The sequence below is a fragment of the Thunnus albacares genome, chromosome 18 (assembly GCF_914725855.1).
Source record: "Thunnus albacares chromosome 18, fThuAlb1.1, whole genome shotgun sequence".
Taxonomy (NCBI): Eukaryota; Metazoa; Chordata; class Actinopteri; order Scombriformes; family Scombridae; genus Thunnus; species Thunnus albacares.
In genome coordinates, this window is record NC_058123.1 from 15778050 (window position 1) to 15920054 (window position 142005).

Consider the following 142005-nt stretch of genomic DNA (forward strand, 5'->3'; position numbering starts at 1 on the left):
TTTCTTCAACATCTGAATGTACAAACAAAAAAAAAGCTGTTAAAACGTATAACGTATAACTATTGGTTAACTTTTATTCTTTGTGTTATTTTTTTTATTACAGCCTTTACTCCCCGTGGCTTGTTTGTGATTGTAGACTCAAGTTGTATACACAAGTTGCTGTCAACTTGTTGTATATTTGTTTTAATAAAGCTGTTAAAAAATCCAACGCTTAGTGGGAAGTAGGTTTTTTTATCCTTAAAGGACCAGTGTGTAATATTTAGGGGCATTGACTGGCAGAAATGGAATATAATAAGTATGTTTTAATTTGTGTATAATCACCTGAAACTAAGAATTGTTGTGTTTTTGTTACCTTGGAATGAGCCCTTCATACCTATATAGGGAGTGGGTCCTCTTCCACGGAGGCCACCATGATGCACCACCATTTTCTATAGTAGCCCAAAACGGACAAACCAAACACTAGCTCTAGAGAGCACCTTTCGTGTTTGTCATGAGTTTCGTGGTCCCTTAGCTTCTCCTACACAATTGGGAGGGGTCAAGGGGTATTCAATTGATTGCTGTCTACAACCTCACTGCTAGATGCCACTAAATCCTACATACTGGTCCTTTAATGTGATCATTTTAACTCATGAAAGTTGTATATACAAGTTGCTTTTGCTTTTTTTTGTCCTTTAACAGAACAACAGAACCTCATATAATGCACTGTACATGCAAGAGATTGTTGCACAAGCACACATTTTCCAGCAGATGGCAATATGCTACAACAGGGATCACTGCTAAGGATGAATCCCCAGCAAAGTGTTTTTGAGTTCACATGAAAGCCAGTTCTGACTAGAGCAGAACAGATCACATGGCAGATAAACTGTGGCATAAGAGGCTTTTTTGTGCTTTGTCTCCAAGCTATTGCAGATGTCTCTCGACAAGGTCAAGTTTCTCTGAGAAACACACAAGCCTGTTAACTATCTGAATGTTTGTGTGCAGTAAGTAGCTCTTTCACTATTAACATGCTAAGGTCTCTTACTGGCTTGTAACAGTGAGTTATTAGGTTTGCCCCCCGGCCCCTGCTGGTATTTAATTACCCTTGCACTCTCTCCTTTTCATCATGATGGAGATGACGGCAGCCATTGCCAATAGGTCAAAGAGGACACTTCACCAGACCTTAATTGGTTCATTTGCCTCTGCCTGCCAGGCACAGATGGAGCTCTTTATTACTGTCACTGCCAGGTTCATTGTGGTCTGATGAGGGTCGTCTTAAGGGGGAGGGCTTGACATCATATCAAGACATGGTGACATGGCCAAAACAGCATGGTCATTAGGGTGAGAGGAGTTCAAGAAACAAACATTTACAGCCCTATACAGACTTTTTGCATTCTCAATATAAGCTGTGCATGCAAACAAATGTATGCATGTGTGTATGTACATATATACACATTCTTTTCACAAAGTATTAGCCTATTGTTATGGAGTCACTCTGCATTTGTTTGTTTATATGAATTTATCTTTAGTCTTGACATCAGTCATCATTCATTGTAAAAGGTCATTACACAGCCAGATACAGGATGGCATAACTCAAGAATATATGGAAAGTACATGCAATACAAAATGGCTGTTTGATTAAAAAAAAAAAAACATTACATACTAAATAACCAAATGGACAAGTCATCTGAATACGTAAAATACATTTGTTAGAAAGGCAACATTTTATGACATACATCAGTCTGATATTGTCTTCTGTTGATGAAAAGACAATAATATATAGCTAATCGCATAACTGAAAGGAGGAAAACAGTATTTCCTCACAAATCCTGTATCGACTGGTTAATCACTGACCCTAAAAACACAAGCAGCTTAAGACTGAAGGATGTCTATAAATCACACAACACCATTTTTACATCAGCTCAAGAGAAAGAAAGATAGTTGAAGTAAGTTATACTCTGTAATTACTCAGTAAGTACTATTTATTTGAATTTTGCAACAAGGCATGTCTGCACACATGGTGGTGGTTGTTAGGTTAGGATTTCCGGATGATTGCAAACTGAACAATTACTACATGTGGACTTTAGAGATGCTATCATGTGTTTGGGTACAAGGATCAGTATCATGTTTGCATATATGCTTGGGTGAATTCCTTCTATCTTCAATAAAATGCATAACCATACAACAACATGTCATTAACTAGAAAAACAATTCCCCTTCACTGTTCAATATAGAGACATCAGTTGGCATGGTAACCCAATTTGCCATCTGCAGGCCCCATTCATACTGAAAAATGACACTCGGGGAGCTGTCAAGAAACAATTTAATAATCTTTCTTACAGCAACAGCGGGTCAGAGTATGTCTGCTGCTCAAATCTCAATGCTTGGTGTGCACTTGACTGCAGCAAACAACAAACACTTGTCTTTGAAGGGTTGAATTTGTAGTGAACGTTGTTGGTTCATTGTTGGGAAGATTTATTAGTGTGCTGGGTGCGGACCGCAGCATTGTGTGTTAAATATTGACAAATTAAAAAGGGTTGTACAGAGTCTAATTCAGAATTTGGTGGTGAAAAATGAGCGCTGGGTTGTTTCTGCTTATTTGGATATTAAGGATGTGGGGTCACAGATGCAAAATTTGAGGGTGAATTTAGGCAGCCATAAGTTTAAGGGAAGAGTTTTTAGGAAATATGCTTATTTGCTTACTTGCAGAGTTAGATGAGTATGAGAGTGTTATCAATCGTCTCATCTATCTCTCGTCAAGAAAGAAAATAAGCATCCTGTGGGAAGATTTCTTGGCCGGATGCAATGACTTCCTGAAGTGTCCTCTGGTATTGTCCCACACATACCATGTTTATTTGCTGGCTATAGGTTTAGGCATAGTCCCAAGCGTGACCCTCCATAAAACCACAACTTGTAGTTTTTACATTTTGGTTTCTGTATGGATTGAACAAACACGATATAAAGTGTTATTTAGTGAGCTTTAGAGGTGTTAGTAGGGGGGTTTTTTTTAGAAACCTTTGTACAGAGTCAGGCTGTTTCCCCCCCATATCCAGTTTTTATGCTAAGCTAAGCTAAGCTAAGCTAACCAGCTGCTGACCGTAGCTTAAAATTTTTTGAACAATTCCCACATACTTATTGTCTTTCTTGTTGATTTAATGGACAGATATAAGCGTACTACTGATCTTCTCGTTCAACGCTTGACAAGGTTGACAAGCACAGGTGTTACTAATGACATTAACGATTGGCTCTGTTAAATTCCAGGGACCAATACCAAAAGCAGCTAAATCAAATTCAGCCACCACTATTTTTATTATTTACACCTGTGCTTTTCCTATTGTCACCAGTCAATATGTCTTCAGTGAAAAAGACATATTTTGTATGACAACGTCTTCAGACTCACTCGGGATGTAAACATGCAAACGCACAGACACCCATATAAATGCTCAGGTACATTTACCTCCACCCTGTAACGCAGTTACCTCATGCTGTGATGCCATTAGACTTACAACATGTTCATTCTGGCAACCACAGGGAGCTATTATTAGATTTAAACTGGGTGAGTAGTCAAGCATAGACTGTCGTTTCTATCTTAATATAGGCTATCACACACCTTATGTCCTTAAGGATGACAAGACAGTAGACCATTATATTGATAAATGCTCTAATTTCAGTGTAACCATCTCAGAAAGCCAAATGTATACAACATAAAAACACATTCTTGATTTAAACACAGAAACACCCACTGTTACTGCTAATCCATTTTTTAATAATTAAACATGAATATTTTAAGTGTGTTAACTGGATTAACTCATTTAAAATTAAATAATGTTTGTAGTGATGTAGTGAACAGTAACACACACACACACACACATTGCATCTGTAGATATTTTGACTTGTCATATTTGCAGAGAAAAGAGAAAACACAGGTGTAACTAATTACATTAATGATGGCTGCATTCCATTTAAGTGTCCCAGTAAGCTGTACCAATGAGCCAACAAGCACAACACCAGGAAACTCAAACTGGAAGACCTAATTGGCACAGAGCTCCCGTTTATTATATTAATTACACCTGTGATCTTCATCCTAAAACAAGTCAGACTGTCTGCAGTGAAAATTGCACACTAAATCATTTTGAGCAACAAACTGGGACAAGCTCTCATCCTGAGAGATTTCTAACCTGAGAGATGGGATTCACTGTGAAACTTGTTCTCTATTTGCTGTCAGGACACATTACTCATCACAATGGTTTTGCAATACAATTTTAAATATTGAGTTTTGTTAGCGATGCTGTAACTTCACTGAACTCAACCTGTTTGTGCCACAGACGGTTGGTTCCCTAGAGTGGAAGAATGAGGTTTTAGGATCAAAAAGCTTCTAGAGAAACCACAGAGGGTTACAGTGTGTCATCCATGATCTTTGTTGCCTGAGTCAGATAGGTGCTGAGTCAATGCTTTACTTATTTATGAAGCTACAATTTGTGATGTTGTTGTGTTGGATTGCATTATATTTTAAGGTGTACCTATAACTGTCACCCCGCTTTGTCTCCCTAAAGGAAATACGTACATTTTCATTCATTTTGAGGTACTTGTACATGTGTTTTGTGCCACATTATTCTTCTACTTCACTACATTTTAGAGGGAAATCATGTACTTTGTATTCTGCTACATTTATTAGAGAGCTTAGCTTAGAGAGAACTTTACTGAACAGATTCAGATTTAAACCATTTGACATACTTACATAATACAAATCGAGTCTATAGATTAAACTACCCGGCAGTATAAATAAATTGTTTATTATCAGTTATTTCCACCTTGACCAGCTACATTAAAATGCTGCCTATGTGTCAATACATCAAAAATGATGATTAAATGATGTAATATTTACAATAACATGGCAATTGGGTCCATTCTGTACCTTTACTTTTGATATTTTAATTGCCCATTTTGCTGATAACACTTGAGTAGTTTTACTCAAGTAACATTTTGAATATTTTTACTGTAATGGAGCATTTTTACAACGTGGTATTACAACTTTTTTCTAAGTTAAGGATCTGAGTACTAATTCCATCATTGCTCCCATGTCAATCCAGCCCAAGATATGCAGGTTTCTGCCCTTGTTTCCAATTAAGGGTTGATTGCACTGCTGATTGACTGAGCTGTAGAAACACATTTACAGCCGCTGTGTAGCTTTCTCCATCGATCAGGCGTGCAAGGAGTCAATAAAGAACAAAAAAACTTGCAGGACGGGTTGAATAATATATCGGATGCTCTTCTCCTTTAAAAGTTTCCGCGAAACAGCAACGTGCTTACTTTGACCCATTGCTTTGACGGGATTGGCATCACGGCAGCGGCCGCCTTCTCTTCCATACGATTGGCCGAGCCGTGGGAATATTCAAATTCAGCCCTGATTGATTGGCCCGGAGCCGGTTTCAACAGTACAAGGGGACTCATTTCCATTCCGACATCACTCTCTGTGGCGGACGCAGCCTGCTCGGCTGCAGGGATGAAACACAAGACGCTGCACCGAAAACACAATCGGTAAAAAAGAAGAAGAAAAAAAAAATCTTTGACTTTAATACGTGTTGAATATGACGAGCAAGTACAGTTAATGGAGCCAGCCTCATCAATGGATATTTCTCCAGGGCTTTCCAGTGCTCATTGCGAAATCAGTGGCGAGATTGCAAAGGAAATACGCCTTCCGACCAGGAGAACAACCTATCAGCCGTGGCGAACCAAAGATAAACAAGCCTTATGATAAGACAAAACTCTGTAAGACATGGATTATGTTTCTTTTCTTTTTTTTTCCTTCACCCATCCTGTTTCCATCTGTGTTTAACGGACAATGTGGGCTCATGGAAAATGTTTCCTATAGTGCAGAATATTGTTGTAGCAGCTGAATTGCCTTTTAATGGTAGCTGTGTAGACTACATGACAGTAACAGAGCAAGAAAGAGATTTAAGGTTGTAAAGATGCTTCAGTACATGATGTAAGGATTCGCCCTGCATTGATTTTAGGTCGACAGCGCTAAAGTGGTGAAAGATGCCCAGTGCGCACTAATGGATAGGAGCGTCTCGCCCTTATAATATATCACTGTCCTGCTATTGGCTAATGTGTATTAATATGGGCCGAGTCCAACTATCAGCTCTGTTATTTACATTCACTATTTCGGATAATTGATGTAGGGGCAGACTATTCCCTGAAATGTATGCGTAATGTATGTATAATGTATGAAATAGTAGGCCTAAAGTGGTTATTAAGATATGGGTTAAAGACACATTTGCATAACAAACATCTGCAGTTTCTTAATGGGTTTTTTTTCCTCTCAAAACTGCCTCTGTTGTGAGCCAATACAATCTGTCTGCATGTGTGAGATGGATGATAGCTTGGCTTTGCGTGCAGTGAAAGGCTCTTTATGTGTCAGCATCTCAGTGGATACGGGAAGTGCTTTGAAGTATATTATCGGTCATTCAGAGCTGCCTCTGAAGCTTTCCACTTCTATTGTCTAGAAGCCGGAGGTGGGATCATCGCACCTCACTGCACCGGTGGCAGCCGAGGTTGAAGGTTGTAGCCGCAGCAGAGGGGCCTATAGATTATTGGCCAGGTGTGAAATTCTACCCTGCATGCTTTCCTGTTTGTGCCAGATCCTTTATTACCCAGAGAGATGGGATGTCACAGCTTCCCACCAGAGGCAGAGAAGAAGAAAAGGCTGCAATTTACTGTTTTCTTCCTGGCTATTTTCTAGACCAAAAGAGATAAATGTCAAATGGCATTATCTTTCATCCTCATGATTTCCTATAAATGCATTCAAATTATGGCATTGTGGCCTTTGATTCACCACAATGTCATAATAAAAATATATCATAATATCCTCCTGTCATCATAAAGTATATTGGCTTGACATTCAATCTATCATTTGGCTTTGTTCATTCTAAAATCTTACTTAGCCAATGGATGTTTCCTGCTGCATGTTTACACATTATATAATTTTGTCTAGCAACTGTAATTATTCGTATTTTGGCTATTTGCTTGAAATGTGTGTTGCCCAGGCCTGAACTTGCCTGAGAGGCTTGTAAATTGTGTGGTATTATGAGCAGTTGATGCGCAGGTATCCCATGGGGTTTCCCTCTGATCTCACATCACACCCCAGCAGTAATTCCAACTCTGTGAAGAGAAGGGATTTGTCATTTGGCTGCCTGCTTCCCTTTGCCTTCTCAGGAGCGAAGCTGAGCTCTGATTTATTGTGAAGTTTCCCCAGGCTCGCTCAATCTCCGGGCCTCCTCGGTTACTGAATGAAGGAAACGGCTCACCACGAGTATGACCTTTTTCTTGGATGATTATTACCCAGGCCAGTGCAAGGACTGATTAAGGTCACGTCTTTTTCTGCCATTTCGTCCATGTAGCCTCACAGGTTTAAGCGGACAGCGAGTTTTCAGTCTATTGGTAAGAAACTGAGTGATGAGATGATGCAAGATGACTTAGAAAAACGTATATGTACCCAATCTCTCTGCCTGTCTTTAATGTCCATAGTTCGGTTGCTTAGCAATTTCTCTCTTTCACCCTTTGTAATCTTTTTATCTGCTAAGAGATGTCATGTGTAATTACAGGCAGCCTGCCATCTTTTGAAATCTGTCTAATTGGTCTTTCATTCTAATAGGATGAAGGGGTAGTGGGATGGGGGTTAAGGGTGGGAGGTTAAGGACTGGGCCTCCGAGGTCATTGGGGAGGGGACAGGACCGCCGGGGTATTTGGAACTCAGTAATCTTTATTTTGTCTACACGACGGTGCTCAGTCATTACTTCAAATTAATGATTGAAACAGCCAAATTGCTATTGATGCATCATCATTTGCCCGAAATAGAAAGGTAGCGAGATGATGACATCTTTAGTCGGTCCAGAGATCAAAGACCTTTTTTTTTTTTTTTCCTAGAACATTTTGATGTTTCTGTGATGCATGGCAGAGAGCTTATCATTAGGTTATCTCCCACATAAGAGCCATACGGGGAGCATTTTCTCCACAGTTTCTAATGAGTTTTATGTTTGCTGGAAGATTTTAATGACTTGAAAGAATCGGTGACCCTTAACAGCGAAACTAAACAGCCAGAGGACAGTGCTTGGAGAGAGGGGGTTGGGAAGATTGTGTATCTGTGTAACATAAACCCTTTTTCCCCCCCTGTAGTTTTTGTCTTCTTCTATGGTTTTAACAAAAGTTGATGAGAATGGAAGACTAAAAATAACTCCGCCCATGCCTGATTTGGCTGACAGACATCAACGTGAAATTAAAATCATAGATTGATATCTTTTGAAGAAAAACTTATCTTTCCACAAAAACCTTCAGCTCATTCTTTCACCATCTGTTATCTTTGAAGTCAAGGTTTTCCAAAGGCTGGACAGCATACCCATAGTCCTTTGACAGTGTCTCGGTGTGCATATTGGGATAAGGATAAGGCTCTGTTTACCCACTAATGCTACCTTGGCATTGGCCAGACTTTACCTCATGCAGTGTGTTTCTTTTACCTTGGCACCGTCTGTGTGTAAGTGCAGATTTGGGTCAGTCCAAGGCTTTCTACTCCCTACCAAGGCTGCTGTCGAAGATAAGACTTAATGGCTAAATTCGTAGACATCATCCGTATACACGTAAAGTCAGAATTTGTATTTTCCGAAAAACAAATCCACTTTAAAGCCCAGCTTTCTCTTATGTTCATAGGTATTCTAACATGATGACGTGTAGCAAAGCAATAGGTTAGCCACTAATCATCATACCAGCACTGTTTTGAAAGACTGACTCACAAAAATGGCCCAACTCTAAAAGAAATTACAGAGTACTAGTCAAAACTGTAAATCTTATAGACGAATCCTTCATGCTGTCAGTAGCTGTGGCTGCTGTTGATGAAATTAACTGTACAAACTCTGACCTCAAGGAGTTGGACTGTCTTTCCTTTCGAACCATTTGTTGCTGCCTCGTTAAAAGTTGCTTTTCACTGAAAACATTGAACAACAATGAAGGTTAGAGTTTGGTACTTTTTTTCACCATTAGTTAGTGTGAGTGAATAAATGGATAGGGAACTTTAATCACAAGCTTCATATGTATCTGTAGGGTTTCTTTGCAGGTTGCAGGGAAAAAAAATCATCATCTGTTTGTTTCAATCAATTTCTGACTCTTGTCAAAACATTTCATAGTTAATATGTAGTTTATTTGGATGTCCAAAATATTCAGATTAGATACAATGTCAAAAAAACGTATCAGGAATGTAGTGAGACATACAATTCTGATTGACATAGATTTCATAATAGTATCCAACAGCTTACAGTTCGTACATTGCTTTTGACAATAGACGTACAAGGGGTGGAAACACACTGACATGAAGCTGGAAAAGCATCATATGGGGGTGGATGTGCAGAGCTAAAATGCAATTTACAGACTCTAATGAACACGAGGAGAACAATAATAAAGTACGCATTTATATCTGAGTTATATATGCAGCAGCATTTGTCCTATTATGTTTGTCTTTGCAATAGTGAGGAAATATGTAGATGATAGTGGAGAGACAGTTCCTAAAATTGCCAGGGAATGATTGTCAGTAGTTACACAATTGAGGAGCTGTGATTTCTAACGTTTTCAGACCTCTTTCTACCATTTGCGTCATTGTAACACAACTGTCCTGTTGTGGCTACATAACATTTTGCATGAGCATGGAGATGTTTTTCCTAGACACCCGACCATTAACTCTGCTTGATTTACATCCTGCTGAATGCTCTGGACATCTGTCTGAATATTGCACAACCATTGTATTTACATACGTTTTGTGCCTGTGCACGACTTGTATAGGAAACTGTTATCAGCCTCAGGCCTTGAGTGCTCTTGCAGCACAGAGCAGAATGGCTCTGGGTTGTTTGGTTATCCTGTAAGTGAACCTTTGTGTCCATTTTTGTATTTCTCCTTCAACAAAGAAGGAAAAGAGAGAAATCTGCGTCTCTTATATGCTGCTCTGATACCAATTATGCAAACTATTATAGAATTTAACCAGGCCAACCCTTATCGGCTAATCCAGAAGTAATAGATTCTATTAAATATGTATGAGGGGGTTGGGTGGGATCTGTGTGTGTGTGTGTGTGTGTGTGTGTGTGTGTGTGTGTGTGTGTGTGTGTGTGTGTGTGTGTGTGTGTGCATGCGTGTGTGTGCAGGGTTGTATAGAGATGAATCTAGCAGCTGCAGCAGCACTGCTGTCTAATTCTGTCTGTATGTCAGACTACTTGTCTGGTTTCCATTACTAAGACAAGTTCCTGCAGTGCTTACCTTGAAGACTGTATACACTTAATTATACAGTAAATGGATTGTTATTAATATACTATGTCATGATCAATCAAAGACAGACACTGCCGTTTCACTAGTTGCCATTTGTTAATCATTTATTTCTTCCTAAATGAACCTTCTCTTTTGCTTTTGTGTTCTTCCCCTCTCCCCATTGCTGTTCCATAGTTTCTGAGTGGAAGGAAGCACTCACATGCTAATCCGCCCAGAGAGTGAAAAGGGTTCTCGCCTTAAAACCTTTTTCATTATCATCTAATTATTAACTGAGGATTCTGAGAACTGTTAACAAGAGCTGAGATGGTCTGTGTGAGGAGGAGCGTGTGTGTGTGTGTGTGGCGGGGTGAAGAAGTGTGTAGAGCCAGTGTACAGTATCCTTTTCTGTTCATTTTATGTTTGTTGAGAGGGAAGTGCTCTGTGCAATTTGCTTCTATCTTCGTACTGACCCTTGATGCTACTCGAAGTCATAAAAGACTCAAGAAGGTCAGACTGATGCTCGTGTGTTGCCACTTTGTACAGCCAAAGAGGTAAACATAGTAGATTTTTTTTTTAAACCCAGTAATGTATCTCCTGGGTAATCATGCACAACCAGCTTTATTATCTCAAAAGATGTTATTCACATAGCTTAGATTGTTAGCAATATATTGTGAGGAGCTTAAACCAGGCTTCCTATTGCAGCAGAAACACAATAGGTCCCACTTTGATGGCACATAAATGTTGCGCCAAGAAGATTAACTGAAAGCAATTAACAGTTAACAATTAAAGGCCCTGTTCACACCTGGCATTAAAATGCATCTTGGGTGATCCGACCACAGGTGGACAGCTTTAAGTACAGGTGTGAATGCACCCAAGACACATTGAGGACGCATTGAGATTCAATCACTCAGACCACATTCAGAGGTGGTCTGGGCCACATATGGCCACATTCTTTTAGCATTGTGTGCGCGAATGTGTCCTGGGCCGCATTGAAGGACTGCCTACCCAACTGACGTCCTCTATGTAAGTGGAAGTACGTACTCATTTGTGTGCCAACATATAAAGGTGCGAAACAACAACAAGAAGCTACTACAGCAGGCAAAATGGATTCTCTGGCAATATTTTTAAATTTCTGGCAGACTTTACGCGGGAAGTGTTTTGCTGCCTCCCACCGGTTAAAAACAACAACGCATTTGCAAACGGAAATGATGTCTTTTTTATCAGTAAAAGTCATATCACATAGTCTACATATGTCTTTTACTGTTTTATGTGGTGTTTTCTTTTTCAGGGATTTAGCCATTTTAATGCCACTGCTCGCCTCCCCACATGCAAATGTTCCCCCAAAACAAGTTCCCCCCAACACTATTTTGCAAGGGCACCATCGCTGCATCTTAAGTTTAGCGCCACCCATGATGATTGTGATTGGTTTAAAGAAATACAAACAAGCCAGAGCTTTTTTTCCCCCAATAGCAGAATGATAATAGGTTCAGCCAGACCTTTCTCCAGCGCTGGCACAGCGCTAAAACAAAGTTTGGTCTGGCTATGCTACATTCTAATGCCAGGTGTGAACTGACGTACTTAGAGCTGTCCACTTGTGATCGGATAACCCGAGACATATGTTAATGCCAGGTGTGAACAGGGCCATAGTCATCATCTCTCTGCCTGAAAGACTACAACAATCAGTACAAAGTCTCCCATCGCTGCCCTTATGGCTCCTCAAACAACCTTGTTATCTTCTCACAAAGTACCCTATCCTGATCCCACGACAGAGGACACATCAGAAAATGAGGCATTTTGCATCCTGTCAATGATGTGGAAGGCTTTGAAAAATAAAATGTCTGCCAACACATGTTTATAGGGGACAGTAGATGGACTGCAAAGCAACAAAGTCTTTATCTCCCTGGCAAGCCCTCAGCGGACCTTATTGTGCTGCTTATCGGCTTCATGGATGTCGCCTGAGAGTGGCAAGGATTAGACGACCTTGCAGCTTAAACTTTGTGCTCTTTTTCTTATTACTGATGTTAGAGAAGTCCTTGAGTACATGAACTTGTAAGACGCAGATGCGCCAGAGTATAGGCTATGGAGGAAATGTGAGAAGCTAGACATCTGGTTTATAACCTTCACCGTAATGTCTCGCACAAAGGCAGATTAGCTGCTGATTGAAGAGAACTGTCTTGGAAATGGACTAACACTGACCATTATGTTAATGACAAAGATCCATGACCTCACTTGTGAAGGTTGATTTGAACTATGCTAATGGGTGCCATTTTTAAGATTTCTGGCAATTAGTTTGCAGTTGTCATATACTGAATTTCTGCATTATTGCATGTCCCTCTCCTCACCCCTGTTTCCTGTCTTGCTTTCAACTGTCAAATATACAAAAACTGCAACAAAAAAAAGAGCAAAACATTATATGGAGGGCTGGAGAATTCATACAGCGTGAGAAATTAGCCCAGATAATATCATGCATTCTGGGATCCCTTTGATCTCATATCTCTCTTCCCTTTTTCAGATAATTCTGCTTAAGATTGAGAAGGCAATTTTAAGCTTTAGTTCATAAAATCTCTTTAAATTTTAAATGTAGAAAGCAGGATGAAAAAGAAACATCATAACTTGCACTTTATGCCTCATTTCTAGCTCAGTTTTTCTGCTCTCAGTGAAACTTTTTTTTTTCTTGGAGCCACTGGCCTCTCTTTGAATTATAATGCCCTCCTTGATGTATTTTCTTCCAGCTACAAATTATTGGAGTAATGGAAGGTATTCCAATTCATGTCTCATTTTCTGCTAGTAAAAGGATTTCCCTGGAGATGCCCTTTCTCTCTTGTTCCTTCTCCCTTTTCTGCACCTCCTTCTTGACAAATGTGTGGTAATGGAAGGGTTGTTGTGAAATTGCCATTATTTTCAAAATGGAATCTGACTATACTGAGACTTTCAGCTCTTCAGATGTGTGTGCTCAGATGAGACAGGTTGCACTGAGCAGCTTGAAGTGGGCTTGTCACCATGGGACAGATGCTGAGTGGAGGAGGGGAGCGGGCACACGAGGAAAAAGGGAAGAGTGAGGGAATTTTTTTTTTTTTTTTTTTTTTGCTGGCACCTGAGTAAAATGAAAGCCACTCTTGTCTCTTCTTCCTTTTGAGGTGAAGGTAATCATGTTTCTGCAGCTCATCACCAAACAGTCTGTGCAGTGACTTGCTTTAGCTGCCCTCTGGAACCTGAGGGAGAAATGAAAGCCAGAATCCCCCCAAAAAATGTAAACTGAAGAAGAAAACGAGGTAAAGGCAATCTGACAGCTGTATGCTGCAGGCTTATAGTAGCCTTGTTGGGGACTACCACCCTGTAATGGAAATACTGTGTTACATTCCGTTTGTAATCATTGAATTGATTAACTATTAATAGCCTGTACATCTGTGATATTTTTGCAAGATACCAGATTCACATACAGTAATCAGTATTTACAGTAGCCTCGGGTCTTTTAGTTTTGCAGCACTAGCATTCAGATTTGCTGACTCCTCCAGATAATCAAAGAGAATGTCGAATGCGATTATCAATGAAATATTTCCTCAATGCATGGATTTCTTTTCAGAGTGATTGCTTCAATCAGCACAGCTGTCGAGAGGCGCCGTCTCTTTCAGACACAGCCTCTCATTTCCTCTGACGATACTTAACTCTGCAAACAGCACAACCTATTTTAGGGAGTGAGCTGATTTTTGGGTTTCTCTCCTGATCAATATGGCCGTTAAACTTATGGAACAAGAAGCCCAGGTCTCAGGGCTAGTTACAGATTGAAACGCACAGCCTGAGGCTACAGGAGGCCTTGCAAACGATCTGTGTGATTGCAACCGACAGAACAAGGTTGATGACAGGAAAAAGCCATCATAACAGCTAAGCAGAAAGAGGAGATGGAGCCGTCATTAAGTGAAGTTAATTCCTCAAATTCACAGTCTCTGCAGTTCAAAGTGGGGTTCCTGAATTTTAATGTGGTAAAAGGACCCAAGTGAGTGCAGAGTTTTGGATATGTAAGCTACTGAAGTAACGTGGAAAAGATGTTTTTGAAAGAGGAGATCCACCTATGGGGCTTTTAGTGTTCACTACCAGCAAGCTTGCAGTTTTCTTCCAACATCAAAGTGATGTTTGATGCATGAGTTCAAATGTGTTGCTTATAATTTGATGTTTTTCCAAACCTAAAAGTTGGCATCTACTTACATTCCAGTGATTCTCTGAACAATGTGGCCAAAAGAATGATAGAAACTTTTAAAAATCAAATGACAGCAGAACAAAACTGGTCTTCTTTCTCCTTTTATTCTAGCAGGTTTACCCAGGCTGTGTGCAGCCCTAACGAACTATCATGCTGGCCTGTATTCAGAGACGGCAGAACCTCTCATCGCAGCGTCTAGCCTGCACACCCAAAAGCCTCGATGTTCCACCACCGCCATTACTGCTGCCAGTACTGCAGCCACGCACCCACAAAGGTGAGTCTATATCGCACAAGTGAAGAATACAGAAGGATATCGGTCGTGTCCGTCATGCTCAGTTTTATTATTTTATATTAAGCGTGACCTTGTTGCCTCCAAGTGCACATTAAGATCATGTCTGGTTTTAGCGGCATGCAGAGATTTCAACTGCTGCGAAGCTCCTTGAATTAAAATAATGGGCCTCCTGATGATGATTCTTTTTAATTGGGCTACTAATCAGTGTGCTCCTGCAGTGCAAAATGCATGCAGGTCAAAGTGGACTCTGAAATTACAGTGTTAATCAACTCCCACACGGGGTTACTAATGATGTTCACATTTTGCTCAGAAACCGCTCTGTGTTAGTGTTGTTTGACCTTCATCTCCACTGATTGCATTCACTGAGAGGTTGAGTGGGTGTCTTCGGGACTAACCTGAACTGACATTTGTGATTAGATTTCTTTCAATTAATTGATTGAATGCGATGTGTCTGCATATTTATTTCCTGGTCGGATACTGTTTTCTTTATGTAGGTTACTCTACGTTCATGTTATTTTGTCCAGTGGGCCAAATTGCCAAGTCTTTTTTTTTCCTTCCTGGACAGTCTAGATTCACATAATGAGATCATAGTACCACAAATGAAGTTATTCTGCTGTGGTTTCCTTTTTTCAAATTCATTTAAAAAAGGCTGATGCTTTATACTTCTTTGTTGGGTCTGGTTTGAAGCTATATTGGACATCTATAACTACTTACAGTTCAGTGGTTCAACTGGGTGTGTGTTGCAGTGTGTGGCCATTAAATATCTGAAATGGTCAATCATCTGATCCTTTAAAGATATTTTACTTACTCATTTTACAAGTGAATGTTTTGCTCATTTGCATCAGACCTGTGCATTCTCGTACAGAATCTCATTGTTTATGCATCATGAACTGTACCCATTACATAGTAAATGAATGTTTGGGATGTATGGAAAGTATAGACAGCGCAGCATTAATTTCAGGTTTAATGACCGTATAATTATCAGATTTCAGTGAGAGTTGTGGTTTGATTAACTCAACAGCTTCCCACTTGCACACAGGTGTTTTCATTTATTCTGGATAATTAGACCTCTTCTCAGGTCAAAGTTAGGTGGATCCATAAAAGTTGTCCTGATCTAACAAGTGCAACACGACTAACAGGAGAGTCAGGGAAATGTGAAATGCTGGAAATTCCTTCCCTCGTAAGCTCCATCTCATCTCCCATCTTTCTCCCCGGGTGAAATGTCTTTGTCTTTTTTCTTATTAAATATTAATTGGGAATCAGTGGAGCACTTGTCTGCTAAATGCTGGAACAGAAGGGCCTATTTGCCTCAGGCAGAGCTAGGGGTGGGTTTCTCATCCTGTTTACCTGCAGGGCCTCTTCCTCCCCCTTGAGTTTTACAGCAACTGTGCGTAGTGCAGCACCCTCCAGCTCTAGCCTGACATTTCAAGCACCACCAGAGGGAATAGACTGCTGATGGGAGCTCAATGTGTGTGGCCCAGGCTTCTTCATTAAATGAGTCGCTGTTGGATCGAGTTAAATAGGAGCAGCCTTCAGTCATCGCTGCGCTTTTGAAAGCCATTTCCATTTTTAGCTATCAATAAATGGAAGACAGTGGACATGAAAGCTCTCAGCCACACAAACCCATGTGAAAGATTTCCATGAAACGAGTGTTAGGAATTATGCGATGAGAGTGAATGAGAGCTGCGCTCTTCTCTGCTATCTTAGCTTGAAAGCAGGGGCTGGAGATGCTTTTTTTCCCACGCTGCTGGCCTGCGCGCAGGCCGGCTTTGAGAGGGGAAACTTTGCCCAAGCTGGGCCAAGCGGCACAGAAACAAATGAGGAGTGACACTGGTGCAAAGGAGTATTCGCCAGAGCCTCCTCCAGCACACATAACTAAGTGTTCAACCCTGAGGTCACTCTGTGAAGCACCCTTCATTTAGAGATTGCTGACATGGAAAAAAGGAGGCATGTGAAAATGGGGTGAATGAGTGTCTGTATTTTTATTTTTGTGTGTTTATGGAAGAAGGTCGTAAATAGAGAGGTCAGTGTGAGTGATATTTAAGAGCATATGCTCTGGTGTCAACATGTCCCGTGTCTACTTTTTCCACTTCACTCATCTGTATCTAATGGTTTAGGTTAAGGAAACCACATGGAGCCCTTAACTGGCAACCTTGAAGCCCAATGGAGATAAATATTAATGCCTCTTTATATTGATATTTTGACATAAAGAAAGCTGTTCTTATTGCATTTTATGCTGGTCTTTAAACCCGTATTAAATCTGCTTTTTGGCCACTTTCACGTCATTGTTTTGGTTTTTATGGCACATTTAAGGAGTTGGATCAACTCTGTTTCCAGCAGCAGCAGGTAGACGTTTTCAATAACGATCTCTGATAAAGCACTGCAAGCTTCCTGCAACAGACAGAACAATTAGCTAACATTACTTGCTGACAAAGAATGTCAAACACATAGCAAGCTAACATTAAAGACCCAGATAGTTTTTTCAGGAGTTGATGTATAAAGCTAGAGCTAGAAGAAGAGTGAATACTGGCCATACATTTGTCAAATGGACAGAAACCGGACTACAACTGAATGCAAATGTTGATCTGTGCCTGTTGGATGTGTAAATCTGGAATTATTAGCTAACATGTTTGCGATAGAGTTGCAAAATGAGGCTGGTTCCAGGAGCGTTTTTCTCCATTCAGTATTTTTCTTTTAATTATATAGTCAGTGTTACTTAACACAGAAACTTAGAAGTCTCTTAGATAATATAATGATCCTTTTCCTAGTATGACATTGCGAATGGCTCTAAACACTACAATACCCATGAGCCTTGGCCACCCCTGCTATGGAGAAGGCCTAGAAGGCCTTTTCAAGCTATAGCAAGTTCAAAATGCTTTATCATTGCAGTTTGGAACAAAACACTGCACCATAGTTACCAAATTCATCAAAATTTGACCAAGAATCTGAAAGTGAACTGATTTTAAACTGCAGATTGTTCTTGTTTATACTAGTTTTCCCAACAGCGTAATCATTGGCTTCCACCTACCATTAGACAGGATGTTTTTGTCACCCTGGGAGTTGTAGTTGACTTCTCACCATACTTTTTTCATGTGCACATTTTTATATTTTCTACTTTTTATCAAAGAACCAGATATTTTCTTACACAGTGGTTCATCTTTTGCACTGTTGATTTAACGGGGACAGTTTTATGTCGATCCAAAGCCATTAAAGTGCTCAAACTATGAATCGCCTGACTTCCAGGACCAAGAGACCCAAAATAGCTCTTTCCTTTTATAAAGTTGTTATAGAGTTATAAGTCATTGATATTGTGGTGGCCGTGTGTCCCCTATTGTTATGCCTCCTAGTGGCCAAAAATCAGTTAGTGCAGCTTTAAACTGAATGTTTTACAATCAGTGTATGAAATATGATTGGAGGTTGGAAATTGACTGAAATAATCCAACACCAATGAATATAATTTGCATACAATCATATCAATGATGCAAAATAAATAAACAGCAGATTGTCTTTATTTTTTGTGGCCTGAACTGCGAGACAAAACCCAGCAGCTGCTAGTTTGTTCTGTCTAACTACCAGATAGTCAATTGCAGAATGAAGGCAGGGCCGATTAATTACATGGTTCTAATGACTGGGCTTATTGGCCCAACTGGGTGCATAGAGGAGGTTGTCATGGTAACGGAAACATAGGTTTTAAATGTGCTGTGAATGTGCTGAGCTCAGTCCCTGGATTTGTTATTTTAAATATCAGGATTATTGGTGTGCTAAACAAGTATTTATGCCCGCTGAGAAGCACTGTTCTATAATTAACTGCCAGTTCCCAGTGCCATGTTCGGCTGAGGATTTGACACTCGTAAACATGTTATCTCACAAAAGTGTTCCCCGATAAATCTTCAGCATAAGATCAAAGACCTGTGGGATATTTGCCTGGCAGTTCAGCCAACATGTATAGATATTAACAAGGAATAATTTATGAATTTTACTGTTATCTCATGTGAGAACTGCATCTAGTGGTCGTTCTAATGGCTTCCTTATGCTGGCCCTCTGGGTATTTTAACGGTTGGAAGCCGTGGTTTTGCAAACGCAATGAGCTTGTCCAACTCCTGTTTTCAGCCCTGCCTCTGGGGCTTGTTTTGCCCATAAATTAGTGATTAACTCAAACTGCTCCAAAACAATGAGGTCTCCTCTCTAATCTGGGGGGAAATGGCTTTGAGTGTGACCACGGGAAAAAGATTAGCCTGTTTAAAGTGGCAGAAAGCGTTCAGTGGGTTTGTATGGGGGTGGAATCAGGGTTATGAAACCACGGTATGGTAAACACCCAATGTTTTATCCCTCCAGAATATTTTTATGCTAATATTTATAAAATCTCTAAGTCACAAAAAACACATTAGCACATAAACACACACACACAATAAATTAGGCCTTGGGATGATTGAGAGCTTATGATTGGCCCTCCACCCCCTACTGTTTCTTTCCAAGCACGTCGCCTGCATGGAAAGAGGAAATCAGGATTAGGTGTTTCCTGTGAAAGTGTGCCAGTTTCACTCAGCATGATGCCACAACAGTTGAGCAGCATGTTTAATGTGTGGAGCCCCTTCCAACCAAGAAAACACTCAAGCCTGACTAGTGGGACCATTAAATCAGTCTAGGGGTTCTAGGTGCATCAGTGTCATTATGGTGACTTTTGAGGAAAATAAAAATACAAATAAGCTTTTTAATTCTACATAACCTACTTCAATCAGGCCTGTCTAAAAGCACATGGGAGAAAAATGTTGAAAGGTCAAAGAATTCAAATTTGTTAGCACTGCGTGATGCCCTCGACCAAGGTTGCTTACGAAAAGTGGCTGATGTTATTTTCTGCACTGTTTTTTTTTTTTTTTTTTTCTGCCTCTGCTCTCTGTAAGGGCTGAGGAGTGAAACAGCGTGCAGTCTGCAGGTTCAGGGTGATTAAGTGCTTAAGGTCAGACTGCTAATTATCTCTCTGCCATTCCCTACCTGACAACACACAGCTGCAGTCTCCCCTGTTGTCATGTGAACTGCCTCATATTTGTTTTCCTTGTACCGCTGAATTTTGCTGTGCGACTGCTGCGCCTCTCAATGAAGTAACATGAGACGCCGTGTCACAAAGAAATCTTGACAATCTAAAGGAGAAAGTGATTTTATTAATTTACAAAAGATGAAAGAGCAATGTTCCCTCCTCATATTGTTTTATTTTAATAGACTGTAGAGGTTGAAAATGAGAGAAAAGTCAAAAAAACTAACAACTAACTTAATTTTGTGTGGAAGAAATGTTTCTTCTTCTTCTTTATTCCTTCCTCCTTTTCCCAAATCCCAGGTTGGGAACCACTAAGATAAGCTGTAATGTGATTTTGAACCACTTTCAGTTTGTCTTTAGTATATGCAGAACATTTCCTCTGACCTATGCGCTGACTATATATTAAAAATTAAGCCTGAATTAATGCAAACCAATTTTAATTAAAGGAATCATACATTTCTTGAGCTAAAGAATATACAGCAGTTTTGTAACTCACTTACAGGTAATTATTTTTTTTATTGTGCTGTAATTCAAATGCCTGGGATCTAAAAGCACCAAATAACTGACTGAACATAATTGATGTAGCCTAACACTAAGTAATAACACTAAGAGAAAAAAGCTGGCGTCATTTGTACATTTTTACTTGTTTTGAAGATAAAGGCCAAATGAGCTGGAAGTGACTGACTTTGAAAAAGACCAGCTGTTTAAAACATCCTAATGCACATTGAAAGCATTACATTGTTTGTCAAATTGACTTGAAGCTTTCTAATTAAAACCCATCTTGATTTTGGAGTGTGCAAATAACCTCTTTGGACACCTGCGGTGCACCGTGGAAGCGTTACTTTATGCATGTCGTCAATTATCACTTTCACTGGTACGTATGTGCCCTCCTGTTGAGAGTTTGGGCGAGACGGCAGCCTCTACACAATAGGCTCTTGCCTTCTTGGCACCTTCAGAGGGAAACTTCAGCTCTCATCGTGCCAGATTGACGTTAATGATCTACACGTTTTAAGGGTGCTTTTGACTGGGGTGTTTTTTTTTTTTTTTTTTTGCAGAAAAGCCCAGCGAAATGAGCGAATATTGTGAAGATATACTTTTATTACTGCTACCACATGCTTTGAGAAAGCCGCAGCTGACTAGTAAACATGACGTGCGGTGCTCAGTTTACAGCCGTTTAACACCACAGACTGGTATTTAAATCCTCAAGATTGAAACAATTACCTCTGCTTGTAAGTTAAAGCAGTTTTAATGCTGGTCATGCTGTTTCTGATCTCAGTTTTATCTTCCAATAGCTGCGCTTCTGTCAGGACCAGCTAAAATGATCCCTTTTTTTTATGCATGTCACACAGTAGTGGTCCTCAGTTGATAAATGTACGAATACAGAGTGGGGAAGGCCTATTTGCTGATGAGGTTTCCATAGTGCCACATTAAGGCAGCTACAGTGGGAAGTGCAGCTGTGTCGCATCTCTATGGCTCTGACAGGGCTGTAATCTCTGGACTAACAATATCAGACACCCTGCGAAGACGTGTGAGCGTTCAACGTGTTTTTGAAGTGTTTGTGGAGCAGCAAGCCATTCGCGGCATGCAGGACTTAACACTTGACATTTAACTGAACAAGACTGTCTCTGATTTGTTGTGCTAAATTATCTATTGTCAGTAATTAAGCAACTTTAACCAGGGCCAGTTTTGTGTAGTACTGTCAATCCTGGTTTGTGTGGTGATGCAAGAATTTATTATGTTTTTTAAATGCTTCATTGCTTCTCGTCATTTAAGCTCCTTTCACGTAGATATGAACCTCGTATTCTTATAATTGATGGTCATAAATATTCAATTTATAGCCAAAGGCCAGAAATCGTTGTGGCAGCTGGTTTTTCCTGTTACATCTCTCTCTCTCTGTGAGTAGGGTTATGGGAAACTACAGAAGGGTAGGCTCACATCTCGATGCTGTTTACAGTATAAACACCTCACCAACATCCCAGATGTCATTGTTTTCTATAGCAGCACTGCACTGTGATACATAATAAGCAGTGTTTTGCTTTGTTGTATTTCTCTGTAGAATTCATTCATGCTCCTGGCACCATGGGGCTGTTCTTTCTGCTCCGCTGGGAGATTGCTGGATGGATTGAACACTCCACCTTACCTCTTTCCTCCATTTTAAACACCCAATTTATTTCTTTCATGAGATGGATCTTGTAGATTGAATCATTTTCACAGTCGGAGGCTCACTGTAGGCCCCGAAATGAAATGAACTCCCAAATCAATTTCAAATGGGAACAACAAGTGAGCTCTCCCCCTGCATAGCTGGAATTGGTTTTGTTATTGAAAATGAAATGAAGTGTTTTGTTTTTATTTTTCGCCTTTTTTTTATTGCAGATTACAGCCTTGTTCCTTCACTTGCTATGATTCCCACTGACTTGCAGCGTGATCTAGGTTAGTTTTGCTGCTTTTTCTTTTTATGTCAGGAATTCCATAAAAGTGTCATTCTTAAAGGTGGCAGTAATTTTTACCTGGTGATTTATTGTTTTTAAATGGGGCGCCTTTTCCACCTTTCCTTTGTCGCCAGGAGTTAAGCAGCCATGAAATTGCCTGAATAATAGTGTTTAAATCCATTCTTAGTTTGTCCCGTCAGCCCTTCCGCACACAATTCAGTCAACAGCGCTTTTGGTGATTGCTCTTTTTCCACCTGCAAGAACTTTTCCTTCAGTTTAGGCTCCATTCTTTGTACAGTAGAATCAGTTCAGGTCCATAAAAGCATAAAGTGGAACAAAATCTCAGAAGTGGGAAATGGTGATGCTTGAATGATTTGAAAGCTATTGAGAAACAACCAAAAGTGAAGCTACTGTAGGAAGAAATTTTGCATTTAAGCAAATTACCAAACCATTCATCATTATTCAAACAATTAATCTTAAACACTATGCTAAGGGGTTTTTGTGGGGGGGGTTTTCCCACCAGAATCCGCTTGGCTCCTCCTGCTGTGGTTTAACAGCCAAATGTCATCAAAATCAAATCTCATTGGAGCCATTGGAGGAAAATTAGCTCCTCTCCCCTCTCTTGTTGCCACTGCTCCTCTTTTGATTTCCCAGGGTAAACTAATTCTGAATTGAACTAATTCTTGAATTAGTTTCATTAAGCACTGATCAAACAGTGCTGGAGGTGTTTCCCTCCCTAAAATTAGTTTATAAGACATGTTGATGTCTGCTATTATCCCCTAAAATGGTTTCAGATGGAAAGGAAAAAAAACAACAGAAAACATAAGATACAAGGTTTCATTGGGCCGTTTGAAGACTAAATCACTTCTTTCTGTCTGCTTTCTTCTCAGGGGAGCCAGCCTCCATGATTTCTCGGTACCCTTCTCCCGCAGAGTTGGATGCTTTTGCCCAGAAGACTGCCAACAGCCCTCTGTCCATCAAAATCTTTCCATCTGACGTCCGGGTACCACAGCACAAACAGCTTAACAAAACAGTCAACGGCTTAGACACCACAGGCCAACGCTATAGCCCCTATTCACACCCGTACTCAGGAGGCTACCAGGGCTTGTTGGCCATCGTCAAGGCCTCTGTAGTGGTCAAAGGTGTGGTGAAAAACCATGAGGGCAGAAGGACTAAACACGCAAACACCCAGACTTCTGTGGCACCCTATAATAATCCTCTGAATAATGGCTACACAGCCAGACATGGGCATAAGGTCTATCATATAAGCTCATGTAAGCCTCCTGATGTACCCATTGAGACACTTTGTTCTAGCGCTGGGATGGCCTCTGGAGATCAGAGCCTGGCCCCCCAGTCTGAGCTGGCAGAGGTTCAAAGCCTCATGAGAGAGATGAGTAGAGTTCCCCACAGCCAGGCCCTGCAGCTGGGGGGGGAGGCGCGAGCCAGCCCCTCGCTGCAGGCTGTGGCTGCAGTGGCACATTCAGACTCCGACTTTGTCCTGGGAGTGCCGCCACAGAGCAGTCTGGCATTTACGGGGGCAGTTCTACCTACGCAGAGTGCAGACGTAGCCAAAGCTGGGTACTTGGAGAAAGGAGACTACAGAGTGTGGCAGCACAAACATCAAATTCAGCCACAGCCCTATCAGCAGGGAGCAGTGAGGATGTACAGTGGTGCTCCAGGGCACAGAGCAGCTGATACCGGGGTTGGCCAGTCTCCCGAAACTGGCCTCCCTTTGGCATGCCCCTCACAGCTTTCATATAGGCTGCATCCCCCCAGTGTGGGCGCGGGGCAGGAGCGAGACAGCGGCTCCTCTCTGAACTGTGCCGCCATGCAGGGGGAGTTCTCTGTTGGACAGTACTTCGCTCCTCTCTGGGACGGCGTCGTGGCCACCCCGAATAGCGACTGTTATACTTCTCAGGTGCTGGCAACGGGTACATGTGCAGCCAGGCCTAGAGACCTGGGACTCTCCCATCCCCATCCCCATCTCCACGCAAACCGCCATCATCAACACCACCACCATCACCCACAGCGTCACCAGCCACAGCTCCACCCTCCTCCTCTTCCTCATGCCCAGGCCTATAACGCATGCGGGCTCCCTAGTTCTAGCCTGTGCCACGCTGCAGTACTGAGCAGCAGCCTGCAGTCTCTGGAGTGCCTCATCAGTGAGATCCACCCCCGCTGCATCAAAGAGCACATGCTGGGCCGTGGGTACGAAGCCATGGGGATGCCTCAGCTACTGGAGCACCACCAGCAAACCCACATTCAGCTCCCCGTCTACAGATAAGACACGGTGCTGCCACGCAACAGGAGACAGCAGTGACAAACCTTTTTATAGACAATGTGTCAGTTTAGACATCTATGAGAATGAGACATGCCTTTTTAGTTTGTGCATGTACTGTATTTGTAGAAGGCTTAGTGTTATAAGCCTGAAAAGGTAAATGATAATCATGACTTAAGATACAGGTTTATCTTATGGACTTTTCATGTTTTATTTTTATATCTTACACGGCCATCAAATATGCCTGCTATTCATTTAATACTGATGCTGAGCACCTAATCATAATTTGCTGTTACATTTCAACTGTATATTTTGGCAGAGGGTGACTCCTCTTTACAAATTGGAAACTTGCTTCATTGAAATAATCATCGGCACCCTTCTAAAAAACAATTACTTGAATCTGGGACAGTTTTTGTGAATATACAGTGTAGGATATTTTTACATACAATTGCCAGAGGGAACATTCCTTCAATAATACCTGAACTTTTGGCTGCTGCTTTATTTTTTGATTTCATTTTGCTCACTTTTCAGCAGCTCTTGTGTTAACAGACATATGCAGTTCCCCCCCTTCTGCAATATGATGCAAACCTGGCCACCGAAAGGGGAAATATTTTGATAATTTGCATACAAATGTGAATAAATTTTTTGTTATGCAGTCATACCCAAGGTTGCGTTATTTAACATCTTAATTGATTTTAAGGTAGTCATGCTCAGCACAGTGTATTAGGACTGTTGCATAAATCAACACTGTGGCATTCAGGCCAAGCAAGATGTGCCCTTTGGTTGTATTTTTGGTAACATTTATAATTTTAAGAGGTTGTGTGGACATTTTTTTCATCAATTATCTCTGATGGTGTGAGATGTATGACTGAGTAGTTCTTTGCGTGTCTGCGCTGGTTCTGTAATACTATTTATTTATATCGGCCTGTTGAGTTATTATGGCAAACTGTCTCTATAATTATAAAGTGCAATTATTATATATGAACATGTGAGCGCTCTCCATGAAGTATGTTGTTGAAATAACTACATTTGCAATGTATGACCCCAATCCCCCTCACCCTTTTTGCCTCTTCTTAATAAGGATTGTCAAGTAAATGAAATTTTCTAGACCCAGCAAATAAGTTTGTCATTACATATTATTATTTATCTGCCAGACATGGAGCCTGACAGTTATATTATATCCATGAATGATAAACTAGCTGTGGAAAGATGAGATATTTTTTCTGGTTTTATTGCAAAGGGATTGAAGGTTTAACTGCCAGGAAGGTCTTTTTTCAGTCATAGATCTCATTTGATTAACATCCAAATTTTCACTTGAGGATCTCCGGTTTATAATATAATAGTAAGTCAGTCCTTAGCTGAAATATTTCCTCTATAAATGATGCAAGTTGGAAGGGATAATTTTGTTCCCATTGTGAATTATGTGAGCCTAGATGGATGGCAGACGCTTGAGGCAGAAGTGATTGAATCCGTCAATACACACATGTAGATGAAAATGTACAAGTCTTATCTAATATCTCATGATATTACATTTCTCTATAAAAGATAGATGCTTTCTTGAAGATAAAGCCACAAGAATATTACTGTTTGCATTATTAAGACATGGGTTTGCCATCACCCAGCTACTGAATGGTTAATCTTAGATGGTGTGCCTGCCTGCACCCCTTATTTTGCTTCATTTGTCCTCCTAAATTGGATGCTATAGCAGTAATGTCGTTTAGATCACCACAGACGAAGAATGCGCACGCATGTTAAGTAGTCTATTACAAAACAAATAACCTAGATGGCATGAATAATGGCATTAGATGCACTGTTGGGAATAAATCTGCAATATTTGATTGATGACCTCATTGCGAGATAACTAATATTTCAGAGTTAAAGGTCAGTGGTTTTGTCATTGAGGCTTTGTTGTAAATGATTTCCTGTCTTTAGTCTATTTTGTGTTGGCTTCGCTCTGAGCTTTTCCATCCTATCTATCAGTCAGGAATCAGGACAGGCCAGGCCGCTCTGCTGATAAACCTACAGGAATACAGACATGCTGCTCTTGTTCTCGCTCTGAGACGATTAGTTCAGGCTGGGCTCCGCTGGGAGAGGAACCAGAGCCACTCCGGCCTCTGGGACACACTTCAGATAAATAAGACTGGGCAGAGGAAGAGGATGGTTGATCTGGGGGATTAGTAGACATGAAGAAGAGAGGGGATTTTTGTCCGATTTACTGCTGATGTTTGGGGGAAATAAGCATTCAAACTCAAATCTATCAACATTTTTTTCAGCAATTGGCTTCAAAAACATTTTTTTTTTACTGGTGGCAAATTAAATTTTGGTCCACCAAAAGAGCTTCTGACAATGCATAAACCTGCTTTTACAGAATTGTACATGAATTAAAATGTTTTTTTTGAGTCACTTAAGAACTCAGTTGGCAGAGACTAGAATTAATATAGCATAGATAGTTAGATTTTTATCACTAAACAAGGATTTCATTATTTCATGCAGTATCTGAACCACAAATGTGATTAAAAGAGAGCAAGAGAAAAAAAAAAACAAGTAAATATCACCACCTAGAGTAAAATTCATGAACTCTAAGTGTGATTTTATTGGTTGGAATCATTAAACTGTTTCACCACTTTTTAAAATTTTTAGTCAGACATCAACATGTTGTGATAAGAAATTTAATCATAGCTGAATATATCCAGAATTAAACAGCAAGTATTCATACAGAAAATGTCAATCCAATCAATAAGCTATTAATAAATGTGCACATGACGTGCTGTCTCCTGTAATAAAAAATATATTTTTCGATAAAATGTTTGTGACATTAGGTCAGTTGGGACATTAATAACTTCAGAAGAAATCACAGATCAATACAAACAAAACAACCACACCCTCCACACCAAGTAAGCACAGACACACCACAAACTCCACACAGGTAAAGCCCTCAGAAGAAGAAGGGAAAAAAAAGTTCTGGCTCTGCTCGCTGTTGTCTTGTGGGTAAAAAAGAATTGCAGGCCAATATATGAATGGTAATTTGGAAACATTATGTTTTTTATTCAGTAACACTAAGGCACTAAATGGACTGTTAAAATTTTAAAATGGGACTGCTGCTCCCAGGTTAACAGTGGAGGTAACTCCAGGCCTCAGGAGGCAGAGAACATCTGAATCTGAGATATTAACAGCAATTTCTACATAACCTGTAATAACAATGTTTACAGTGTTGTGTTCTTTGTGTCACAAGCAAAGCAGCAACCCACACAATCACATAATCCTGTAAAAGAGAAAGAGCTGCACTGTTGTTGCAACAATCCTGCAATTACTTGAAATTATATACAAGAATAAAAACCTTATGCATAATTTTAAAACCAAATATACAGCATTAATATTTAGTAAGGCATAATCAAATCAATAAATATCACACTGGAAGGAAAAAAATAAAACAATCTCATTAGAAAAACCTTTAAAATACTGGACTAGCCCGACACCTGAGAGGGATGCCGGACAGGATACCGATGTAGGACACTCCTGCGCCTCCAGTCCAGTTGTGTCCCGGGTAATCAAACGGTGTAGTCCAGCTCTGCGTTGAGATTTGTGTACATGTTGTAGATGGCATCAACAGTAGCAGTGTAGTTCACCAGGAACTGACGCACGTTTACCAGACAGTCTTCGTCTTTCACTTCCTCTCCTTTTGACAGAGCCTTGAGGAAGTTTGATCTGTAGGGAGCTGCATATAACGCCGTCTGCAAGATAGAAACATACAAAACCACCATGATTGTTAGGTAGAAGTGTGTTTACTAAAAAGCTTAAAGAGACTCAAATCACATAAAGACTAATCATGAAAAACATACTTAAATACAGGGTAAGTACACAAGAGGATATAACAGAAACACCTTATTTGATGCAATCAATTAACACAAACTACAGCTTCAAATGTGCTTAATACATACATACACATTCAATAAATGATTAAGAATATGAAAGAGGGTATTTTCTTCCCCATCTACATTTTCCTTACATTGAAAATCTTTTGAACAAGCCAGCCGTGGTATTTCTTCAGTGCATGTTCGTAGGCTTTGGTGACATTGACCCGAATTAGGTTGGGGTTGTTCTCATCTCTGTCTCCGTCTGCCAAACTCTGCAGCAGGATCTGTATGAAACGGAGACCCCTGCAGGAGAGATCCAGCATTTTTTTTTTTAAAAAGTGGTCAAATTAAACCTGTCTGTCTGCTTCAGTTCAGTAGCAGAAAGTTCAACATATGAGATAACATTAAGCTCAGGGAGCGCTCACTCACCTCTTCAGCCACATCAGAGCTAATGTTGCACCAACTTTAGGCCATTCTGCTGCATGGTCTTCCCGCTCTGCCTCCAGTATGTGCTGCAGGGTAACATACCTCTCAGGATCCTTAAGATATACTGCTTTGATTTTCTGGAGGAAAAAAAAAAGAAGAAAAGGGCACATTTGGGTTGAGTTTGCATGTAGATAATGCTCCATTAGGTTCCAACTTGCATTTAAATTCCTAACCGTGGTATGAAAACACACAACCGGAGCAGAGGCATAAATACACACACACACAAAGATCTGTATCTTACCATTATATTCCCATTAATGTCTGATTTGATGATTGTAAACACTTTTGATCCCAAGCAGTCTGAAAGAGAAAGACATTTGAGAGCAAAGCAATAAATTATTAATGACTTCATCACTCATGGCTCAGAGAGGTGGGTGAATACAAATCAGCTTTTACAAATAAGAGAAGGGGGGTAGGAGAATGCAGTGAATGCATAGTCTCAGTTAAGTCACAATGAGGTCAATGTGTGCTCTGTTCAATGTGTAAACAAAGAGTTTCTCTATAGGCAAACGGCTGATTCAGACCCCCAGTACCGTGACACAGCAGCTCCACTTGTGGTGTATGTGATATATAACCAGGAACACTCGTTGAGGGAAATCATACAAGTGACAAGTCGTTTGGATCAACATGTCATGAGGAAGAAGTCAGCAAAGAATGAGCCGTGACGGCGGCGGCAGTAGCGTCTCACAGACTCCCCCCTTCCTCTCTCTCTCTCTGTGTGTTTGATCGACTTCAGGTGAAGGTATTAAACTCACCAAAAAATGACGGAAGATGAGAGACGGCCTCCAGGAACTGCTTTGTGTCTACAGAGTTGTCAGGAGGCAGCTCTTTGAATTGGTTATCCAGTAAAAGAGACATTATATCGTCCTGCCGTATGAACGCTGGAACACAAGCAGCAGTGGCGAGCAGCTCTCGGCTGGAAAACAAACCCGGAACTATCTTCTTGTCGGTTGGGTGGGGAGGCGCCACCAGTCACGATAACGTCCTCCCTCTCCCACAGGTGGGACATTATACACAGGCGTGTTGAAAACCCCCTCCCCACTAAATGTCCACAAGATACACACACACACACACGACAACGAGCCAGTTGAGGTATGAATTATACTTTATTAGACCTAAAGGCAGGGATTGTTTTCAACCACAGAGGCAGTGGTAGGCTATAGGTTACAAGGAATTAAAGTTTGAAACCAGGGGTGGAAAGAAACTGAATATATACTGATATTACTGTAACTCAGTAGTTTGTTCTTGTACTTATTTAAAGGTAGCCAATATTTAAGTATTTTAATGTAGTATTGTTGGTTTCTTATAATTAAATTTGGTTTGATGCTCTCATGATCCAATCAAGATTTTTGGTTAGAAATTAACTAAGATTTAAAGGTGCAGTGTGTAGAATTTAGTGGCATCTCGTGGAACGACAGAAACGGAATATAATATTCATTAGTATGTTTTAATTAGTGTATAATCCCATGAAAATAAAAATTGTTGTGTTTTCGTTACCTTGGAATGAGCTGTTTATATCTACATAGCCCCCTTCCATGGAGCCCGCCATGTTTCTACAGTAGCCCAGAACAGACAAACCAAACACTGGCTGTAGAGAGGGCCTTTCGTAGTTTTTGGGAGTTTTGCGGCCACCGTAGGTTCTCCTACATGCTTGGAAGGGGAGGGGGAGGTGTATTCATTTGATCACAATCTGCAACCTCACTGCTAAATGCCACTAAATCCTAGAACTGATCCTTTAACTTTTTAAAGAGGAAATGACACATTCTTCATCATACAAATGAAAAGTTGAATTCATAAGCACAACAGCCTTAATTGGTCTGGTATGACCAGTAGCTTGTGGTGGCCAAAGTCAGCAAACAAATAGATGTTGCTGTATAATGGGACATTACTGAGTTTGCAGACATGGTGACTGTGATCTAGCCTTTAAAAATGACAATAATGATTGTATCTGTGTAAAAGAGAAAATGAAAGAAACTGGAAGCTAATAACAAAACAGACTATTTTTGGCTATTTTCTCATTAGACCACTATTCAAAAGAAGATAAAAACAAAACAAAAAAAGTAAATAAAAGAAATGAGCAACAAAATTATCTCCATGACGAGTGAGCAAACTTCATTCTCTGACAAAGACCATGAGATGCGGCTAAAATCACTGGAAAAAACTAGTAAGTGGAGTTAAGATTTGTCACAAAATGATCACTTTGAAGACTTGAAACTGAACAGAACACATTAATACTGTAATCATCTGTACTCAAGAGCAGTTTAGGGCATTTTATGACATCCTGTGCTATTCCCTCTTTAGGCAACTTTTTGAGAAAGCTTTCCTATAAAGAAAAGGCATTCGTCACTTTGAAGAGCATAACTGAATTGGAGAGAAACTGCCAAAAGGGAGGGGTCGCATATTTATACTGAAACAGCTACAGTACTGCAGCTGGGCAGGATATTCTACTTCTCTTTCCACCCCTGATTGAAACTTATCTGGCTCACAACAATGAGTGACACATTAGACCCAAGTTCTACAACAGGTACTCTAAACTTTGAGAGCACATTTACTTCATCATTGATTGTAAACCATAGGCGGTACAGGCAGCATCTTGACACACTGGAGTTACAGCACCACACCAAATGAACAGAAATCACAAGTTGCCTACACATTAACTGCCGGCTGAGACGTCCCAAACCTCAGAACAAACGTTTGCCTGTGAGGAGCAACATGTTAAAACAAAAGCTTATGAAAATAAACATTGATATTTTCTTAGAGGTATGACATACAGTTTATAAATAGAATAGCATTTGGATTATTTCGATAAAGAATTACATTGATACATATATTTTATATATTTGCATAATGCTATTAAAATTGATTCAAAATGGATTTCACATGGGCCTTTGAGGACAACTGCGCTCGCTCGCACACACGCACACGCACACTCACTCACACACACACATACATACAACATCAGAAGTATGGCTGTAACATTATAACTCCAAAAACTACTGATACTTATAAACACGTCTTCAACCAGCGTGGAGGGACTGAACAGTGAGATCACCTGCTGGAGCTGCTGGATGGAATGAAAGTTTGCACGCTGTCGCTGGCCTTACATGGTGCTCGATGCACTGAAGCTGTTTTCATGATCACAGTTTGCTTACTAAACAAACATTTGAACTCCTAGCAAGTGGCATCACAATGATTCAAGGTTAAATACTGTCATTGCATCTTTAAAAAAAAAAAAAAAAACATTTGAAATTTGAAAGGAAGATTAACCTGGTGTCACTGGTGTAGATTAAGATTCATCTATTCTGATCCTTGATGACTGGTGTCTTGCAGACTTTTGGTCCTCTTTGGCAGCTCAGCCATGCCAGACACCAGACCTCAAGAACTAACAGTTGATGACCTTAAGTGTCCACTAAAATACTATGGTAGAAAAGTACAATGTAGAAGGCTCAACTGCTTGTTGTTCTAATTGTTTTATATATATATAGACACACACACACAACATTGCACTTTTGGAAATTGTGTGGATTTAACTGTTATCTCCTTGTGAGGTAAAGAATGAGAACAGGTTTTCTCCTACATCTTTAAAAAGATGTTTACTCTGTATTACCATGGTACAAAAACAAGAAAATAAATAAAGCTTTTGATTGATCAGTAATTTTGCATTGTAATATTTTCCCACCTCAAGGAATGTATGTGAATATTTCTATGTATAATATAGGAAAACAAAAAAATGGTGGTAACACTGATTAAGTTGAAATTAGCAACATTATTTAAGGTTGTTTCAAGTTGTATTTTGGGTGTATCAGAAGTGTTTTTTTTGGGGGGGGGGGTTAGTTAGTTGTTGTTTTCTTTGGTTGTCACAGTGACAAGTTGCTTGGCAGCTTTGGCAATGTCATAGGCGCACTGGATGACCTGCTGAGTGACCAGCTGGATGTCTGACGGGCAGGGGTTGTGCTCTGCGGCCTTCTGGCACTCTCCATGCAGCCTGCTGGCGCTTGAAGTGAGCAGACACAGAGACCCTCGCACGGTCTCCGAGGACGGCCTCTGTGAGGGAAAGTAGAGATGATGGAGACTTGATAAGGGACTGAAATGGCAACGTCCATAAATAAAGTCTCATTGTGGTCAGCAGGCTCATGGGCACTCTGTGTGTGTGTGTGGGTAAACATAAAACTAAGTAATCCAATAAATAGTAAACATAAAACGAAGTAATGCAATGAACTGGGACAACCCATCTACACATGTCATGTTATATTCCCTTTGGCTGTTTACAAAACAAACAACAAATCCTTTAATTACTTGGGGGAAGGGACAACAAGCTGTTGGTGGGAGTCATCTTACCTTGGGAAACAGGGCGGCCATCTCCGACACAGCCATGCAGATCTTTTCTGAACAGGGCAGAAAGCTGTGGGAAACGGACAAAAGGCTGAATGAGTGATCCAGAGCCACCACAAAAATTCCTCGCCATGGACATCAAAAAATAGCAGCCTGAGGAAATATACTTGTCCTATTTTGTGTCATGACGATGTTTAATCCAGCAAAGAATATCCATAAACTGCATCTGCAATGTTTGGCCCACTGCTTATCTACTGTATTTGATGGTGTTACTAACTATACTGAATGCATGGCAGTGGTGCAACCTTCCAGAAGAACTAAGATGTAGCACGAAAGGACAACTACATCGACATCATGACTTACACTCAACCTGAAAGCAATTTTATTTGACCCAAGAGACCAATATCCTCACAGCAGAAGCCAATAATCAAGCTGTGAAAGCCTGCATTAGACTAGTGATATCTTGGAACGTGCTGTTCAAAGTTTCATAGTATTTGTGCTCATTGAAGACCACCATGAGAGCTGAGACTATATGGGGGGTCTCTGTGGTTTGGTTAGGACCCATTTTCTAACCATCAGAACCCAGTGAAGCCAACAGACAGACCGAGGCAAAATGTCAGCCACAGCGTATCTCACAAAAAATTAAAAAGACAAATGGCAAATGGACTAAATTTGGATATCGCTGTGGATTTGGCTGATCATGGGGGAATATGTGATTGTGTGGTGTTTCCTGTCAGCTGCATTAGACACAGGGCCTACCCCCAGCAGACATACAGTCTCTAGGACACCGGGATAGAGGCCAGTTTACAAAGAGCCCTTAATCCTTGTTTCTGGGACCAGAGTACTGCTGGTTTCTATATCATGTGGTTAACTGCATTGGCCTTGCTACACCGGTGTAAATCAGTCACTGGTTAGCTGGCTAGAATGAAAGAAAGCCAGCAGTGTCTTAGGCCCTGAGGACAACTATTAGAAACCACTGACCTAGAAGCAGCCGAGACAGAGGATAAAGCACTTTTTCCCCTCTTCAGAAGGCCACACAGACAAATATAGATTCTTAGATTTCGCATAAAACTGCCTGATGCCTGACAGTGCAAACTGTGATTTACAGCGCATCAAATGATGAGAAATGACTTTTATTAATATCAAACAACTTTTAATATATTTGATGTTATATTTCACACATTTAATACCTTTCGTGTTTGGTCTCCTGGGCAGCTCTCAGAAGCTCCTGTATGTTCTTAGTGATCTGCTCCGTCTTACAGATGACATCCTCTGTGCACGGCAGGGTGGAATCTTCCTCACCCTCCTCCTCTGTCTCCACGGCTTCAGAGGCTGGAAGGGGGCTGCTAAAAATGCAAGAAGAAAAAAAACAGCAACAACAAATTATCACTGATTACTGCAATATGCACTGAAATTCCTAAAAGACAGATTTTTTTTAAAAATACTTTTCCAATTAATAAGAAGAGATTTATTCTGATTTGCAGTGCACTGAATGTGAATTAAACATAAACATCTTTATGAAAAAACATCCCAAAAAAGTATAATAGTACTTCCTTTAACTGCGAATGTGCTATAGTAATTCTTCTCTTGTTGGAGAAAATAGAAAACTAGGTCAATCTATTTCATAGCTGCTAAACAAATAGGCAATTGGAGTAACTATATTCACCACTACATGTGCGTAAATGGAAAAAAACAACCAAAGGCTACTGGCTGTTGCTTACGTCAAACAGGTGCAAAGTCCTCCTGCTGCAATATGTTTACTAAACCCTGCAAAGCTTCAAAGAGCTGGTCTATAGCAAAAATGTTTTTTTAATGTATTAATTCGAAGAACCAATCTGCTGGTTTTCTAAAGAAATTGTGGGTTTTTTGGTTTCATATCAGTGACGGTAGAAATGTTTCCAAATCTTCAAAGAGGAAACAGTCTCGGTTTTAAAATCTAAAATCTGTTTACAGTGAATTTCAAAGTAGGGTACAGAGTTAATACAAATAGATCTTACCCAGACTCCTCCAGCTCAGAGTGGTTGGGCGTTATATCATAGTCATTCTCCAGCATAGTGCTCTGTCCTTCCAGACTACAGCCCTATAGGGACATGAGTGGATTACCATCAATCAGATAATACAGTATACACTGTAGGATTAGAACAAATGTATTACCACAGCGACTGTAGGCACAAAGAAATCAGAATCATGCATTTCTGAAAAACAAAGCCAAGTTCACAGTATCAGACATTTGGTTTTAAAGGAGATGAAGAGAAAAGGACAGGAAATATAAAACCATGTCGTGTCCAAGGCGTAACGCAGTGCGTATTAGTAGATGCAAAGAAATCCTGATGTAAACTGTGGGTGCTTTTAACAGTAGCCAAGACTAATAAGCACATTGTGACGAGCCATTTTATCTATCTTTCTATCTTTCTTTGGATATTGGACCCTGCATTCTGATCATTCAAACTGCAGGATTTCATCATCTCTTCAGATGTTTACTTGAGTCAAAGCAGCTCTGGTTGAGGTTCTCTGTGGAGAAAAAGAACTAGGGTTGTTCAGATAACTGAACTGTAGCAGATGCACTGTGGTGCATGCAGGCAGGCAGGCGACACTGATAAAAAAAAAAAAAAAGCAGCTTAAAGACACAAATCAGGAGAGAGAAGACTGGTGGGTCGAGCAGGGGGACAGTTTTCACCGTCCCCTGGGGCTGCCTCTGAACCGAGGGGAACTTCAGTACTTAACCCTTCGAGATCTCTCATCCCACGACCAGGACAGGGAAGAGGGGAAGGTAGGGAGGGAGGAAGCAGCCGTCCCCAAAGGACCCCTCCCAATCTAGAAAGGGTTCAAACCAAGTTGAGCATACTCTATTGAGATGCAATGAATGAATGACTGAATGAATGAATGAATGAATGAATGAATGAATGACAAACCAACACCAGCCCCAAAGCCAGGCATTATTATTTTGTCTTGTGAAGACTGAACTGAGCAGGAACACTGGTGCTTCTGTGCTTACGTTGGTCGGGAACGGTTGTAAAACGACTCCATCCTCTTGCCGGGCTGTCTCGCCTCGGTGGGGGTACTGCCTCGGAGAAGAACCCGTCTCGTACATGGACATGGCTCGGCCCCCGCGGGGTGGGTGTCGACCAAAGGGCCCCTGGAGGTGTTGTTGTCCGCTGGGGGTTTGCCATCGCAGTGTTGTGTTTTCAGTTTGCAGGGAGTTGAGCTGAGGAGAACAAAACATCTTTCAATTCAGCCGTAGCTGGGGGATGATCTCCTTACAAAAGCTTGGCCAAACATCAATAATGGAGTAGAATACGGCTAAGCCTCCAGTGAGCTCCTCTTCACCTTTGTGGTGTTTCTGGTTTCTCGTCTACGTTTTTCTCACAACAAATAGTTTGTTTCTTTAGCAGATAAAATGCTGACACTGTGTGTTGACAGTAACTCCTTCAGTACAATCCCTTGAGAAACTGCAGCATAAGTGGTTGCCCTTATTTACATAAGCTGCACTTAGAAACTGAAAAGAGCAATGAGAAACTTGAGTGTTTAGTGTTCTGTCTACAATTAGAGTCTCTACTATTATGTAAATTATCACATGAAGTCAAAAAATTGGATAACAAATAAACTATAAAACCTACAGAGAGCGTCAAGAGTAAAGGGCATAGAGAGGTAAGTACTACCAGGCTAACACAAAGCATTGTTGCCTACAGTTTGGTTCTTTGTCTCACTGTGTCTGACTGTGAAAATAAGCAATGAATTTTGAACTAAGAGTGTTAGAGGCTTGTTAGATAAACTTATATGTTAAACTTATATGTTAGGAAATGTTTTGATTCCATTTGTGTCTTAGAAGTGAGGTTTGGGTGGGTGCACGAGGCGAGGGTAGAGGAAGGTTACGTTTGTCTGGAAAAAGCAGCATGGTTGGGGAGTAAATAAACCAGCAGGAGGAGGCAGTACATTGTGTTAACACTGACTCTCTGCCAAGAGAAGAAAGAAAGAAAGAAAGAAAGAAAGAAAGAAAGAAGCTGGACTGTGGAGAACTCTGAGGCATCGAAGAAAACCAGATGATATGCTGCCATCATCCAAAATGGGTGCATAGGTAGCTTAACCTTCTTGTCTTTTTTATACACAGCATAAATTCTAAGCATAAAAATTTGGTCTATTCATAGCATGACACACCTGGCAATATAAGCAGGTGCTGTGTTGAGCAGGAGCAACTGAGGCAAACAGAAGTCATAGGGGGTATGAGATGAAATAGCCCGAATAACTGGGCGTCTAATGCTAATGCCAATTGTGAATTATGGCACAAATGCTTTGTACTGTTAACAAAGTACCAATTTTCATAAAATCCCGTCAACCCCCTTTATTTGGGAAGCATTTTCTACTGAAGAAATTGGTGAGAATACTGATAACTGTCCACACCAAGGTATGTGTAGTGTGCTGAATAACTGGGATATTGTTTCTAGAAACAGACGCTGCTATTCAGTTCTGGTAGAAATCTTAATAACAGAGGAGGATTTCCTCAAAACCTCAGCAAGTAAAACTATGTGCATTTCTAAATACCACTGGGGCCAAGTAGGAAAATCTACTTTTTTTTTTTTTGAACTACTAAGAAATAAAGAATTGATTGATGTGATACATATGTCTGGAATAGAAAAAATAATCTATTGCCAGTACTTGCTACGAGCATTCTGGAGGTGATGGAGCCTTAAGTCCTCCTGGGTTATCATTTGTGGATTAGTATTTCTGATATCTGACTTGGACCTTTGTATGAACCCACATTCTCTTTTAGCACAAAGAACTGCAACATCCAATCTGTTTCATTGAATGGCATAGCAGGGGAAGTCTGGTGAATGTTAATTATTCGCACAGGAATTTCCCCATCCAGAAACACAGCAGCCATTTTCTCTAGTAGTGAAGAATTTCAGCCAGTACTGAATTATAATCTCCTATAGCACTTGACCCATTTATACGTCAAAACATGGTCTTCCCCCACAACTACAAATTCATGAACTGTATAATTTTAAATAGGGAGGAGGCCATGCCTGACATATTCAAACAGGCATAACCTTAGCATAAATAACTAGCGTCCAAGAGTGAAATCAAATTAATAAATTCTCTGGTGACATGAAGAATGACGAAGTATGGCACACACAGGCTAACTTTTTAATCCTGCCTGCATGTTAGAGTTATTCAGAGAGAAAGTCTCTGACACTGTTAAATGCACTTCACTCGTCTAGTACATTGCACTCATGGGGGAAGGAAGTGAAAAGAGGAGTGTTATCAATAACTGGCTTTTGCATTAATGTCACAAGGCAAATTGTTTGTAATGCTAATGAGGATGTAAATACCATTAATTCATTACAAAGGGACCCCTTATTATGGATCTTTAAATATTGATATGTACTACCATCTAATTAATGTGACATAAATCAAATTATGAGTGTAATGCACAGCTCAGAGTACGGATGCCGAGTTTGAATGCATCCCTGCAAACAAAAAGAAACTTTGCTTATGGATGACATGTGAATTAACTGACCTTGCTCTGCATCATTCGCAGTTCTTCACTGAGGTGACAGTTGACTTTAAGAAGTTGCTGTATTTTGGCTTCTGATGCCGTGAGGGCGCTCTTCACCTCCATAAATTCTTGCACTGTGATTGGTCCGTCAGAGAGGTCAGACGACTCAGAGCTCTGCAGCAGAACAGGTTACATAGGATGAGATTCATTTGATCGGTTTAAAAAGTTAAAATACCAGAATCAGAATATTAGCAGGTTCGAAAAGACTTTCACCTTGGTCCTCCCATCATTGCAGCTGTCTCCACAGGTTGCCTCTTGTACTGGGTCTTCGTCTGATGCCACACTGTCGTAATCTGGCTGGTCATTGTCCTGGCTCTCGCTGTTATGGCAACTGTCTATTCCCTGAAGGATCAGCTCTACGTTCTCTGAAGGCAGACCATCAGATCAAAGGATTAGGGATCAAACAAGCCCCACTGGCTAGAGGCAGCGGTCTAAATCAAATAGCTAAGGACCACATTTCACTTGCAGAATACACCCCTAACAGTCTTCCTTGAGTATGCACAAGGAAGTAAACAGGCTGTAATGTGGTTTGCTATAACTTACAGAATGCAGGAGTTTTCATTATTAAAGCCCTAAATCACAATCCGTGTTTTGCACTTTTTTGCACAAACATCAACACACATGGCCTACATTCTGATTGTGGCCTTTATAGCTGAGCCCACATTTGAATGTAAAATTCAATGCTGACTTTCTGCATCTTATTTGCATCAACCAATTTTGATTTTATAGGCTAATCAGACATTCATTGCAATAGAAACATTAATAAAAACCCAAAACAAAAGTAATTAGCAAGCAAATTCAAGGTCAAAACTACAAACTGAAACAAACTGTACCTCTGGGACTGTCGCAAGAGTTACCCCACTGCCGACGTTTAGCATCGGTTAGAATATCAATGACCAAGGTGGCAAATTCGTGAGCACTAAACCTTGCCAATTTTTGACGACCCTGAGGAAGCAAATATAACAAACATTACAACATGTCAGCAGTGTTAAATCCGGTTTACAGAATGAAGAAGTTAAAAGTTCAAACTTGTGTTAGCACTTGCCTGGTTTCTGGTAGATGAGTACTCAGGATTGACAGGCAGAAAAGGCACAACTGTGGTGTCTGTCACAAGTGTACTGTGGTTCTGAGTAGCCAACCACACTGAAAAAAAAAAAAAACACCACCACAAGATATCGCTGATAGTTCATCACACATCTTACAAAGCATGACAAATTAAATACTGTGTGTTTTTTACTTTTCATGGATATTTACCTGCATCTGTTTCTCTTCTGTCGACTTCATCATAAACATCCATGGCGAGTTCTTCAAACTGATGGTTACTTAGCTAAAACAAAATAAAGCAGAATTTGTGGTTTGCTTGTAAACAACTGAACAGGAAGTTAAATGAGAATCTATTTTGGATCTCACAGGAAAAAAAAAAGAAGTGTAAAATGTCTTACAGACTGGAGCTTCTTCTTTGCAGCTTTTGCAAACTCTGACAAATCCAGACTGCTTTGGACGAAAGATTTAAATAATTTATTTTTATTCTAACAAAATTCCACACAAACAAGCAGACATCCAATAGCAAAAGTACAAATATACTTACTTATTTCTTATCCATCAAAAGAACGCAGCATAAGAAAAAGATTGAGGAAGAAGATTGTACAGAACAAAAGTAACCCATATAGCATTGACTAGTAGCCCATAACCTGTAGGAGCTGATAATATCACTTTGTATTGTTATCTGTATGATGTGGTGCATAGCTATTACCTGTCTGCCATCTGTGGAATGATGAAGTGTTGCCCATTTCTGTGATCTACAACACAACAAAGACATATTAGAGTGATTAACATATATAAAAAAAACAACATTAATTCTCAAATTCCAGACAGCAGCTGTGCTTGTTGTGCCTACTTACCTGGTCTCCTACCACAAAGGTAAAATGTTAACCGGTCAGTGAGTTCATACTGGATCTCCACTAGCCGCTCTGCAAGCTCCTGATGCCCAGCTTGTCTGCACAGATTAGAAATAAAAGAGCATGTTTCAGATATACAGCCCCATACTAAGGTTAAAAAATGCCTCGGGTAGGATGCCTTTAAATTAATCAAACACTTGTGTCCATAAAATTCACAAAAACAATGTTTCTCATTTAGAGCACAACTCTGGTTGGGTAACTCAGTTTCTAAGTAATCTATAGAGCACACAAATAGAGCAGAGGGTCCGTGGGTCAAATCACAATCAGCTACCTTACCTTTTTTTCTTAATCTTTTATTTTGTAGGTCTTCATTCCAGCTTTTGCTAAACTAGTCAAGCAGAGTCAACTAGCACACTGTGCTACATAATTTTTCCTTCCCCCCTACCTCGGTTAGTCATACTCTTATTGAATTAGTCAGACACTGAGACAATGCCACCGGGTCTGTGTCCAGTGTTCATTGTAGTGCAAGGAATGGAAAATATTTTAGCCACTTTAGCTGTTTTTTTCTGATTTCTAACAAGGACATTTTTGTACCAAACCTTTATGTAGTTGTTTACTTTCTGTAACTTTTGTTTTAAGTGACAATGTACAATATTTTACACATCAATACGTATTATAGTGAACATATTGCACTCATACATCTGTTTGTTTTTATGTACAAGCTTAAATCTCTGAAGGATATGTATCATTTCCTGTGGCACAGCTGACAGTAAGATGCACTGTGTCTATTTATGTAATGCGTGCAGCCACACTACAGGGTGGTCATGGGTACCACACAATGAAAAAAGGAAAAAGCAGCACGCTAACAATGCAAAATTATAACAAAGATTCACCAGAAATCACAGGTGACAGAGGTGGCCAGTGAACTTTCCAAACCATGACTTTAAATACACCTCAATGCTTCAAAACAATAAGTTCCATATTGCGGTTTCTCTAAAATTATAAATGGTGTTAATTAACATTATGCAGTGTTGGTACAGGGCTCTCACTGCAAAAACCTAAAGAATCCAATCAAAAAACTCAGTGGTGCAAATAAACAGATTAACAAGCGTTAAATTAAAAACATAGGCCATGTTTTACCTTGCATAATCGATGGGGGTCTTCCCACTGGAGTCCAGAGCCCCGGGATCAGCTCCATAAACTGCCAACAGTTCTGCTTGTAACATTTGTCCCGCTTTTGCTGCTATGTGCAATGGAGTGTTTCCTTTCTCCTGTGGTGCCAAAAAACACAAGACATTGATTATGCATTAGTATTATGTCGACTTACCACCTAACATCATTTGTTTTTTGCTTATTCCACCTACTGGATGGAAGAAGTTGGCCTGTGCTCCCAAAGATAAGAGTCTGAGGCAGGTCTCCATGTTCCCCGTCCGAACACTGGAATGCAGTTGCTGTATGGAGAACCAGGAGTAGTTTGTTTTAATTTGATTATTAAATGCATGAACACAGTGCTGGTTTCATTAAGTACACCTGTCCAGTCCTGAGAGACAACACCTTCAGTTGCTGCTGGAAATGTTTCTATGAATACTTTGTCCATTCTGACTGAATGGCTCTACTGTGTTAACATCTGGTTGCTTTGTTCTTTGTGACATGATGTATTATCATGCTGCAAATATTCTTTAAATAAAAGATTAGATTATCGCAATTAAGGGATACATCAACTTAATATTTTTTGAAAAGGTGCACAGACAATATACATTTAAGGGTGTATTAAAGATAAACATTCCTGCATGAAACAAAAAATAGATTTTTATACCTTCCTTGCATTCACCTACACACACTTTTCTCTTTATAAATCACAATTCCAGCTTGTGGTTCAACTATTTCTAAGGAATAATATAGAATTCAGAGCACAAATCCAAGAGGAGTGTGAAATAGAGGCAGCGGAGGTCAGACGGGTTATACTATTTGATAGTCTAGTCCTAGCGTGACCAGTATGAGAAAATATGAGTGGCAGAATCCTGCAGCAGCTGCAGTGAATAATGAATCTATAAACAGGCCAAAGCCATTTCTGAAATTTACATGAAATGGTAAAAGATATTAAAGTTACAAACCAAACAGCCAGTGGGTGCAACCTCTGCCGTACAAAAGACAAACATTTGGCTTTCTTTCACCACACTGCTTTTGGTTTCACAGCCTCCGAAAAGCTTATTCACATGAGACAAGGTTGTCCTACATCTCACAAAAGTGAGCAAATGAAGAGGAATTAACACAGAAAACAAAAATAGAGCAATTCCTCACCTTGCTGAGGTCTTTTGCGGTTACACTGTCATCCTCCCGACAAGGCATCCGATGAACATACGCGAGCATCTGGTATTTGGCCTTGATGAACTCTGTCTTGTTGGGACTGGAAACAACAAAACATTCTCATAACTAAAACCTGGACCGTCATCTAACAGTGAAGAATTTATGTTAGCTAAATGCTTGTCAGGTGCTTCTTGTTGCATAATTTGTTTTGTCAAGAAAACCCAGACACCAGTGATATTTCCAAGTAACTACTATGCCACATAGTCAACTGTATGTATGTATGTGTAAAAAATATACAAAATTCAAGTCATTGCTTGACTATGGACATCCATATGTCTAATACTGAAATCAGACATAGTGTCCGCAAATTTGGATGTATTTGACACATGGAACTATCTTACAGGAAATCAATATATACTAAAATCCTGAGTTCCTCTAAATGTTCTTGATCCTCTGGGAAACTTGTATTTGGGAGCCAGGATCATATTTGGTGCATTGCCTACTCTTTGTCTGTTGTCTGCTGTTGTCCTGTTGCTCCGAGCGTGAGGGTCGGACTCAGCACGGCTGTGTTTATACATGGCTGACTGTTTATCTTTACTCCACCAGCCAGACACCAGACCGACACAGTGTTTATACCTGGCAGCGCATGTGAGTGGCTACATCACATCACATCTCTCTGCCCCATAGATTGTTTTTTTGTTATATGTTCTAATCTCAGAGTTGTTGACAGTATCTCTGTCCATGTATGTCTGGTATTGATTCAAAGTTATTCTCCCATTACTTACTACTAATTACTATATACATTATGTTTATATAGCCTAATGATTGAGAATACTGGATGCATATTTTCCAATATGTTTAATCTCCTGTTTGTTCAATGCCAGCTTGACTCGCTGAGTTACAGCACAGACTGCTTGTTGTTCACAATAAAGGAAAGGCCACATAAATCCTTTAAAATTAACTTGCTTGCATTATCATACAATTAATCAACTAAATTGTCCAATCAATGCCTTATGGAAAACATGATTAGGATATTGCATACTGCATTTATTTTGATTTTGATGTGTATTTCTTCAAATGCATATCAACTAATCAAGCCACCTAAATTCTCAAAGTTACTTGCGACTGACTAGTCATGAATCATGTTCATGAAACAGACATGAATCATGCTCACTGACCGCAACTATGAAAATAAATGTTGCCAAAAGAGCTTTATATGAAAGTCAAACAAGCATATCAAGATCAGCACTGAGACAAATCAAATTTATTCAGGTAAGAAGTGCATGTAAAACATACACACACACACACACAAATACTTACTGAACTCTGTCCTGCGGGTTGGCCTTGCGCTTCCCACTCACTGAAGAGGAAGGGTCCAAAAGGCTGTGCTCCCATATGGAATTGGCTCCATTGCCATACAGTGTCTGGACCATCTAAAACATGAAAACACAGAATAGATCACCTGAAGAAAACCCATTTAGCTTCTATAAAAAGATAGTCACTTAAAAGTTTCTGATCGTGCAACCACACTTATGATAAATACATTCTGCCCATGTACATCTGGATGTCTGGTGTGTTTGGGGGGTTGTGTCCCTGTCCCCTCACCTGTAACTGGGAGGGTGGCCATTGTGAATGAGTCAGATGACGGACTTGGGAGCTGTGTCGTCCTAGACCTCGATGGATGCTACAGCACTCATCGCAGACCAACACACCTCTGTTAACAGAGGCCCAGCGAGGCTCTATAATAAAACATGCAACGTTGGTTAACCTATCAGTGCAACGACAGATGGATGATACGGTTAATACCGCTACATCCGAAGCAGTTGTGGTCGTCTATTCATGCCAAAAAGAAGATATCCGTAAATGACAGCAACACTGGGCTAGTTGCTTCCTAACGTCTTCGACACATCCGAAATTACAATCACAAATGCAGCCTGGCGTTTGCGCTGTTGTGCTACAACACTACTTGTTAACGGTAAATGTATCTTAGCAACCTAACGTTACGTTAGATTAACTGCTTAAAACCATCACTAATTAAAGGCATTTCAAACCAAGAGTTTGGGGTGTCAGACAAGTTAATATCACCACACAAACAAAACACAGACAAATATTTCGACAAGGAGAAAATATAAAACCATTATAACTAGCCATCTAGCTAATAATTAATTGCTTTAGGTATTTGAGGTAACATTAACTAGGTAGTAGTTAGGGCTAGCTGGTTTACGTTAGCTAACAGCTAAAGCTAGCTTGTTTGACATCATACCCGGAGCACTGCAATCAGCGCAGACCTCTCTGCTTCGTACTCGCTTTGACATCCCTTAATAGAAATCCTCAAGAGTCCAGGAAAGACAAATAATTTAAAAAGAAAATATACGTTTCAACACAGTTAGACCAAAATAAGACAGGATAGTCCACCAGATAGTATTGAACGACGGCAGGCAAAGGCAACTAAGCCCGTCTGCCCTCCCTACTGTTGAACAAAGCAGTGTCCCATCCCAACACTCACACTGCCTCCTCGGTGCCTCCTTGTTCGCTTCCTTCATCGTTTCCTTGATTTCTCGACTTTCTTCGACGTCTTCTCTATGCAGATACACAGTATTTCGACCAGCTATTATGGGCCGATGTGGTAATATGTATGTGGATATAGTTTGTGTCTGGTTTTGGGCATAAAATCAAATAAATTATGAGGCTCATTTTTCTCACATTTCATATCCTACTGCAGTGGTTCTCAAACTTTTTCACATCAAAGACCCCTAAAGTGAGACAAAGTAGACCACGGACCCCCATTTGATAAGATTTTTGATGTTTTAGATGTTTTATTACAAAAAGTTTATGAAATCCATGACCAAAATAGTCATACATTCTGTCACTGTGTTATTAATGAATGGAATTATAGTGAAAATAAATTATTCCCCTTTTTGCTGGGAAACCCCTGGAACCCCCTCAACGACTCCTGGGGAACCCCATACCCCACTTTGAAATCCCCTGTCCTACTGTACCCATATATACTTGTGAGGTGCTTTACTTGAATATTTCCATTTATATGCTTACACCTCTACTCCACCATATTTCAGAACGTACTATTGTAATTTTTACTCCATTATATTCATATGACAATGAAGAACTTTCAGACTGAGATTTTGCCTACAGTAAAATCTTCTTATTAAATATGAGCCACTATCAAAGATACATGAAAACCCTAATGAATGAATTAATCAATTAATGTCACATTGGCCAGCTACAACATTATAGATGAATGCATCATTAACACTCTGACACTGGCCATTCTGCATGGTGGTACTTTGATGCAGGATTTTACTTGTAATCGAGTATTTTTATGCTATTGTACCATATACTTTTACTTAAAGGATTTCTTCAGCCACTGGTCTCCACACACCTGTGCCAAAAATACATTTAATTCATAAACTATAAGTTAATTTCTTGCCATTGTATTCAATCCTGTTCATTTTAAATCCTCAGTTCACCATGTTGTATCTCTCTTAGCCTACTTAACAAGAATTTCATTGCTTGTCTTCCTCCTTTCTGGTTTGCCTATCACTGTTATACTGTACCTCTGCATGTATAACATACTGTATGTCCTCCTAGATTTCACTGTATACTGCTATAGTATCTCCAATCACAAGATTGCTACGTGTCCAGCAATCATTGAGAAATATTAGTTTGAATCAGAGATTTTTCTCCCAGCTCTTTATCTCTGGACCAGCCTTGCTGTTGTTAGAGAGGCAAAGTGTGTAGACCTATACATAACGTCTGTAAACCTTTTACACACACTAGCCTATCATTTCCCAGCTGACTTAGACTGTGTGTCCTGTGGTCTGTTAATTCATTCATGTAATATGAGTGGGATGAGGAAATGAGTTTGTCTGGTGTCTGCAGCCCATGAATATATCTACATTCCCTTTTAATTTCATGTTGCTGCTAGAATCAGTATAATAAATACTCCTTTGCTTCTTATCCAACTGTTTTTGACCTAATATTGCAGTAATGACTCAAATTACATATAGCATGTGATCTAAAAATGTATCGCAGTGTCAACAATATAACAAGGACACACTTTAATGCAGTTCAATGCAACAACACTACACGCTATAGCCTCGATATGTCAATGCTAAATTTCTTTACTGACATAATTTGAAATAAGTAGTATTACCAAAGCAAGTTGTACAAGGTTAACGATGCAAGAATAAAGGGTAAGACATAAAATGGCTTACACTTCTACATGATATGCACAACAACATAAGTACTATATACTACATAGTGCTGAAATTAAAGAAAAAAAAACATGGTTGCAAGCAAATCATTAAAAAATTGAAGTAATACCATGAGTTATAGTTTAACAATTGAATATTAATGGCGAGGACAGCATTATACTGTATATAGCCTGTTGTGGGGTGGTTGTAGGCTATATGCATTATACTGAAGTGTTCCTGTTATTCCCTGCACTTTTTAATTACTGTTACCTAATTTAATGAGGCCTAGTGTGACCTGGGGCTCATTAACTCGAATTATCATATACAGAATGTGGCACCTGTGGGGGAAAAAATCAGGCTCTGAATATTTTATATAAAATGTGACTTCTGAAGAAACTTTTTTTTATGAGACACAATAGCCTATTTTTAAGTCCTTGCATATATTGTGATGCAGAGGCATGTTTTTCCTTGGGGAGGGTGTAGGTGTTGACGTTGATAATGTATAGGTTACTGTGACTTTAAAGGGGTGTTGGTTCTCGGAGAGGTAGCAGATAGGTTTGATTTAGTCGCTAAGAACACATCGTACATCTCGGTGCCTCTCTGCCTTTTTTTTAAGCAGTGTTGTCTACATTGCTGTCCAGACATTCTGCAAAAAAAACTGTGCGTGTCAGCTGCTGTACACCCTGCAGGAGAGATGGGAGGTACGACCGCCGTTATTATTCCTACTGTCGTGAGCCTCATCATCATTAATTACCGACACAGCTCATGAGCGGCTTATTCATTATGTTTTCTCTTGTGACAGAGGCCGAGACGCGTCAGAAATTGCTGCGCAATGTGAAAAAAGAGGTTGGTTGTGTTTTATTTCTGCCTTGTGCCCGTTTCAGTGTATGTTTACTGACGCTGTACGCTTAGACAGTGTGTGTGTGTGTGTGTGTGTGTATGTGTGTGTGTGTGTGTGTGTGTGGACGTCGTCCATCGTGTTTTCAGCCACCACGACTACGCAAGAGGCCTGTTTATGATTTAATTGAACACTCGTATGATAACAATAATAAGAATGGATGCAACTAGGCTGCCAGTAAAATTGTATTGAACCTGTTTTTGACTGCTACTGGCTTAAGATGATGATGATGATGATGATGATGCTGATGCTGATGATGACGATAATGATACTGATGATGGTGGTGGTGGTGGTGATGATGATGCTGATGCTGGGGGAAGCACTAGCCTATATACACATATAGTCAATGCACAGATTCATTCTGTTCAATGCGTGCAAACCCTGTATTTTTCATATTCTGAGAGTCTCTCCCTCTCTCTGTAGAAATCATGATGAAGCTGTAAGCCTTCCCTCAAAAACACCATCATCTCGATGTTTCAAAACTTAAAGCTGTGACCTTGGCATCTGTTTTTATTGGTATTTTAGTGTGCGCTCTAGCTCCCATTAAATGCAAAAAGTGCAGTTCAAGCTGCATGTTTTCTTAGACATGATCTACATAGAAATAGAAAGAGAGCGTACCACAGACGCTTCCAAACTGCACAGTGTCTCCATGACTCCCCAGGGAAAGAAAACAAGATGTTTTATTCATTGCTCAGAAAGCCGGGTACTTCCAGGCTTCTCATGTCCGTGCTCCCCCTCACCTGTGACTCATTGCCTCTCAAACATCCCCGACTCCTGGGACCAGATCCTGCAGCAAGGAGGGGCTTATACAGTAAATTAAAAAGTCAGTATATATGACATGACATGTATCTATAATCTATTCATGCCAGGAATTACACTGTGAGTGGGCTTTCAAGTCAGATATCTTACTACCATTCTGTGCACAATGAGCCTGTAATATTTCTCAAATGAGCTTGATTAACATACATTCAAGTAAGTTTCCAATGCAACAGCTACCCTAATGGTAATGTACCAGACCTAAATTGTGAACAGGGATCTTTGGGTTGTGGACACATTTTAGCAACATACAACAGAATTACAATATTATTTAAATAAGGCAATGGATTCTCATCTTATTTTACAACAGCACTGTTACTATTCTCTCATTCTGTAGACAGAAAGCACAGAATCTCATATCAAATTCAGTCAGTTTTCACACAGTTGTCTTGCTTATCAGCAGTCATAAACATATTGTACAACGCAACCTTTCTTATCCAGAATGATACCGTTCACAGCTACATTTGCTGAGGAGTAAAACTGATCCAGTGAGCAATATCTATTTCGGTAAAATGTCAACTTTGTTGTAATTTAGCTGCATATTTCAACTAAAAATCATGACAAAAAATGACAAGAATTTTATAAAATGAGCAACTCAATCTGGAAATTAACTTAAAGAGGCACTCCATGGATCTTACAAAATCAGTGTACTCGTCATGGGGAGCATGTGTCTTCTATGGCTGTGGAGGAGCTTTGTCAAGTCTGAGAAAAACAACCCTGACAATACAAAAAAATCAAGGTTATCTTAGGTTTGGCTTGGAAAGCCTGTGTTACAAACTTGGAGCATGGAAGCTCAAGAAATCAAGCTGAGGTCAGGTTGTTTGGCCTTTTTTTCAGGTGTCCTTGTCTATGAAAACACTGATGGGTCAGGAAAGAGATTTTGAACTCAAGGTCATAGGTAGTAGATGCAGCTTTATGGAGAATACTGGTTCTGGGATCCTAGCACATTGTTCTGTTTGTAGTATAAATGTTTACATAATATGCTTTACATTATGTCTATTCTTAATAGAGGAGATGAAAGCAGAAATCAACCAGTGATTCAAATAAACGCGTTTATACATCATCATTGTCTCTTGTAATGTGTTTCCCTTTTTTTGTTTTCAATTCTTAGTCACCTTATGTAACTGTGTCAGACAGATTGAGTCTTGTCTCACCATGTACCTCTCTCTCGCAGGTGAAACAAATTATGGAGGAGGCAGTAACGAGGAAATTTGTGCACGCAGACAGCAGCCACATCATATCCTTCTGTGGTAAATGTTTTTTCACTGAACACATTTGGATTGCGTTGTACACTGAGCCATCTGGTCAAATGCTCATGAGCTTTCTTGGACAGGTTGTTCCAAAATGTAGGTTACATGCTAAACTGGGCACCTCGAGGCCTTTTCTGTCAGCTTTAATGTTTAACATTAACTGAAGAATGGAATATGCAAGAAGTAAAGAAGAGAGAAAGTGTGTTTCAGTAGCCCATTTTTTGCCCCAAATAGTTCCGCCTTTTGTATCTAATTTAGCACCGGACATACTTCATTAAATAGTCATAGTATTAGTTGTAACCACATGTACATGTACAGTGCACACACAGTGACATCACTTTGAGTCAAGCCCTGTCACCTCCTACAAGTTCTCTCTCTGTATCCTCACATTGCAAAATTGTCCTTTACTGTCTGTTCAAGCAGTGTAAATCCTAACAATTTATTTTCATAATGGTATTAGTCATGTAGGCTAACACCCCTCAGAAGTGTTGATACTAACCAGGAGTGAGGCGTGTGTGATTCACATCCCTCATATCCTAGCAACGGTAGACAGTGTTGAGCAGATTTCAGTCTATTTCTACTAGTGCCACCTGTGCTTTCCTTTCACCTTTTTTTTTTTCGTAATTACAAAAATGTTACGCCTCGAGGCTCTCGCAAAGAGGAAATTATTTTGTGCTCATGCGATAAAAACAAAACTCAAGAGCAGATAAAAGCAATTCATCTCAAGGAAGCAAAAAACATCAAATATCGACTAATACTCTGTGTGTTTGTGTGTAGCTGTAGTGGAGGCCTGTGTGCTTCATGGACTGAAGCGTCGTATCGCAGGCCTGCTGTGTACTAACAAGGTAGCAGCACTCTTCATGAAGGTGGCAAAAAGCTTTTCACCCGCTGAAGAACTCTGCCACAAGGTCCAGGAGCTGGAACAGCTCATCGAAAACAGGTGAAATGTGAACTTCTGCTTGTGAGAGGCATGCAATGTGGAATCCTTTTGTGCATTCTTTCTCTTAATTGCATGTCTTTCCTGTATGTGGTCTACTTTTATGTGCTATAATGCCTTGACCTGTCATATATCTCTGTTCCATTCTAACAACATATACAAACATCTCATTTGTCAGGTTTCTTTTCTGTTTTTCAGCAAGCAGAACAATTCTTCACTGAGTAACGATCGCAGTCGGCAATCCAAGTTGGCCAACCTCCCTCCTCAGGCACTGAAACACCTGTGGATCCGAACTGCACTAATAGAGAAGCTCCTGGACAAGATTGTCCTGTATTTGGTGGAGAACAGCAGGTACTATTATAAATATTATTTAATATTTTTATAAATCTTAATCTGTAGAAGATTTTCTCCTCCACTCAAAACCTCAAGCTGTCTGTTTCTATTCCTGTTTCTGTGCATCTCAGCCACAACCTTTTTGAATTTATGCAAAACATTTTCCATGTGTTTTCTCAAATCATTGATGCAAGAGCAACACAATTTCCTACAATTAAATATTTTTTGTGTTTATATTGTTTTCTGCAGTACATTCTATGAGAAAGAAGCCATGCTGATGGATCCTGTGGATGGACCAATTCTTGCATCTCTGTTGGGTATTAATAAACCTCCCTAACCTGTACTAACACTATAACAGCTAAAGCATTTACTTCACTAACTTTCAATTTACGTAATCAGGGTTTTAATTGAAAATATTTGCATTACTTAAAACTAATTAACCTTATTTCACAGTTGGCCCTTGTGCTTTGGAGTACACCAAAGTCAAGACTGCAGACCATTTCTGGACAGACCCGTCTGCTGATGAGCTCGTACAACGGCATCGCATCCACAGTGGCCACTGTCGGCAGGATTCTCCCTCCCGACGACCCGCCCTGGTTAGACAGTCAAGGAATTAATTGCCTTACTTTTTTAACCAACTATACACTATTATATGGAATATCAGGTGTCTAACCCTTTTTTAATGTAATGTCAATCTGTATCAGATCCAGAAGAGACAGTCCAGTGGTAGCATGGATGATCGCCCTCTCATGTGGGTGAGGGACTATGTTGAATCACTCCACCAAAACTCCAGAGCCACACTTCTGTTTGGAAAAAATAATGTTCTGGTGCAGCCGGTATGTGTTTTTCTTTTTCAGTATATCTTACCTTTTTTACACAAAAATAACATACATTCTGCAAAACTTGATGTATCTGTTAAATGATTCATATAAACTGATTTGACTGGTATTGCAATAAAATATGTTGCAATTTCTAAGCCCTTACTTGTGTCTGCAGAGAGATGACATGGAGGCCATCCCAGGCTACCTCTCCCTACATCAAACTGCAGATCTCATGACACTGAAATGGACGCCCAACCAGCTGATGAATGGCAATGTGGGGGAGCTCGATTCTGAGAAAAGGTTTGATTGATAGAATCCAATCTAATAAGAACAAAATCTTGTCTTAATGCATTTGACTCAATATTTTCTCATGTTTCTTTCAGCGTTTATTGGGACTATGCTATGACTATTCGTTTGGATGAGATTGTGTATCTCCACTGTCATCAGCAAGGTACGGAAATTCCCCTTCTTTCTTTTTTTTCTGTTACAGAATTAGTCGCTCATTTCAATGTTCCCATTGTATTAATCTCTCCAGTGAACAGTGGTGGGACAGTAGTGTTGGTGAGCCAGGACGGGATCCAGAGACCTCCTCTACATTTCCCCAAAGGAGGCCACCTGCTGCAGTTTCTGACCTGCCTGGAGACCGGCCTGCTACCCCATGGGCAGCTGGACCCACCACTCTGGAATCAGAGAGGAAAGGTCGGCATGAATTGAGGATAATAAAATACTTCGTTGGCCTTCTATCTTCAATAATTGACCCAATAATGCTACATTTACAAGCAACTATGATCTGTTGTAACAAGTCTTCTTTATACACTATTTAGAGTCAGCATAGAGAACTGCATTGTGTTTTCATTCACAGGGAAAGGTTTTCCCCAAATTGCGAAAGAGGAGTCCACATGGCTCATGTGACTCTGTATCAGATAAAGAAGATGATGAAGCAACCGATTATGTGTTTCGGATCCTCTTTCCTGGCAATCAGATGGAGTTCAGTGAGTGTCTTCAATCTTCCTGTTGTGCCTCCTTGAGTTCATCTAATAAAGAATCATCAGAGATTATATCGGCTATTAAGCAACTCCCTTAATATGTATTTACAAATTAGACAACTTAGATCTATCTGTTTTCCTTGGGTATTGTTCAGTATACATCTTTCTAATTATTTTTCTCTGTTAAACAGCCATATGTCCTATCTTTTTCCTGCCTATTTAGTGCCTGTGTGTCCATTTTATATGATAGTCCTGTCGACAGTAAGGAGACTTTGCATGGACATACAGTCATTTGTCTGCCACATGTCCATCTCCATCTCCATCCTCTGACTTGGTTTGTTTTTTCCATGTTTTTTTAATTATTATTATTTGCAGAAATGCACTTTTATGTTCAAATCTTTTGGAATTTCTGTTGGATTTACTTGCTTATGGTGATAATAGTAACAGCAGTAATGATAAGATGTATTGTGCTGTGTAGTGGCTCTAGAGCTGATGGACCAGGGCATGAACATGTGGCAACCGACCCCCAGAAAGTCCTCGTGCTCTTCCTGCTCTCAGAATGGCTCATCTGATGGCTCTCTTCCTAATGGCTGTAATCAAGAAAGGTATTTCCTAGGGACAGGCTTCACATCTATATTCAGATTAATCCAGTCGCCTGAAGTCTGACATTCTCCTTTTCCATCAGGGCTCCCTTAAAGCTCCTTTGTGACACCATGAAGTACCAGATAATCTCCCGTGCTTTCTATGGATGTGAGTACAAACAACTGTGGTTGACTTTAATTTGGGAATAATTTTATTCTTCTATATAAATTATTTGTTACAGTAGTCCCACAGTGAATAATGAGAACTATTATCTTTCCTCTCCAGGGCTTGCATACTGCCGTCATCTGTCCACAGTTCGTACCCACCTTTCTGCTCTGGTCAATACCATTATCGTTGATCCTGATGTGCCCTGTGATGCTCGCGGAGGCCTCTCTGTGGAGGTCTGGGGCAGGTTCCTCAAGGACAGCTCTGTAAGATTAATCCCTAAACACTTAAACTGTGACATAATTTCAGAGTGAGTTGTTAAATTAAAAAAAAAATCTCTCGTTCAGGCCTATGAGGAACAAGAGATACACAGGCTTGTGTATTTTGGCGGTGTGGCTCCTTCACTGCGCAAAGAGGTCTGGCCATTCCTGTTGGGACACTACCAGTTCAACATGACGGAGAAATCCAGGCTGGAGGTATTTCTACATGCTGTCAGACTCAGTGTGTAAGATACTTGCACACAAGCTGGGGTATGTTACTCTTTGTTTACAAAAGTTTTCTGTTTCAGATTGATGAGCAGATGCGCACCATGTATGAGCAGACTATGAAGGAGTGGCAGGGTTGTGAGGCCATTGTCCGTCAGAGGGAGAGAGAGAAACACGCTGAGGCCCTCGCCAGATGTTCGTCCGGAGCCAGTGTGGAAAGAGGACCAGTTCAGCGGGACTCCACCATCAGTACAGATGCAAGTTTGCTCTTTAAGCATGCAAATATGCAGCGTTATGTAACTATTACCACAACATACAAAACATGAAAGGGAACTGTTTGTAGTATTATGAGCAAATGTCTAAGCAACTGACAGTTCTGTTTTTCTGTTGTTTGTGTGATGCTTTTTTCCACTCCAGTCGTCTATAAGTAGCAGTTCAGATCATCAGAATACCAACTCACAAAGTGATTCCAGCAGTAGCACTCAGGTAGTTTCTCATGAGTATGAACATCACAACAACAATAACTGCTAGTAACCATACCAGTGTTTTTGTAAGTTTTAGCCCTATTATTACAACTTATGTGTAATTTACAATGATGTATTAAGCGTTTTATGTTGATTTCCTACCTTTTGGCAGCCATTGGGTTCCATTAATTTTAAGATGCTATTAAAATTAACTTGCTAGTCACAGTAAATGTTTTTTTTTATAATGCCAAAAATCTGATGGTGCCTTACAGGACATGCCTATATCTGACAATTCAGATAAATCATAAGCAAACATGAACATTGTAAAAAGTTTGGTTGTTTCTTGGATCAAAAACTTTACTTGATTGCAGCTAGCTGTCAGTTGTATTTGCATTACCACTGATATAACTTGATGGAAAAAATAAATGTGACTAAACTTTCATATATAAATGAAATAAAAGGCTGCTTGAAAATTGTTGGCAGTGATGTAAAATGTTTTTAATTTGTGGTTAATGGGCAACACATACAAAGCCACTGGTGTGATTCTTCAACATTAAGCTGTTTCATTAAATAAATGTCACAAATTTGCATTTTCATCATTTTCCTTTGTTTACCAGGTGTTTGCATCGGTTGAGGCGGTGGATCAGAGTGAGACTGAGCCCAGACCTGAAGAAGGAGAGATACAACACAGTAGTCCAGTGAAGGACATCCCAAAAGACACCGCAGACTCTCCACAGCTTCCCTCCTGCGACCCCTCCTCCCCAAGTCTTTCAAACCTACCTACAGGTTCAGCCAGCAGCCCTCCTGTAACTGAATCAGCTGTTGGCTCTACAACCTCTCAGCAATCAGCAGAAGCATCAGAGGTCTTAAATGAGCAAAGTACAACTGGATCACAGCCAGCGGGGGAGGATGCACTTGACTTGGTAGCCAAGGACAAAGTTTTAGAGACAGAGAGGATGGAGACAGTCTCAGAAAGCGATGCGGTTGAGGACTCTGGAATCAGTAAGTCACAAGAGATATCTGAAGCTGAAGAAAAACCTGAAGTAGTAGAAAAGGATACAACAACAAATGAGCAATCTGAAGTTTCAAAAGCAGTAGACACAAATATGAACTTGAGATCCGCTCCAGAGAATACTAATGTTCTTAAGCTAGAAACAGAGATTCATAACGAGTATTTCCAAGCACCTCCACTCGGGCAGACCTTGACTTTTCAAGCGCACAAGGGCAAAGATCATGAAGTAGAGTCATTTTGTCTGCTCACAGCAGAAAAAGATACTAATCCGCCCATTGAAAAAAAGCCAGAGACTTCTGAGAAAACAGAAACAACATCTGAAAGAATCCCGTCAGAAATAATCAAGGCCTGTACCACAGGGTCAGAAAGAAAGGATGCTGAAGTAACAGTTTCTGACTTGGCTGAAACCAAAAAAGACAAAGCTGCAGAAATTCCATTTGAGAAACCTGGATCAAATTCACCTGTCAGACAAGTACTGAATGCTCTTCAGTCAGCATCGAGAGGGAGCCTTTCATTAGCGTCCCACTCTAGGCAGTCTCCAGACACGGCAGACTCAGATGACTCTCCTTCTGCCTTGGAAATGGAGGACATTCCTGCAGGGATAACATGTTTGACCTCTGAGGATATTAAGGCCAGGCCTTTGGCAGGCCTTGCCGCACCCCCTGTCTTGCTGGCACAGAGAGACAAAATGGGATCTGAGGATCTTGTCCTCGATCACCATCTGGACACAGCTTGTAACACCAGTCCTGAGGGCACAGACCTGGGCCTTTCTGAAGAGGAGCCAGAGATGGAGAATGTGCTCACTGCAGCAGAGTCCGCAGAGGTCGGAGGAGACTCCAAACATGACGAATCCTCAGATGAGCAAACCTATTCTGTAAGCTTTACACATGATAAACAGACATGTTTCTTCTTTTAATCATAAACATATACTAACAGAATCCACTATTGTTTTGGTAGCAAGAAACACTGGACATGTACTTGATCAACTTACATCGCATTGACAAAGATGTCAGACGTTGTGACAGAACATATTGGTACTTCACTCCTGAGAACTTGGAGAAGCTGCGTAACATCATGTGCAGGTAAACATGTTTGATGTATCACACTATTTTTTGTAGGAAATATTTGTGAGATTTGGCTCAACCCAAAAGCTTCAATTAAACACAACAGTTAAGATCTGATTGCCTTTGTAGTTACGTGTGGCAACATCTGGATACGGGTTACGTCCAGGGCATGTGTGATCTGCTGGCTCCCCTTCTGGTTATTCTAGATGATGGTCAGTGAAACTTTTTTTAAGTGCAAATTGTATTAATGTCAGCTTTGCCTAAATGCGCATAAATGGCTAACTTGTGTGTGTGCTTCCCAGAGGTCATGGCATTTAGCTGCTTCACTGAACTGATGAAGAGAATGAACCAGAACTTTCCTCATGGAGGTGCCATGGACTCTCACTTTGCCAATATGCGTTCTCTTATCCAGGTATGTACATCTTATATGCACTCACATGCATGCATACACATGTAAGCTGTGGTGTAATGATGAAACTTTGTTTTTACACTAACTAGATCCTGGACTCTGAGCTGTTTGAACTGATGCAGCAGAATGGAGACTATACCCACTTCTACTTCTGTTATCGCTGGTTTCTACTGGACTTCAAAAGAGGTGATGGGAAATACAGGCATCATAATATTTGCTTGAACTGACCATTGTAATGAACTTTGCATTTTACATGACATGATACTGATCATAATCTGATTTATTACTGTTTTCAGAGATGGTGTATGATGACGTGTTCTCCGTTTGGGAAACTATCTGGGCGGCCAAGTACACCTCCTCTGAGCACTTTGTGCTCTTCATAGCGTTGGCACTTGTGGAGATGTACAGAGACATCATCCTAGAAAATAACATGGACTTCACAGACATCATCAAGTTCTTCAATGGTAAGGTTATGAAATACAAATGCTGCAATATTGTGGAAACTGTTGAGAAACAATTGCTGTTTACCATAGCTTAGTCATAGTTACACCAGACTAATGTACAATACTGCTTAACAGTTAAAGCAAAGTTAACCAGTTGGTTAAGATGACATTTCAGCTATAATAATGTAGGATCATTTCAAAATAGGAACAAAAATTGCTCTAATGGCACATTTAAAAGAAGTGTTCTTGTTAATAGAGCTTAATCAACCCAGTATGAAGAAAAAACAATTAAATGTTGTCAGTATTACTCAGCAGTTGACCTCATGTAAGTCACAGTGGTTTACAAATTCTCTTCTCAGAAATGGCAGAGCGGCACAACGTCCCGCAGGTCCTGATGATGGCTCGAGACTTGGTGCACAAAGTGCAGACACTCATAGAGAACAAGTGATCCAGTATCCTGCTGTGTGTCTACCATTGGTTCTTTGTGCTAAATTGTTTCAAAGATACTGACACAGCCACATATTTAATAGTCATGTATAAAAGAGAAAAGGAATCAGTGTTCATGAAAAGCAGTAATTGGTAAGTGCTGAAAAGATTATTCTAAGATAGTTGTATAACAACTTCTTTCCAGTTGCTGCTGTCTATATTCAGGAGATGCAATTATTGCCAGTCAATTTATTTTCAAAGTGTTATTGTTCACCTAGTGAATGTACCCTTGTTGAAACTGCTTCAGGATGTTATTTATTTTGCCTTAAATTTTGCTATTTTTTCAGGGATACAGCAACCAAATTCTTCACTGTATTGTTATTCTACATGGTTGATTTTGTTTAGTTATACTTGCCATACTTGTGATACACTTGAATATATTTTCAGTATTATTATTATTTTTGCTGGAGTTGTAGCTATCATGGTTGAACATCATTAGATACACTTAAATATATTTTCAGATATAGCACCTGGCTGTACTAGATGATTTGGTTTTGTAAATATCTAAGGTACAACTAACCAATCAGGGGTTGGTCAGTGCTGGGTTGTGTCCAAGTAGCATGTGTGGTCACTGGTTTGCTTGTCAATTAGCCATTTTGAGGGCCGCTTATGGCCTCTCTGAGGCTTGATGGCCCTTTTCCTGCATCTGCCTCTAATGCATACAAGCTTGCAGGAAATCAAGACCAAACCTTGTCAATTCCGTGCAGTCCAGCATGATTGCACATAGTTTGCATATCCAGTATCACCATTCCCTCTGATGCCCGACCAAGTTCTCATACTGTGTGCTCCTCCTATCTCTATGTATGGATTAAGATGTCATTTGGGCAGCTTAATTTCATAATTTCCTTTGTTTTTGTGCACACCAGTGACTGAATGGTTAGTAGATTCCTGTTTCTGGAATCAACTCATTGTTCAAATGCTTAATACATACATCCTGTACATTTTTCTTCCCTTAAATAACTCAGTGCTGCTCAAGCTGAGGAATTCAGCTGTTGTCCTCATGACTTTCAAGACAAAAACAGATGCTGTTTCCTTGCAGCATTGTGATGGTTCACTTCGAGCTGGTGGTGAACTCAAAGGGGCGTGCAGTGAAGGCAGCATGCTTCCTTTGCACTCTGCACTTCTCACACTTTCACCTCAAGATCAGTTTCATAGATTTCTGCCTCTGTCTTGCTCTGCCGATCTTGGGTGCCTTGTCATAAACACGCTCTAGTTAATTGTTTCTATGTGTAAACTTTTGGCGACAAGTCTTAAAGTAATTGTTCTTGGAGTGATTGCATTTCTCTTCACTATTACCTCAAGATCCACATGTTCATATCTGTTGATAAGGAGCTCTGCTTGTTAACCACTTAACCCTATGGCTCTTCCATTTCTCAATCTACATCTTCCTCATTACATTACACTTCCTCGTTACATTTTGTTTTCTGTAGAACTGGTGTGCACCCAGGAAACAGCCTCCACCTTGAAGGGCTTACATCAGTAACCCCTCACTATTACAGTGCTGACTTAAAATATGGAAATCCATATGAAAATATGGATTCTGCCTTGAATATCAACTTATTACATTTTCAGGGTCAGTTCAGTGGTAGCTAGTCAGTGGTTTGTACCCATGAAGATATTTTTTGCTTTATGTGCGTAGGTTTTGAGATAAACACCACTGAATCTCCTGCCATTAACCAAATACACTGGAGGTGAGTGGAATTTCATTTGTCCTTTAAGGGCTGAAAATTACAACTTAAAACAGTAACCATGCCCTGGAAACATTGATGTTTCATGATGAACAGTTTAAATTTGGATTTTTGGGGATTGTATCAACTAATTCCAATGAAATTGCAAAAATTTCAGCAATTAATATCTCAAAATCTCAGTAGATAAAAACAAAACTATCTACATGGCTCAATATCAACTAAGTCAGAAAAGGTTTTATTGGTGCCAGTCAGTTACAAAACAGCCAAGACACGCCCATGTTTGGTTCACTGTGGCTAAAGTTCCAGTTTTTGATATCACTGCTAACATGTCTCCATATGGTCTTCTAAAACATGCCGGAGTATTGCTGTTTGTGCATTGCTGTGTTCGTTGTCAGATTTACTGTAAACAATGTGCTCAAGACCTATTGTACAAAAAAATTAAGGTAGTACATATTTATTAAATGCAATACAATGTCTGTATATGGGCTTTATCTGATAATTATTAATCGAAAGATTTAAAAAAAAATGCCATTGGAAATAAATATATTTTTATTTTTTTCTGTCTTCTCAAATTGTCACCTGGTATAATTAATTTATTGTGTATTAAATTATTATATTTTGCATTCCATGTGTCTTGTGTATGTTTCCAGAAAAGGTTTTTCACACGACACGTGTCTTCAAAACAACTCATGTAAAAGTCAAATGTAAGAATATAGAGATGTTAAATCCATATAAGTTAAGCATTATTTGTTTGAAAAGCAGCAATTCACTGCCTCATTCTAACTTTTTAGTGTTATATAACAGATTTGGGTATCCTAAGCAGTACAGCCATAGCATATTTAGCATTAATTTAATGTTCAATTAGTTCAGTTATATCTCTTCTGAAAAGTTTGCGTTAAAAGTTACTTTTTTAAGTATAGTAATGATCTATTCAAATTGTTTTGGGACAATGAATGAAACAGTCACAGTAAAAGTTTGCATTTTATTGGTAAAGAAAAAAAAACAGATGCATACAAATCAAGTCCACCTACAGGTCACCTCGGTCAGAGGCTCATACGTTAAAAAAATAATCTGACAGGTGAGGCTCACAGTCAACATGTGTCACTACTCTAAAAGGCGTACTAATTTTACACATCTTGAATCAGAGGAGGATATTGATTAGCTTCACAGGTTCTTAAATTGGCGGTTCGAAAAACTTCATATTCATAGAACTTCCATACAAGGCTACAGATAGGACACACACAAAAAGGAAAATTTAAGAAGCAGTATGACGTTTTGTCTGATAGCTGCAGAATTGTGTTATTTGTTTTGGACAATATAATATAACCTGTTTGTACTGGTTTCTGTCAACGTTTGACATTACAACCCAGGATTTCTTTATAAAAGACACCTCTAATTTGTTATAAAATAATCAAATACAGTTATTTTGCTTAGAAGAGAAAAATCAACAATCCTGCTTTCACATAACACATATGGGTGTTTGAAAAACAATGTTAAGGCTGAGGGGAGGAGCACGGGATCCTGACCATGGAATGTATGTAGCAAGAAATAATGGTGTTTCCTAGGAGGAGACCCGGGGCTTAAAAAAAAAAGCAGGTAGAATTAAAAAACATTTCCCCCAATTCCTCTATAAATGATGAGCCTTTCTACCGATAATGACGTGGTGGTGGGCTATGGTGCTGTGGGGGGTGCCTCCTGGAGGGTGGACTATGGCGCGACATAGCGTGGCGTGGAGGCGACTGATAGCGCGGAGGGGGGGATCCTCTGTTATGGTAGGGAGGTGAATAGCGACCTCGGGATCTGGAGCGGGAACGTGACCGACCCCAGCTGGGAGTGCCTCTCTCCTCATAGACGCGGATGTATGCAGTCTCACCCTACAAGAACGAAGAAGAATAACATTTGTTACCATGACAATCTGAAAGGATGAGGGACAATTAAATCCTTATCATCACTGGCACCCACTTGATGTGAACGGAACTCGGTCCGATCCAATCTGCGTAGCGCGTACTCCATGTCCTCTCTACGGAGGAATTCCACCACACCTTCTCCATCTCGCTGCACGTCTGCAAAACAAACATCTCCTGCTTCGCGCATATGATCCTTCAGATCCTGCCAGCTCCCAGTTGGTGGTAACCCTGGAATGGGAAAAAAGACAAGTGAGATGGGGACAAAACTTTCTCACCTGGCACTTTAAACCTAAAATCACTGCAGGGACAGATTTTTATCAAGTCTGAACTTCATACCAACTGAAGTTTAAAAGCTAAATGTAAAAAGAGAAGTGGGAAGAACTTGGCTTTTGCGAGTGTCTTCTTAGTAGTTTAATTGGTTGATTGACAGAAAATTACTACACAAATATTTTGATAATCAATTAATCGTTTCTGTAATTTTCAAGCAAAAATGTCAAACGTTCACAGCACCTCATTTGTGAGAATGTTATGTTATATTTCTAAATATTTATTTTTGGATTATTGTTCTGACAAAACAAGACAATTAAAAATGTCACCTTGACCTTAGGAAACTGTGATGTGATTTTCCACTATTGTGTGACATTTTATACAAAATGATTTTTAACAGTAAATTATAATAATATTTATTGATAATGAAAATTATTAGTTTCGGCCTGAGCTTGGTGTGTAAAAAGGAACTAAATAATGATACCTCTGAGCTTCACTGGTTGCTGTTATGGAGAAGATGCCATTCATAATATCAGTAATCAATTTATCAATTTAGTAATCCTACAGTGTATTCACTGAAACTGAATCATTCTTCCATTAAATTTTTCAAAACTTTAAATATCTACCTTCTTTTGCAATTACAAGTGCAGGCAACATTATTTTAAGTTATGCAATTGTCTGTTTCTCATGGCAATGCTCTTTGGAACTTGAAGATCTTCAATGGTATTCTTCATAGTCATTGACTTTTGTCCGCCAGTACAGTTGTTCATTATCAGTCCTTATAACACAATGCAGAGAGTTAGATTGACCTTAACTGTCAGTTGGGAAAATGAAAACAAATTTTACTTTTATAACTCTCCACAGGTATCTCTCTACCTACTTCTCCACTCAATACTCATAAGGTTTTGTTCCTCATGTTGACTTTGACTGAGAGTTAAGGGAATGTAATTGTTCAGATATAAAAGGCGTAAAATATAAGACAATTTAAATTAAACTATTGCGTGAATGTTTTAGAAAGCTCCAATATTTTTATATCAGAACCCCACAGTGTTGTACTTCCAGGGTTCTGATTTCATATGACCGGTCAAGTCAGACAACTAGGTAAATCTTAGACCTTTAAGGGGTTGGTCTATAAAGGGGTTGGTCTAAGATAAGCAGCCCAATTCGAACAGTTTGTAAACATGAGATAAATGTAGCACACAGCAAATAATTCATGATATACAATGACAAAATTACACCTACCAGTCACTATAGCCGGTGTTTTGGGATTATGCAGCCAACATGACCGGTTTCAGTAAACTGTTTTGTTTTTCATGACTTAAGGAGCTGACTTGACCTCATCCACTTAGTCCCCTTCACCTCCAGTCCGCCATGAGAGAGAGAAACATATCTGCCTACGACTCATGACGTCCATCTACTAGTCCCCTTGTCCTCCAGTCCGCCATGAGAGAGAGAGAGAGAAACATATCTGCCTACGACTCATGACGTCCATCTACTAGTCCCTTTGTCCTCCAGTCCGCCATGAGAGAGAGCGAGAGAGAAACACATCTGCCTACGACTCTTACGTCCACTTTCCTACCAGTCTCCTTGACCTCCAGGACGCCGTGAAAGAGAGAAAAATATTAACTGGCTATGACTCATGACGTCCACCTACCAGTCACTATGACCCGGAATTCAGATCTTCGAGTTGGGGGTCCAAACCTTCCCCTAGGTCCTCCTCCTCCACCACCACCTCCACCTCCCATAGGACCAAATTTAGCCCCAGAGGATCGAGGATACTCTACACGCAGCTTGGAGTCTCCATATCCATATCCATTCCTTCCATAGACAGCATCATCTGCATCCCTAAGAGAAGAGAGCAAAGAACTCCTTACCAAAGTACGCCTGTTTCACTACCGGACATAGACCTGGAAATGCCGTCTCCATCCATTCCCTGCTGGCAGTCACTTGAGATGATATATATAGATAAGGTATCCAACAAGGGGAATGTGATTCGACTTGCCAAAGACCATCCCAGAAACTCACCGTGGGTCTTCAAATCGGACAAAGGCAAAAGGGATAGTGCCTCTATTGTTCTTCAATTCAATATCACGGATTTTTCCATATTTGTAGAAGAGATCCTCAATGTCTCTCTCCTGGACATCCATGGGAAGATTCCCCACATAGATCCGGCCATCCGACATGGTGGTTGAGTGAGTGGCACTGCTGACACAGAATGGGGGGCACCTGCAGACTTTAAGATCACTTCTTGTTTTCACAATTAGCTGTGGAAGTGGTCCTTATCCTAATCCTAGTTCCAATCCAAAACTTAGTCCATCCGCCTCCAATTCCTTAATTTAGACAAAAATAAAACTCTAAACCAGGGATGCAGGCATGATAGTAGTAAATGATGAGCTCAAGACAAATGGCACACGTCCCCGGATCCAAGCCTGAAAGCTTTAAAACACAGGGTAATGAAGGTAAAACAACCTGAATAAATGGTAAACAGTATTATGGTGCTTGAAATGATGAGGATGATGTGAAGAAAATCTACTGGAGGAAAAACCTGTAATATACCAGAATAATTCAGTGTGTGTGTGTGTGTGTGTGTCTGTAGACATTGATATGTACAGATGGGTGAAAAATGAAAGGAACAGCCAAAACATTTTTTGATAGCTCTCCAAAACTTCCTATAGTTATTCAGATGGGTTGAGATCTGGTGACTGAAGGCCACTGCAAATGATTCACATCATTTTCATACTACATTAAAGGTCCAGTGTGTAGGATTTAGTGGCATCTAGCAGTGAGGTTGCAGATTGCAACAAACCCTTTCCAAGCGTGTAAAAGAACAGATGGTGGTCGTGAAACTAGCGAAAGACCATCTCTAGAGCCAGTGTTTGGTTTGTCTGTTCTGAGCTACTTTAGAAACATGGCAGAGCAAAGCAACATACTCCATGGAAGAGGACCCGCTCCCTAAGTAGATATAAAGGGCTCATTCTAAGGTAACGAAAACACAATGATTCTTATTATCAGGTGATTAGACACTAATTAAAACATACTAAGATATTGTGTCCTTTCAGCCAAGTCTGTTCCGCTAGATGCCACTAAATTCTACACACTGCACCTTTAAACAAGTCTGTCACCCGTCATATCCTATATGCAGGTAACTACATTTGCACTCTTTTATTCAGGTTTTTCCTTTAGTTTGTCACCTGTGTGTATATTAATTTCTAGCCAGAAAGGTACATCTTAGACATGTACCAGCCTGTACTTAAAAATGTAGGTGCTGAATCTTACTCAACCTTTTTACCATTATCTTGCAAATCTCAGTAACAAAATCTACAATATAATACAGTGCAACACAACATCAACACTACAGCCTGCAATATGTCCATAAATTTTAGTCAACACATCTCTAATAATGTCCCTAACTAAATAAACATTTTAAACTTCAATTAGTAGTCTTACTGAACTGCATTAAAATTTGCAGGTGTTTCTATGTTCCTGGTCACTTGAGTAACTTACATGGTATTATGACAAGATAATGCACTAAAAATAATAATAATAGTGGTAAACGCACAAGAGAAAGATATTTACCTTGCATAACAGTAACAAATAACACTTGATCAATTCAATATGTTTCGGGGAGGCTTGAAACTCGCACGTTCACGGAAATACAAGCAAATAAAGGTTAAACTTGATGAACCGACCGATCCTGTTTGCTACCTGCAAGCTAAACGGGGATGTTGGCGGGTTGCTAGGTGATTTTAATACTGACATTAGCTACTATCATAAGGGCTCCTGGTAAACATATTTGTTTTAATATTAGTTGTAAGGTTGAAAATGAAGGCTAACGTGGTTACAAGGCTTTCACTATTTGCCTTGATATCAGACAGGTATCTATATCGAAGCTAAGCTAAACTAGCCCGCAATTACCTAGCTAACGTCGATTACTGTAAATTATGCCTTACAAGCAGCATATGTACTTTGACCTCCATCTGATTTAGCGCCCATACAGCAGAAAATATTCTAACTTTACGGTTTAGCTTGGCAGTTGAGGCTTGAAAGCGAACGCCGTATTAAGAAATGTAATAATTACAGGGTAACTAGTCGGTCTCTTTGTTGATAATGTAAGGTCAGCTAGCTGAGCTAAGCTAATGCACCAGTGTTTATCACACTCGAAGATACAAACAAATGGGCAATTTGCATTAAATGCGTGCAATAAACAACACTTAAAATAACAGTAGATGGCGATTACCTTCTATAGCAAGCAAGAGAGCCTTCTTTTGTAGATTTTATGCTACCAGTTGTCACGCTGTGCTGCTTCCGTGTTGGCTAGCAACATTAGCAAGCGGCTAGGTGACTTCTTCTTCCCATTTCCGGCAAACAGTAGTTACATTTAGCGTAGTGCTGCCTCCCGCCGGAAGATAGAGGAATCCTTCTTCCTCATGCTCCAAACCAGGGTCGACTCTGGCTATCAAAGTGCCCTGAGCGAGATTTTGGATTGGAGACCCCAAAAAGTGCAACAATAGCACCTCCAGTACAAGAACTTCAAATATGAATTCATACTAAAATGAAGTGCAACAACGCTATCTCCAGCCCAGACAAAAAGTCCTTCAGACAAAAAGGCAAGTGGGTGTCATAGTGCCATTCAATGAGTGTTTTGTGGTATGACTTGAAGTTTGGCTGTTGAGTGAAAAATTGACCAATCAGTAAGGCTTTGAAAAATAAACCAGATCAAAACTCATGCAAGTCTGGGGGAAAAAGAGAGGAAAAATACTAAGAAGGGAGCTCAAGTGCATATTTACAAAAGTTGTATACAAGCACAGCTGTCGGTAAAAAAAAAAGATCCTCCTCATTCAATGCCTCCTGTCTCATTTGGCACCCTGGGCGACTGCCTATGTGGCCTATGCCGCGGGTCGCCCCTGCTTCAAACATTAGGTTTTGATGTCTAAATTCAAAACCAACACCGTCTTATCATCAACGGGCTTCCAGAGCAGCTGCTGAAATAGTAAATGAATATCACACATATCACAGTGCCCATGGTAAAGCAAATAGATGAGATAAAAACATGATATCCCATTGACCTCCACGGTGTATCTGGAGTGGCAGTGTCTCTATCAGTCAGTGTAACTTAGCAAGCATGACTTCATTCAGTCAACAGATGCCTCTCCACTTTATTCCATTTAATGCTCTTTTCTCATCTCTCGTCTCTTGTATACCTTCTCTCCAGAGGCCCTCTAGTCCTTCCTTTTAACATCCTGATGGCTCCATCCTGTCCTGGTTGATTTTCTCTGAAGGTTATAGGAATGAGGTCTCTAGATGGGTTACACAACCAATTATATAAAACTCTCTTGAAGCCACAGGCACTGTCTCTTTTTATTTCTGTCACTATTAGATAATGAAACAAATGAGAGTCTGCTCTAGTGGTGGAAATAAACTAAATACATTTACTCAAGCACAGTACAATTTTGAGGTACTTGTATTTTATTTATATAACTTTACACTTCCACTCCACTACATTTCAGAGGGAATCACTGTGCTTTCTACTCCACTACAATTATTTGACAGCTTTAGTTACTTTTCAGTTGTAGATTTGACACAATGGATAATATAACAAGCTTTTAAAATACAACACATTATTAAAGATGAAACCAGTGGTTTCCAACCTTTTTGGCTTTTGACGTCTTATAGAAAGCAGTGAGTAGTCAGGGTCACATTTCAGATGTCCAAACCAAACAGTGATTTTTCCCTCTAAACTTCTCACATGCCTTCATTTCAATAAATGTTCAAATGACCCAATATTTCACCACAAATCAAAGATTAGAGAAAAAGTCCAAGAACTGACAACGGATTTGTGTATCAGAACTTTGTTTTTTTTTTTCTTTCCCCATTAATCATCTCACGATCCCTGACATTTATCTGGTGACCCTTTGGAGGGACCCAACCCCTAGGTTGGGAACCACTGGACTAAACTAGCAAACTGTATATAAAGTAGTTCAAACAAGCTCCACCTCCAGCAGCTACAACAGTAACATGCTGTTTACACACTTATGTTTCAGTCTTAATAGTCTAATGATGTCACATATAATAATATATCAGTCAAAGGGACCAAAGAAGTACTTTCACTTTAATACTTTAAATACATTTTTCTGTTAATACTTATGTACTTAAGTAGGATTTTTAATGCCGGACTTTTACTTGTAATGGAGTATTTTTGCATTGCTGTATTGGTACTTTTACTTAAGTAAAGGATCTGAATACTTCTTTCATCACTGGTCTGCTCAAAGGAGACATACAACTCTTAATGGAAACTATTGGTAAAATCTTAAATAATATTGCATCACTATTATTACTATGCTAAACTGATATAAACAAACCTTACAACACAATAGGAAACAATCTAATAAAACCATCTACATTGAGAGAGGATAACTAATTCTGTCAATATACATGTGTAATGTTAAGGCAGAGAGTTGTCATCAATCACTGTATACACAAATTCTGAATGCAGACAGGTGACATACATTTCAAGTTCAAAGATACTGCAAATGAAGAGATACCAAACTCTCAGATAAACTGAACACCTGTATATAGAGTAGGCAAAATGGAATCCAATGCAATTAGCCCTGTAATATACAACTATATTACCCATGTGAAAGATGTAATAATCATTTTTGTCTGAGGCTGTAGTGTGGTTGCATTTGATTTTACTGAAAGGGTCTGGAGCCCCTATAGGAGAGACAAAATAACAGAAAGACTTTACTTAAGGATGGACAAAGTACCAAAAACATAAGTGTGCAGTGGTAGGCTGGCAAGTTGGTACTCAGACTCTTGCAGTGCAGCCAAACTTTGTTCAAACCCAGATGACTTTTCAAGTATTTTAAATTCTAGAGGCGATCCCAAAGATTCCAAACATACCAAATATGTCAGACTGAATTTTGGGGCAATGTGTATGAAATTATGCACGAGACAGAATATTTTCCTTTGATGGAACGGTGCAGCCACAAGGAGTCTTGTGTTTGAATATTTCATAAAAAGCATCAATGAAGAGCTGAAACAGAATGTGAAACATTGTATCTCCCCTTGACTGAAATATGAAGTATTCATTGCTTACTGTCCGTGTGGATTAAGATTATTACAAATTTAAACCTGTTCAAGGGGGAAGACGGGGAAATAGGTTAGATTAACAGTTCATTTGTGAAAACAGCGATTCCAATAAAAGGAGCCAAAAATCAGAAATTAAATTCATGTAAACTTTTTGTTTGTTTGTTTTTATTTATTTTTAATCTTACTGGAGTTTGCAAGGGACTTTCATGTCACGTGCGAGAACATGCACTGGCAGTCAAATGTACGCGCGTGATGCCAGACAGCGTGACGTAAAGAGAGGCACCGCCCACCCACCCCCCAGCATCAAATGAAACTGCTCAGCGCGCGCTTGCCGAGCAACATCTTAACAACGGCACAGCTCGGTGAGGTAGGTGACTTACTACCGGTTCCTGGTCTTCTGCGTTTAAAAAAAGAGAATGTCGTACACTAAGTTTGTAGCAGGTCTTATTAAGACAAACTGCGGCAACATCAAGAAAATACGCGTTTCACCTGGAAGGTATCGCTCAACAGTGGCATCCACCAAGAGCCATGAAGAGAAAGAGCAACAGATGGATGGCTGCACCGTGGTGGAAACTGAACCGGTTGAACTCATCAGCCAGACCAAAAGTGTTACAAACACACAGTTGAATAAAATCCACATTGACTTCGACAACACCCAGGAAGCCTACAGGAGCAAAGATAACATTGAGCTGCTCCGAAGTCTGCTGGTCTTCAAGCTTTGTACATTTGACTTCCTCGTTGAGAAGAACAAAGAGGTGAGTTAAGTTCAAAGGTTAGCTCAACTGCATCTGTAATGAGGAAATAATACATTTCAACTGGGTAATTTGGTGGGTAGAATTGAAAACACCTGAATTAATGTGTAACAGCTTAGCAATTAAGTGAATGAGCAAGAAAGTCAAATATAACGTTAGTGCTATATCTGCTATCTGTTCTATTTATTTTTGTTCATATTTGAGTTAGTTTATTTAGTTAAGTTATTGTATTATTGCCTCTTTTTTACCTTATTGTTTCTTACCTTATTGCTGGCTGCTGTAATATTTAAATTTCCCTTTGGGATTGATAAAGTATCTATCTATCTATCTATCTATCTATCTATCTATCTATCTAATGTATGGAGGGTAGGTTATTATAATGATGCTAAATAATATACTACTGAGGAAGAATAACTTGTTGCTGTTTTGTTTTCAGTTGATGGAGCTGAGTAAGAAGGTTCTTGGTCAAAGGATGTTTGATAAGATGATGAAGATGACCTTCTACGGCCAATTTGTGGCAGGGGAAGACCACAACTCCATCAAACCTTTAATCCAGAAGAATCAGGCCTTTGGTGTGGGAGCAGTTTTGGACTATAGTGTTGAAGAGGACTTGACACAAGAGGAGGCAGAGAAGAAGGAAATGGAGTAAGTAATGTTTACATCTGACTGGGCAGGAATTGTGAAAAGACTGAGTATGTAGGCTTACTTTCTTGTTGAGGTTTGTGGTTAAACCTCCACACCTCTGTGGCATAGTTAATCAGTATTTCACCTTTAATATATGCCCTATGTGCACAACATGAGGAGCCATGAGTTATGTAACATACCAAATTCTAAAAGCTTGTCGGGTCAGGTTTATTTTTAAGCTCAGTATTGCATACATTGTCGCAAAGGGGCGTAACTGTTCCTGACCCAAGAAACCTAGAAAACTGGAAGACACTTGAAGAGGCTATTGATAGGGAGACCCCAACCCTCCCCCCCTCTCCATGCATGGTTGTAGTGGGAGCTTCATATTGGGAAGAGCAATTACAGGAATGAAGTACAATATATACGTATGATATAGGAAGTCCAATATCAGTTCTACTACAGTGAGTTGTTTAGTTAGATGGTGAAGTATAACTACTTGACTTAGATTGTACATTGCAGGTAAACCAAAATTATTTTGGAAAATGTTCTTTAAAGGTCATTGGGCACGTAAAAGTCATCCTTGACTGTGGAAATGTGTAAATATTAAAGGGGCCACAGTACAATATATGCAGACTAAGGCGTCATTTCACTGGTTAAAACATACAGCACTGATGTTTGAAATACAGATAAAATGTCTGATAAAACCACTTTAGTTTAATACTCTGTTAGTAGACTTGAGATTTTTTCTTTCACCCATGTCTGCGTTATATATTGTCCCTCTGCAAATTACACTCTGACTACTTTATAGCACACGCCCAAATATCAACTGAATGAGTTATACTTTTATATTCATTCATTGTTATCTTATCACTTAATGCCTGGCTTCTGTTACGCTGCTTATCGAATAAATATGAGTCACAGTACGTTTCCTCCACACGAACACACTGTAATCAAACCCCAATGTGTTTTATTTCGGCTCCAGTGGCAAAACAGTGCTTGTCTCTTATTGGTTGGCTAGGACAGACCCCTCTCCTCTGATTGGTTGAGTTAGTTGTTCAGCTGGGGGATGTGCTGCATGAAAAGACTGCCAGCCTTTTAAAGTAATGTGCTGGATCCCTTAATGGGCCACACACACCCACACGCATACTCACAGAAGTGTTATGCAATGTTCTGAGAAGGCAATAAGATTATTTTTTAACTGAGGATTAGCTCACTAAGCACGAACATACACATGATGAACTAAATCCAAAAAACTTGAGTAGCATTCCAATTATCTTCATCTAAACTCTGTTAAATTCACAGAACAGATTGTTAGCTCCACAGAAAAGACAACACAGTGAACAGAGTAGTTACCTGACAGTTCTTTGATGTCACAACATGTCTATGAAAGGAGCTCATCAATACTGCAAAAAACAAGGTCTCAGCAAGATTGTGGAATTGACTTGTGAAAGGAAAACATTTGCCTTACCTCAGCATTTAAGACTTCTTTTTTTGTGATTACTATATTTCAAAATCTACTCTCTTTAGGTTGCAGAAGAAAACTTTCTTGTCTTGTGTTAATAGTTGGCAGTATGTCTTTATTAATGAATTTGCAACAATAAAAGTGTCATAAGACGTTATCAAACCATCAATAGGCTCTGGCAGCATGAAAGAGCATAGATAGTGTAATCTCTTCTCCATTTGTTGTGTAGAAAAGAAAATTGTTTTAGGTAGTTGCAGTGACAGTAATGTTTGCTGCTCTAATCCGATGCCAAACTCTCCCTCTTTTTCAGTTCCTGTGTTTCTGAAGCAGAGAAAGAAAGTCCAGGTGTGTATATGTGTTGAATCTAATTTTGAGAATTGTATTTAATGTAATGTAGTTGTTTGATTTCCCATTTATGTGTATCATCAGCTCCTGCATGATTCATTGACCAAGGGACTGGTGTACAGTCTGCAGGCAAGGCTGGCAGTGACTGAACTACTGGTTTAATGTTCAGTTGCTTCAGTTTGGCCTGAGTGCAACACATGTGTCAGGGTTGGTATGTTCAGTCATGTGGCCAGGTAGTGTAGACTGGAATAGTAACCGGTCATATCTGGATCTAGTGGCCTGAAATGTTCAGCCAGTGGGTACAGTGAGCAGAAGCTTGGTTCATGTTACAGGGTTGATGTTTGAGACTCAAGTATGTCACTCACCTAACAGCTCTTTCTCCGGTCTGATAATGAATTTTGTTAATGTTAATTTATCAATAACAACTTAATGAATATTTCTAGTGTCAGTATTTCTGGTTGGCAGTCGTATCAATGTCAATACAATAACTATAAATATTCTGTTGACCAAAAAGTCAAGTTGTGCACTAAAGAAAAACTGCCTTTTATAACTTGAAAATATGGTTACTTATGTAAGTTTTGAAAATTATGGTTACAATAATCACATAAGTAGAAAATTCATCAAAACATTTATCTCCCAGTGATGTTTGGCTCCTGATTAATAGCTCATCAAAATGAAAAATTCTGTCAAAAATCTTTGAAAATGCAGCTTTAAGTCTGTGAAAACTCTTTTGCTATGTAAAGTAGTTCATGATGTCTTCGTTTCACACCAGATGCTGATCATCGTGAGAGAAAGTACAAGGCCCATCGTCAGTTTGGGGACCGGCGTGGAGGCGTTATAAGTGCTCGCACCTACTTCTATGCAGACGAGGCCAAATGTGACAACCAAATGGAGACATTCATAAACTGCATTAAAGCCTCTGGTAAGTAGATAGGTTTTTAAAGAAGCAATAAAGAAAGATAATATCTGTGAGTTAGTTATATTATTATTTTTATTATTATTATTGTTATTAATGTTATAAGGGCTATTGTAATTAAAGGTCAATTAGCAATAGAAATGAGTACAGAAGGGCATTGCATTCATCAGAAAAAAACAATTGGAGGCCTTAGTTCATAATTATGACTTCTATATCTCATAATAGACTTGCTATCACATAATTACGAGAGATCTGGGTCTTGTAATTATGAGATAAGGTTTAGGTTGTTATCAGTCATAATTATGAGATAAGGTCTCCATTTTTTTTTTTTTTTTGTTGAATGTGATGCGCTTCTGTAAATGAGAGCATTGAATTAAGTAAAATAAATTGGGTGACATCAAATTTCTTATCAATTTTGCCTTTCAGGCGGAGCCTCTGCAGATGGATTTTCTGCCATCAAAATGACTGCTCTGGGACGCCCACAGTTCCTTGTAAGTTTCACTTCATGTCTTCAGTATTGAGGGAAAGAGAGAAACTATGTCAGGTGTGGGGAGAGCCATTTCCTGTGTCATTTGGTAGATTCACACCTAAATGTCACACAAAAATTCTCAGACAAAAATTAAAAAAATTATATGTCAATTGACAGTGAACAAGAGGTGTGATTGTCTGCAAATACAATACCGATGTGCCCAGCTAACCACATCACAATATGGTTCAAAAGCAGTATTGTAACTTGGTTATTTTATATTGGCTCTGTGTCTGAACAGCTCCAGTTTTCGGAAGTCTTGGTAAAGTGGAGACGGTTCTTTAACTTCCTCGCAGCACAACAAGGAAAATCTGAAATGATGGTTTTGGAACAAAAACTGGAACTGGAACAACTCAAGGTTTGTCTTGTAGACTTCAGCAAAGTCTAATGCAGGATCATGTACAGTATAACTGATGTCTTCAAACCTTTTTTAGTTGTTTCTAGGTTGGTTTAGTTGTGTTAAAGCCTTCATGGCTTTTATTGCCATGTCCTTTGTTAAAGCAATGATCAACTTCTTTTATAACAAGTAATATAATAAAAGAGTACTCACTTGCTGGTGGTATTTCATCCCACTAACATTCAGTGCATACATGCAATATATGTTTTATTTTTAATGATTGAAATATTTCTTTGTAGGAAAGTTTGACTAAGCTGGGTGTTGGCGCCAAGGATGACATTGAGAATTGGTTTACTGGAGAGAAGCTGGGTTTGTCAGGGTAAGATAGTCACTCATTAGTTCATTACTAACAACAAGTACTTCACAATAATACATTTTATACATCAATAAAATGAAATATTTGATCTAAATTTCTTGAAAAAACCCCCCCAAAAAACGGGGTGTTTAGCTTGAAATGCTAATTATATACAGACAAGTATCAAAAGACCTGTAGTTCAGTCTTCTTAGTTCACAACACTAATTAATCTGCTAGTAAAACATTCTGAAAGAATTTCATTATTTAAATTTTACTGTAATTTACATATGCTGATTCATATTTTTCTCCATTCTTATCCCAGAACGATAGATCTGCTGGACTGGAACAGTTTAATAAACGATACAACAAAAATCTCCAATCTGCTTATGGTGCCAAACCTTGAGGTGAGTGATTGTCATGTAAATATTTAGTGGTTTGCTCTCCTCATACCCTCTCCCTGTGAACTGTGCAGTAAAACAGAGAAGGCCTTAAAATAATCTTACAAAAGGAGCAATTCTCCAGAGGTGATACAGCATTTGATCACAGAAACCCATCTTAGGTGTAGTGCGATATACTTCAAGCACATTTTATTTCTGATTCCCTCATAAAGATAAATGTGTAAATTTTACAGGTAAATGTAATTATACAGTTAATGAGGTAATAAACAGATAGTGATGTAAACAACAAATTAGTAAAATAGAAAGGTATGGCAACTGTTTTTGTTTCCCCATCAGAATGTGGAGTTCTTCATAATATTATGTGAACATGTTGATGCGAGTCTTGCTGGCGCAAGAAATTGATCTTCTTTCCACAAGATAATTACTTGCTGGCGCAATATCATATCTTCTTCCTAACAAGTAAACATTTTGTTCTGATGAGGTAAAAACATAACATCTTTTGAGACTAACAGTGCTCTGTAGATTTCTGCAGTGCTTTGTATACATTGAGTTGTAGTACATGATAATGTAGCCACTGCCAGAGAGGACAGTTAAGAAACTCTATCTTGGTGTTTCAGTTTTGAAACGAGACAAAATGCCAGAGAGACTCATGCTGCTCTCGCTCTCATCCACCCATGTCTGTCACATGCTGATAGAGTTTGTGGGCTTTCCAAGATGGCTTTTGAAAGCAAATGCCAAATGAATTGATGTTTTGTGTGTTTGTTGTGCAGACAGGTCAGCTGGAACCTTTATTGAACAAGTTTACAGCTGAGGAGGAGAGACAGATGAAGAGAATGCTGCAGCGAGTGGATGTCCTGGCCAAGGTAATTTCACTTATATTAAAAAGAATAAAAGTGCATTTATTAAATAACTATGAGAATAAATATATTAATACAATAACAGAGATATTTTATTGTAATCAAAGAACTTCTACTTCCAAGAAATCAGAACTGAAATGTCTTTCTTGAACTAAACTGTTTGTCTTGTGCATACTGAACCATGTAAACTGTAAATACTGTTTCTCTGTGCGCTCCAGCATGCTATGCAGAATGGTGTAAGGCTAATGGTGGATGCAGAGCAGACATACTTCCAACCAGCTATTAGTCGACTGGCCCTGGAAATGCAGAGGAAATTCAACAGAGAAAAGCCAATCATTTTCAACACCTATCAGTGTTACCTCAAGGTGAGTTCACATATTATACAATCGTCACCAGTAACAAATCATTTGAATAGATAGCCTAAACAGGTGTTCCATTAGAGGACAATTGCATGCTTCTGTGCACTGCATTTGTTTATCACATTTTCCGTTTAAGTCTTGTTTCTGTTCTCATAAGTGCGCACTGTATGCTTTTTTTTGCCCTTGAATATTAAACCAAAAAGAACAGCTTTTGTTTTGTAAGGATGGTTTTAATTTAGCCATGTGCAAAGAGCTGTGTGCTAACCTGTCCTATTCGTTTGTGGGTTTTATCTGTTAATGCTTTTAGGAAGCTTATGACAACGTAACTGTGGATGTTGAGCTGTCACGGAGGGAGGGCTGGTACTTTGGTGCCAAGCTGGTTCGTGGAGCCTACATGTACCAAGAAAGAGCCAGGGCCACTGAGATTGGCTACGAAGACCCAATTAACCCGGACTATGAGGCCACTAACAGGATGTATCACAAGTAAGTCTTGAATTATTATCAAGGCCTTCTGCGGTTCAGCTAGAACATTCCTAAGTTCTAAACATCTGCCTTGTTGTTTGTCCAGGTGTTTGGAGTACGTGCTGGAGGAGATCGAACACAGCAGGAAAGCTAATATCATGGTCGCAACTCACAACGAGGACACAGTGAAATTTACCCTACAAATGTACGTTTTGTCTCAAGGTTGCATGAAACAGAACATTTTGCATTTACTTAAGTGCAGATTTTGTTTGAACATACATGAATGCCTTAAACCCCTCATTCATAAAGGATGAATTGTATTGGTTTATACTAATGCTCTAGGATATTGCTCTAAGTAAAACGTATTCTTTGTCAATTGTCCAAAGCAGTTATAGGATTTAGAGAATGAAATTGCCACATCAGTAGTGGAATGCCACACTCCAGCTCTCATTATGTAACAGCCCTTTAACGTGTGTGTTTTTTTCTGTTTTTTCAGGATGAATGAGATGGGCCTTTCCCCCATTGAGAATAAAGTTTACTTTGGACAGCTGCTGGGCATGTGTGACCAGATCAGCTTCCCACTAGGTATGTTGCACACAGCTCAGATGCTAAAAGTAAACAGAAAGTTATGGAATCACAGAGTCTTACATCACATAGTCATGTGGCCACTGAAAGTTAATCCCTACAGATGTCGACTTTTCATAACACACGGCCATTGACCTTAGAAATGGTCTACCCACTCCATAGATATCATGCGAACAAACATCTCCAGGCCTTCAACGACCTTAAATGTCTATTACAAAATGTTTGTTGTATGAAGAAACCCTCTCTACAGTATCATGATAAAGACAATTCCAACGATCTGTCTGAATGTGTTGTGCAAGTGACAGACAGAAAACTGGTAAATTAGGCAATACTTCAACCTCATCCACATGTAAACGGCAGAGAGTTTTGATTTTTAATAATGTGTTACTGTTTAAATAGTGGTGCAATGTTTCTAGTTGAATACTTTATTGCAGATGAATAGTGAGAATTAATGCTGTAGCAGCCCTAACATTTCCTGCACCAGCAGGACATAAGGGCTATTTTGACCTTGTCATATCACTTGATATCAAAACCACATTTTTACATATCATTGTTATCTTAATATAATATTTATACACCATAAATTCATTTCTTGTTATGTCTTGATATCATTATGAGCTATTATTAGCTTAATGACTACACATAAAAACTTCTTTAGTGTTTCTAATCATTAGAAATAGAGCTACTCTGGCTGCTTCTCTGCTGCATCCATATTTGAACGCTGCTGTTGCACATTACATACAAAGTCATGAGCTGGAATACAGATATGGGGGAGATAGTGGACTTAACATTTGGAGTAAAACGTGTCTCCTTGCTCTGTGTTGAAATAAAGGTCAAGCAGGTTTCCCTGTCTACAAGTACGTCCCGTATGGCCCAGTCAACGAGGTCATTCCCTATCTGTCTCGCCGTGCTCAAGAGAACCGCGGCTTCATGAAGGGATCCCAGAGAGAGCGCAGCCTGCTGTGGAAGGAGCTGAAACGCAGGGTGCTGGGTGGTCAGATATTCTACAAGCCTGTCTACTGATTCACAAGGCGATAACATACTAACTGCAGTATGTCTTTAAGCATTCCATCATCTTAACTGTACCACTAACTGTTCTTTGTAGAGGAAGATTAATGTCCTTCCTTTGCTTGTTTGGTTGCAAAGTGTGGGAGAAAGTTTGTGATTTTCTGACAGGTGTTGCAAGTGTAATTTGGTTTGTATTGGAGGTGTCTTTTGCTTGTTATTTAATAAGGAAGGTTTTAAAACATGGCCCAATCAATACATTGTGGAGATTCATATGCTTCTCCATCAACAAGTGATGATTGATATTACTTTTTAAATCAGTATTTGGTTATTTAACTTAAAAAAAAATTGCCATGGTAATCATCAGATTCAACACTGGAAAAACATGCTCCTTTTTTAAAAGAACTGCAACTGATTATACCTCTAAATGTCAATCCTTTCTCATGTACAGCATGGAGGATAAGAAAAGTATATTGTGTATGTATGGTTACCCAAAGGTGGCTTATTGTATGTAGGAGCTGACACTCACTGTGTCCTTTGTTCAGTGTTAAGTGTATATTATGTAACTGTAACTCAGAAGTGCCTAATGATTGTTTTCATGAGATTAACTGTACTGTAGAACTTGTTTTGTTTTTGTTAATGTACACTCATACACATGGAGATTTTAAATTATTTTGGCATGTTTATTTGATTTATGTGTGTCATTGTATCAATCTACTGTACATTAATTTATCTGAACAAATAATTTAATTATTGTGCAGCATAGGGATCTGATTACATAAAAATGTCTTAGATTTGTAAAGCTCTATATTCATACTCCTGGTTTTAAGATGTAATCTGTTGTTCATTAAAGCATGTACAGTAAATGCAGCATTACAAACCAGATGATCCTCCTGCAGAAGCTAACCATCATCACCTCTTACTGTTGTCCTGGTGTGGTTTATAGTTGACATGTGCCAGATGGTCCTGATGACTTCAGATTTCTCTGAAGTCAAGAACATCTTCTGTTCATCAAACATGGACAGTAACAGCAACACGTGGTCAAAGCAGAACAGAAAAACTGCACTCAAGTACCGTAAGAACACCTGCTCTGTTGCATAAGCTGCTGTGGGAGAAGAGAGCCTGTGGTGTTCAGTTTGTTATTGTAGAGAAGGGTTCAGAAAGACTGGTTCTGTCAGTGTCTCTGGTTTCAGTGCTGCCCATAGCCTGTGAATCACTTGTAATTGTGTCACCCAAGGAAGTCTATTTAAAGATCGTTTGAATGAAAGTGATAGAAAAATTATTTAAATTCAAATGTTTTTAAGGACTGGAAGTGAAACAATACGATAAAATGTCCTTAAACTTTTGTAAAAGTCGTAAAATTTTAAAATATTATGACTTTAAATAAAATATACAGGGTACTTTTGGAGACACGACTAAACTTAATTAAGTTGGTTGCATTACAGTTGCGTGATGTGTATTTTACGTACAGTACTGTAGCCATGAGGATTTGATAAAGGTCAGTCATTTGAGTTAATTTTAGTATGTCTTTCACCTTGAATGTTCCACACTGTTAGTACGTTTGTTAATGCAGTAAATAAGTATGGTCTTATTTTTGTGCAGTTGCTTTGATGTTTTTCGTTCTTTTTTGTTTGGTTTCCTAATCACTGCTGTATCAGTATAAACCATATGTTGTACAGTTGTAAAATATATGTAATTATTGTTTTGAAACAATAAAATACAGACAACTTAAAAAGAAACCTGAGTTATGTTTACTGCAGCTGTGAATGCTGGAAATGAACATTTTCCTAAACAATACCAAGCTGCAAATGTCTGTTAAGTTTGTTAGTTGTTGGGGAAGGATCTAGAGTTAGAAAATTGAAAGGTTACACATTATTATTATATTTTAAGGTGGTCTGTTGTTGCCTTAAAGGTACCCAAACTCCAACTACTGTCCTTCCTGTAGCACCCAACTCTGGACAGACGCAACCCTGAGCTTATCTCTCAGCGTCATGTCTGATTGTCCTCGCTGACGTATTCTGATGTTAGTGACATCAACAACTACGGTCATTGCCACACTTAATCCAGTGGGCTCCCATTGCCAAACTGATGTGACCCACTTAATCAAATGATTCAGCAGCTTCCAAAGTCAACAGCAGCTGAGGCAGCACCTCATTCAGGTATCTGGAGACTACAAAAAAAACAGTCTGCCACACATCACAACACAACACACAGCTGTGGGTGTGCTCTCTGGTGTGTTTGGATATATGAACACAGGACACGACCCTCAAAATGTTATCTATCTATCTGTACAGCTTGTTTTACAGCTATTAATATCATTATTATGAAAACTTTTTGGGGCCTAAGATGTACAGCAGACATTATTACCTACTTGCTAATGAGCAGTGTGTATTACCGTGACACTATACTGCATAATACATTCAATTCATATTACAGTTAAAATGTGATCCCAGTCTTTAGTTCAGCTTCTATTCCCAGACTTAATTTTTATTCTATTTAATTATGTATATCCCAATTATATTATCTCATTGTTTTGTGATTTATTACTTCATTGTTATGCCTCAGTGATGGGATTAATAAAATAATATTTTATTTTATAATATAGTATTTTTTTTACACACATGATATCCTGGCAACTATTTTTGTTGGCTTCCCTATAACAGTAATACAATATAATTAATACAATATAAATACTTCATACTTCTTATATTAGGGGGTTGGTGGGAGCTAATTAAGTGTTAAATCATATTGCTTAATGGTATTTAAATTTAGGACATGAATGCAACCACCCAGCCAAGAACAATGTGACAAGAAGAAGATCACAATCACACTGTAGCTGAAATTAACACAAAGAATGCACGTTGTGAACTTTAATACACAAAGCCGCAAGGCCTTATGGATGGATAGATGGACCAATGAGTCTCTATCTTAAAGAACAAATCTTGATTTCACACCCTCCATATGGTCCTTAATATAGATCATTATTAGGAATATAACAAAATAACAAAACTGACTTATGGGGAATTAATTTGCTCAAACCTAAAGCCAAATCAAGACATTAGTTTGATTTATAGATGAATCAGGTGAATAATGAATCAGCATTTTGTGTTTCATCCTAACTGAAACTATCTGTTCTAGTTCTGTGTTTACAACAGTTACTGAGTTCAACAACCTTTTAACAGCTTAAGAAAACATCATGTCAATAGAGTTGTTGTGTGGCCTTAGTACCTGTATTAAAAGATCTGTAAGTCCTTTTATAGCAGGTTTTAACCTTTGCTTTGACTTTTATTAATGGGGATGCCCTTTAGTGTACATTTGGATAACAGATCGTGCCTTTAAAAATATTTACCAGAATAGTAATTCATCTTAATACAGGTGTAAGTTCCTTACCAGTTTTCCTGCTTTGAATTTGTTCATGTGTCTCCATCACCTGACACCTGGGCTGCTTCTATGTGCCCTTAAACTTTTCTTTCTTGAATCAGTTGCATCTTCTTTACTTTCTCCTTGTCTTTCTTTCAACACCATTACATCCTGTAGTTCTTCCTCACTTCTGCCTCCTCTCTCTGGATTCCTTCACTCACTCTCTGGAAATGTAAAAAAAACCTTACAAGCCACCATACAAGCAGAATTTTAACTTGTATGATGTTAATTATGGCAGTTGCGGACAAACAATACACAGTGTGAATGCATCAGCAATCAAGCTATTCAAACTATCAATCTGCATTAACATTACTGAAATGTACAGCAGTGAAACCAGATAATCTGGATGGTTAAACAACACTAATGTCAATTTAAAAAACATGAAAGAGAGCTGAAGAGCTTTTCTAGCTACTTTGTGGTCTTTTGTCTGACATTATTATTTAATGGCGCACATGTCAGCAGGCGATTTGACGGGGTATGCCATCCCCCTTGCTAGCAAAATGACCAAAATGCATCCTCCTTGTTAACCTGCCAGCCCCCTCTCCATCCCCTAGTAGCAGAGAGAGTGCAGGTGCAGAGAGGTTATTTAGTTGAATATGTTAGTCTAGTCTTCCTGACTCATTTAGCCTACATCTGACTGAGGTTTGTGCAAGTTAGAATCTATGGCTCCGACCATGACTCTGAAATATCAGTAGCCCAACTTTGATGTGTATTGATAAATCCATGGTGCTGTCCGAGGTGCTGAAGTAGCAGATGGATTTGGAATCGCACCTTTTTCTCTCAGTCCCGCCCTTCTGTCAGTTCTGTCTTGGATCTGTAATATTCTCTAAACTATATACTATAAATACTCAAGTCTATACTATATTGTAGCCTATATACTCCTAGGTGCTGTCACTTGTTGGTATCAGCTTCTTATGCCCATTCAGACTTCCTGATTTAGACTTTAAAGGAAAGTCTGAATCAAATGACCAGCACCGTTTTTCTGGACAGGATCAGCTGAAAACTCTGGCAAACAGGTAAATCTGTCTCAAATAGCTGGTTCACAGAAAAAAATAGGCTAGTGCATTTGATTAAATAAGGTGAAAATGTGTGTGTATGTGTGTGTGTGTGTGTGTGTGTGTGTGTGTGTTTATATAATACACTAATAGTACAATGTTAATTTTACTTGAAGTAGGATTCACCCACAGAAACACTTCACATAGAGTTTTAACTAATATTTTGGTAGCCATAAAATCTTTATCTTACTACAAATTTAAACACGGTGGATTCAATTTAACACATCTCAAATACCAGTTTTAAAAGTAGAAAATAACCTATTTACTGCTTCCAGAAGATGATTTTTCTAAAAGATGATTTGTCATTATACAATCTGTTGGAACAGCCATAGAGATTTATGTCCAGTTCAGTCAATGTGGGAGGAGGATTTACCTCTGGCTTCTTTCTTTCAGTTCTCACAGCCAATGAGATATGACTTCAAGGAGTGTATACAGCATGCAAAACATAAGAAGGTTTTCTTTCACCTTGTAGAGAATCTTTGACCGGACACCGCTAATACTGTCACCTGCAGGTAAATGAATCTCTTCACTTGTATTCCTCCTGCTTACATTCCTCCGTCATTTGTTTTCCTGTGTTGATCTACCATGTAAAAGTATATACTCTGTTCCTGGCTGTTTTAGAAAGTTTTATATTTTTCAGGATGATGAGTTACTTTCAGGCTAGCACATCTTGCATGTGTGTGTGTGAGCTTCAATTTATTTAATTGAACTACTATATGAGACACAAACAGCCTACACAGATGATTATCACTGTCAAAGATAAGGCACCAGAGCAGATACTATGCAGTATACCCTTCCACATCACATCACCTACTTAAATTTATCTGGAATGGTTGTTTAATCAAGACATCTTTCCAGTGTCAAAGGTGGAACTCTGTTTTAATTTTTTTGCCATTTTCACTTTCAAATCAAAAGAAAGTTATCAGTCTTTCCCTAAAGTGAGCACTCAGCTGTTCTGCCTACACTACTATTTGCATTTCCACGGATTGTTGAAAAGACAATTAAGAACCATAAACATGTTTCAAGTGTCAACATAGGGGCTCTGTGTTTTATCTGACAAAATGAATGATGCAGCACATTTCTTCCTCCTCCCATTCTTCTCCCCCCTTTTCTGATTCTATAGTCTATCAGTCTATATAGATTATATAGGTATATAGATTTTCGTTTAACCTTTTCTTTTTAGCAGCAATAAATACTGGGTTACATTGAATTTATATAGCTCAGGCCTGGCCTTTTTATAACAACATCACAGGGGGGATGAGGTGAGGTAAGGGGTAATTACTTGGCCTGTGTGTAAGAATTGCTGCAGGGCTTTACAACTGTTTATGAGCTTCATGTAGCTGCTCATTGGCTCTGGGAGCTCAGGAAAAAAAGTGTGCAAAACCTTATTTGCCTCTAATGTTTTCCTATATGTATGTGTGCACTCTAATTTCATTTTCAGGTTTTAATAATGTCTGGCATCAAAGGACGTAAGTGCACACCTGTAATAAGAAGGCTGATTCTCTGGATTTTATTGACCAACGTTACGCTTGTACTGTACCGCTTGACCAACACAACCCATGTGAAGATGAGGTAAATATTTCAAGCATTATTTCACTGAGATGAGGCTGTTCATCTCTTATTCATCCATATCATTTGTTTGTAGGGGCTCCAAAGAAGACACATGTCCTCTCAGCATGGCAAAATTATTAAAGAGAAACTTGACAGCACCCTCTGAAAGCACAAAGTCAAAGTCTGAAGAGTGCTCCCCCACAGGGAACATCATGTTCATGAAGACCCATAAAACTGCTAGTAGCACAATACTTAACATCCTCTTCAGATTTGGAGAAAAGCACAAGCTTAAGTTTGCCTTCCCCGATGGGCGCAATGACTTCTTCTACCCATCGCCTTTCCTGTGCTCCCAGGTGAAGGACTACAAGCCCGGCGAGTGTTTCAACATCGTTTGCAACCACATGCGCTTCGACCATGAAGAAGTAGCCAAGCTCCTGCCTCCAGATGCTGTGTACATCACCATCTTACGTGACCCCGTGGATCTCTTTGAGTCTTCCTTCCATTACTACCACAGAGCAGTTCCCCTCACGTGGAGGATCAGTGGAGAGAACAAGCTGGCAGAGTTTCTAAATAATCCTCACACCTTCTACAGTCCAGAGGCTTACAACTCATTCTATCTTAAAAATCTGCTCTTTTTTGACTTTGGTTTTGATAACAACCTCGAGGCCGATGATCCCCGTGTGATGAGGTTTATTCATAACTTATCGAAACGTTTTCATCTGGTGCTCATAGCAGAATATTTTGAAGAGTCTCTTATCCTGCTTAAGGACGCGCTCTGTTGGACTATGGAAGATATCATTTATTTTAAGCTCAACGCTCGCAAGAGCTCATCTGTATCTCGACTGACCCCTGAGCTGAGAGCCAAAGCTTTACAGTGGAACGGGGCTGATTGGAGACTCTATCAGCACTTCAATGCTACCTTCTGGGCCAGAGTAGAAGCATATGGGAAAGAGAGAATGAAACAGGAAGTAAACGAACTGAGGAGAAGAAATGCTGAAATGAGGGCCATCTGTATTGAGGGAGGACATGCGGTTGAAGCCCAAAAGATTCAGAACAGACGTTTCCTGCCCTGGCAGCCAGTAGGAGAGTCTTCCATCCTGGGGTACAACATGAAGAGGGATATTGACCCCAAATTCAGAATGATCTGTGAAAAAATGCTCACGCCTGAAATACAATACTTATCAGACCTGGGCGTAAGCCTGTGGCTTACTAGACTATGGGGTTGGTTAAAAAATGTTTTTTACTGACTGCTGACTACTGTTTTTATAATTTGACTTGGATTAAAGAAATTTACAGCTAAAATATAGAAATGTGTACTTTAACATGTATGATGCCTTCTTGAAACCATACATGAGTACTTTAAGGTGTCTTTTGAATGACACATCCAAAATATTAATTCTGATGTGTCACCTGGATGGATGCTGCATGAATTCTCTTGTGGCTGCATATTTTCTTTACATTCAGAAAATATTTACCGCTTATCAACAGGCCTACAGATGGTTCTCAGTTATCTCAGATACCTCCACTCCTTATCTGTTGGTCCTTAAATGCTTCTCATCCTTTGTTGTATCATTCAAAATTGTGCACTACGGAAAGAATGCTAAAACTGTGTGTTTACACCCCTTTGAAAAAATGTGTGGACAATAATTTCCTCTTGGTTGTTGTTCCTAAACTGGTAAAACAGTTTGGACTCGCTTCCCTGGTATGTTTTACATATTTAGTGTTTCAGCAATATTGTGACACTTATTTGCTTGATTGTCTGAGCCTAAAACAAATGTTTCTGGCCTAAATGATATATCTGTTTCAGGGCACATAACATTTCATATTTTTTGTTGAGGAATCAAACCAGGGTGTGACATCTCCCACTGAGGCAGGCAGTGTTAGTGGCCCACCTAGAGGCCTCGAGTGCAGTTGCATGCCCTGTATATGGATGGTAATGGCTTAGCCTGACCCTGTATTTAATGATTTATGGATGATGTTGTCATCACTACAAGTAATATTAGTCTTGCAATAGAATGCAAAAAAAGCAAATACATTTTTTGTGTGTACATTTGGACTTCAGAAAAATTTACCAAATTTTTGGCCCTTACCTCTTTAAACAACCCATCTAACTTATTATATTTCACAAAGAGAAGATGGACACTCAGTATACTTTATCACTGTATTAACATTAGCTACTGTTCGTTGATTATACTATTTTCTGATTCAGTGAGTAGTGTGGATTTTTTTGCCATTTAATATGGTACCTGCCAGTTAATGACAAGTACATAGACACGTAAGGACCATATTGCATAAGTAGCCTGCGTATAGGCTGGGCTGTACAGGTTCATCTGAATGTGGGCTTTATAATTTTCATGACAACAGTAGTTTCAGGAGGTTTAACTATTTATATCTCTTTTAATCTCGAAATTTGTGGCACATAAGACATGTCTTTAGAATCCATCTAGAAGTAAGTTGATCTTTCTCTGCATTGTGAAAATACAAATCACCCTTGGAGTAAAATACCCTGTTATATTGGTGGTTGAGGTTAGTACAACAGGCATACAGTAGCCAACTGCAGAGGCCTTCTGTACAGAATTGTGTGTGGAAGAATCTTAATAATTAGGAAGACAACTATTAATTACAAAACTACTGGTATAACTATAAAATCTACAACAGACACCAAGAGCAGTAGTTGGTCTGCCTGAGGATAACATGTAGTTGGTTGAAATGCTGCATATATAAATCACAGGAAGCTTTGATTTGGTGTGTGGGACAGGTAATTGTGTATCGCAGTATATCTCTAAAATCTGCCAGCCTGGAGCTAATCTTTTGTACATGCGATGCCCTTTGTCAATTGTTTTGAATCATGCTATGTAAACACAGGCTGTAGTTAGTATTGTTGTGTTATTTTTACTTATTTATTATACATGTACTTACTCATATTTGTATTGTAATGTTGTATAAAGGTCACAACAATAAGCAGTTGGCATTGCTCCTTACATGTTAATGTGGAATTTTAATTTAATATCTACCTGGATCCTTTAATACTGTCCCTTTCTACCACATTTTGTCTTCCCATGTTAAACTGCCAAATAAGAACAAATGCCATAGAAGTCTCACTTGCGCATTTTCACAGCAGAAATACCACTAATACTACTGTCTGCACACTTTGAATTTTGTGTTTCTGCTCAGCTCATCCCTCATGTTACTACCAGATACTGAGCTGCTGTGAAAGTTTAATTTTCTAAGTACATGATAGGAGGGCCGCAACTAAGAATTATTTTCATTGTCAATTAATCTGCTGATTATTTTCTCAATTAATAGATTAATTGTTTGGTCCATAAATGTCAGGAAATGGTGGAAAAAAATCTGAACTGTATCCCAAAGCCCAAGATAACGTCCTCAAATGTCTTGGTTTGTCCACAATCCAGAGACATTCAGTGTATCATCATAGAGGACTGAAGAAACCAGAAAATATTCCCTGATTGAGAAACTGAAATTAGGAAATTTTCTTAACAAAAAAAGAGACTCAAAACAATAAATTGATTATCAAGATAGTGATTAATTTAATAGTTGGCAACTACTCAATTAATCGTTGCAGCTCTACTGACCCTGTGAAAGAAAAGCTTGAAAACATGCAGTTCGCAAATAGAAACCATCAACGTTACTAGACACCACTGCACGTTCCTTTACAAAGTTATTCATTTAGTTCACAACACAATTTCACGACATAACGTGACTGTGGAGTAAATCCCTTGAAAACTACTTGCTGCATTTGAGTACAATCTGAGGAGTGATAAATCAAAACATTGCGAGATGTGTCGGACATTAAAACATGTTTTAATTTAAGCATTTACAATCTGTGAAGTGAATGAAGGCATGACAAATAACACCACAAGGAAGGGCCGGGACGAGGTGACAGGAACCATTGCTCCATCTTCTAGGTGGTCTGGGCAGTCTTTCAGCTCGCAGGGGATCTCTGATAGCCTCTGGTAGACAGCATGACTTTGTACACATAGTCCATGTTGACTGCTGCTTGATTCAAGGTGAGGAGTCCAGGAGGGATGGATCATGGAAGTGTGACAACCGTTGCACTTCGGCCTTAGATAACCCCGCTTCGCGTCCTATTCCTCGTCTTTGTTCTCGTAGTTGTGTTTGATGTGTTTCCATAGTTTCTACGGTCAAACACACATTTAGACAGTTAGACATTTCATAGCACAGCTCCTATCAACACACAGACAGTGCTAACTTAATTCGCGAATGCTAAAGAGGACGTAACTGTTAGTGATTAGCGGGCAAGATAGCTTAGCTAACGTTAGCTGCTCACAAGGTCAGAATAAAACGGGCGTTAAAACAGTAACGGACACACTTACCCCGCGATTCATTTGCTCAAAAATCGCGTTGCCACCTTGGTCAAATAGTCGTTCAAAGAAGACTGCGCCAACCATGATGGTTATAGCGAAAGACGAAGTTCTCCTGAAGAGCAGGTTGTAGACTGACTTCGTGAGCGACATGATGACGGCGGTAGTGCGCATGAACGGAAACGCTTGCCTTTATGCCTCGCTCGGGTGTCGTTAATGACCCTGCAAAGCCACCGTAGTCCAGCGTCGATAGTGGGACTGCACACTTTGAAGTGTGTCTTTTTTTTGTTGTTGTTTTTTTCAAAGCACCGGTTTTACAGGACACATCACTGAGGAGGACAACGCTGTTTCGCCAATGGTTTGTACTCCTGACCGTTTGCATGTAAAGTAGTTAAGTAAACGTCGTGTTGAACTATGTGATTTTGCTCTCCAAATGTATCAACGCTACGGACAAATTTATGAGGATGTTCACATTTGAAACACTCGGTAAGCCAGGAATGTGTTTGTACCAGCATTAAACTGCCCGTTTACATTTCCAGTATATTTATGAACAGCTTTGTACCTTCAGACTTTTAGCTGATTGTATCGTCTAACCGGAAGGTATTCCAAAGCAACGTTATTCAAAATTAAACTTGTCTTAAACGAGGTACCGCCACTACTGTACCACTAGATGTCAGCAACAGACCTGTCCCTGTGATTTTGCTCTTGGTGTTCTTTTTTTTGGAGAATATTTTTAAAATGATTTTTAAACATAAATCATATTATCCTCTTAACCCCACCCACACCCAACCTCCCCTCAAACTCCTCAACAAAACAAACATACAGAAAACCTCAAACCATACACATATATATAACTATGTACATATATGCATACACAGTTGCTTCTCTAACTAAAAATACTCCTCTCGGGGGGCGGGGACTACTTACATCTCTATACATTTCCTTCTTAGGGATCAGAATGATGCATTTATGCCAATGTAACTCCTGTTTCTTCCCTTTTAAAAAACTGAGGGGATCCCATATTTACTTAAATGACTCCAGTTTGTTCTGTAATATATATGTAATTTTTTCTAATGCCATACAAGATGCCATCTCCTTAATCCACTTACCTATAGATGGTTTATTTCTACTTTTTCAGTTAAGGGCTATCAGCCTCTCTGCTTGCAAAATACACATGTTGATAAGCACATATTGGCCCTTTTTAATATTTAGATCTTTACGTTACAAAGGGTCTTGGCTCTTAGCTCTTGGTGTTCTTGATAGGGATGTAGGAATGAGATGGTTCCAGTTTGTGCTTCTCATGTAATAGAGTGCAGACCCCTTTTGAAAAAGCGAATTAACTTGATAATGAAATAATCGTCTGTTGCAGCTGTAATTTTCCACAATCTCTGGAGAAATTCTGGAGGTTCCCCTTTGTTAGGAAAGGAAATAGTTTGCCTTGTTTTTTGCTGAATCAGACAGCTTATGTAATACTGAGTACCATACAGATATCAGTTAATACAGCTCACTCACCACAAAGCGATGACAGAGCAGTTATGTAAAATAGTTTCTGTTTTTCTGTCTTTCAGAGGTTTAACAGGTGACATCTTGCTGGTTTAAAGACATAAGACCTGAGCCATGGGGAAGAGGTACTACTGTGACTACTGTGACCGGTCCTTTCAGGACAACATGCACAACAGGAAGAAACATCTGAATGGTGTTCAGCATCACCGAGCTAAAAAGGCCTGGTTTGACCATTTTAGAGGTGAGGCTACATTCCTAATGACACATAATGCTTTAGTGTAAATGTTATTTTTTAACTACACAATGCTATATGACAATTTACTATTTAAGACACTAAGGAAGTCTCAAACCTTCTTTTTATAGACTCTGCAGCTATCCTGTATGATGAGCAAGCAAAGAAACCCTGCAGGAAGTTTCTCCTAAAAGGTAGCAGCACTGTTAAATCTTACATTTAGCCAATAAATAGAAAATCGTATGTGAAAAAAAAACCTATGTGTAATGATCATTTTTTCTGTTTTTTTGTCTGCATTAGGGATTTGTGATTTTGGCCCTAACTGCAGGTTTTCTCACATGTCTGAGGAGGATCTGTCAGACTTAAAAAAACAGGTGGAAGGTAAGCTGTAACCTAAGGGAGGTTCTCTCTGCCATATAGTTACAAACCTTCAAACTGAATACATCACAGACCCTCAAAGCAATATGTCACACATTTTATACACATTGGATTTGGAATTATACATTGAACACCAGATGTTCACCACAGTCCAGATTGCTGACACAGCTCTCAAGTATACAATTTTGTAGATGGTTGGTTTCAAACAAACTTACAAACGCCAAGCACTCCTTTGATTAGCACTCGCACATACTTTCCCTTAAACAAACTGAATTGCCAAAGAAACTGATGGTACACAAATGCAAGTACAAGCTCTTAAGCTCATTTTATCTAGATAAATAAGTCTGTGTTGAAAGGAGTTTTCTTGTCTTTCAGATGAAAGGCAGCACAGAGAGGACTCTCAGGACAGAATTATGCCTGGGCGAAGTATAGAAGACTGGCTCTCGAGAAGGGAAAAGAAGTGGACCGCCCTCAGCAGCAAAGGGTATGAATGTTCAATTTTGTTTCACCACTTAGTCATACATGGTTAGCTTGGCTAATGGTTGTTCCTGTAGATTTAGAATTCAACTGTTCAATTATTTATCCCTGCAGAGATCTAAAAAATAAGGAAGACTGTGAAGAAGGCCAAACAGAAAGTGACATACCTCAGCAGCTCCTCTCCTTCCCTGACCTTCCACCCTCACTTCTACCTCCTCCTCCAGACGGATGGAAAGTCAAAGTGAACACAGAATGGGGTTGAAAGATATTCACTTTGCAGTTCAGATCACTGTTAAGTAGATATGTGACATTAATAGGGGGAGGGATGGTGCAGAATAAAATTGTTATTAAGATATGGTTTCCATAATGTCATGTTCATACTTGAAGTAGAACTAGATTAGACAGTTTTTTGGTTAATACTAAAAAAGATTGTCATTTCTTATTTTAAGAATGGGAATAAAATCCTGTCTTCTGCATATTAGCAGATTTATTTTGTATACTGTACAGTACATGCCATGTATAGAACAACTATTCATTAAAATGGAAATTATTTTATTTTTAGCTTGTGCTGTGTCACTGGGAGAATCACTGATCTCATGATCATAATTGTATTTATAACTCAGCCTGCCTGGAAAACACCATTTTACTTCCTAAATAGTAAAGATGGCAAACTGATGATCTGGGTTAAATTTCATTATAAAAGTCTTCAGAGTTGGAAAGTTTGTCGGTATATTTTTATCAGGCCTCTTTATTGGGGTTATGCTGAGATGTACATACTGTGCATTATAAGTCATAAATTGTATGTGTTTGAACTGTTTCCACATATGTTTTAATGCAGTGTTAACAGCAGAATCCTCTTTAAAGTTTTCTTGCTACATGTGTTTTTGTCTGTTCAGTATGTTTTTTTCTAACTCTTTACTGCTGTCTTGGTCTGGTCTCCTGTGTAAAAGATGTCTCTGACTTTAATGGGACTTAATCTACTCAGTTAAAGGTACCCTGTGGAATTTCTGACCATTAGTAGTGCTATGAAGCAATGTTTTTATGAGTTGGTCCCTGTTTTGTTTGTATCGTGAGTGCACACACATGCGCTTCCTGCCTCTGTTTCAGGCTCTTCTGCTTATCAACAGTTGGTGTCAGGTTAACATTGCACCAACAAAGAAATGCAAGCAAACGTAATGAATGATTTAAAATATTAAATCAGCTTTGCAAATGATAAACAAGGAAATGCACTCAAAATATTTATTAGACTTCAAGGATACACGACATACAAAAATACTATATTATACTGCTCTATATTCTTCATTGCACATATTTTATCATTCTCATATTCTCATTATTATCAAAATGTGTACAGCTTATTTTTGCTTTTAATTAATTTTAAATTTTCCTGTATTGTGTCGCTTGTTGACTGTGTTACTCTACGTGCCTCTGCAAATTGCCCCTCGGGGACAAATGAAGTGTTTTAAATTGAATTGAATTAATTGAATTTTGGTTAGAAACACTTATTGTAAACATAACTTTTGTTTGTTTACAAGAAACACCTGTGAGGTACTTTTAACAATAAGGGTTAGGATATAAAAATGCCATGTTTGCCAAGTGGATCCTCTTTGCATGGCCCTGAAATCAACCTTTGCTGTGTGACACAAACAGTCATCCCCCCTCTGTAGCAGTAATTGTGGTTAGGGTTAGGGGTTAGGGGTCCTTCATGCAATCTGAAGTTTGTTTGGATAACTGGTGTGAATAATACAGTATCTGAAATGGCACCTTCTTAAATTTCACATACAAAACCACACCTTGATCCTACAAGTGTAAATCCCTACTCTGCAGGCAGTGTGCTATGTTCTGTTACTAATGAGTGCTTAACATGCCTGACGGTGCAGCAGCAAGGCCATCACACCATTGGATCCTGACTCTTCTGTTCTATTCTGAAATGGTTGAATGAGTAATAAAATCAGAATTTCACTCTGTTTTTACTGCAGACCCAAACAAACATCCCTACCCAATTTCCAACTCACATTTCAAAAGAAAAACAAACAGCTGTCTCATTTCTAATTTCTCTGTTTTTATTGGACCACATGCATCTAGACACCACTTACATTAGTGTATAATTGATGCAGTAACCTCTACATGTACAGTAACAATTACAGAAATAAAACAGTGCAGGATATTTTCAATCTAGACATTAAAATTACCGGTAATGTCACACTGTAGGATGGTACAACAAATATTAACTGTAAAGTTAGAGAAACTTTTATCAAGGACAGGGGAGAGAGAAAGATAATGATATGCATGAATACTTATTGGTATTTAGATCACTGATAAGTCATTTCAATTTAAAAATACATCTAGAATTATCTTAATTTTTGTTAAAAGGGAGGATTTTGTAAAATGGGTTTCCTTATTTTAAGACAAGGCATGAGAGTGCAGTTTTTAATACTACAAAGGCACAGAACAGAAGACGTCTACAGTCCAAATCAAACATATAACAATTAAGACAATCCGTCAACAAAGTGTACGTAAATATGCTCATTAAAACACTGCAACATACAGATTAGGACACAATACTTGCTTATATGTCTTAAGACAAGATTTCATACATTATCTATATTTTACATTCACACAAAACCCATACTTTACATGATATGTTCACACAAAGAGGTAATGTGATGTCATATAAGTAGTTCATACATAAATAGCTACAATACATGAGATCAAATATCAGTTTTATTGCCAGAATGATTCTCACGGTTTTCATATTTTTCCTCTTGTGATATAGCTTTGATAAACTTTAAGATAAAAAGAGCAAGAAAAAATATATAGCATTTTGTAAAACTTGCCAAATTCGACAAACATTTGTTAAATAAAACATTCTGAAAAATGAATCTTAACAAATCAGAAAAGTTAATGTAAGTGCATGGTCTTAATACACACGAGTATCTGAACGTCCAGTCAATCTGGAAATTATACATCAGAAACCTGATATTTTTTTGTATTCTTTTTTAAAATTATTTTTATTTTTTTTTATTTTTTAAAAACATTATGCTTACATTCATAATAAAATCCCATAGATTTAATGTGTCACTTTTCCAAGTAAGAAAATATAACCATGTTATACTTTAAACAATATGTTGTTTTGGTGGTCCATGTAAAAGCCAAAAAACAACATTTTTCATGATATGTTAAATTATTGTTCACAGCATACTGCAAAGTATTTAGTGTTTTGATATTGTCTGCACATCCACAAAACTTTGACATTTACAGGAAAATGTCAAATACTGAGATTTTTTTTTGCAATAATCACTTTACAAATTGCATATTTATTTCAATACATACATCATAGTTCAAATTTTGATCTCACAAATAGAACAAACATTTATTTCTTATTGAATGTACATGCAAGTGTGCCAGATGAACTGAATATCCTTCATACTCATTTGCTATAACTATCACAATCAATACCTAGTTTTCTCGAAACTCTAAACTTGTTGAATTTATTCACAGCTGGTAGTTCAGGTCATACAACCATTCAGTTGTCCTTCACTGTGACTCATTATGACCCATTCTGGTGCCTGTTATGGATGTACAGATTTGAAATATGCCGCAATATTGTGATTGTATCGCAGGTAGAGTATGAAACACATGTTTTACCAGTTGTGTGATGGTCAAGAGATACATATTTGTCTTGGAGTCTGGGTGTTTTGCATAAATACCCATGTGCACAATCTTTTCTGGTATTGAGAGATTTTGTGATTTCCTTCTGTGTCATGCCATTTATTTGGAGTTCAATGTTGAATGTACAGTTGTTCACATTGTAGCTGGGAAGACATCTGTTTGATTTGCAAAGAAATCTCAAGCTGCTCGGCTAAGGAGCCTCACTCTGACCTTTAAAACAAACCAGTTAATTTGTAGAAAATCATGGCATCTTTAGAAATGACCCCTGGGATTATTCTGCAGATCAGCTGACTTGAGTACACAAGATGTGGTTAAGGGTCATAGCCTGTGTCTGCTTCTCATCCAACCACTCTCTTTGCCATTTTTCTTTCCAGCAGTGCTGTCCAGTGTACATGTGCTTGTTCACCAGTTTGTTCCAATTATTGGGTTCTCTGTAATTTCCATTGTCATGGTGGAAAAACTGGGACAATGGATTTTCCAAATTTGCCTTTAATTAATTTTGGTCATTTATGACATTACACAAAAGCTAAGGCTGGGACTTGGATAATAACATAATACTTTATAGAATATACATATATATATTTTTAGCATCTAATAAAAGTAGCAAATCAGTGCAACTATCAGAATTGCACAATTTCATGACATCTTGCGTGTACCACCCTAAAGCTGTATATAGCTTCACAATATTTTAACAAGACTAGGAGTCTACAGCCATGTTGACAGCTGCATGTAAGCACAGCAGTGCTTGATGTTAGCATAGCAACATGCTCACAGTTACAATGTTAACATGCTGATGTTTAGCAGCTATAATGTTTACCATGTTCTCCATCTTAGTTTAGCATGCTAGTATGCTAACATTAGCTAAGTAGCACTAAACACAGCTGAGGCTCACGAGAATGTAATTTTTGCAGGTATTTAAGTATTTTAGTGTTGGATAAATTAATTAAAAAACATGGCACTAGATGAAAAGTCAGGGGATCACTGAAGTCACTGGGATTCATCCTCTGGGAACCATGAATGTTGCACAAAATTCTGTGTCAATCAGTCTTGTGAATGTTGAAATATTTCAGTCTGGATCAAAGTGGTGGACCAACAGACCAACATTACCATCCCTATTGAGCCATGTTGCTTGTAAGGCTACAAAGTTGTCAAAATACTTCAAATATTCCATTCAACAGATTTGTAGAGCCCGAAGGAGTTTTTGTAACTCAATAATTCATAAAATATTTATTAGTAGTCCAATCTTGTGTATTGAATTAGTGGGGCTACTCCTTTTGGACTTCTGGACTGGAAATCTTGGCACTACAATAAATATACAGAGTTTAAAGAGACACATTTTGCAGCACCCAGTCCTTATGTCCTTGTCCATATGTTTTTTGGTAGATGATTTAAAACTACTTAATATGCAGTCCAGTAACATTTTTCATTACTTTATTACTATCAGTATTGGGTGTATTCCAAATGGCGGGGTGCTCATCAACAATATTAATTGTTTTGATAGAAACAGCACAACTAGTACTATAGCACATACTGTACACTGGAATCGTTAAGTCTTCCACAGTCTGCTGTCCTATCTAATTTCATAAAAAACATCAAAAATTTGAATCAGTGTGACACTACTGTTTTAGGATACTAATCAGCCCTTGAAATATCTTTCTTTTAGTCTTACTTTTTTGCCACGGTATGCTGTGATTACTGGTCATACAGAACCATTGCATGACATCATTTAGGTACATTATAGAGAGAAGCTGTGATAGCGTCCTTGCGAGTCAACTGTCTTTGGGGCCAAAATGTTGAGAACATTGAACAAAGTCAAAAACGGCAAAAATGTTTTGCTTAACGTTTGCTTTTTCAGTGTCCATCCTTAAATCCCTTTGCAACCAGCTGGAAACATTTATTTACTTCATTCCTCTGCGGAGCATTTGATTTGCTGCAATGAGCATAACGCTGATGATGAATGCAATGGCGAAGGCACAAATCAGGCTTTTACGCACACATGTATGTTTTTCCTGTTGAGTTGGGCTCGCTGTGGAAAGATTTACAAAACATATTAGCATATCTGAGTGTCTTAAAAGACCTTTAAAAATGTCTGAACAGTGTGTGAAATAAAATCTTACTTTCAATGTCCACATGGGACTCTGGACTGTTCAGGTGGTTCTCCTCAGTCATGATGATGTTCTCAATGTCTTTCATAGTGAGGTGGTCACGGAAAGTATCGTAAAGTAGTCTCTTAAGCTCATCGACAGTCAATTTCTGCATGTCACACTGGGAAGACACAAAATACCAAGAAAAGTTTCATTAGCAGAGGAAAAACTGCCGCCTCAACGCCCCTCAGGGACGCACATAAGCTGCAGCTCAGCAATAAATAGTGGTAGTACAGGGGGGTATAGCTCCTGGCTATGAACAGTGAGAGTATTTCAGTGGGCTATTACTTCAAAACAGAACACATTTTCATTGAAATCAGAAGTGTCACATTTATCAGAACGCTGTTGTAATCTGCCAAGGCCATTTAAAGATTGAGAACTTCATTTTTTTTTGAGAAAGGTCAGAGAAGCAATGTATTATACATTTGTTATGCTAGAATCTATGTTGCTTAAATGATGATGATTATGCTGAAAATGATGCGGACAACATATACCTTCCAAAACACAGAATCAAAGTCTGCTCCGTTGAACTTATCAGGCATTCCAGCAGCTGAGAGTTTTGGTCCAAGCAACGTGACAAATTCTTCAAAGCCAACCTGACCATCACCTGATAAAACAAACAGTGACACAAACATCATGTCACTGTGTAGCTTGTGCTTTGGATTATATGTGGCAGCCTGTGCACTTATGAATTTGCTGAACCAGAGAGAAAGAGAGACACTTACCATCCATATCAAGTCTTTGGATGATAACCTCCAGCTCCACCTCATTGGGCATGTAGCCCAGAGAGCGCATGGCCACCCCCAACTCCTGCTTTGAGATGAAGCCGTTCCCATCACGGTCAAATACTTTGAAAGCCTCACGAATCTCTGTTGGAAGATGGCAATAATTGCATTAAGAACAACAGGCATGTTTATGTAGATTTATCACTTACGCTTTCACAGTGTGAGCAATGGCTGGCAGGCTCAGTTGAGTATATTGAGTTGAAATATGTGTGCGCACATTGTTAAATTTAAGAGTTGAAGTATTTGTAGTGTAAAACAGCTTAAAAATGTGTGTTTCTGTTGAACAAAGAGGCTGTGGTTGAATATTTCAGCACTACAGAAACAGACAGGGAGATTGTGATTGAATATTTCAGCACTATGGATAGAGACAGAGAAAATTTAGTTGAATGTTTCTGCACCATGGATAGAGACTGTGGTTGGCAATTTCAGCACCATGGATAGAGACAAAGAGCCCGTATGGCCCAATCCCAAACCAGCCCCTATCCCCTTGCCCTATCCACTCCCCCTCCAATTGTGCACTCACGTGGAGGTTCGCCATATTAAGGGCTGTCCCAATCAAATTAGCACAGAGTGTAACTGGACTGTGAAGCCCATAATTAGTGAGTCTGCATTGGTGCAGGCTTACGATCATTTTAACAGGAAGTTCTCGTGCAACAGGACACTCTTGTGGAATACTGGGATGAGCCCAGAGAGACTGTAGTTGACATTTTCAGCACCATAGATAGAGACTGAGAGACTGTAATTGAACAATTCAGCACCATGGATAGAGACTATTTTATTTACTACTTGTAAATCATCATTTTACATCATTGCTGGCAGGTATCGTGTTTAACAACTGTAATTTAAATGCAACACATTGCATTGTGGTATACATAGCATAGACACTACTTTTTTCTTTCAGTTTTAGGAATCTTTGAGGCCACTACATAGTCCAGAAATTTGACACTCAGAATTTGGACACTCAAAAACAATAATTGTGTGCAATAAATATAGTGCACTATATAGTAAATAAGGAGTGATTTCAGATGCTGTAGTTGAATTCTTTAGCATCATGGGGAGAGAAACAGTTAGATGTTTCAGCACCAGGGATAGAAACTATTTTTAAAAAGTTTTTGTTGGTGCACAGTGCAAAGTGCAGCTCAAAATGGCATTTTCTGAGATGCATGAAAATAGAAAAGAAAATGTTCCTGTCTCACGATGGTGATTTCATTATAACACAAGTGACAATGTGGCTCCCGGTATAAATAAAGATCTATTCAGTTTCAGGTTTTATTCTACAAAAATGTAGGGCAGTTTATAAACTATCAAAAAGTAGTGTACATACAGTATATGAGGTTACTTAGCTTGTTATAGATATTTACTGTGTTCAATCTTAAAATCTCACAATGCAAATTCTCTGTTTGCTATGGATATATACTAATGAACACCCTCAGAGCCAATACCTGTTACCATGGCCATAACACAATTGGTTGTGACAGAAGGCAGCGAGCAGGTTCATGTGTTTATAATTAACTACAACTTTTGGTAAATAATCCATAAACATTGCCATTTGGCTCCTATCCTCACCCTGCATCACAGTATTCTGTTTGAAGTGGTAAAAAGAGCAGTTGCACATCAAAGGCACAGAACATCGGTGGTTCTTTTTGATGTAGATCCTCAAATACACAAGGATCTTCAATGCTTGCACAGTAGTCGTTATTAGATAAAACAAGGCAGGCAATAAAAAAAAATTAACATGTAGGATATGAAATTTTACCTATGTAGAAATGACACCAATCAATACATGAACAATACTAGCCTGCTACACAGGAAGCAGAAAAAAGTGTCGAGAACAAGAATATGAACGTGTTTTACTTGAAAACTGCTGCTAAACCAAGAGCTTGGATAAACTTACACATTGAAAGCATATAATTACACCAGGCGCTGCCTCTGCAAAGAAAACTAATTTGCATGCAAGCATGTGAATGGGAAAAGCACCACTTGTAATTTGCATGCAAGCACGCAACTATACAAGCACTGACCATCCATCTTGCGTACATGAATGACACATGAACGAGTGAGAGACCGCAGTTTACAAGTGATAGCCCACACCGGCAGTCCATAGCCCTGTGGGGAAATAGAAAAAGCTGTTGCAAGAGGTCAGTCTTTGGCGCATTCATTGAGGTCCTTCTGAACAAGTGACACTGTCTGTACCATATCTTGACATATCTGTCATGAATAAGAATGGGGCAGACAGGTGGAGAAAACAAATGCAGACTTGACAGACAGACAGGTTGAATTAAGGGGCTTTAATGCTCAAACAACAGAAAAGCAGGCTTACAGGTCAAAACAAGAATCAGTCTGAATCAGGCAAACAAGTCCAAACGGGGCAAGGCAGGCAGGCAGGTCAAAATCAGTCCAAATGTCAAAACCGCAGGAACAGGTATAGGAACAGGGTAACAAAAAGAATAGGAACAGACATGAGCAGGATCAGATACAGGCAGAGTCAGGATCAGGTTAGCTAGAACGTGAGCATCAGTGGGAGCAACTGTGACAAACTAGCAGATAACAAAGGAAATGGACCGATATAAGTAGTGTGTCTGATGAGGAAAGGTGAGGAGTGGGCCAGATAGCTGCAGGACTGATGAGAAGTGGGAACAGGTGTGTAGATATGGAAAAGGAGGGAAAGTCTGGTGGACAGCTTGAGGATGGCAGGTCTGGTGAGTAGGAGGAAAGTACATGGCCTAAGAGAAGTGAGCAGGAACTGGAAACAGAGACAGAGAACAACGCTGAGGGCTGGGGATGAGAGACTGTCACTGCAGAGAAGGACTGAAGAGCAGATTGTGACAATATCATACACAACATATTTGTCTAAATTACAGCCAGCAGCGGTGCTTGAGTTTTGTTATCTTTCCTTCAGCACCACCCTAGATTCAATGTCATGACCTCTGGTGCCAGTGATAAATAATGAATTCACTGAGCCAGCTGAGCAGTGGCTGGACTACTGATTGTTTCACACCATGAGGGGTGAATATTTAAAATATGTACAGATGAAACCACAAGGGACATAACTATGTGCATTATAATCTCATGTAATCTATCATCTTTTTATAGACACTGTTTTATCAGTCCATATACTAACACATTGCACCATTCTCGCTCTCTCTCTCTCTCTCTCTCTCTCTCTCTCTCTCTATTACTTTTTCCCATCATAATGGTTCCAATTATTTACATAATTAAGAAATGAAATATAGATTTGACCAACATTTTGTAATGTTAAGGCAATGTAGACATTTTTATTTCCTATGAACCCATATTTTTAAGTTAATTTATACCGGAAGGCAGAAGGCAGACGCAGCATTTTACCATCTGGTGCAATACAGTACAACACTTTAAAGTACAGCCTTGAAAATACAATAACATTGAATCAACACCACTCTGATATATTTTCAACAAAACATAGCACTATAAACTTCACAAAGGAATTATTATTGTTATTATTGGACATTGGCGGGGAACAATTTCAGAGCATTTACTCAAATACCAACTCATCTAACAAATCATTAATTTTGGTGTGACACAAGTTATTGCTCATGTCAGTGACAATACTGTGTCTAAAATAATGTCTGTGACTAAAACATTATGACAGATTGGTCATCAAAGATGCAAGATTGTCCACTGTGAGGTAATGGCATTGACTGTAACACTGAGTCAAACACAATATGTCATCAGTGTTCAGAGTCAAGTCAAGGGTTTTCAAAAAAACAACAACAACATGTTCGTGGGTTTGAATACAGTTAAGTGTAAAATGGAAAATATGCTGTGCCAGACTGAGCAAGTTTGAAATGAATTTGTTGGCATGTGTGTTATGATACCGAATGTGACAAGTAAGATAGTTCTGTTTTTTATTTGTTTAGGGGGATCATATGAAGCTTTAAAAATAACAAAAATCTAGTTTTTCGAGTAAGTCAACGAAAACTCAGATTTTTGGATGAAATGTATTTAAATCACCAATAACAAAGTGTCCAGCATCCCTTTCAACAGTATACACAATGTGCAATACACAGCATATTATTATTTAAATTACTGACTCATGATGAGATCAAGACCCATGATGTGACTGCGTAGATGTCAACACAAGTAAATAAATTGCTGATTCTATTACTCTGTAGTTATAAACTTTTCTACACTAGATCATTAATCTGCATTGAGCAAATTCCCATGACAAAGTAAACTTGATTCATTCCAGTGTTGACAATATTTAAATATTTGAACCACTGAGGTCCTGTCAGACACAAATCTGATGTTGGCAGCATTGTTTGTTGAACAAATGATGCTGTGTTATGGATTGCCCAAACAAATGTGCATTGGAGCTAGCTTTGTAGCTTCCTATAAGTCTAAATCAGTGAATAATATCTTTTTTATTTCTGATAGTAAGCACAGTTTACATCCTGGCAAGAGGAGCTGCATCATCTTGAAAGGGGCTCAGGGGAAGCATCTCTGTTTTTATTGACTTTTACTATATGGCACAAGAATTTCTTTGTATTTGATGATGTGTTTTCTAGTTTGGACACATTTTCTATTCAAGAGGATGATCTCCAGTGTATCATGTTTTACAAATGTTGGAGGATTGGGTCATTTGAGGTAAAATTAGGGGAAGCTAATTGCATAGAGTTATATTACATTAAACCAGATTTTGGCTATAGTGAAACGAAAGATATGACTAATTCATCAAATTTTGCCATGCAAGAGCAAAATGAAATATTAACTGACAATTTCATGGCAGGTTAGACCAACAGCTGCCAACAGTATCATGATGCTGATTGTTTCCCGGAAGGCAAACAGGATTGTTGATGTTTATTTATTCTTTAACACAGAGGTGTTTGCTTTATGTTATTTGACCTACAGTTAGATTAACGCCTTTGACTTTCATTTGTCACCTTAGTAAAATCTCCTTCTTCTTAGCTCACAGTTTTCGTCTTGGCCTGATCCAAAACCTCCCCTGTGAGGACTAAGCTTTTGAAACTTCAAAGATGCACTTTTAGGGGCTTTAATTTGTGATAAGCTTAAAGTCATTTGTCTCAAACATCAAAAACTGAAATATGCCAACCCTGACTTCTGAACAGAGGACTTGAAAGTCTGCTGACCTTAAAAAGTGAGCTAAAACAGAACATGAGGACCAACAGATCCTACTGACCTTTTTGACCGGCTGAGAGTGATTCATGCTGGTTGTTGCTGCTAAAAACATCCATGAAAATAGTCCACGATGAAGGCTGATGCCAAGGAGCTCACTGCTGCACATTGGCAGAATATCAGTGGCTCTGGCAGGATCAGAAAGGGAATTGAGGGAATCTTTCTCACCTAAATAATCACTGGAATCCCAAATAATGGCTTTCAGTCAAAAGAAGAATGTGAGACCAACATGGCTTTTGGAGAAAGATGACACTGCTGAGCATCACCCATGTCCTAAACGTACCATTATGTGTATTTAATGATGTGTATTAGAATATTGTTTCAACGATTTACCTAATATCATATTTATGACGATGTAAAATGAGTACTTGTCTTGCTACATTAATGTGAGAAGTATTGTTCAATGTCCTTTTCATGAGTTTTCTGGCTGAGGGGGCTTGTTTCAAGACTGCACCACGAATTTCATTTGATTCAGCCATCACCAACAAGTCACATTAATATCACATTTTTGCTTGATTTAGCTGGCCTGGTTCTGTCTATTTGCTGGGATTTGCACCAAGGCATGTGTAGCATTGAAGTAGCTAGCATTAGCTTGTTGCTAGTCCTAATCATGACTATTTCTATTGTTATTTTTGTCCTGGTTGTAACTTTGCTTATTCATTGACTTTCCCATCACATTTCAACGAAGTTGCAATAAATAAGTATCTCCGGTTTTTCTGAAAGTTTTAGGTAGGATTTCAAAAGAGCTCTCCTAGTTTGCTGCCTAATCTACACTGGAAGTCTCTGTGTATTTGCTGGGATTGTTCCATCCAGTCAGACATTTCTGTCCACAGCCAAACTACCCCTTTACTTTCTCCCAAACCTCAGAAATGAACATGTAAGCAACCTTTGAGGTAGCTATCATTAGATAGAACCCACTGTTTTGCCACAGCCTTTCTACACATTGGAGAAGATTTTGGAAAATGTTGTCACAGGCCACAGGTTTTGTCTTTTGAACATTGAAGCAAACAACGTTATCCTTGAGGAAAAGCACGTACCATCTACCACCACTGAGAAAGCCCCACTGTGATTGTCCGGTTCACTGCAAAACCCGCCACTTCACCTTCAGTAACGATCATGACATTGCGCGGGATACGGTAATAGAGTTAATACAGCAGGGGGTAGATGACGAGTTCTCTTCGCTCCACAGGAACTGAAGAGAATAACAACAGGCTGTCTTCAGTCTCCAAAGTCACTGTAAGTGGATGAGCTTAACTTGCAACACTTTTCACAACAGGTTTCGTCTCAATATAGTCATCACGTTATTATATTTTCTTGAGTCCTTCCTCTAGCAGATAGCTCGGAAACTGAATACCAATTCACAGGGGTAACAAAAAAAGGGAGACTCAGGTCTTCTCACTGATTCCACTCAGCTAGTCAGGATCAAACAAACAAGATGCAGGTAGTTGCTTTGATGAAAGCGATGTAAATAAAGGCATCGGTTACTTGTCTTCTGAACAACCTTAAATTAGGTAAATTACCTAATTTACTTAAATTAGGTAAAGACATTACACTTAAATTATCTTTTGAAGGCAGCTTATTGAGGTAGTTACCAAAAATTGGTCTAAGGATAAAGATGGGAGATGAATCAGACTATTTTCATTAGATAACAGCTCATCCCAGGCGGGGATCCTCCTTAGTGATAATGAAAGGGGGAAAAAACATATGAATCACATTAACCAGAGGCCACAAAAAAATAAAAAATGCCATATACCTGAGAGAGCTCCATTAAGGCTTTCTCAGCAGAAAAAATAGGACTACACATAATACAAATGCTGCCAAAATAATGCAAATTTATAAATAAATGATAATACCAAAAGCTGTGGAAATACCACTAAACATTATCATCCTCAGGGCAAAAAACAATCAGATATTTCTGGCTGATACAAATGCCAAAGTCACACATATACTGCAAAAATCTGAAATCAATGATAGTCTAATAGGGAGTTGTAGTAACTTTCTTGCTTTATAATTAGGTAACATTGCAGCTTCAGTTCTAGCTTACTTTCTTGTTTCTCCACTGTCCTACACACTAACAAAGAACAGTTCAAATACTGTGCTGTATGCCTCATTCATACACACTAGTGCCAGGCTTTTGCAAAATAACCAAAAAAATCTCTGTTTATGCAGGGATAGGAGGTGTCAAAGGACACACCGGATATGCACAATTCATACAGTGTCGATGTTGTTGTCTGTCCCTAACGTGTGAGCTGAATCAGTCAGAAACCTCTACGTATCTCTGCTGCTACAGATTTATAGTATCTTCACATTATTACATTTACACAAACAAACAGTACACACACTATCACCAGAGATGTGCCACACAAGCCCTGCAGCTAAAACAACCCCTGCTGTCAAAAAGTACTTGAAATACTCCCACTTCCTGCAGTGCACTATGCAGGTTTTGAGTTGAAATTATGTGAACTGATCTTTTTGGGAAAATTTAAATCTTGTAGTGGAAGACTTTGATCCTGACTTTCATGAGAAGATGCTGCTGTTTTGCACAACTAAATAAAACATCGATACCTGGACTCACTGCTCATACTGTGTTGGTATGACTTCTATTGATATTGATATGACAGTTTGTTATAATGATTTATTGTCTATGATGTGTCTATTTCATCCTCTTTTATGCTTTCTTTTGTATATTTTGTATACTGTTATATCCCTCAGTGAAACAGCTTTTCCTGGCCTCTTTTGTAAAAGTGATTTTGAGTCTAACTGATGGGTTTCTTGATTAAATAAAAGTCAAATTAAAAGACAGACAAATAATACATTGCTTTTGGCAGTGCAAAGTCTTGTTGGCAAATGTTTTCTGTTGAGAATATTTCAGACCTCCTTCAATGCAACGGAGGCGTGGCTGTATGAGATAAGGTCGAGCTAGACCCATCTGACTTTGCTATGTGAAACATTCAATTTATTTGAGTTTAATCTTTGTGGGTAACGTGACCTGCAGCTCTTCTCATCTTTCAGTTATATCGACAGATAAGAGCAGCATAGATTTTATATTTTCGTCCCATTACCTGTAAAGTTTTCCTTGGTGTCTCAGCGTTTCCCCACTCAATGATGTAAGTGAAAAGTGGCTGTTGTCTACACACAGACAAGGGGAGAGTAAGGACACAGTCTCGTAATTAACATCTTGTAGTAGTGTTAAATGATGTGGTTTGGAACCCTGAATCTGTCTGGATGGCTACAACAGTAATGACCAGACATCTGTCTTTTCCCACGGAGAAAGCCACATTATTCACTTAAATTACTGCAAAGATGACAGAGCAATAATGTAATGACTGTCAAGTTGTTGTTTTTGGTTTGCAGTGAAAATGTCAAAAGTCAGAATGAACACAAATATGAAGTCGACTGTACGGAAGTGACCACAAAGAGCTGACAAATACTGTATCACACCGTATGTGTGTGATATATTTACAGTTATAGATCCACAGCTGTGCTAAAGTAACACACACATGCATACATATACATCTGTTTACAATGTTGCTGCAAAACCCACTCCATTTGTAAGCACAAAAGAAGACAGCTTTGCATACAAAGTGGAACTGGCAGACGGTCTACACTCCACTACAATGCCTGATGTCTGGGGGGATTCTCCTGCTGCCTGTGATCTATAAATACTGTTCACAACCTCTGTCAGAAAGGCACCGAGGAGTGATACAAGCTCAGCTCCAAGAGATCTCCAAGAGTGTAACTGCCAAGAAGTCCTGATTGTTCAGCCATAAAACGAGATATCTTATCTCTTTCAACACATGTGCAGTTGAAGTGGCTGTCAATTTACTGTAAGTTATGGCCTATACTTTAACATTTGTAATGGCATTAATACAAAAAGGAGGGATCCCCCCCCTTTTAAAAAAAAATTTGACATTAGATACAATAAAATGGGTTTGTGTGTGAAAATTGAGATATCTGATCATTTTAAATGAGTCTAATCAATGAAATGTAATTGAATATTTGTTCTGATTACATTAAAAGGGCCAAGACACTTGTTATTAGTGATTTATAGATTAGTCTTTTACCTTTCACATATGTATATGTGCATTACTGCGTTATCAGACATGACTTTGTTTAAATCTAAACGCTAATACATTTTAATGTACTGTATGTCAGTCATAGTATCATGAATGTCTTTATTTTTCCCAGTTGTTCATGCATAATGGGCTGAACTTGGCTCTGGACTTTAGTTTTAATATTGTGCTCATTAAATGGGGAAACACTTGGCACAGCATAACGTCCACATAGACATGAACTAAACTGTGTTTTGCTAGTGTAACAGCATACACACATAAATATTTGATGGATAAGTTGAGGAACATGAGGAATACAGTTTTTCACATAAACAGTCTGAATAGCTTAATTAGCACACTGTGTTGATGAATTAATGGGAAGGAGAGATAACAAAGAGACCTAAACAACCCAATAATTTAAATAATTGTATAATTAAGCTAATCCAGTTTTCAAAGAGAGATTTATAAAGCTCAAATATATAGGCCTATGCACTGTTTTAGATGAAGTAGGAAAAATTGCTTTTACAGCGGTGGTGCTTTTGAATACATATCAGGGTTTATGACAACTGCACGACACAAGGGCGAAGAAAAGGGCAGGAAGTCTTGCCACTGACCCTGCCCACCCAGGCAACCATCTGCTCGAAAAACATTCCCCGGAAACTGCAGATCCATTAAGAGCTTTGAGGACTTAATCAGCCTCCACTAAACCACTGTTACTAATAAACTGTTTGTTATACCTGGAGGTTTTTACATCATCAACTGGATTTTTAATTTGTGAATTGAATGGCCTGTAAAGTATCCACTGATACACTACATTTAATATTTGAGCCATGACATCCATTGGCTCATCCCAGATCTCAATTTTAATTGGCTAAGATTCATAGTTTTCTCTAAATATTCAATATATCATATGGTCAATACTGTTAATATTGCAGATATGATTGTTATCTAAGTAATGACATATCAGGTTAAGGATCGCAAAGGACTCAAGATGAAAGGTTTACAAAGATTCACAGGTAACCTCTATGGAGTCTTGAGTGTGCCATTGTAATAATTATAACCTTTTTGAACTAATTAACTATAATTATTCAATTCAAATGATGCATTTAAAAAGCAATTTATGAAATGATTCATTATGTTTACATTTGTATTATGCTTATCGCACAAAGTACTCATTAGAAAAGAGAGAAAATGTACCAACACATTAATCTGTGTCATTATTCTCTTTTTAAATGATGATCTTCCTATTATTTCCCACCTTACAATTAATTTACCCTCTACTTGTAATTATAAAATGAAGCAATCATTTTCAAAAAGCCACCATGACACACAGCATAGGAAATTAAATTGTCTATTAAAGACCTTACATCTTTGTTTGTCAATAGAGAAGGTGGAAGTCGTCACAGTCACTTGAATAATCAAGTGGCCATTTTAGAAACTGCAGCTTGAGGCGCTTCTGCACTGGCTTCAACATTGAACGGAGGTAGCTGCTGCTCGCTTTAACATCAAAGCGCCTGATGATGTTGCTAATGGTCTCAAGAGGGTTGGTTTCCTGAGCTCGAAATAGGTGTCGGGAGAACAAAAATGTGATGTGGAAATTAACTGTTTCTTCATTATCGAAGGTCCTGTTAAGTAATTTTGTATTTAGCTAATATGTTCGGGAAGCTACATTTCCAATTACAAAGCTCGGAAAGCTTGTGCTCAGCCATCCTGTGTTAATTAAAGTGATATGTTGCAAACAGAATATTTGTTAATCACAGACCAACTATGATTGATTTAGTTTACTTGAGTGTCCTGCACCTTTTCTGATGCTCAGCTCATATGTCTTACAAGACACTGGACAATAACCAGGGTGGTCACATGACAAATCATAATGTACAGTTCCACAAATTCAAGAGGAATACATTTTCTACAAAAATCTCCACATTAAAAAGTCAATTTAACATATCAGCTTCAGACAACCAAAACAAATAAGGATTCTTCAATTGAATCTTTTCAAACAAACAATTCCTTAAGTCACCATACAAAGGGCAATAGAGTGAAAAACGAAATTCATGACTACACTTTCTCTTGCCTTTAGGAGCCACTGTGGTTTGATTTGCAGACTCTAAGACATGGGTGCAGACATAATTCTTCTTCTCCTCAGGCGAGAAGGGACCACTACCACTGAGGCTTTAAAGCCCCAGATAGATAACACCTAACACTTCAAATATATTTTGTGCATCTCATTATATTGTTATATACTTTCTGCTTGGACACTGGTACAGAAGACAATTCATCATTCTCTGCAGTTTCCTCTGAAGCTGAACTAAACTCTGTAATCTGTATGGTTCATGTGTTGTCCATGGCGTGATATGCACTGTCTCTCCGCACAGGACGCAAGGTCCTTCTGTCCTTGTGTGTTTATGTTTGTCAGTGCGTGCTTTAAAATGGTGGTCAGCATGTCTCTGCAACAATGTCACTATAAGAAGTTTGTTCTAAGGTTGATATGATGATGAAGGGGATGTGTCAGTTTATGTAAGACGTTGGGCAGATGATACAAAAAAATACTATGTTTTTTGCTGGTTTGGGGGTTTTTACGTAGTTTTCATGGCTGTGATATGCAGTAGGTGTGACTGACTCAATAATTAATTCATGAAAATACTCTTGTCTTTGTGTTTTAGGATCCGAGTGCTCAAAAACAAGACACACCATATCTGTACTCACCCCTACAGTAGTGTTAGTTGTATAGGCATCTCCCAAAGTTTAATATATTAGTTCAGTCATGAGTTTGTAATCTATTCCAAACATGTTGAATTACAAAGAATGTATATAGACACACTGCAAGGAAAAAGCTATTATCATAAATATGATTAGAGAGAATAATTACATGAGTAGAGCAATCAGGGAACTTTGGACCGGCGGTAATTAAAGATTTTGTTGATGAAACTATATTTATAAGCGGATTTTTAGATCCCCATGAAAAAGAGAGTCATTTTCATTCAGAAACACTGGACTGCAGCAGACCAAGAACATTCATTTAGACAGTGCTGCAGCTCCCACGTTGTGTGTTAAGGCGGAGCAGCAGTAATCTAAAGGATAGTTGGCCAGCACAGTAAGTGGGAGGTTTTTGATTCAAGACTGGCTGAGGTTGTGTAAATAGAAGAGGTTCATCTGAAATTCTGTCACCTCCATCAAAAACTACAAGCAAAGTGCTTATTAACACACTTTAATCTGCGGGTGGAGCTGCTCAGCGACCAAAGGCAGAGCATTGTTTACCCTGGGCACTGCCGAGATGTGAGGCCATGTAAATGCAGGAGTGCATTATGTGCTCAGTGAATCTTCCCAAGGTAAATACATTTTATGGTTGAATGGTCTGTCTCACTGTGGTGTGAATATTTAATGGCTCTCTATTAGTAAACTACAAAGGTTTGTAGTTTGAAAAGACTTCTCCATTACCCAAAAAGCTGTATCGCCATTGACTGTGCAGCTTCTCCTGCAATACATGCCACTCATTTTATTGTTGTTCTAATTCTTGCTTTTCCATAGCCAACCTCTTAATTAAATTTATTTCGTCACTGCAGATAGTGGATTTTCAATGTCAAATGAGTGGCTGAAAGCAAGGGCAGGCTGGCACTTTTGGGCCTGAGTAACCTACAGACAGAAGAAGAGGAAATGGAATTCCCTTCGCATAAAAGACTTTGTGATATCAAATCTCATCTGATTTATCTCTTTATTGTAGTCTGCCTGGCTTTGTTCCAAATCACTGCCAGCTGTGCTTTCTCATTGTGTGGACCATTTGCCAAAAACAAAACCTCCATTCTTAACAGCCATGCCCTACAATTACAATAGTGAGAGTCATCAAAATGCCCCATTGAACCTTTTAGCTAACCAAAGTACAGCATTGTGATATTGATGGGCATTTTTATTACTTAATGATGAAATGCAATACATCAAACAAAGCCTGAATGAGACGAGAGGATGTAATTTAAGATTCAAAATGAATCAATCTTCCATCTCATTCATGGTTTTTTCTAGAAGTATAGTTATTCATTTGTAATTCATCAAAGCCTTTTTCTCCATCAGGCTCCTCTGTTTTGGGCACGTTTTAAGCCTCACCCCCCCAGTTTTCAGTCATGTCTTTTGGCTCAAGCATAAATGACTTCCAGCAAGTGACATCAGGTGCAATTAATTCTCACATATGCATTGGATATAGCCAGGAAGCGTGGAAATGTGTTTAAACATATTAATTCATAAGTTATAACAATGTGCCATATAGAGAAAACTTGGCACGTGCAGTGTGCTGTATATGGTTGAAAGCCACAAGTCTTATTAGCTATTTACTTAAGGCATTAGAAGATGAAGTTATTTTTTTAACTGATGTAGAAAGAACAAAAAACGACAGTTAATTACGTGTCTTTGTGCCAAAAGTCAGATGCAACAATTTGCAAAAAAACAGACAGGCGAAGAGATAAAAAAGATGAGTATAAAGCATACAGCTCTTCTATGACTCCCAAATTTTCCAATTTTGTGGAGCATTTAAACCTTAACCAAGATTCAGAATAGCTTCACTACTGAACCTCTTCGCGGGCAGACCTGCTGGTTAGCGCACAGTCAGATTTAGGGAAGAGAAGCGCACACCGCCTGGAGCTCTCCAGGGTCCTAAACTGGTTTTCCAGGTGGGCGTCGCATGCAAATGTACAGTAATAACTCTTAAAATGACAATAAAGACTTGATACCGACAAGACTCACCTTCCACCTCATCTTCAGGCAGGTTAACAGGGGTCCGGTAGGTGAGGACATCTGGAATAGTGCAAAGTCCCTTGTACATGAACCTGGTGGTCACAGCACGCACTGGCATTTCTGCGAGGGAAAACCAACAACTGTATCGCGATCTTCATAGAGCCTAGCTCTCCGGAGTTTTGAGACAGACCCTTTGCTACTGTCCTTGATATTTTCTGAACAAAATATCAAGCAAATGAATCAGGAAGCCCCCTCCGCAAAGTGCAACCCTGCTCCTGCTTCTGATATTTTTCGATATGCTGAAATATGAGTAAAATCACCTCTCGCTGGGCTGCATTAACCAAGAATGCAGCATGGAAATCGCCTTTGGTTTCAATGCATAGCCTGTAGCAGCCTACTGTAAGCAAGATATGACAGAGATCAAGCAAATAGGCAATGCCAATTCATAAAAATGAAAACTTCTACTTCATAATCAGCAGAGCTCTATCCTGTCTGGAATGTTTTAATGCCTTAAATAACAATTCAGCTCATATTAAAGATAGAGACATAAACAGGCAACTTTGCCATTCTTCTAAACACGTGTAGCTTCTGCATTTCAGATAAAATGAAAAATGTTAAATTATTTTTTCAAAAAAAAAAAACCCCAACAACAATCTAAATCGAGCTTTTCGCTATTGATTTCACTGATCTCTACAACGCGTCTTGCTCTTTCAAACAGTCTATTCCCGACATGGTCTGCCTCACTTTTCTCTCCCGGTTCGGCATCTTCTCAAAAACAAAACAAAACAAAAAAGAATCGATGGTTCAGGATAAAACAGCAGCACTGGCGAGATGATCCTATCCAGTAAACGAGGTACAAACAAGATCTTGTAACATAGTTTTTTTTTTCCTAGAGAGCAGCTTCAAGGGAATCCTGGGTGACCCCCTTCTCATCTGATACAGACACGCTGCATGAGGCAGTGATCCTCTCTCTCCAGCTGTCTGCTCCAGTCTCATTTGGGCTCTCACAAAGCGGCACGAGCACACACACACACACACACGCGCGCGCGCACACACACACACGCACACACACACACACACACACACACACACACACACACACACACACACGCACGCACGTGCACGCGCACGCACATGCACACACACACACACACACACACACACACACACACACATACACACACAAATAGGATAGACACATGCAAACACACACACACACACGCCTCCACCATACTGCTGCCTCTGTCACAGCGGAGTCTACTGACAGTTTTTATTGTGATTATATTCATTTTCTAAAAAAATTCAAAAATACTGCTAGGCAAATATAAAGGCTTGTATTTAAATCAGAAAGTGAGAATTATAGCAACAGGTGCGGCTCCTGAGCACTTAGACTTTTTTTTCATGTCAAAGTACAACAACAGGTTGGACTCTAAATGGGAGGTGATGTGAGCCAATGAAAAATTAATTGAGACCTTGAATGGGACCAACTGGCCCCAATCAAGACCTTGTTCTCATTTGTTTTATCAAATTGCACACACAAAATTGAAGGCAAGTTAGTATTATTCCATCAACTAATTTTTTTCATTATCAATGAGTCTGACAATTATTTTCTACAATAATCGATCGATGTTCAATGTATAAAATATCAGAAAATAGTGAAAAATTATGATCATTATCCCCTGAAGCCCAAATTAACATATTCAGATTTGTGACCAACTAAGATGTTGAGTGTACCGTTATGGAAAAATGGGAAAACTGGATTTGAGAAGGTGATTTTATGGCATTTTTGTGTTTAAAAAAGACAACTTCAACAATTAATCAATTATTAAAATTGCTGCCAATTAATTTTCTGTCAATCAACTGATCAACGAGTCATTTCACCACCATGTATATCAATAGCATCAACAGGGGCCCAAAAACAAATCTTTGTTCAGGGGCCCCATAGAAGGGTAATGCGGCCATGCTTAGTACTAAGCATATTTAAGGGATTCAATAAACATCTCATCATCAAACATGACTTCAGTCAAATGCGGAGTATAAAATTCAAGCTGTGGTTTTGAGAAGCTTATCTACTGAATTCTAAATGAATCAGGGGGAGTTTAAATTTGCTCATGACAAAAAGCAGCACAGTTATTTTCTTATTTAAAACCAAAACAAAAAGCAACACACACCCTTATTTTTTTGTTCGCAGCCAACGGCATGAATCACTGAAATGTGATGAATGTTCAGTGCAATGCATCCAAGTCAACAACACAGCAAACCCTCAGAAAACACAAACCCATTGAGAATGCCTGCATCTTGCATGACGATGCCCTCTGTTAATATCTTTCTACCCTGGTTCACACCAGATAAGTGCTGAGAGAGCTGCATGTGGTTCCACTGGTTGGTTTTTCAAGGGTTTACTGAAATGACAGGTCTATTCCCCTCTGAATGTGAAGGGATTGTCTCTCTCTGATGCACCTGAGCCTCCTGCAGGCTCTGTGCTCAGACAAGCAAACTTTTTAAAACCCGAATAGCAGACTTTGTTCTCTCTCAGATTCTGAACAACACGATAGATCTGTGATGGCTTGGATTGTAAGACTTTAATCATTTTTACACAGCCTTGAAAAATTGTGGATGCAGTGAATATAGCACATGGACATGTGGTAATTTGCTGTTCTAATACAGGCGTGTTGATGGAAATGATCTTCTTAGTCTATCTTGTCATTAAGATATTGCTTTATCATAGTCCATTCAGCAACAACGAAAATGTAGATTACCACTCTAATGCCTTAAATTATACAGTAAGTGAAGGTATATAGGGGTAATGTGTTGGTAGAATATTGAATTTGTATAACAAATTCTTTAAAAACATAAGCTAATAGAAGTAATGTTGCCCTAAATGACTTTAGGTATCCACACTTTTACACATTTGTTTTATTAATGATTTCCAATTTACAGTGTGTAAAATAAATATCTTCAAAAGGCCAGGCTAATTTAAATATTAGGCTACTTTAATGAACTTTGAAAAATCCAGAATTTATTAATATGCAAATACTTTTAATTTAAAATATATATCTGCTGGACACAAGATGTTTTCTTCTTCACTGAAAAGTCCATTCTCAGTCTATGTGCACTGGAGGCTCCAAGTTTCCACATCACATTTATGTAATACTGGGTAACGACTGGCTCCAATCTAGTTGTGATGTCACAAATCATGTTCATATATGTAAACGCCATAGACTGTATATAAAGATGGACATAGCAAGGTATAACGTCACCCATTGCTTTGCATTGGAGCCAGTTTGAAGCCCAGAGTTGCAGCTTATGGTTGGCGCCATCTTTTCCATTTAGAGCAAGGACCTTCCAGATAAGGAGTGCAGGATGTTGCCTTTCATGCTCTGGAAACCTCAGACCGAAGCGATCACTAGGTCACTGGGAACACTGAGCCGCGCACTTGCGCTAATGTTAGCTACTTTAGTTAAACTGTGCTAACAGGGCAGGTATCGTAATCAAGCAACATTAAATTTACTGAAACATTGCGACAATAGTTTGACTCAGTGGGAGTCTCGGAGTCGGGGAGAGCAGCAGGTGAGTGAACTGTCAATCACAGCTGTCAATCAATACTCGCACGTCAGGTATCAAAGCTTACTATAAGTCTTCAAATCTTATTAATGGATCAATAATTTCCAAATGACCACCAGCACACTTATTAGAGAGCCCAAATTTAGATGTTGAGACCATAATGACTCATTGAAAAAAATTTTGACATAGTATTTTCAGAGATGAGTTGACGCTTTTTGAATTGCAGTCAACTGGAGTCAGCATTTAGTGGCCGTTAGTGGCATTGACCTCTAACCCCCTGGGGTCCGCTGACGTGGGAGCATGTCCATGTGATGTTTCTATCAAAACCTTTGTGATAATACAGTGCAAAAATATGGTTCAATTATTTCCAAAATCTGTAGACTCTCCCCTGTCGATCCATGCCTCTTGCAAGATCATATGTGACTCACAGCCAGAGATAATAGGCTGAGAAGACAGTTTGCCCGGATCTCACAGTGCATGATTGGTGGACTCGTGTGTCTGTCTTTTGAAACTAACTAATTGACATGACTAAGTTTACACACATATCACCACCTCTCACCTAAAGAGTGCCTGCATGCAAGATAGTCACAGTGTTTCTCACCGACTTAGCGTGTTGTTTGTTTGAAAAGACAAGATGGATAAGTGGCATAGTGATGAGGATGATGAAGCCTCAAGGCTGGAGGGATTTGTTTCACGCGAGGAAGAGCAATGTGAAGATAAAAGAGGTCCATTTGAAGATGGGCAAGTGTAATATTGAACTTCATGGGTGAATGTGACCATCTTGGCTAAATGATGTTTCTGTGCACAATGCATAAAAATGATTTGTGTACTTCCACATTGGTTTCAATCTCAAGCTATGGCTGTTGCCACTTGGTGCTCACCTTAAACTCAGATTTAAGGTGAGCACAGAGAAACTTTCCTCCGCTTCAGCAGATGAATGTGAAAACAGCCTTCCAGTGTCGAACTCTGCACATGCTTACAACCAAACAAATACAAACAGCCAAGTGAAGTAACATTAAGAAAAACACATTTCTGAGTAGGGGTAGGCTTTAAATCTGAGTGCTGAATGTAGTTACTATTTAGGTTTTGCTATAAGCAAACAAGCTAGTAGCATTATCAGATTAGTTGATTTTCTGTCCTTTTATGGAAGTACGATATGATTTTTAATGAAGTTTTTAATGATCTTTGTAAGATTTTATTCCAGAGATCAGCGCATTTGGGTCTTTTAATTAGTTTTACACATCAACAAAAAAAAAACTGCATAAACAAATTTGAGCCAGGGGAAGATGCCCCAGAGGCATTTTGGCTTTTTGGGGTGTTTTGCCCCTGATTTTTCGCATTTTCATAAATATCATTGGTATATAGAACAATCTAGTCTAACTAATAAGCATCTCTCCACATGAATCTCTCAATTGGTTTACCAAAATCAATTCTCCAAAACCAACAAGGAAAAAATCAAAATCTGTAGTGCTGAATTCCAAAACAGAAGCAAGTGAGATGGATGTTCATAAATGGCAGCCTTATGTTTGTTTGTGCATGGACATTAATGTAACTGACATTTGTTGAGCACATGTGAATATAGCCCACCTTCCCCTACAACTTACGTTTGCAGCATATTTCAAATACAATAATATCAAATTTGCAACATAGACACTACATTTACAAATCATATGTTAAGTAAGTCAAGAATAAATCAAGAATAATCTTCATACCAAACTGTAAAATGTAAAACATCTACATATTTAAAAACAAATCTGATGTCCTGTCAACAGCTCAGTTACTGTCAAACTCCCCACACACAAACCTGCAAATTCTATGAGATAGGAGTGTGAGACTCACCTACGTATGTATTACAGTGGAAGGGATGTATAGTCACAACTATCAGTAGAAGGCTAATACCTCCTTCAGTGAGAAAGGTGTTCATTCAGTGGAGATAACAGAATGGGTGGTAGAAAGCAGCTTCATCCTGACATCCAATCATAATCAAATTAAGCCTCCAGGGTGAGCTGTGGGTTGTCTACAGACGCAACAGACCTGAAAGCAGGGAGGTCAGATACATCAAAACCGAGGCTGCTGGCATCCAGGAAGTCAAGATGGAAGTATTCATTGCTGGATGAGGGAAAGTTTTCAATTTCAGGGAGTCAAGAGGTCAGTGGTGTACTGGGATCCCAAACAAACTTAGAAGGAAGGATCACCTTCCATCATTGGACCAGAAAGACTGTAGAGCTACATGGCACAGCAGTTTAGGAATATACAGTTAGGAGCAATAGTGTCACATGCTATCTCTCTTTTCTACCAATATTGGATAAAGAAATTATGATAAATGTCTGTTGACTTTTCTCATGAGCTCTACGCATGGTTGGACAACAAACAACAAACAACACAAACCAGATTCCTATTACTTTTCAGACACAATTACTTGATATTCATATACTGTTACGTGCCTCCATTATTTTCTCCACTTGTTGTTGGTGTTGAGGAGATGTCTAACTAGCTACTTGTAATGAGATTCATGTTTATCATAAGGAAACACAGATCATTTTTTAAAATAAACTAACTGGAACAGCACTTCCCCCGCATGGCAAATGCAATCTATAAAACTAACAGTGCAGAAAGAAGTTCCAGAAAAAATCTCATCAGTGGCACCTACATCCAAACAGCTTACCGTCAAAGATTCATTTGGGATTATTGATTGCTTTTGTAATTGACTAAAGAAATCTTTGGTTTCAGAAACTGTGAGGTTGCCCTACAGATAGCTTTTATGTGTTCAGAATCATAACGGCTCCCCAAAGTATAAAAAAAGTGTCACATACCTTTTGTTTTCATTTTTCTTTTACCATATATTACAGGATTTTTTTTTTTTTTTTTAAAAAGCACTGTATATTACTAATTTGGTTTGAATTTGTTTCTCACATGTATCCAGAATAATATTATTTACATTGAGTTTTTGAATCAAAGCTCAAAAATAGGGATACTTAAACAAAAATAGCTTTGGATATCTGCTGTGATACATTTACACTAATTGAGACAAGACAATATTTACAATGTATACATCCTCACACATATACACAGTTTAACAAATGAACTCCAGTACATATTTGCGTACTTGTGTTCATACAGTCCTCCCTCACTGAATCCATTATAATAAGCAATAATAAGCAACAGAAAATTATATTGATGTAAATATTCTCTTGCAGAGGAGGAGACATGTACATTAACATATAAAAAGCATGCACTGACAGCAGAGGATATGTGTTTTACTTGTTTCGCTATAAAGCAGGCTATTGACATGTCAGTATAGATAACACATCTCTTAATCTGTGTTTTTCTAGATGAACGTGGTGCTCTCTATTAAATTCTTCTTCAAGTCATCGTCAGTATCAGTATCTTCTGACAGCAGAGCTCCTTCAAAATATGCTTATTATTAAGATGTTTATTAATTGTACCGTATAAGATGAGAAATGCATTAAGACATTATCTAAGCACATGAATTTTAAGTAGTTGTTCTACTTCCTCCTTGGACCGCACATTATCTCACTATCCTCTTCACCATCATGCTCTGTGAGCTGCAGGTGTAATTGGCAATTAGACATTGGCCTACAACACACTGCTGTAATGCACAGTGATTCATGAATATTTGATAATAAAATGCGTTATCGCAATTCACATTCACTAAGAGCACCTGCTCTGGCTCAGTCAACCTCCCGGACACTAATTCGTCCTTGGTCCACACAGACTGTGCCACGCGCCGGTTTATGCATGAACCAGCGGTCTAATGCACTAGCCTGTTTGAGGAGGGTTATGATGTCACCGCTCTGTAAAACATGTCCAATTAAAATGTGATGAAAAAAAAAAACTGCAGTGCTTGAATGTATTATTCATCGCTTTTATTACTTGTTTCACCCAGTGGTGCTGGAAGAAGACATCAGGCCATGCAGACTGCAACGTACTAAGCTCAGAAAGTAAATGTATTGCTTATTTATAGAGAACAGACAACCAGACGTTTGGGTATTGTCTGAAGCCTGATTGCAGTGTTACTGTATCATTCTCTGTTCATGCCTTTGACAACAGATTATGATGGATTCCTTAAATTACCTGTTGCTGTGGCAGATGGCATGCTTTGTCATTAACAGCAATTGAGAGAATTCCCTGGCATCTTCATGAAATATTCATCATGAATCTTCCTCACCAAAAGGGATGTAATTCATTTCTTCTCGCACCCTGTGAGGGCCAAATGAGGGCCAGAAGAGCACCTAAGAGTGCTTATTGAATTTTTACATCATCACGTATTCAAATGATGTATTAAAATATAATGAGGACATCAATTGCTGTACCCTTCTGAATATCTCTGGGTGCCTGGGGCATGTGTGGGGACTGAGTAAGGGTGCAATAGAAATCTGATTGGCCACTCCTGGTGCAGCCCCTAAATCCAGGTGTATGATTTGCTGATGGTCTTAACTAAGTCAAAATTTTCCAGAGATTTTAAACAATTTTCGAGAGATTTTAAACTTTAAGAGTTTATAACAGATGTACACAATAAAAACAAACATTTCTTGAAGAATGTAAAACTAATGTTAACCTACTTTACATATGGTGGCTGATTTTGACGTTGTTGCCAGATTACCTTGTTGCTATCTTTAAACTTACACTGACTAATTATTTTGTTCACTTGGGGTAAAACAAGCTATAAACACAGCACTGAGATATTATTACTTTTTCAGTTGATTTGGTGAGCTTACTAGCAAACAGTTGCTTATTTACACATTCACCAGATGCAGAGCAACATTAGCATTTATTTGGAATTGTTTGAGTCCACCTACAGTAAGTCCAATTTTCACTCTCCTTTTAGCTCAGTTTTGTCTTCACCATCTTCTGAGGTATCTGGCTCTTTAGCTGTGAAAAGCTCCATTATTTTAACCAGCTCATCGCTAACTCTGTCTCTCATTTGGTGCTGGGTAGTGTACAGTGGGGTTTTAAAGCTTTTCAGAGGTTTTTATTCAAGGTTTTCAAGAGGATTTTATTCGCCAAAAAACTACTGCATCTGGAAAGGTGAGACAGGCTGGAAAACCAAAACAATGAGTTAAAAGACATTAAAACCATCCATAGAGGTGAGGAGGAGTGAGTGACTCCTTTCACATTACTCAGTCATTTGATCCATTGTTAATATAGAAATATTGATAGCAGCTTTAGATGTATGAAATTTTTAAAAGGCAATAATGATTCTTACCATATGCACGGTGTTTGGTGTACACTTTAACAATAAAATTACATCCTGCTTGTGTGAATTCAATATTTTTTGGCTTTTCATCAGTGATGAAGCGTATCCTGTGCTATACATTGACTGAACATGATGCCATTTTTCTTTAAATGCTTATTACTACGCTGATACATGCTGATACTACTACACTGCTGATGTATTATGGCAAAAGTGCGGTAAAAGTGGAAATAGCAAATAATATCAAATATAATTTACTTGCAGTTTAATCAATCACTCATCAAAGTTATTTGAAATTACATCATTCAAGGTGAGGGAGGCATTTGATACATGGATCTAAATGTTAGCACTCATACCTGGTGGAATCGTGTATCTATATGTATATATGTATATGTCTGTTCTGTCCAATCAAACAGAAATAAATAAGTCACCAGAGGTGCTTAAACAGACCATCAATGTATAATGACACAGCTGTCTTCATGTTGTCTAGAGGACAGACAGAGTGTCGATGCTATCTCAAGCCTGGTATCCTTACCCTGTCCATTTAATCCCACAATCAGGAAAACATGGCCACTGCCACCCCAGTAGACATAAAAACAACCTGACAGGTGGAAAACAGCTCTAAGGAGTCCTTCATGTTCAACAGCAAGGCCCTTGTGGAAGACTGGTCTCTTGGGAAACATCTTAAGAAACTACTTGGAAAAAGAAAAGTTTTATTATATTTAGTTTATATTTATTCATATTTTACCCTTTTCTGCAATCATACACTTACTAAGAAATATTTAGTATAAAATATAACAAGTCAACCGATTGTTCACCACATTATCCACTGTATTTGTATTGTCCCAACATTAAATGGCAATACAAATAACTTATTTCACATTAGATGTGGATGGAAATGTGGGTGAAATTCAACACTTGCTTTTCAACTCCAATAAAAGTGTTTCTATTTCTGTTTAACTCCAATATCCAGTGAGAGTCGCTGCTCTGTATCTGTGGGACAGATACAGGGCTTACCCAACGGGGATTAAAGATTTTAGCTCATTTTACAGACGACAGAAGACAGATTTCTTTGTGTCATTTTCTAGTGAAACTTTCATCCTCCTTTCCAATTTTATAGTGTAACAAATCAAACTGAAACATTACTACCGTGTGAAAACCCACTCTTCTTTTACTGTGAACTGCTGCTGAAGCATAATATCTTTTTCCTACACAACAGCAAATCATTGTACAGATTATTTCTTCGATAAACATTTTACCGCCGGGGACCAAGTTATTGGACTTGAGTGGCTGCATTTGGTTTCCATCTTCATAATCTGCCGCATCCAGTGATGAAACATTAACCGCAGTTAATAACCTTCAACAAGAATGAGCATTAGGTGCGCATTCATCACACGCTATGAATCTCATACAAAGCTCAGTGACTTTCACTTAACATAAATAAATAAATACATGAATCCTCCTGCTAGATTTATTGTGCCACAGTCTAATCCCAGTATGAAATTCCAGGATGCACCTCACTGCTTGATAAGTTTTACTCAGAATACTGTCTTCAAGTGTGAATAATCAGAAGTTACATGTCATGGGTGATAAAAAATAATGTATGCATATGTACTGTGGCATGCACCATGACTTGCAATAATCATATTAAGTTGTTTACACATTTGTGTGCATGCGTCTGTTAATCTAAGTGCCCGTGTGTGTGCTCAAATTGCAGCAGTCGTGATTGTTGGTGCAGACATGCAGCTAACTTTTGCTCTCTGTTCAGTCATGGAAGCCTTCGAGTGGGTCATTAACCACAGATACTGACACGGTGGTCGGATGGCTCACTGTTCACTATACACCAGGGGGTGACCATCAATCAGGATAAGAGGCGCAGTGGACTGACAGATGCTTGATGGGTGATGACACTAAATATGCTGTCGTTTGGCCAGAGACCAAAGCCAGACTCAGTCAGCGAGCCTCGTTAAACGACACAAGCAGAGAATCTCCACATTTCTTGATGGAATAATTGTTTGGTAGGAAATGTATATATGTATTCAATATTTCACAAGAATAATCTCTCAGCAGTCCTGTAAAGACTGACTGAATTCCTGGGAATAAAATATTACTATCCAGTATTTCAATATTACTTCATGCTCTTGAGTTGTCTCAGGAGGTCAGGATTCCTCAAACTGGGATCCATGGCTGTTGTAAAATCTTGAAAGCCATACTTTTTCCACACATGCTGCAGCAAACAAGGTCATGGATAATGGATCTCTTTGTGTGTTTAACTCTTTTGTCCAGCTATTTAAACATCTTGACACAAACTGTCATCATACTTGCGCTGCTTTCTCCCCAAAACTGCGACCTTGAGGCTAAACTGTTAGCCCTTGGGGATCTTGTCTTGCACTAAAGTCAATTATGTTGCGGTAATGCATTATGTTAGGTAGCATTCCCTGGACAATCAGTCATTGTCTGCACAAGCTGGTTGCAATTGCTCGTCCTCCTCATCTCCCATTCCATTACACTGCAGCCCAGGTGGAGATCTGTGTAAGGATCGTTCCTGTTTCCGACAAGGTCACCCTGCCCTGTGAATGGGCAGTCCCATGTATATTTACAATTGCATCACTCAGGATCAATTACGGAAACTTTTAATCTTCTCAGGGGGATCTTCTTCAGTGACAAGCTATTCAGTGAGGTGATTTCTCAAAACTTCCATGAATAAGCTATAAAGAAAAGTTGAAATTTTTCATTTTACAAAGTTTGAAGATGATTTTTACTTTTGAAAATTATAAATTATAAATTTCTGCCATTCAATCCAGATCCAACAATAACTTCTGTCTGACACATTGTGTAATTATATCACATATAGCTGGTAGAGCAGGGAGAAAGCATTTACAAAAGAGCATTACAAGTCTAGTCACAACAGCACTTTGAAAAGCCAGATCAATACCATTTCTGTGACCAATTTTACAGTTCTCTGGGGTGGTAGCCTCTGGAGTAATAAAGCTGTTTTCGCCACACATCCTTCAGTTTTTGCTGTACAGTCACTGATGACAAGGCAATATGTTTGATGATACTATGGGTATGTCAATATTTTCTTTCCTTAATGCTTTGAGAAGATATTCAAAAAGCAAATTTAATTAATTTTTTTGCTCTGGTTTTTATTAATTTACAGTAGCTAATGCAGCAGCCAAATCTTTGTTTTCTACTGTTATTAATTAGAAATGAATTAAAATGTCTGCCACAAGATAATCTGAATCTTAAGGCGACTCTCATAATAGCGGGTCGGGTCAGATTCAGATTCAGACTTCTATATTGTCCATTAAATTTACATAAAATGGAAATTCATCTTTGGCACTCGCATATAAGACAACGCACACCATACACAATACAACACACAATAATTATACATTAAAGCTGGGATATAATCTTATAGTGACAAGTGACAAGTAGCAGTAATAAAAGTGATGAGTGATGAGTCCGTCATAACCATCACAGCCATGCATACAATATTACACAGTACTTAACAAGATAAAAGTACTAGATAATTTAATAAAAGTACATTTATACTACTACTACTTCTACTAACAACAACAATAACAATAATAATAATAATAATAATAGTAAAATACAGGACAAACAAATGTTGAGTGTAGAGGATGGGTGGGATCATTGTAGATCTTAATTGCCTTATTGATTATGGATTGAGAAAATAAGTCCTGGAGATGGAGTTATTTGACTCCACTGATCTTGCTGGCCTGATTGACGACTTGAGTCAGTTTGTTCTTTTGTTTTACTGAGACGTTAGTGATCTGTTAGTGTGGACAGGGTGTGCTGGCTGGTGTCAGGTACCAGCTCTCCATTTGAATCTTGATGAATCAGCAGCGTCTTTCTGAGGAAGTATTTTTGGAACAGATGGTTAGTTTGCTCAGGGTCAGAGGCGATCCCTCCTGACCCCCCCGCCTTTGCCCTCATGTCACCAAGCTCTTTTATGGAGACAGCCAATCACCAGCATAAGAGTTAACATGCTGGAGTTTGTCCTTGAAAAACTGAGAAGGTGAACCAGACTGTGGCTCAAGAATACTTATGATTGTGATTTTGTGTAATTGAGCCAGGATGCTGTAAATGTTTTTGACTGCTAGTGGTGCTCTGGAGCATTATTGATCATGTATGTATGTATGTTTTACCAGCACATGTACAAGGACGCACATGCACACCATGAGTATAGGGGTGATGTAATATCATCAGCTGGTGAAGGTAAATTGCTGTAAAAGGTAGCAGTACACCAATAAAAGAGAATAAGATAACCACAAGCCGATGTAAACAATGCAGAGTTAATAAAAAAAGCAAATGTTTTATAGGTTGGAAACACATTAAATATGTTTGTTAGGGCTTAAGGATACACTACACATGTGTTTCTTGACAAATATTGAATATAAACAAATCTGTCCTTGTTTGCAATGAGAACCCCACAAGGTACCTTTAAGTCTGCTGCTTTCATTTTCACAGAGAGAACATCCTCTGGCTGGATTCCTTAATGAAGCAGCAGATGCTCTCATCCAATTTGAAGGGTTGCTAGAATCCAGGAAGCCTTTTTCCTGTCAAGTCCCAGGGCTCAATACTTGGACCTATCTTGTTTAAATTGTATATAAATGACCTGGGATCATTGGTTAGTAACAGCTCTATTCATTATTATGCTGATGACACAGCAATTTACTCACTGGCACCCTCTATTGACAAAGCTTTGTCTAATTTAATGTCAGATTTGATTTTCTGGCTATTCAAAAGACCCTGATTAAACTTAAGCTTTCACTAAATCCATATATATATATAATTGCATGCTCTTCACCAGAGCCAAGATAAAAAATCATCTAAGTTTTACTATTAGTACAATATCTGGGGCTCAAATTTAAAAAGGTCCCTTGTTTTAACTACCTGGGTATCCGGCCAGATGAAAAATTATCTTTTAAAACTCATGTTGAGGAACTGACTGAAAAGCTTAAGTTTAATTTCCTTTTTAAGAAATAAGCAGTGCCTTTCTTTTAACAGTAGGTTGCAGATTGTACAGGCAACATTTTTATCATTGCTTGACTATGCAGATGTAATTTACATGCATGCCACTGCCCATACACTCAAACCCCTTCGTGCTGTGTATCACAGTTCTCTTAGATTTATTACAGGTGACAGTTTTAGAAGCTATTATTGTATCCTTTATGAGAGGGTCGGTGGACATCACTTACCAAAAGGGAACAACACTGTCTTGTTTTTATTCATAAAGCCATCCTAAATAAGCTACCATTTTATTTATCATCACTTTATTTCCCATCACTGGGGAAAAACTGCATTCACCTATTATGCTCCTCATAGGTGGAATAAGCTTCAGGTCTCCCTTAAATTAGACAAGTGGAACATTTTAAGATTCTGTTGAATGATGTTTTATATGATGAATGCTCTATCTGTCTGTCTATCTATCTATCTATCTATCTATCTATCTATCTATCTATCTATCTATCTATCTATCTATATTAGATGTCCAATATAAACACACAATTTCGATGGGTGTCATTCAGTTCGAAGAGTTTACTAAGATGCCTTTCCAGGATGATGAGTTAGAATGTGCTTCTATTATGCTCCAACAGATTTGTGCTGAGAATCAAAAATGAAGTCTGTGGCACATCTCAGGAAAGACAGTGTCAGTATGAACATCACAGGAATGATTGGGACTGATCTAAGACAGGTAAGGTTGTATGGACAGGATGAAAAAATGTTTAGATTGGATGTTTCTTATATAAAAAAAACAAAACCCCCATTTCAGCGCATACCCTTACTCTCCATCTCACAAGATGGTTCAATTTGTGAATAGTATTTGATAATGTAGCATAAAAATCAGCACTGCTATACTTTCCAGTAAATAAAAAATTGAAAGCTGTAATTGAAAATTTTAGGGATGTAAGCACTTTCAGAGACTTCCCTCTTGCTTCTCAGTCCCGCCAACAGGATGATCTGATGAACTAATATTTCTGACTTTGGCAGTTTCGCAACTTTTCATCTTCCTCTTTTTTAGTTTTCAATCTCTGGGACCAAAACACATGTGCTAATGTTGTGTTTCTCACGAAATGCAAGCCAACTGTGCAGTAATATGTTGGCAGAGCAGACTCCTCTGCCTCATTTCATATTTTATTAAAAAAAACAGCTTATGGCTGCTTACACACACATCATGGTGAAAAGTGAACACATATAAAACGTGCTCTTTTATATTGCCATATATGAAAGTACTTACAGTATCTCTCAGAAAACTCTAAGTCTAACAGGTCTAAAGGACTTTTTTCCACTTTATTTGGATTGGCAAGAAGATTCAGGAAGAATTGAATGAGGATCATGAACGGTGGGATGATTGGGGGTCAAGGAGAGGGATAAAGAGGGTCAATCGCCGGGGGATGAATGGGAGCCGAGGGTTGGTCAAGATCTTGTACGATGGGATGATTGGGGTTGAGAGGAGGGATGAAGGGAGTCGATTGCATGGGGAACGAGGGCCAAACTGAGTCGTGATATGGCTGGAGCGTCTAAGAACCCGGGAGTCGAGACCCAGGGTGGGGGCACATCTCAATGAGCTTTCTGCTTCACCACCCCTCCTGTGGTTCCTATAATAGAAGATGAGGAATTACTTAGATAGAAGTATTGCATGCATGTCTTTGATGGTGGGAAGAAACCTTGTTGTGAGGCAACGGTGCTAACCACTGAGCCACCGTGCTGCCAAGTGTAAGGGGAGAGAGGAAAAGAGCAGGTTTTGAGAGGGGAGGGTCATGAGAACTGAGTCAAACGAGAGAGAAAGAAAGAAACATGCCTATATAGGTATGCACAGGTGATGAATTAGTGAGAGAGCGAGGTGTGGTCTTGTTCCTAACCCTTAGTTATAATAACTTCATTGAAAGTTACTAAAACTGGCAGACTGAAAACAGAAAAAGTAGCTGGAAAAAAAAGAAAAAAAAAACTAAAAAAACTATGAGTCAGCAGCAGCATAGCTATAAATTTAGAGTTTAAGGACGTTTAAAAGACTTCAAAATGTCAGATTTGATGGCATCCGCATCAACAGTCCCTCATTGATGTGATCAAAATACAGCCAAACAGATCCATTTATGTTGAATTTACCCCTTGAATTAGACCTTTCTCAGTCTGGACACATTATTGTTGTGGAGGGGTCTGTTTGTTCCTATGATCTGGTGAACTGTATTGTCTTGGGTCATTGGGTCTCCATTGAGAAACTGGTCCCAAGCTTCTAGACAAACAGAAAAGTGACTCACCTCAGCAGGACTGGGTGGCTCATCACCTGTTAGGGGGAAGAAGAGCAGTGTTTGGTCAACTGCACCCCGGTTCCAGAAACTTGAGCATCACCTCTCTAGGGAGTAAGGATATGTGCAGGAAGTCCAGTGTTGCCAACTAGATATAGTTGAGCTCATTTCTACACAGAATGTACTGAGCTGGAACCGAGCCGCTGGAAAGGGACTGCACTGTTGGTTAAAAGGATTACAGTCAGAGGAGCTGGATGGATATGTAGATACAAGTTGTTAAGACTATAATATACAGCACTGCCCTCACCCCAATACAAACCACACAGTAGTGGAAATATAGTTTAGCATACAAGATGAGGAACTGTGAGTTTAGAAAACCTCTGCCAATTAAAAGTTTACAAAGAGACAGCAAAATCTTTTTTTTCCAAAAATATAATAGTTATCTTTTGTTTTCTGAGGGACTCCTGGAGCTGTCTCCCCACCATCCAATTAGTTTAAAAATTTCTCTCCAGCTGAGAGCAGCTCCTCAATTCCTTTTGAGCATTGTGGGAGTAGAAATAGTATCCATCCAGAACACACTCAAAAATCAACACTGTTTAGTAGGCATAACATACTGACTGATTTGAAAATACATTATTTTGTCACTTCTAGCGTAAACACACTAGAATTAGTTTGGATTTAAAAGCAATGGTGTTTCTAATAACATTAACAATGGCTCCGTTCTATTCAGTAAACAATGACAATGTTACGATAAGCCAGCATGCAGAGTACCAGGTCCCTGAAACTACATCAGCTGAATGGAATTCAGCCATCATTAATTTTATTAAACCTGTGCTCTTGCTACTGTGAAAGGTCAAAATGTTTTACAGAGAGGAGTTAGAGGTCTGTGCTTTTCTGTTTCAACTTTTAATGGCTGTGCACATCCACAAAGGTGGTTGGAATTATAATTATTTTGGTTGATTGGACATCTTGTTATGTGTCTGCTCTGTGTGTGCATAGCTACATCATAATTCCATGCAACATCATTAATTATAGTGCGCAGGCTTTGAGTATGTACAGGTGTGTGTTTGCATTGGACAAAATTACTATATTCTATTTATACATGAAATTTGACTGCATGCATACTAAAAATGTTTTATTTTCCATTGTGCTGTTGATTGACACCGCAGTGCTTTATACGAAGGAAAAGAACCACTCAGAGCTGCAAAAAATGCAAATAAATTTGGGGATGGTGGTGAGAGAACTCAGTGACGCCTAAAACAAACAACAAGAAGAAAAAAAAAGTTAAAAATGTGATCTAATCTTTGGAAACACATTCAGCTTTTTGGCTGTGGGCTCACGTTTGATGTATTGCATAATTTCCTGTTGATAGAATAATAAATAAAAAATTGATAGAATGAAAACTTATATTTGAATGACACTTGAGTAATAGCTATGATTCTTTAAAGTAAATTGATTTATGAGCAAATTTTCACCAAAGTTCTGCAGTAAGGGAAATCATATTTTATTGTTTAATATCAAACATTGTCTTGTGTTGATATAAAGTAAAATGTCTCACCAAATAATTCACCGTATTGGCTCTCTTTGCTTTGACAAACTGCCTATTTTAACTACATAACAGAAACAAAGACAGCTGTAGGAAATATTCAATTAAATGGCTTTTAAATGTTCCATCTTTGAATTAATACCTTTAAATGATTATCTGTAAATTATCATTTTCTCAGCAATGAGTCATAAAGCATAAAATTGTCTCTCACACTGCATGGATCCCTCTGGCTACAAGCACCACAGTTTGCTTAGCTGTTTGGACAGACAAGGACATTCCCCATATTTAATTTAGGCTCTTATCATAGTCAGTAATCACGTCCTCTTGATGCAGATTTCATCAAAGACAAAAGAGCAAAAACTCTCTTTGAAGGACACTGACTTTTCAATTTTACCAATCTGCTGTTTAAGATACCATCAAGGAAACCAGGCTGTGAAAATTATGGTAGTCTCAATATGAAAAGGCTGATAGTAATAATACTTGGCCTCAAGTTCAACACTAAAAAAAAAAAACATTAAAATTGGGTATTTGTATGGAGTTGTGGTCTTCGGCGTGTGAGACTTTAGCTGCATTTCCAACCTTCCTCCTCTTTCATTTTCCCCCAAATCTCTGACTGATGTTAGAAACACCTGTGACTCCTCAGCCCTCAGGCTTGTTTTTGATGGTTTCTCTCAAAATACGCCAAAAGGAAAAGAGAGTCCAGGAGCAAGAGAGAGAGAGAAAGCCTTGTCATGGATAAAGTTTTGGAGTTATAGATAACCTTTTAAATTAATACTTTCCATTAATTATCTTAACTGTATAATTGCATGCTTTGGGTTTCTTTTATCATGCTTTTCTAGAGCTCTGTCTTTGTTTCTGTTTCACCTCCCTTGTCTCTGTCATAGAGATTTAATTGGAAAATGAAACATTGTTTAGATTCAAACAGTGGATTCACCACAAAGACGTTATTGTGTTACCATTTGATTAACCTCTATTTTAGCAGGGGTTCTCCTTCGACTGTGGCTGTTTTTTTTATTTTAATCTCTTTTCACCATCTTCGGTACTCTGTTGCCCTTCAAGCAAGACCAATTCATGTTTCCAGCCTGCTAACTCTGCTGTCATCTCTCTCTTCATCAGCATTTTCTGTCCCATCTATCTGGGCCTCGACATCTTCAGGATTTTTTTTCTCAAACAAGCATCAGCTTAGCCCCTTTCTTCAGCTTTAGCCTCTGACTTCACCAAGCTAACTGAGAACCAGTTAACTGCAGTATCCAAAATGGGATTATTTTGGGAAAGACGCTGATTTGCTTTCTTTTTGAGAGTTAAATGAGAAGATATCACTCTCAGAAAGCAAGTAAGCAAGCTGGGGAAACCACTACCCTGGCTCTATCTAAAGAGCAAGTTCACTAATTAACACATGATATCTTCTTTGTTTAATCCATATGAAAACTGAAAGGTAAAACAGGGGAGTCCAAGAAATAGTTCCAATATGTTAATCCCCTTAAAATCATAAAAGGTAATTTTTACATTTTGTTTTTGTCCTGATTAGACAAACAATATACAACATGTTAATTGCTGTGCTTTGAGGTTCTGGTAGGTGGACTTTGTTAAGCTACCTTTAGATGATTCACAATTTTGATACTTTTTAATCAATCATATTTTTTAGCTTGATAATTAAGCAAGAATAATAAAACACCTGCATCACTTGCTATGAATATTTTAAAAATATGTTAGCTAGCTATGGACTATCAGTACCAGCTGCTTAGTAGGTCTTTAGTTGAGCTCATAGGACTTATTGTTACAGGGGTTCACTTCATTGGGGTCATCAGGTGGGCATCCTCCTTCTCTGGTGTTTCGTTGATAAGCCCACAACACCCCCAGAGGGCTCAATGGCAACACCTGGCGATCCAGATGTGCCCCCCTCCACTTTTACCCCTTCCTATAGGTTGATGGTCACCTTGCAGCCCAGATCGGGTGCTTTCTCTTCAGTCAAAGCCAGTTGCCGTTACACTCAGCAGCCTCAGAGAATTACTTTATGGCTTGCCATAGGGCCCATCCACCAACTCCCATCTCTTTCAGGAGCCCGGTAGTTGATTTGGCCACAAAACCTCTGCAGCCCACTTCTGCTAGGAGCACTTGGCTCTCCAGCACCACTGCACTGCCTCAGCTGCTATGTGTGCGCATGTCAGCCTTTTTTGTTCATTTTTTGTTCACTGCAGCCTCCCAAGGCACAGTTAGCTCCACAATGCATAGGGACCCCTGTGAGGTAGACCACAAGACCAAGTTCGACCTGAGATTTGTTGTCATAATCTCTGGTCTAGATCCACCTGCATCTTCCAGTCACAGGCTGTATCCAGCAGGCTTGATTCCCTCCTTGTATTTGGAAGCTTTGGGAGTTGTCCTGCTGGTATGAAGAAGGTAGTGTTAGAGAGCCAGTTGATGGGGACATAGGGTGTTAGCGACAGTTCTCTTCTCCAAGATACTCACCAGTTGCCGGACAACCTGGTTGTGTCTCCTGGATTAGTGGCCTTGGGAAAGACTGGTTTTACAGTTGGTAAGGATGTGGCTTAGAGTTGCCAGTTTTTGGTAGAGTGGACATGATGGTAAATACTGTGGTATGGCCAAATCCACAATGTTTTTTTCTTTTTAAATAACCTGGTTAGACACTATAGCTTCTCTAAAATATGAGATAAAGGATGGACTCAGACTGTTTTAGGCTAGATGAGAGCATGCTTAAAATTAGACTGTACAGAGCCAGAGGTGAGAACTATTCATGATTGACAAGACACTGGGGTAAACTAAATTTGTGACCTCTTTGAGCACTTTTGAACTGACTTTGGCTCTGGGAAAGAAAGATGGATTCATGTCAGAGGTCATTTCGTGTGAGAAATCATTTCTTTGAGAATGCCTTCTGACATGGGAACAAATGCCTCCATATGCGCCTCTGGGCTGCAGATATTACAGACAAACAGTTTTCATGCAGACAGAATTGAATGATCCTCAGTGAGCATCATCAATTTCTTTGTTCAAAATTAAATGAATATGTCATAGTCCTCTGTGGAATAGCAGAGGGATATGAACAACTTTGATAATGCTATTCTGAAAAAACAGAACAATATCCATAGTGAGAATAAACACTACCTTTACTGGATTTGTCGATTTCATATATGCATTGCTTTGACACTCATTCATACAGCCCAGACCTTCAGCACGACTGACCCATAAATTGGCATGTTGACCTACATTTGTTGATCTGTCATGTAAGCACCGAATTGTGTATTTGGAGAATTGGGTCAAGAAATACTTCTGTCTTGCCCAGAAAATATGAGAGGATGATCCACCTGAGCAGAATAAGGAGTTACATAATTTTGACTCTGATCCCAGAGCAACTGAGGTAAAGGAATTATCATATTATGCCCTATTAAACCAAAACAAAAATGTGCAAATTGGAAAAACCATTGATAAGAAAAAGATGCTTGTTTCTCCAAATCCTGACCTAATAAAACATGAAAGTTACTAATCAGCAGAAAGCCCCTGGCTATGAAGTTACGAAACAAACAATTTGTGGAAGCAAAATTAAAGATTCTGGTATTTAAATATGTATTTGTCAGACAAGTTATAGGTTATGGAGACTTGAAAACTCATGAGGAAGTTAACATCAATAAGCTGCATGGTTATTTCCCATGTGTGATGTCCTCTGAGTCAGGATCCTATTGGGCTTATTCCTGTATTCCGTGTATCTAAGTCACCCTCTAATAGACACCCAATTTCACGGAAATTAAAAGGATTGCTTCCTTTTGAAATGTAAATTGAGTATGCAGATTTGGGATGAATCAAAATCTGCCTCCCTAGTTGACACGGAGTGCAATAAGCTTTTCATGACCCATTACGTCGGTGCCAGTTGTCGACTCCAGACTCATTAAGGATCGGACACAACTCCAGGACAATTTTATTGGAGAGGAAGGCAGCATCATAATCACTGCTTACTAAAACAAGTCACAGGCTTCAAGTGTTAGTCTTTGGTCACAGTTGACAGTTACTGTCTGAAAAAGGAATAATTTTCACACTGCAACAATATCTGTGTTTAACTCAAAATTTTCCCTCCGATAAGACTGAGAGACTAAGGGAAAGAAATCCCTCTGCTACAAATTAATCACACTCTTAAGCTTGGAAAACACACCCAAACGTTTCTATCATATCCTCCCTCCGACCAAAAGGCTCTATAGTGTCATAAAATTCCAGCAGAGTGTCATGATTCCTCATATTAACCAACAATTCTTATAAACAATAAATAAAACCGTCTTATTTGATGCTTCACTTCTGTCTGGATTCTTACGATAATGAGTTATCTGCCTCTGTCTCAGTTAAGCACTGAGTTGTGCAATGTCGCTGGAAGCAACTTCCCTTAACTAGTAGACTGCAGACAAAAAATTATACTTTTATTTCACAGTTAATTTGATTATGTTGTGACAAAATCTTAATCATCTGAACAATTTTATGTCCTTTGAGATCTGGTTCAAGATTGTCCTCATTAATGTAAATAGCATATTTGAGGACTTATTCATGCATATATGACTGTAAATGCATCACAAGGTCATTGTCAATTGGTTTATTCTTCTATACAGGTTAACAATAACTGTTACCCAGCTGAAATCCCAATTCTCTGGGCAAATAACAAGAAAATATCCAAGCGAACCACCTGTTTTTTAATTTCATAAGATGCACATCTCATAATCGTAACCGTAATTGCCAGCTGTTTGACACTTGATATTCCACTCATGCCTCCCTGCTTCCTTCCAGTGAGCTGACAGTCAGCTCACAGCAAAGTGATTTCCAAACTAGACAATTCCATGCACTCGATGCATCGTTATCTGCGGGGTGATCCACATCTGTCTGTCTGAGCCTCATTGGAACAGAGAAGCTTGAAGTTTTATAAAGTGAACAGATAAAAAATTTTCAAGAGTGAATCACATTAACATTATAGGAGGTTTGGTGCTTTGGGCAAAAAAGCTACAGCATAAACTTGACAATGTTGAAAAGAGGAGCATTTTAAGATTGATCACCGGTCTCGCTGACCTTGGCCTCGCAGACCTCTAGGATTTAAGGTCTGGAAATGACCCAGAGACATTCTCTATGGATTTACATGCCACAGCAGTAAATTAATCACCCTTTTCTTCATTGTGTCAAAACAGGAGTTAGGATGTCAAAAAAGAGCTCTGTAGCACTCAGGGTGTTCTGAAAATGGGTCAGGTAAAATCTCTCTCTTTACTAATGAAGTCCCTGTGCACTGAGCCTCACACCTGCACGGTTTCAATTACCACAGTGAAACAGGACGGGAAATCCCGAAAGTGCCGGTCCAGCCAGTGAGACACAGGTGAGGCAGATGCAGCAGCAGTGTAATCCTGTTATTCTACATTAGGAACAGGGGAAATATATGAGCTTTGAGTGAGGCGAGTTCTCAAGTTGATCGCTTATTTATGTGAAGATTACTTCAGGAAGTTGCTATTTAATTTATTGTGAGACAATGCTATTTCATTTATGTATGCATGCACGAATGATTTTCTGTCTTCATTTTCAAGCCGAGAGTTTATTTACTGTTTTTGCATATAAATAATTTTTGGTGCAGTCAGGCCCACTTTGGATTAAAATTCTGCTCTTGTTCATTCTGTGTCTTTTCCACTCATTGTCAATAGACACGCATTCCTCTGCTGTGCTGCTGTATTGGTTTAACTGCAAAGTAAACAGGGTTTTTTTTTTCCATCTCTCACATGTTTCTCTTGGCCAAGTGTTAATGCTGCATGACTTTTTTCACTTTTGTTCATTTAATCTCATGCACTTGGGAGGAAAAGACCAAAGCAGTTTTTGCAGAATCACATGTGTGTGTTGACGTCACTGGGAATTGTGTCTAAAGAGATGTAAGTCTGATCATAATTTAACAGAGACATACTGGACGATGATCAGAAATTCATCCTGTAGGTATGAAGCTCCTGTTTAGGTATCAGATCACTAATCTGGTTTGTGTACACTACTGCGTGTGTAATAAGCTTTCTCTGAGATGCACAGTTTGCTCAATATTATTGAGTTCAATGTTTATTCAGCTCCTCCCAGACCTTTCATCTGCTTATTGTCCCTGCTCTCCTGCGGCTGTGTTATCTCTGTAACATGCCTCCGGACAAGGACTGTTCCTGATAGGACTCCAGCCATCGGTGCCCACAAGGGGAAGGGGATCAGATGCTGTGCCAGAACTTGTGGTCAGTGAAGATTATCTGGTTGTGTTTGAGCTTTACAGACCCAGTCTTAACTCTGTGGACTGACTCACTCACTGATCTGCCCCACTCCTATCGAAAGAAGCAAAGTCATGTTTGAATGATGCTGAAATTTCTTCTTTTTTTTTCTTCTGAGGGGCAGGTTTAGTGTTGTGAGGTGGATGTGCAGACATGAAGAGATATTATTCTCAAACCTCCTTATCTACAAGGAATAGAGGCTACAAGTTTGGCTAACATTACTTTTTTGATACGACTTATATACTTCACACTATCACTTTAGAGAAAGATTTAAAGTGTGCTCTTGTGGCTCTTTTTTTTTAATGCATATACCTTAATGTGCAATTGATTATGATTGTGCTTGTTGCTGCAGAGTCCAAGGTTGAGACATGAATCACATCAGTATTGTATAATCACTAAGATGCATATCAGAGATTTATAGTGGAGCTGTTTGTTGATAATAACAGTTTTTTTTATTATTATTTCAAAGGGAAATGTGTGAAGAATGATATTCTGTTCTGGCAGCTCACTGGGCTGAAACCATGAGACCGTGACGTGGGTTTGAATCCAGCCCAGGCTCACTGGTGCATCCCATGTTTCCAGTCTGTCTCCACTTTTGCCAAAAGTGTATACAAATAATAAATAAAAAGTTATGAATGAATACAGTGTAGTAGTGAGATTAAAATGTGAGGACTAAGTTTCATGAATAAACATCTTTGGTGTGTAACATCCGTTCCCCTTCTTTGTAAAATAACTAAAGATGTCTTTATACTGTCCAGCTTCCTTGCCAGCCTGTGCCAATGTTATTTTTTTTCTAATCATGCCCGATCTCATTGCATCATCATTGAATTAAGTGGCAATTTCATGTTGTGTGGGGGGAGAAACCTCCCCTAATCCAAGCATGCAATTCTATGAATAACAATGGTGAAACTCCATCCTGGAAAAGCCATTACATCTGTCTCTTTGTCTCTAATTTTCTCTTTATTTTCCTTTTTGGGTTTTCATGCCTTTTCCATTTGCTCACAGGGTGTTTATATACATTTGCTTCCTGCACCTCTTTCTTTATCATACCTTTAACTTAAAAATGTAAATCCCTAAACTATTTACTCCATCATAGAGCCTGGCCACCGCTCAGGACTGCAAACAATGCGTTGTTTTTATTGTGCAACCTGCAGGTGATTATATTCTCCCCATACTGCCCTGCCAATTAAGACGTTGCATTGTTCTATTGAAGTAGGAAGATTTATGTGCAGACAGCAGCTGTCTGATTTAGATATATCAGGGCTATTAAAACACTTCTCATGAAGAGCCTGGACTTTCAACACAATTGCCATATTAATCTCCTCTTTGCACATGAGCCCAGACATCACATAGAGAGATTAGTTTCCAGGAGTGACTGCTCTTGTAATCTTGTAAATTGTGTATTGCAATCATGTAGATTGCATGTGTGCGGTGGGATTCGTTCTGCATTGTGTTTTGATTCGGGACACTGAGATACTTCTACCTGAGGTCAGTTCTTTCATTTCTGAAAGTAATATGAAACAAAGGCGTTGAATGTTCTGTCTCTGAAAAAAAAGAAAAAGCATTGTGTTCTTTGAAGCGATATTAAACTGGATTCAGAGTGGAGCAGCTCATTTTTAACCTCCAGATAACTATCTTCCCCCAAAGTCAAGGGCTTTAGACTCATGAATTATAAGACAGGTATCTTAGAGTTAAGAAACACTGAAATTGTCCAAAAAAAAAAAAATGAAATTGTCAAAAAATACAAAACAATATAATTAAAAGTGTTCTTGAATTGGTTTTGGACAAAATGTGTGACTAACTCTGAGGTGTCATTGGATCACAAAAACAAGGATAAAATAGAGAAAGTCTGGTAGGATGTTGAGCAAAACCAGACAGTGTTTCTGTATCTCTACTTTAATCAGAATTCTGTCTGTCAAAACATTTCTGTTTTTTCTTCCACATCAGTGTTGTTTCCCTCTTAACAAGCGAGGAGGTCACTGCTTCTCCTCTCAGTCCATCCGTCATGTTTATAGGTAGGGTTGATTTGCTGCCACCGCAGCCTATTTACACACTTAATTATTAAGGAATACCCTGCTCTAGATGGCTTACATTTATCATGTGGTCATGTTCTGTGGGTACCTCATCTTTGCAAAAATGACTAAAAACACTACCAATGACATATTCAAAGTTTCAAATTTTATTTTAGTGTAAAAGACTTTAATGTTACTGTGGTTGTTAATATCACTGCAGGCATGATGCACATTATATGTGTCAGTCTTGATTTTAAGTAGTTGTCTCTCTGGCCAGCTTATGCCTCGCAGCAGAGTTGTGCAGATTCTCACATTTGCAAATGGATTTCAACACTCACTTTTCACATAAATCACTCTTTTTCAGTGATTATTTTGTGAATGTATTTTATGGGTCTACAGTACATACAGTGAGAAGGCGTTGTGCTACAATGAGATTTTGAATGTTTGCTTTCTGCTGCATGGCATCTCATTAGCTTCCTTTTGCTTTCAGAAAAATGGGACAACATAATGGGACCCAGGATGTAAAGGCAAGACAAGTCTCAGCAGCACCAGCTCATGTTTGAGGAACTGCGATCCGGAGAAATATGACTGGGTCCACAATCCCAAAATGCATGTCTCTTAGACACAGATTTTTTCTACCAGGAAACAAGAGTATTAAACAAAAGATACATACAAAAATGACCAATACAACCATTAGAAATTGAAACAGTAATAAAAGATGCACGCATATAAACTAATACATCAGATAAGATGTTTTTCTCTACAACACATAATGCCAATTAATTTTGCCAAATACATACACCCACAAATGCCTCTGACAAACACATGAATATATTCTTTTCCAAGCCCAAGCTGTTTTCTCTCCACAAAATGCGGAAACAAAATTTGACCTTGGTGCTGGCATATCTAATTAACCAACAGGAAGGAGGTTAATAGGGAGAAAATAACTGCAGTAGAATAAAGCTCACAAGGTTTTCTTGCAAGGTTTTTACCTAAATCCCGAAATCTGAGGTTTTTGTAGAATTCTCATCGACTGCAAAGATGTTTCATTAATAATAAAATTAATAACATGGCCAATGCCCTTGTTGGTGTGTTACAGCCCAGGTGTGTGTGATTATTCTGAAAAATTACATCTTTCTAACTGATGTCATGATACTGAGAGAAATCCCACCTCGCATAAACTAAATTAGTTTGCTAATTCTGGTGACAGAAATGGAAGACGTTTCTTATTTTTCTCCCTCAGCTGTTCCTCTGCAGGTCTGTCTTTATCTGGAAGATTTCTTCACCTTGAGAAAAATGAGAAATTATTCATGACTAATAGAATATACAACAAAGAGACCTATCTTATTCAGCAGGGGGTGTTAATCCACATAGAAACCTGATGTATAAAAGGACCACCTGCTGTGACTCAACCTCTCCGACTACACACTTGAAGGGCCATTCTCTCCTTTTTTTTCCTGGAAATCTAGAAACAGAAACAGAATGTCATAGGTTGGAGAGTGTGCCTGTCAATACGGAGGAAATCCTTCTCTGTCACCTGTTTGACTTCTACTCAATAAACCACTAGCCATGATTTCCCTTTATTTACTCCCCTTTGATGTGAAGGAGTATCAGAGGGAACAAACTTTCAAGCTGTTGCGTAAAGATAACAGACATTAGGTTGTGGGATGCACTGTGAATATCATATAGATTGTGCTACACTTGTCAACATATCACAAAATATTACAACCCAGCTGTATGCATGAGAATTCTCTGATAATAAATAACCTGTATGGCATTTCAGTTGAGAAAAAAACCTGCACAGGTGTTTTCACTTATTTTGGCTGATTAGACCTCTTCTCATGACTGTGGCTTTGTCCAAACCCTTCATTTATTCATTATTCACCATATTCACCATGTGTGGGGGATAATTACCATCCATTATACAGGTAAAAAATTGTCACTATACATTTGGACAACAAAATGGTGAATGCACTGTCTAGTGAACTGCATAATGATTTTGCAGTCCATGTGTACATGGACAGACATTGATTGACATCTCCTTCATCTCCCCTTTTTTTAATAATACACTAAGATACCATATAACACAATACAGTCTGACATTATATTACACAATGTAATGTGAGACAGCATTATACAGTATAATGCAATTATAGTAGACTAACATATCATCTGATTCAATACAACAGTGCAATAAAATAATGCAAAAATGACACAATTCTATATAATATGGCACCATGTGATCCACAGTATGACATCATGAAATTGAAGGCCATGAGGTAATATGTCCACAACTATATGGACTGACAAACCCAAACAATAAGCTAAAAGGGGAGAAAAAATCTTTTATTATTCTTATTGCATTGTATTTGGTGACCTTGTTATTGCCCCAACTTGAGCCTGATGCTGCATTTATGTCATATCGGAATTATTGTAAGATTGTGACTTGTAAACAGCGTTCACGTCAGCACCCAAGTCATAATTATGACTAAGAAATTCAAATTTTTCTGAAAGCTCTGTATATCTGACTTGACACTTGATAATACAGAAGTGTCTGGAACCAAGCAAAAAGGAACCCTCACATTAGCAAAGGAGGGGGATGCATGCCAAACTTAGCAGTGACAAACTTAAATTTACTAAAGTAAATTACAATGATACTGTAATTACAAAGAGGTGTGAAAGTCAGGATCAGTGGTGTATGAGAGTTTCTAATGTGAGGCGCATTTGTTGTATCAGTGTAAAACAAAAGAAGGCAACACAAAAGAAGCAATCCAAGCTTGGTGAGGGGTGAAGGGACCGACACACTGGTGTCTGGGCAGACAGGGTTAAGTAACTCAACACTGGCACTGGCACTGGAACACTGGCCAGATGCCACCTCAGCTTCACACAGCCAAGGATCTGCAATACACAACACAAGGCAACAGGCTCTGGGGCCGTCAAACCCCCAGAACCCCTGGCACTGACACAACTAATCCACCCTGTCTCTCCAATATAACTAAAATATACTTGAAAGAAGCAACAAAGTATAAAGTATATAATGCAAAAAATAATAAAAAAAACACTTCAACAACACTTCAAACACTTTTAATTACCCTCCTTCATCCTCAGCAACTGGATCCTAGAAGCTGATTTAAGAAGAAAGAGAGAGACCCAGGAAGATGGGAACAAAGCAGAGAGCCAATAAATACTTAACACTAAAGGACATTACTGACAGGGAGCCCGAGACAATGCATCTGCCACCACATTGTTCCGCCCCTCGATATGGTGAATTTCCAGGCTATAGGACTGGAACAGCAGAGCCAGAGTTGTGATCTGTAAAGGCCACCACAGACACAGAGGTAACATACACACTGAAATGTTGCAAAGCCAAAATCAAAGCTAAGTGTTTCCTTTTCAATTACTGAATAGTTCAGCTGGTGTTTTATAAATATCCTTGGAAAGATACAAACTGGCTTATCCACTCTTTAATCATCAGGCTGTAACAATACTGCTCCTGCGCCCACATAACTTGCATCTACCTCAGTTTTAAATGATTTCTCCCACTGTGGAGCAGCCAGAACAGGAGCATTACAAATAAGGGCTTTAACACTATCGAAAGCCGTCTGACACTTTGTTGACCAAACATATTTGGCCTTAGCCTTCAACAGATTTGTGAGGAGCACAACAACAGTAGAAAAACTGTGGGCAAGGCGTAATCAAAAATAGCCTGCACCTTTGCACGCACCAGACACACTCTGCCTTGCCCCACCACACAACCCAAATAAGAAACTGTGGCCTTCGCAAACTCGCACTTGGCAAGGTCAACTGTCAAATGTGAATGAGCCAAGTAGTCAAAAAACTTTTCAGTGCGGTCAAGGTAGACATCCCAATCAACAGAGTAGATTACCGCATTATCCAAATACACCGAGCAACCTCCCATATCTCAACAACCCTGTTCACCAGGCGTTGAAAGGATGTCAAAGGGCATTACGCTATAGGAATACAACCCCATGGGCGTAATGTAGGCAGTGATCTCTCATGCTCTCTCAGACAGCAGAACTTGCCAGTAGCCTTTCAGCAGGTCAAATTTGCAGACAAATTTAGCCGACCCCACCTGGTCAATAGTCTTCTATATGGGGAAGTGGGAAAGAGTCCAGTTTTGTGACATTATTGACTTTACGGAAGTCTGAACAAAATCTGGGATTGTTATCGGACTTTGGCACAAGCAGGCAAGGTGACACCCAAACTGGAACAAGATAGCTCTGTAATACCATTTTTTAACATATATTTAACCTCAGCATCACAATATCTACATTACTCTGGGTGAACACAATAAACTTCTGCTTAATGGGTTTAGAATCTCCAACATCTAAACCATGCTCTATCAAATCAACAAGTAGGTGTATCGCCAAACAAAAATGGATATCCCTCAATCA

At 38.9% G+C, this 142005-nt stretch overlaps 10 protein-coding genes across 24 annotated transcripts; 5 read left to right on the forward strand and 5 right to left on the reverse strand.

The window, feature by feature from the left end:
- Positions 1–5095: 5095 nt before the first annotated feature.
- Positions 5096–26227, forward strand: LOC122969096 (protein FAM222A). Of its 3 annotated transcripts, none has more exons than XM_044334682.1 (4): positions 5096–5745; positions 14564–14726; positions 22150–22206; positions 23096–26227. In XM_044334682.1, the coding sequence occupies exons 2-4, from the start codon at positions 14603–14605 to the stop codon at positions 24487–24489; spliced, it is 1575 nt and encodes a 524-aa protein (XP_044190617.1). In that variant the 5' UTR covers positions 5096–5745; positions 14564–14602; the 3' UTR covers positions 24490–26227. The 3 variants fall into 3 exon arrangements, with proteins under 3 accessions (XP_044190617.1, XP_044190618.1, XP_044190619.1); XM_044334683.1 differs by having other exon boundaries at positions 14567–14726; XM_044334684.1 differs by lacking the exon at positions 22150–22206.
- An 801-nt stretch (positions 26228–27028) lies between these two features.
- LOC122969050 (glycolipid transfer protein-like) lies at positions 27029–29796 on the reverse strand. The gene is made up of 5 exons (XM_044334627.1): positions 29579–29796; positions 29065–29123; positions 28767–28900; positions 28490–28640; positions 27029–28214 (listed from the first exon to the last, which is right to left on the reverse strand). The coding sequence occupies exons 1-5, from the start codon at positions 29679–29681 to the stop codon at positions 28032–28034; spliced, it is 630 nt and encodes a 209-aa protein (XP_044190562.1). The 5' UTR covers positions 29682–29796; the 3' UTR covers positions 27029–28031.
- Positions 29797–31336: 1540 nt separating this feature from the next.
- On the reverse strand, positions 31337–45418 carry git2b (G protein-coupled receptor kinase interacting ArfGAP 2b). Of its 7 annotated transcripts, none has more exons than XM_044333908.1 (21): positions 45178–45418; positions 44520–44653; positions 44235–44347; positions 42909–43014; positions 41972–42058; positions 41748–41878; positions 40611–40705; positions 40463–40508; positions 40298–40303; positions 40152–40203; positions 39964–40036; positions 39755–39852; positions 39543–39654; positions 38923–39074; positions 38671–38823; positions 36151–36360; positions 35880–35969; positions 35153–35235; positions 34346–34498; positions 33162–33225; positions 31337–32867 (listed from the first exon to the last, which is right to left on the reverse strand). In XM_044333908.1, exons 1-21 carry the CDS (start codon positions 45227–45229, stop codon positions 32658–32660), a joined length of 2220 nt encoding a protein of 739 aa, XP_044189843.1. In that variant the 5' UTR covers positions 45230–45418; the 3' UTR covers positions 31337–32657. The 7 variants fall into 7 exon arrangements, with proteins under 7 accessions (XP_044189843.1, XP_044189842.1, XP_044189841.1 ...); XM_044333907.1 differs by having other exon boundaries at positions 34346–34501; positions 40152–40200; positions 45178–45417; XM_044333906.1 differs by having other exon boundaries at positions 34346–34501; positions 45178–45417.
- Positions 45419–47679: 2261 nt separating this feature from the next.
- Positions 47680–60541, forward strand: sgsm1b (small G protein signaling modulator 1b). 2 transcript variants are annotated; one of them, XM_044334462.1, is made up of 25 exons: positions 47680–47826; positions 47928–47971; positions 50014–50089; positions 50867–51029; positions 51225–51377; positions 51609–51676; positions 51813–51955; positions 52064–52195; positions 52356–52480; positions 52564–52631; positions 52716–52879; positions 53043–53172; positions 53645–53771; positions 53852–53916; positions 54034–54179; positions 54261–54389; positions 54482–54655; positions 54816–54884; positions 55480–56748; positions 56832–56956; positions 57068–57150; positions 57241–57350; positions 57437–57533; positions 57644–57811; positions 58150–60541. In XM_044334462.1, exons 1-25 carry the CDS (start codon positions 47820–47822, stop codon positions 58236–58238), a joined length of 3924 nt encoding a protein of 1307 aa, XP_044190397.1. In that variant the 5' UTR covers positions 47680–47819; the 3' UTR covers positions 58239–60541. The 2 variants fall into 2 exon arrangements, with proteins under 2 accessions (XP_044190397.1, XP_044190396.1); XM_044334461.1 differs by lacking the exon at positions 47680–47826 and having other exon boundaries at positions 47909–47971.
- Positions 60542–60932: 391 nt separating this feature from the next.
- On the reverse strand, positions 60933–66507 carry srsf9 (serine and arginine rich splicing factor 9). Of its 5 annotated transcripts, none has more exons than XM_044334062.1 (5): positions 66376–66507; positions 64164–64340; positions 63793–63983; positions 61927–62099; positions 60933–61838 (listed from the first exon to the last, which is right to left on the reverse strand). In XM_044334062.1, exons 2-5 carry the CDS (start codon positions 64319–64321, stop codon positions 61611–61613), a joined length of 750 nt encoding a protein of 249 aa, XP_044189997.1. In that variant the 5' UTR covers positions 64322–64340; positions 66376–66507; the 3' UTR covers positions 60933–61610. The 5 variants fall into 5 exon arrangements, with proteins under 5 accessions (XP_044189997.1, XP_044189998.1, XP_044189999.1 ...); XM_044334063.1 differs by having other exon boundaries at positions 64164–64343; positions 66376–66505; XM_044334064.1 differs by having other exon boundaries at positions 64164–64364; positions 66376–66505.
- A 3042-nt stretch (positions 66508–69549) lies between these two features.
- prodha (proline dehydrogenase (oxidase) 1a) lies at positions 69550–79949 on the forward strand. Its single transcript, XM_044333841.1, has 14 exons — positions 69550–69982; positions 70416–70624; positions 72376–72410; positions 73183–73332; positions 73753–73817; positions 74094–74210; positions 74489–74568; positions 74867–74948; positions 75713–75805; positions 76018–76164; positions 76466–76641; positions 76727–76825; positions 77117–77205; positions 78038–79949. Exons 1-14 carry the CDS (start codon positions 69644–69646, stop codon positions 78226–78228), a joined length of 1872 nt encoding a protein of 623 aa, XP_044189776.1. The 5' UTR covers positions 69550–69643; the 3' UTR covers positions 78229–79949.
- Positions 79950–84108: 4159 nt separating this feature from the next.
- Positions 84109–85483, forward strand: gal3st1b (galactose-3-O-sulfotransferase 1b). The gene is made up of 2 exons (XM_044334222.1): positions 84109–84257; positions 84331–85483. The coding sequence occupies exons 1-2, from the start codon at positions 84136–84138 to the stop codon at positions 85481–85483; spliced, it is 1275 nt and encodes a 424-aa protein (XP_044190157.1). The 5' UTR covers positions 84109–84135.
- A 2556-nt stretch (positions 85484–88039) lies between these two features.
- LOC122968764 (cytochrome b-c1 complex subunit 9) lies at positions 88040–88770 on the reverse strand. The gene is made up of 2 exons (XM_044334226.1): positions 88592–88770; positions 88040–88393 (listed from the first exon to the last, which is right to left on the reverse strand). The coding sequence occupies exons 1-2, from the start codon at positions 88751–88753 to the stop codon at positions 88343–88345; spliced, it is 213 nt and encodes a 70-aa protein (XP_044190161.1). The 5' UTR covers positions 88754–88770; the 3' UTR covers positions 88040–88342.
- A 37-nt stretch (positions 88771–88807) lies between these two features.
- zmat5 (zinc finger, matrin-type 5) lies at positions 88808–91724 on the forward strand. 2 transcript variants are annotated; one of them, XM_044334224.1, is made up of 6 exons: positions 88808–88937; positions 90148–90323; positions 90446–90508; positions 90615–90695; positions 91068–91176; positions 91284–91724. In XM_044334224.1, exons 2-6 carry the CDS (start codon positions 90197–90199, stop codon positions 91429–91431), a joined length of 528 nt encoding a protein of 175 aa, XP_044190159.1. In that variant the 5' UTR covers positions 88808–88937; positions 90148–90196; the 3' UTR covers positions 91432–91724. The 2 variants fall into 2 exon arrangements, with proteins under 2 accessions (XP_044190159.1, XP_044190160.1); XM_044334225.1 differs by lacking the exon at positions 88808–88937 and adding an exon at positions 88966–89065.
- Positions 91725–94895: 3171 nt separating this feature from the next.
- cabp7b (calcium binding protein 7b) lies at positions 94896–112100 on the reverse strand. The gene is made up of 5 exons (XM_044334223.1): positions 111726–112100; positions 97711–97854; positions 97480–97592; positions 96959–97106; positions 94896–96867 (listed from the first exon to the last, which is right to left on the reverse strand). The coding sequence occupies exons 1-5, from the start codon at positions 111832–111834 to the stop codon at positions 96740–96742; spliced, it is 642 nt and encodes a 213-aa protein (XP_044190158.1). The 5' UTR covers positions 111835–112100; the 3' UTR covers positions 94896–96739.
- Between the last annotated feature and the right edge of the window lie 29905 nt (positions 112101–142005).

What these genes read in the sequence shown, in the direction of transcription:
- LOC122969050 (XM_044334627.1), bottom strand. Translation starts at nt 29,681, where the DNA reads ATGTCTCTTTTACTGGATAACCAATTCAAAGAGCTGCCTCCTGACAAC. An exon ending in TCATCTTCCGTCATTTTTTG is followed by an intron (nt 29,124 to 29,578) that starts GTGAGTTTAATA and finishes TTTCTCTTTCAG; the next exon opens with ACTGCTTGGGATCAAAAGTG. An exon ending in ACATTAATGGGAATATAATG is followed by an intron (nt 28,901 to 29,064) that starts GTAAGATACAGA and finishes TTTTTCCTCCAG; the next exon opens with AAAATCAAAGCAGTATATCT.
- cabp7b (XM_044334223.1), bottom strand. Translation starts at nt 111,834, where the DNA reads ATGCCAGTGCGTGCTGTGACCACCAGGTTCATGTACAAGGGACTTTGC. An exon ending in TTGATTCTGTGTTTTGGAAG is followed by an intron (nt 97,107 to 97,479) that starts GTATATGTTGTC and finishes GTGTCTTCCCAG; the next exon opens with TGTGACATGCAGAAATTGAC. An exon ending in GTCCCATGTGGACATTGAAA is followed by an intron (nt 96,868 to 96,958) that starts GTAAGATTTTAT and finishes ATCTTTCCACAG; the next exon opens with CGAGCCCAACTCAACAGGAA.
- zmat5 (XM_044334224.1), top strand. Translation starts at nt 90,197, where the DNA reads ATGGGGAAGAGGTACTACTGTGACTACTGTGACCGGTCCTTTCAGGAC. An exon ending in CTTAAAAAAACAGGTGGAAG is followed by an intron (nt 90,696 to 91,067) that starts GTAAGCTGTAAC and finishes CTTGTCTTTCAG; the next exon opens with ATGAAAGGCAGCACAGAGAG. An exon ending in ACCGCCCTCAGCAGCAAAGG is followed by an intron (nt 91,177 to 91,283) that starts GTATGAATGTTC and finishes TTATCCCTGCAG; the next exon opens with AGATCTAAAAAATAAGGAAG.
- LOC122969096 (XM_044334682.1), top strand. Translation starts at nt 14,603, where the DNA reads ATGCTGGCCTGTATTCAGAGACGGCAGAACCTCTCATCGCAGCGTCTA. An exon ending in GCAGCCACGCACCCACAAAG is followed by an intron (nt 14,727 to 22,149) that starts GTGAGTCTATAT and finishes TTTTTATTGCAG; the next exon opens with ATTACAGCCTTGTTCCTTCA. An exon ending in TGACTTGCAGCGTGATCTAG is followed by an intron (nt 22,207 to 23,095) that starts GTTAGTTTTGCT and finishes CTTTCTTCTCAG; the next exon opens with GGGAGCCAGCCTCCATGATT.
- gal3st1b (XM_044334222.1), top strand. Translation starts at nt 84,136, where the DNA reads ATGTCTGGCATCAAAGGACGTAAGTGCACACCTGTAATAAGAAGGCTG. An exon ending in ACAACCCATGTGAAGATGAG is followed by an intron (nt 84,258 to 84,330) that starts GTAAATATTTCA and finishes ATTTGTTTGTAG; the next exon opens with GGGCTCCAAAGAAGACACAT.
- git2b (XM_044333906.1), bottom strand. Translation starts at nt 45,229, where the DNA reads ATGTCAAAGCGAGTACGAAGCAGAGAGGTCTGCGCTGATTGCAGTGCT. An exon ending in CGCTGATTGCAGTGCTCCGG is followed by an intron (nt 44,654 to 45,177) that starts GTATGATGTCAA and finishes GTTTTATTATAG; the next exon opens with AGCCTCGCTGGGCCTCTGTT. An exon ending in CCGCAAAAGACCTCAGCAAG is followed by an intron (nt 42,059 to 42,908) that starts GTGAGGAATTGC and finishes TTCTCCATACAG; the next exon opens with CAACTGCATTCCAGTGTTCG.
- srsf9 (XM_044334062.1), bottom strand. Translation starts at nt 64,321, where the DNA reads ATGTCGGATGGCCGGATCTATGTGGGGAATCTTCCCATGGATGTCCAG. An exon ending in GTCCGATTTGAAGACCCACG is followed by an intron (nt 63,984 to 64,163) that starts GTGAGTTTCTGG and finishes CTCTTCTCTTAG; the next exon opens with GGATGCAGATGATGCTGTCT. An exon ending in CCGAGTTCCGTTCACATCAA is followed by an intron (nt 61,839 to 61,926) that starts GTGGGTGCCAGT and finishes TCGTTCTTGTAG; the next exon opens with GGTGAGACTGCATACATCCG.
- sgsm1b (XM_044334461.1), top strand. Translation starts at nt 47,909, where the DNA reads ATGTTTTCTCTTGTGACAGAGGCCGAGACGCGTCAGAAATTGCTGCGC. An exon ending in TGGCAATCAGATGGAGTTCA is followed by an intron (nt 53,173 to 53,644) that starts GTGAGTGTCTTC and finishes TGTGCTGTGTAG; the next exon opens with TGGCTCTAGAGCTGATGGAC. An exon ending in TCTGGTTATTCTAGATGATG is followed by an intron (nt 57,151 to 57,240) that starts GTCAGTGAAACT and finishes TGTGCTTCCCAG; the next exon opens with AGGTCATGGCATTTAGCTGC.
- prodha (XM_044333841.1), top strand. Translation starts at nt 69,644, where the DNA reads ATGTCGTACACTAAGTTTGTAGCAGGTCTTATTAAGACAAACTGCGGC. An exon ending in GCAGAGAAGAAGGAAATGGA is followed by an intron (nt 70,625 to 72,375) that starts GTAAGTAATGTT and finishes CCTCTTTTTCAG; the next exon opens with TTCCTGTGTTTCTGAAGCAG. An exon ending in CCTATCAGTGTTACCTCAAG is followed by an intron (nt 76,165 to 76,465) that starts GTGAGTTCACAT and finishes TAATGCTTTTAG; the next exon opens with GAAGCTTATGACAACGTAAC.
- LOC122968764 (XM_044334226.1), bottom strand. Translation starts at nt 88,753, where the DNA reads ATGCGCACTACCGCCGTCATCATGTCGCTCACGAAGTCAGTCTACAAC. An exon ending in TTGAGCAAATGAATCGCGGG is followed by an intron (nt 88,394 to 88,591) that starts GTAAGTGTGTCC and finishes GTTTGACCGTAG; the next exon opens with AAACTATGGAAACACATCAA.